Source organism: Balaenoptera acutorostrata, chromosome 18 (assembly GCF_949987535.1).
Source record: "Balaenoptera acutorostrata chromosome 18, mBalAcu1.1, whole genome shotgun sequence".
In the NCBI taxonomy this organism is placed as follows: domain Eukaryota; kingdom Metazoa; phylum Chordata; class Mammalia; order Artiodactyla; family Balaenopteridae; genus Balaenoptera; species Balaenoptera acutorostrata.
This window is the reverse complement of record NC_080081.1, coordinates 78,524,529-78,668,707: the sequence shown is the minus strand read 5'-3', so window position 1 is coordinate 78,668,707 and position 144,179 is coordinate 78,524,529. Positions and strand designations below refer to the sequence as shown.

General features: G+C 43.2%; 1 protein-coding gene across 4 annotated transcripts; it reads left to right on the top strand.

Annotated features, from left to right (window-relative positions):
* The first annotated feature begins 47,718 nt into the window (after positions 1-47,718).
* On the top strand, positions 47,719-139,999 carry TNFRSF19 (TNF receptor superfamily member 19). Of its 4 annotated transcripts, none has more exons than XM_057533200.1 (10): positions 47,719-48,188; positions 66,410-66,512; positions 68,918-69,028; positions 82,142-82,320; positions 92,882-92,967; positions 126,879-127,010; positions 127,524-127,649; positions 130,900-131,020; positions 131,625-132,030; positions 136,536-139,999. In XM_057533200.1, the coding sequence occupies exons 2-10, from the start codon at positions 66,435-66,437 to the stop codon at positions 136,566-136,568; spliced, it is 1,272 nt and encodes a 423-aa protein (XP_057389183.1). In that variant the 5' UTR covers positions 47,719-48,188; positions 66,410-66,434; the 3' UTR covers positions 136,569-139,999. The 4 variants fall into 4 exon arrangements, with proteins under 4 accessions (XP_057389183.1, XP_007164272.2, XP_057389180.1 ...); XM_007164210.2 differs by having other exon boundaries at positions 126,879-127,043; positions 130,918-131,020; XM_057533197.1 differs by having other exon boundaries at positions 126,879-127,043.
* The last annotated feature ends 4,180 nt before the right edge of the window (positions 140,000-144,179 follow it).

Genomic DNA, 144,179 nt, shown 5'->3' with positions numbered 1-144,179 from the left:
TTTGAGCCAAACTGGTTGACTTAGACAACACCTGGAGTTGATTTTTCAGAAGCTTGAAAAGTATGTATATTAACGTGTGTGCGTGTGTATGTAAAATAGAGATCACACACACACATGGACTAATCATCATTGTACCTCCAAAGTGATCTCAGTTCGCATAGAGTCATGAAGACACAAAACACTTTATGTTATACAAATATGGATGTCATAGCAACCCCCTGCCCCACAAGACTCCCGTTCAGCCTGGAGTAAGAGGCCTGAGTGTTGTATTTTCAACAGCTCAGTGAGTGATTCATTGCACATAAAGTTCTGAGAACCAGCCACTTCAGTAGTCAATATCAGTCATGCACCTCTAAGGAAAAATGCATTTAAGCAGATTATTTTCCTTCTGATGACGGGGTTGGACCCTCTCTAACCAGAAGGAGAAGGAGCAGGAAAGGTGGAAAGGTGTGAAGGGAAGGACAGAAGGCAGAGAGAGGAGCAAAGACAGCTTCTGAAGGAAACAGGAAAAAAGCAGGCAGGAGAGGGGTAAGAAATAATAAGAAAGAGGAATCAGAAATGTGCACGTGTGGCTGACATCATAGTAGAAGTTTTATGTAGGGTCCATTTAAAACCTTTAAAAATTCTAAGCACTAAGAACATTATGACTACCTGCTGAGAAGTTCTAAAGACCATGACACCCTGGTAGCTATGAGCGCACCCACGGCCCAGAGCTCGGTTTGTGAATACCAACCTGCAATGAAAGAAACCAGGGATCCTTGGAGAAATAGCTGATTCTAAGGCTGGGGCAGGAAATATGCAAGATGTACCTGGAGCATCTTGTAGGGTCAGGAAGTGAGAAAGTACTCAAAAAACAAGCAGGAGCATCTGAAAGGGACACAGGATCCAACCTGAAAGAGCTCCCAACAGCCAAAGCAACAGAATAAAGTATATTGGACTACAGCCCAAAGTGCAGATAAATGTACACGAGTCCACAATTCTGTAAATAAATACTAAATAATTAAATGAGGGGAAGAGATGCGGTTTTCATACACAGGAATTCCAAGCAATACACACAGATACTCCCCTCGCTGGGAGTGGAGTTTAATTTCCTCCTTGGAGGGTAGGCTGGGCTTAGTGACTTGCTCCCAAAGAATAAAGAAATGGGAAGAGAAAAACAGTGACTTTACAGTGGAGAAACCTGACTGACACCACCTGAACCAGGTGGAAGTGAACATCACCAGCAATGTCACGTGGAGATCTGTGCCCTCAGTACCACATGTGGAAGGGACACATCTCCTTGGGGATAATCTTGCCAGAAACCCATCATTCTGCTCCAATTAGGAGGACATCAGATGAACCCAAATTCAGGGACATTCTAAAAAATGCCTGCCCAGTACTCCTCAAAACTGTCAAGGTTATGAAAATAAGGAATTGTCACAGAGCTGAGGATCCCAGGGAACATAACAATGAAAGCAACGTGGGGTTCAGGATGGGACCATGGAACAGGGAGAAGAGATTATGGGAAAACGTGTTTGAATTCATGTTTTAATAAAGTCTGGATTTTAGCTAGTAGTAGTGGGGCAATGTTAAATTTGAGGAATTTTAATTTTTTTTAAATTTTATTTTTTTATACAGCTGGTTCTTATTAGTTATCCATTTTATACATATTAGTGTATATATGTCAATCCCAATCTCCCAATTCATCACACCATCACCACCACCCACCCCACTTTCCCCCCCTTGGTGTCCATACGTTTGTTCTCTACATCTGTGTCTCTATTTCTGCCCTGCAAACCGGTTCATCTGTACCATTTTTCTAGATTTCACATATATGCGTTAATATACGATATTTGTTTTTCTCTTTCTGACTTACTTCACTCTGTATGACAGTCTCTATGTCCATCCACATCTCTACAAATGACCCAGTTTCGTTCCTTTTTATGGCTGAGTAATATTCCATTGTATATATGTACCACATCTTCTTTATCCATTCCGCTGTCGATGGGCATTTAGGTTGCTTCCATGACCTGGCTATTGTAAATAGTGCTGCAGTGAACACTGGGGTGCATGTGTCTTTTTGAATTATGGTTTTCTCTGGGTATATGCCCAGTGAGGAATTTTAAAATTATTCAAATAATTTTAATTTTAAATAAAAAATCAAATATCTATTGGAACTATTGATACTTCCTATAATATCTAAAGCAGTTTTTAAGACATTGGCTTGAGTAGTATCTTAATTGAATTACAGTCCACTTTTGAAAAACCAATACTGCAAAAAACAACATAAACCCTCCTGCTTCACTTTATGCACAGTCATCATCTGGATGTTTCCATTCACTTTACTGAATTAAAAGTGGCTCCTCCTCCAGGAAGCAAAAAGTAGCTGCCATAGGAGTTCACTGGCCAGAAGTTGCACGAATAAAACCTCATGTAAAATTTCTGAAATTTTCCTTGAACGAAAAATAAGCAAAATGAGTTGTTGATGACTAGATTGCTGATAAGGTCACCCCGGGAGACATTCCAGAAGCTCTGCAGATAATCATCTGCTCCCACAGTAAATTTCATACAGTTGGCCCATAAGAAATTTCACTCTCTGAAGTGATAAGATGTTCTGATTAATGCAAAAAATTCTCTTTTAAGGTTCAAATAGGAAGCAACTATTTGGATAACTAGAGGCACTATGAAAAAATTAGGTATTGAAATGGGATAATAAGTCCCTGTGCTGGTAATTGGTAACTAGAGGCTGAAACATGGTTATGGTGCCTTTTTTCTGGATGAACCTCAAAGCCCTTGACTCACGGTGGTGACAGCGAGTGGTACGTTTCTTTAGACACCTCCCTCTGGGGACAATGAACTGGTTCAGAGCAGCTCTGGCTAGAGATGGTTTACCCAGGGATAAATATTCGATTATAAGGCTTTTTATTCCTAGAGTACTGAATCCCAAGGATTCTCTGCAGGGCCAACGTAAAGGACATTTACTGAGCAAGATGTTTCCTGAATGTTTCTCATGGATTGGAAAATGGTTTGTAGGGAGAGAGGACACCTGTACTTCCCTGGGCACCAGATTCCAAGAGTGACCAATAAGTTCCAATCGCAGCAGCAGTTTCTCCATCTAAGGCCTTCAGAGATGTTGAAGGACAGAGGCAGACAGACAGACAAAGACAGACGGAGAGAACCAGACTTAATGTTCCCAAAGTACTAATTCACCATGGAGAAGACAAAATGTTTCCATAACTGTGATAGAGCATCCAGTGGCAGCTAAGTTTTATTTCATTCTTATGAAAATACAGATTTTTAAATTTATCCTAACCAAAATATTGACTTTGTTCTCTTTTAAATATCATTCTCCAATATGAACTGCTGAATCCTGGGACCACAAGTAAGATACTCTGAAGGGTTATCTCCTTATCTCACACCAAGAGCACAACTTACATGGAAACATTCACAGCCAATTCATCCCTGTAGACATCCCTCCATCCCTGCAGACATCCCTCCATCCCTGGATGGAGAACAGAACCAGATATCCCCATGGGGATGGCTAAGTGGTTTTTTAACTACAGAAATGACTGGTGATGTGGACCAGGAAAAGTTTCTAGATGCGGACAATCTTTGTCATGCACCACGGCAGGAATTCCACAGTCTCAAACAAATCCTTGCCGAGATATTTGGATGGATTCAAATCTTAACTTTGAGGGGAATCCTACCTCTGCTGCCGCTGCCCCTAACAGCCCACCATGGACTGGGATTGTGTGGACTTCGGTTCCAGCCAGAGCCCTGGCCTGATGTACCAACATTTATAACCAGAGGTCACTCATTTGGTAACCAGAACGTATCTTATTCTCTTAATGACTTGATTGAAACTTCCTAAGAAGCAGAGCTATGTCTTTTTAACCCCAAATCCAGCTCAGGCCTAACCTGATGAACCATAAATATTTGTCCAATGAATGAATAAACTACACTGTTTTATCACCCAAAGTCTCTTGCGTAAAATCTAACGTGATCCTCTCAGAATCTGCCACCAGGAAGATGTTGTCTCTTTTAAGGAATTTATAAGCATCTTACATTAGAATCAGAATTATTTAACTCACTAAGCTTAGCTTTTTGCCCTGGCAGCCAAATCAGAACCAAGTAGTGTATTCAGTAGCAGTAACGAGACAAGGCCTTACAGTCGGAGTGTTTTCTTTTCTGATTTTAGTTTATTAAACTTACTGTTTATTTATATTTTATTCTAAGCTGCCTCAAATTGAGAAAGACAGTGATCGTTAAATAAATAAGTAAAAAAGTGGCAACGTGGGTTATGTTAACTGATCCATGATTTCAAGGTGTCCTGTTCCTCCCCCAGGGGCAGGAGACTATGTTTCTTCCCCTCCCTAGGAAGCCAAGGGGTGTCGTCTGTGTCCTGGGGGCAGGAGAGTTTTCCGTTCCTCCCCCGAGGCAGCTGGTTCTGCCTTTACACCTCCAGGGGCAGAGGGTACGTGGGTGGGCTTTGGGCTGGTCCCCAGGGGCAGCTGCCCCCCTCTGTCCCGGCACCGAGGGCCTCCAGCCTCCTGCGTCGGGGTGGGAGCTCCTTTTCCATCTGGGCTCCCGGCTGAGGGACATGCTCGCCCACACGAGCCTTGGGAACCTGCCTTCTCACTTGTCTGTGTGGAGCTGCCTCCTCCTCGAGCTGCGGGTGCTCTGGCCTCTCCTGGAAGGGCTGCTCCCTCTTTGAAATTCCGTTTACGTGGTGACCTTGTAACCTCGGCTCTCTGATGGGCTCCAGAAAACTCATGATTTGATAGATTATCCAGCTTGTTGTCATTGCTAAGGTGGGAGTGATGTTCTTTTGCAGTTTTCCACATCCTAAGTGGAAGCAGAATCACCAAGGTGATAGTCTGAACCACCACTGGGTGTTTTTCGAACACCCTTCAGCTGTGGAGCCATGGTTCCCGTCCCCTCCTGCCTTCCTTACGTCCAACTGGGGCCCGGGCTCTGATCCTTTGCCAGGGTTCACATTCCGATCAAACCCATGACCTGAGTTTATTAGTCCCATGCCCAGGCACCTGGGTAACCAGCCGTCCTGATGGGAAACCAGATTACACCACGGGGTGGAGAACCACAGCCTCCTATGTAGTTATCACTTCTCACATCAGGGCTGTATTTTGGCAAGATCTCATTAAGTTTTCACAACAGGAACTTTGAAAAGCAACACATAAGGTTTACATAGTACAAAGTGAAATAGAGATGAATCATTTTCATAATTAATGCGTAGTAATTATATCAACACAGTCAATCCAAGTAATTTAATCTTAGCCCCATGATATGGGCTCTGAAGTTACCACGAGCTTGTTTGGTCTGGATCAGTACTTGCCAGATGCGTACTTTTTCTTGAGCTTTTTGATTCATGAAAATATATGATAAAGTCTATATGGAAAATGAAAGCCTTGGTACCTTCCTGAAAGTTATTTTTACAAATTATGGAGGCCTTTATAACAATATTTTTGCTAATCATCGTCTTTCCAATTGTCTTTATTTTCTATCTTAACTTGTCCTTGGAGGGTTACTGTTTCTGGTTGGTATTATATATGCCTGGAGAAAGCAAGCAAAATGTCCATGTGAGGTATCCTACTCCAGCAGTGAGATTAACCAGCTTTCCTGAAGTTGCTAGAAGATTGTACAGAACAAAAATTATACTATTTAAAGTTTTAAAGCAAGTAGTCTCCAGTTTAAATAATGGCAGATGACTGTTTTTTCCCTAATAAAAAAGCTATAAATACAGTAACTCTATTATAAGGGCCACATGCTACACATTTTTCTGAAACAATTTTTTATAGTTTAAATTACAAATACCAGAAGTCAAATGTTTATAATTAAAAACTTAAAGTCTGGTATCACAAATCCCAGACTGTCAAACACAGAGCACATACCTTTTTTTTTTTAATTTAATTGTATTTATTTTTTTATACAGCAGGTTCTTATTAGTTATCCATTTTATACATATTAGTGTATATGTGTCAATCCAATTTACCAATTCATCACACCACCACCCGCCACTTTCCCCGCTTGGTGTCCATATGTTTTTTCTCTACACCTGTGTCTCTGTTTCTGCCCTGCAAACCGGTTCATCTGTACCATTTTTCTAGGTTCCACATATATGTGTTAATATACGATACTTGTTTTTCTGACTTACTTCACTCTGTATGACAGACTCTAGGTCCATCCACGTCTCTACAAATGACCTAATTTTGTTCCTTTTTATGGCTGAGTAATATTCCATCGTATATATTGTACCACATCTTCTTTATCCATTCGTCTGTTGATGGGCATTTAGGTTGCTTCCATGACCTGGCTATTGTAAACAGTGCTGCAATGAACATTGGGGTGCATGTGTCTTTTTGAATTATGGTTTTCTCTGGGTATATGCCCAGTAGTGGGATTATCATATGGTAATTCTATTTTTAGTTTTTTAAGGAACCTCCATACTGTTCTCCATAGTGGCTGTATCAATTTACATTCCCACCAACAGTGCAAGAGGGTTCCCTTTTCTCCACACCCTCTGCAGCATTTGTTGTTTGTAGATTTTCTGGTGATACCCATTCTAACTGGTGTGAGGTGATACCTCATTGTAGTTTTGATTTACATTTCTCTAATAATTAGTGATGTTGAACAGCTTTTCATGTGCTTCTTGGCCATCTGTATATCTTCTTTGGAGAAGTGTCTGTTTAGGTCTTCTGCCCATTATTGGATTGGGTTGTTTGTTTTTTTTAATATTGAGCTGAATGAGCTGTTTATATATTTTGGAGATTAATCCTTTGTCCGTTGATTCATTTGCAAATATTTTCTCCCATTCTGAGGGTTGTCCTTTCGTCTTGTTTGTAGTTTCCTTTGTTGTGCAAAAGCTTTTAAGTTTCATTAGGTCCCATCTGTTTATTTTTGTTTTTATTTCCATTACTCTAGGAGGTAGATCAAAAAAGATCTTGCTGCGATTTATGTCAAACAGTGTTCTTCCTATGTTTTCCTCTAAGAGTTTTACAGTGTCCGGTCTTACATTTAGGTCTCTAATCCATTTTGAGTTTATTTTTGTGTATGGTGTTAGGGAGTGTTCTAATTTCATTCTTTTACATGCAGCTGTCCAGTTTTCCCAGCACCACTTATTGAAGAGACTATCTTTTCTCCATTGTATATGCTTGCTTCCTTTGTCATAGATTAGTCGACCACAGGTGTGTGGGTTTATCTGTGGGCTTTCTATCCCGTTCCATTGATCTATATTTCTGTTTTTGTGCCAGTACCATATTGTCTTCATTACTGTAGCTTTGTAGTACAGTCTGAAGTCAGGGAGTCTGATTCCTCCAGCTCCGTTTTTTTCCCTCAAAACCACTTTGGCTATTCGGGGTTTTTGTGTCTCCATACACATTTTAAGATTTTTTGTTCTAGTTCCGTAAAACATGCCATTGGTAATTTGATAGGGATTGCATTGAATCTGTAGATTGCTTTGGGTAGTATAGTCATTTTCACAATATTGATTCTTCCAATCCAAGAACATGGTATATCTCTCCATCTGTTTGTATCATCTTTAATTTCTTTCATCAGTGTCTTATAGTTTTCTGCATATAGGTCTTTTGTCTCTTTAGGTAGGTTTATTCCTAGGTATTTTATTCTTTTTGTTGCAATGGTAAATGGGAGTGTTTCCTTAATTTCTCTTTCAGGTTTTTCATCATTAGTATATAGGAATGCAAGAGATTTCTGTGCATTAATTTTGTATCTTGCAACTTTACCAAATTCATTGAGTAGCTCTAGTAGTTTTCTGGTGGCATCTTTAGGATTCTCTATGTAAAGTATCATGTCATCCGCAAACAGTGACAGTTTTACGTCTTCTTTTCCAGTTTGTATTCCTTTTATTTCTTTTTCTTCTCTGATTGCCATGGCTAGGACTTCCAGAACTATGTTGAATAATAGTGGTGAGAGTGGACATCCTTGTATTGTTCCTGATCTTAGAGGAAATGCTTTCAGTTTTTCACCATTGAGAATGATGTTTGCTGTGGGTTTGTCATATATGGCCTTTATTATGTTGAGGTAGGTTCCCTCTATGCCCACTTTCTGGAGAGTTTTTATCATAAATGGATGTTGAATTTTGTCAGAAGCTTTTTCTGCATCTATTGAGATGATCATATGGTTTTTCTTCTTTAGTTTGTTAATATGGTGTATCACATTGATTGACTTGCGTATATTGAAGAATCCTTGCATCCCTGGGATAAACCCCACTTGATCATGGTGTATGATCCTTTTAATGTGTTGTTGGATTCTGTTTGCTAGTATTTTGTTGAGGATTTTTGCATCTATATTCATGAGTGATACTGGTCTGTAATTTGCTTTTTTTGTAGTATCTTTGTCGGGTTTTGGTATCTGGTTTTGGGAGTGTTCCTTCCTCTGCAATTTTTTGGAAGAGTTTGAGAAGGCTGGGTGTTAGCTCTTCTCTAAATGTTTGATAGAATTCACCTGTGAAGCCGTCTGGTCCTGGACTTTTGTTTGCTGGAAGTTTTTTAATCACAGTTTCCATTTCATTAGTTGTGATTGGTCTGTTCATATTTTCTGTTTCTTCCTGGTTCAGTCTTGGAAGGTTATACCTTTCTAAGAATTTGTCCATTTGTTCCAGGTTGTCCATTTTATTGGCATAGAGTTGCTTGTAGTAGTCTCTTAGGATGCTTTGAATTTCTGCGGTGTCTGTTGTAACTTCTCCTTTTCATTTCTAATTTTATTGATTTGAGTCCTCTCCCTGTTTTTCTTGATGAGTCTGGCTAATGGTTTATCAATTTTGTTTATCTTCTCAGAGAACCAACTTTTAGTTTTATTGATCTTTGCTATTGTTTTCTTTGTTTCTATTTCATTTATTTCTGTTCTGATCTTTATGGTTTCTTTCCTTCTACTAACTCTGGGTTTTGTTTGTTCTTCTTTCTCTAGTTCCTTTAGGTGTAAGGTTAGATTGTTTATTTGAGATGTCTGTTGTTTCTTGAGGTAGGATTGTATTGCTATAAACTTCCCTCTTAGAACTGCTTTTGCTGCATCCCATAGGTTTTGGATTGTCGTGTTTTCATTGTCATTTGTCTCTAGGTATTTTTTGATTTCCCCTTTGATTTCTTCAGTGATCTCTTGGTTATTTAGTAACATATTGTTTAGCCTCCATGTGTTTGTGTTTTTTACATTTTATTCCCTGTAATTGATTTCTAATCTTATAGTGTTGTGGTCAGAAAAGATGCTTGATATGATTTCAATTTTCTTAAATTTACTGAGGCTTGATTTGTGACCCAAGAGGTGATCTTTCCTGGAGAATGTTCTGTGTGCACTTGAGAAGAAAGTGTAATCTGCTACTTTTGGATGGAATGTCCTATAAATATCAGTTAAATCTATCTGGTCTATTGTGTCATTTAAAGTTTGTGTTTCCTTATTAATTTTCTGTTTGGATGGTCTGTCCATTGGTGTAAGTGAGGTGTTAAAGTCCCCCACTATTACTGTGTTACTGTCGATTTCGTCTTTTATAGCTGTTAGCAGTTGCTTATGTATTGAGGTGCTCCTATGTTGGATGCATATATATTTATAATTGTTATATCTTCTTCTTGGATTGATCCCTAGATCATTATGTAGTGTCCTTCCTTGTCTCTTGTAACATTCTTTATTTTAAAGTCTATTTTATCTGATATAAGTACTCCTACTCCAGCTTTCTTTTGATTTCCATTTGCATGGAATATCTTTTTCCATCCCCTCACTTTCCGTCTGTATGTGTCCCTAGGTCTGAAGTGGGTCTCTTGTAGACAGCATATAGATGGGTCTTGTTTTTGTATCCATTCAGTGAGCCTGTGTCTTTCGGTTGGAGCATTTAATCCATTCACGTTTAAGGTAATTATCAATATGTATGTTCCTATTACCATTTTCTTAATTGTTTTGGGTTTGTTTTTGTAGGTCCTTTTCTTCTCTTGTGTTTCCCACTTAGAGACGTTCCTTTAGCATTTGTTGTAGAGCTGGTTTGGTGGTGCTGAATTCTCTTAGCTTTTGCTTGTCTGTAAAGCTTTTGATTTCTCCGTCGAATCTGAATGAGATCCTTGCCAGGTAGAGTAATCTTGGTTGTAGGTTCTTCCCTTTCATCACTTTAAATATGTCATGCCACTCCCTTCTGGCTTGTAGGATTTCTTGTAGAAATCAGCTGTTAACCTTATGGGAGTTCCCTTGTATGTTATTTTTCATTTTTCCCTTGCTGCCTTCAATAATTTTTCTTTGTTTCTAATTTTTGTCAATTTGATTACTATGTGTCTTGGTGTGTTTCTCCTTGGGTTTATCCTGTATGGTACTCTCTGTGCTTCCTGCACTTGGGTGGCTATTTCCTTTCCCACGTTAGGAAAGTTTTTAACTATAATCTCTTCAAATATTTTCTCGAGTCCTTTCTCTCTCTCTTCTCCTTCTGGGATCCCTATAATGCGAAGGTTGTTGCGTTTAATGTTGTCCCAGAGGTCTCTTAGGCTGTCTTCATTTCTTTTCATTCTTTTTTCTTTATTCTGTTCCGCAGCAGTGAATTCCAGCATTCTGTCTTCCAGGTCGCTTATCTGTTCTTCTGCCTCAGTTACTCATCTATTGATTCCTTCTAGTGTATTTTTCATTTCAGTTATTGTATTGTTCATCTCTGTTTGTTCTTTAATTCTTCTAGGTTTTTGTTAAACATTTCTTACATCTTCTCGATCTTTGCCTCCATTCTTTTTCTGAGGTCCTGGATCATCTTCACTATCATTCTGAAATCTTTTTCTGGAAGGTTGCCTATCTCCACTTCATTTAGTTGTTTTTCTGGGGTTTTATCTTGTTCCTTCATCTGGTACATAGCCCTCTGCCTTTTCATCTTGTCTATCTTTCTGTGAATGTGGTTTTAGTTCCACAGGCTGCAGGATTGTAGTTCTTCTTGCTTCTGTCTGCCCTCTGGTGGATGAGGCTATCTAAGAGGCTTGTGCCAGTTTCCTGATGGGAGGGACTGGTGGTGGGTAGAGCTGGGTGTTGCTCTGGTGGGCAGAGCTCAGTAAAACTTTAATCCGCTTGTCTGCTAGTGGGTGGGGCTGGGTTCCCTCCCTGTTGGTTGTTTGGCCTGAGGCAACCCAACACTGGATCCTACCCGGGCTCTTTGGTGGGGCTAATGGTGGACTCTGGGAGGACTCACACCAAGGAGTACTTCCCAGAACTTCTGCTGCCAGTGTCCTTGTCCTCACGGTGAGACACAGCCAACCCCCGCCTCTGCAGGAGACCCTCCAAACCCTAGCAGGTAGGTCTGGTCCAGTTTCCCATGGGGTCACTGCTTCTTCCCCTGGGTTCCGATGTGCACACTACTTTGTGTGTGCCTTCCAAGAGTGGAGTCTGTGTTTCCCCCAGTCCTGTTGAAGTCCTGCAGTCAAATCCTGCTAACCTTCAAAGTCTGATTCTCTAGGAATTCCTCCTCCTGTTGCCAGATCCCCAGGTTGGGAAGCCTGACGTGAGGCTCAGAACCTTCACTCCTTTGGGTGGACTTCTGTGGTATAAGCGTTCTCCAGTTTGTGAGTCACCCACCCAGCAGTTGTGGGATTTGATTTTATTGTGATTGCGCCCCTCCTACCATCTCATTGTGGCTTCTCCTTTGTCTTTGGATGTGGGGTATCTTTTTTGGTGAGTTCCAGTGTCTTCCTGTCGATGATTGTTCAGCAGTTAGTTGTGATTCCGGTGCTCTCGCAAGAGGGAGTAAGCGCACATCCTTCTACTCTGCCATCTCGAGTGAATCTCAGCACATACCTTTTTAATTGAGGATCTGGCCAGGGGCCCCGGCAGAACTGAAGGCTGAGACTGGCAGTGAGAGTGGTCAGGGGTAGGCGTGGCCCTGCCTGCCGGGGCCCCCAGGGCATCCTCCAAGGGGGTAGGACTGTGCCCAGCTTGGAGGTGATGGATCACCTTGAAAGAGCAGCATGGGCAGGACCCATCTTTTATAAAAGCACTCACTCAGAATTGATGCCTTTCTGTTAGTGGAATAGAGCAAAGTCTGTCTGATTTTCTTATGTGGCCAGCTCTGCAAGGTTTCTTCTGCAACTGAGAATGACAGAGCAAGAATGCGTTTCTGGAAGCCAACTAGTCAAAACTCTTCTCCAGAGAAGAGGTGAATGACAATTCTACATCTAAAATGAAAAGATCAGCCAATCCTTTGTCAGATAAGAAACACATTTGGAAGAAAAAAAAGGCCAGTTGGATAGATATTTCACAAAACTAAACCAAACTATACCCCAAAATATAACTAGACAACAATATTAGCTTTCTTTAAGTGTTTAGAGCAGATCGCCCAATTTCATAGTCTCATTTCTTAGGCTAACTTACCTTTATCAATTAGCTGACTATATTCTCTAACGATGAGTTATTTGGAATGTAAACATTTTGAAAAAATTAAAATCTTCTTATATTTCTTAACTCAAACAATTTTTTCATTCATTTAAAGTCATTTAAGATTTTATTTGATCTGAGAATTTCTAATTGATTAGGAATATAACATATATCTTGAGAGAAAATATGTTCCTCGCAATTATTTAACTTCTGTGTCAGAAAACTATTGGGATTCTCCACCACCTTGCATTGTTCAGATTTGTATAAGCTATTGCAAAATACCACCACCTTTTATATTAGTTCCTTTGTTTTAAAAGGCACTAAGTATGACTTCGTTTACTTCTGACGGAATTGCAGTTGATCCAAACAAGATCTAAAACTACAAACCAAGGCATCATTTCCGAAGGAAGCCCCTTGTGCTTTTATTGTAACGTGTCTGGCTCACTTTACACTGGCGATCTCTTCAATATCCCTTAGTCACATCTGTTTCATGGATTTACTTGGAAAACGAAAGGGCTGTGAGAGCCTGGAAGACACTGATGCTGCCACCATGCCTGGATTCAATTCCTCCGCCTTTGAAATCGCCTCCCAGACACATTCTGTGCATTTGGTGCCATGTGGAACAACTTAAGCCAGAGAAGCCGGCGTCAATATTAGATCAAAAGTATTTTTCCAGATGCCACTTCAAAATAACAAACAGAGCTGTAGAGCTTACTTCCCAGTGGAGACAGCATTTGGAACAATGCTTATCATTCACAGCTCCTGCTTCTGCGGATTAAAAAACATTGATCCATTCTTTTCAAAAGGCCACTGAGATATTTTGTACCCAGCCAAAGAGAGTTTAACAGAGTCTGTTAAATGCCCACCCTCCTGGGCCTGGGCCTCAGGAGAAGGAAACCAGTGACATGAACCGATAAGAATTAGAGTCTGGAAAAGATACTTTCATTAGGAAAAAAAAAAGAGATAAAAGGAAGCCAGTTAAAAGGAAAAATACGAGGATTCGAGGTACAGATTTCCTTTTAAGTATTTTTGTGTGTTTTTATTTTCTAAGTCCTTCTCTAATTCACTCAGCCAAAGTACTCTGCCTCTCTCAGCATTCCAGGGACATGTCATTTAACTGTTCCTCCGCAGGGAATGGTATCGTGTACTAGAGAGATTCTGGCAGTCATTGCGAGGTTCTTTGGGGACATGAGCCTCATCTTCACTTCACTTTGTATATCCCTGGGTGTCTTCCAAACACAGTCCCTCTCTGTGGTAACAATTCAGTAAATGTTGAGTTGAAGAGGAACAGAATGGGATGGAGTGGATGGAACGGGTAAAGGAGAGACCGAGGACAAGATGGGAGGAGGTTCTTGAGACACTTACTCAAAATCAAAACAAGTCCACAAAAATGTATGCAGAGAACAAAGAAGTTTGTTCCAGTTGTTCCGTGCAGCTAACAGGGAATGGAATGGCTATCCTGCTACAGAAAAGTATATGAGCTCTACCACATCTACTCATCAACCACTTCTCCCTCGTATAAAATAAGGGTTTGTATGTGGAGTCAGGAGGGAGAGATCCTTCTGTTCTGAACTCCAGGTGCACCTGAAGCTCCGTCTACGCTCCAGCCGCCTACCTCAGCCCAGGCTTCCAGCTGGAGATGCTCTTCTATCAAAGAGCAGGGGTGGCGATGAGTTGAATCTGAAACAGTTATGGGTGAAGGCTTCAGCCTGTTTGACCCCCTATTAATTTAGCTCGGATGTCTCATCCTTAAGGGGAAAAAAATGAAAAGAAAGAAAGAAAAGCGAAATTCCTTCCAAAGTGGCAAAAAGAACACAATGAAGATGTCTCAATATGTTCTCCAAAATCTCACCCAGGAAAGCCACTTCGAAGCTCTAGGGGGAACATGATACTCTTGGATTGTTCAGAAGTGTTGCTCAATCACAAAAATCTAAACGGTTCCTTGGCAATAAACAAATACGTAAATTATGTTGCTTCAGCATTTTTAAGTGGTGGGTAGCCTGAAAATGCTTTCTACAAAAAGATTAGTCTGTGTGTTAGACAGATGTACTAGGTAGACCGTCCTTCTTAATCACTGAAAATAATGCTTCCTTTCCCACTAACTTAATCCAGAATAACCTTATATTATTATGACACTTTCAGAAAGAAAACACCTGTGTGTATCACCTGGCACAATTTAAAACTTGTTAACAAGGTGGTGACAAGGAATTGGATGCCGTTTACCAGTGGTCACTACATGTTTCCAATAAACAAAGTCGATTTTGATCTCCCCAGTTCCTTGCTCACTGGTAGTTTAAATAAATGCGTACCTTCCTTCAGTGAGGTGGGATCACTGTTCTTTGCCAGCAGGTGGTGCAAAAACCATATCGTAGAGATGGTTCCAGAAAAACAAAAGGACGTCTCGAGTTGGGAGCTTAGGTACACATGGACCCTGCTGATGGAGCGCCTTCTGTAATCTTGGCAGGTGCTACTTCCGTAATATATCACCCCTTCCCACCCTACCACCTTGCTAATTCCACACCTTGGGTTGGACACAGAGTTGATCCATTTTGGCCATCATGACAAATTTCATACTCGTCAGCTCTCATCGCATTTCCTCTGCTTTCTCCAGCTCCTTGAGGTTGATAACCAGAGCAGCCCAAGACCATTAGCCATTCCCAAGAGAGGCAGGTTATTTGTGACATGACTCCTTCTTCTCACCTCACCTGGAGGGCCCTGGATGAGATTGGGGTCCCTAGATCCAATGAACTCTGCCTACTAAGCTTCTGTTTCCGTTTCTCCACCTCATTCTCTGCTTCCAATCAGAGATGAGATTCTGCACCATCAAAGCTGGTCCAAAGCAAATGACTATGATTATTTAGTGACAGAAATAGTGAACCATGGGATGTGTTGTGGAAAACAAACAAAACCAGTTAAAAATGTAAAGAATTTGATCGTAGAAATTTTGAATAGTTTAAAATCTGCTTGATTATTTCCATATGATCTCCTTCAAATTCCTTACCTCTTCCATGCCTCAATTTATTTCTTTATTTACTTATTTTGGCCACGTGACAAGAGAGGGCACAGGGGAGGTCTAATGAATTGTAAGCACTCAAGAAAAAAGAATAAACTAGACCCAAATTTAATTCTTATTCACTGTACCAGGCACTGTGCTGTGGACTTCCACAAACTTCAGAAAAACAGCTACTAAGGGATAGTTCCAGGACTTAAATCCAAAATCCGGTTGGTTCTCCCAATGTGTTTCTCTTCATATACTGATCCATAAATGCTAATTCGATCTTAGGTTACAGGCTCTAGTTTTCAGGTCCGAGCAAGGCCACAGGTTGAATGTGACACTCAGTGCTGTGATCCTCCTTAGCTGCTGAGGATACGCTGTCACAGGGATGCTGATTGGAGAAGGTCCCCCTCCCAGAAACACACATGCACACACAGTTCACTTTAAAATGCACCCCAGTTTTACTAGAAAGACTGGACATTCTGCCCTATGTCACAGAGACGGTTGGCTGCCTGAGAATAATCTGTTTCTTTTCAGCAGAGGACTAAGCAGCCAGATTCAAGTAGGAGAGAAGACAAATTTCCGCTCATTCCCCACTCTTCTGTGATAGGCAAAGATACCCTTGGGTAACCTAGACAGGCCTTACATGATCTCACCGCCACCTGGACCATGCCCAAGACCCGCCCCTTCAGCTTCAAAGCTGAGGCTCAGTTCCCAGGCAGCTCTCTTCCCTTATCTGCACCTGCATTCCAGCGCTCCCAGTGGGCTGGCTCCAGGCAACTCGCTCAACCCGCTTCCTCCCTTCCTTTGCTCTGCCACCTTCCTCTGTCCCTACAGGAGCTGCTCAGGGGACCCGAACAGTCTCCCGCCCCCAGCCTCCAGGACTCCCAAGTTCCCAGATGAACCGCACTTTATTTAGCTATGGCTGTGTTTATGTGCACTTACTTTTCACAAGGATGTAGAGCAGCTCAGATTCATCCCCCTAATTCTAACCAAACACAGAACTTTATATGCTCCATTAATGCAGTTTTTATTTATAGGTTTTCTATATAATCCTATGAACTTGTGTTAGATGGCATGTTTTATATGGATTCACATTATCCCATTGACTCTCATTATACTGGCAGTTGTCTGACCTTAAGACACGTTTTGATCCTAATATGTCCTGATGTCACACTTAAGAATGTAGATGTTTGATCTATGTTTTATCCTTTTTATTGGTGATTCTACTTGTGCCTAATTTTTGTACTCAACTTTTGCACTAAGTTTATCAAGTGAGTGATCCAGGTGATAGCGGAGACCACCTATCACTTATCATATTAGCCATATTATTCAGTACATATTTATTAAGTATAAACCAAATACAAGTCACTGAATTTAGCTCCAGGAAAGAAAAAAATGAAAAAGTAATGCTCTCAGTCCTCAAAGAGTTTATTATCTTGAAAAGGGAAAAGATTAAGAAGGTACACACACTTCTGCTAAGAAGCAGAACGGGGCAAGCCTATCTCAGAGGCATAAACAAAGTGGTCTAGAAACACAGACAAGGGAGAGGTCTTTCTGGCAGAGGGCAGGCTGGAGATCAGATGGGGGCTGGGGGGGGGGTGGTCTGTGCGTCTGAGGATAACGGCATTCATATCTGCCAGAGGCACAGAATGGCCAAAACCAAGAAGAGGGGACCGGCAGTTGACTTTTACTGCAACTGCAGTTGGCGAGGGAACAGAGCAGAGACCATCAGTAGCACTGAATTGAAAAGGATAGGGGGTGTGGATTCAAGAGGATTTAGAGATGAATCCTTAGAATTCGACAAGTGCCCCGTGTGCCCGCAGGACTCAGCAGTGCCCTTCCTAAGCACTAAGCATTGTTGCAAGCGTGTCACGTGTGTTAATGCTGAGTCCTCAGGACAAGCTCCCGGAGAAAACCGAGAAGAGAAGGAAATGAAAGAGCAGGCTGAGAGCCAGGTTGTCAAGAGCCTCCAAGGCCCTACAAAGCCGAGACGGGATTCAGAGGCAAAGGGGATTCATGGTGGCTTTTCAGCAAGGATGTGCTCAGGCAACACGGGGTGGTGAGTGGTGGCTAGGCCCTGGAAACTGGCTTGAACCCTAGTCTCTTACCTACTGGACCTGTCCGCTTGGGCCAGTTACAGGTGGGTAGTCGTTGGCCCCACCTAGTCCAGTTGTAGTGAGGATTAACTAAGTTAACACGTGTGAAACATTGCGAAGGGGGGCCCGGCATGTGCTGAACTCAGAGTTACACCTTCAGATCTGGGCTCCAGGCAGGTTAGACGGCAGGTGCACAAGTGGGAGGCCAGGCAGGGCTGCCGAGGTCGTCGTAGGCTGGGAGGACACAGAGGTGACCCAAAACTGGAGGGGGTGGATTTAAGAGATACTTAAAGGGAGGATCTCAGAATTCGACACGGTTGGGTATCTGAGTGAAGCCTCAAGGATGACGTCTCTAAGGTTAGATTGTCAGGAGAATGGGGTGCTGGAGACTAGTACAAGAAAGAACCCCTGTTTGGAGGAAGAGGATGTGTGTGGTGGGTGATTAAGACGGGATCAGATTTGGATGTGTTTAATTTGGTCACTAGTGGAATACCCAAATAGAGGTACAGAGTAAGCAGTTTCAAATGCTTCCCAAAACACAGGAGAAACAAAACCTGTAAGATTTACCCTCTACTATTATTCCCATGGTGAATCTCCACTCAGTCCTCAAAATGTAGCTCAAAGGCTGCCCCCTCTGTGGACACTATTGTATTTATCAAATTGCACTGTATTTGTTTATACGTGTAACTTACTGAACTCCTTAAGGAAAGTAACATGTCTTGTTTTCATCTTTTTTTTTTTTTTACCGTATTTGGCTGAATTGACAAAGGGATATAAACATCGTCTTTAGAGTGCTGCTAATTTAAATCGCAGAGATGTATGAGGTTCCCAGGGAGGGTGAAAAGAGAGAGGAAACGGAAGACCAAGGGTAAATCTCCCCTTTAGGGGACGCCTACATTTAAAGGTAAGAGAAAGTGGGGAAAGCAGTGAAAATCGGGCACAGAAGGAGGAGAGGTAGCTGGAGAGTAGAGTGCTACCTCGGATGAGACAAGAGAAGAGATTTAGACAAAAGAGAGGTCAGTGGTATCATGCTGAGAGAGGCACGGGAGAGGGAAGGAAAACACACACACTGTGGGTGCCAGGACCCTTGAAGTTGGCTGGGAGATACACCAGTCAGGGGTGGGGGGAAGGACCACGGCATCAACGTGGAGGGCCAGCATCCAGGGAACGTTGGCTCAGTAGATCCAAATCTTCTGAGTTCTGAAGGAAAGCCAGAATGCAGATGCGCATGCGAATATTAAACCTCAGCAACTAACTCCAGTTCAGAAAATAAAAATGTGATGGCCAACACTCTGTGGGGCAGACAGATCCCACCTGCCCTGGAGGCAGCCAGTTTGCAGCATCCAGGCAAGAGTGATGGGGAGGTGGGGGGGGAGGACAGACGCTGAAATGGTGTTAAGTGGTTAGTGGTTGTCAGGACAGGGCAGAGGTCACGTTACAAGGCTAAGCAGTGAGTTGAGCGTTGAGGACACAGAGGCAGGACACGCAGCAAGTCACACTTCCTTGTGGCCTCTTGCCTTCCTGACCAGGAAGGACAGCCACCCATGGGCGAGCTTGCCTCAGAGGCTCCACGCACTCGCTTTTGCTCAGACAGCACAGGGAGTTCCATTTACTCGTTTCTGAAAAGAAAGCTCAGCGCAGGGAAAATGGAAGTTATTGTCTCTCTAAAAGCCTTCCTCTAATACCTGCAGGGGCCAGATAGCCCAGACCGGATTTAATCAGTTAAGGTCAGGGCCATTAGCATCCATTAAGGCGCTGCTATCTGGGGTGTCTTTTGAAGTTCTATGTGGACCAGGCAGATCCTTTCAAGTCCTGAAGTGATTTTGTTTTGTCTGCGGCCAGCCAGCGGGGAAGCCAAGACAGGGCCCCAGGGGACCGAGGATACACTGCAAGCTGGGGCCCCACCATCACCCAGCACAGAAAGGGCTCTGAGCGGGGTCTGCTCCAGGAGATCAGTCTAGCCTCTCAGAGGGTCTCTGCTTGGTTAGCACAAACTGAGTGTTTAGGTCAAGTTGTTTGTCTCTTCTAGGACTTAGTTATCCCATCTACAAAATGGAAATGATGGTAATAAGGCTAAAACCTAGTCCAGAAGGTTTTCTGCATTTATCATAGTGTAACATGAAATTGAGTACTTAATAGAAGTGTGTGTGAGTGTGTGTGTGTGTGTGTGTGGATTAGAGAGCTTCCATCTAGTTAAAAAATATAAAAACTGAGATTTTTTTTCTCTTTAGTCCATTAACTCCAAATCACAGAACAGACGGACGTTACAGACGCGCATCCAACGGGCTGTTTATAACCACATTCTTCATTTCGTTGGAGGCACTTGTAATTATTTCATTTCAAAGACAGTGCTATTTAAAGGTTATGACAAATCTTATTGGAAAGCTCCAGTAAACATACCTTATTTCACTGAGCATTTCTGGAAATTACCTCAGAATTGTTCAAGATGGTACAGGGCAGGTTTGCTTCCCTCAGAAAGAAGCAAAGGGTAATTTAGTAGCTGTGGATTGAAACTAAATAATGTTGCCAAAACAGTAGGAAGCGTCTCACTCAGGACCTTACCTTAACCAGTGGTGATAATTCTCATTTTCATGAAAGCTAAGTACAATTTAGGGCTTCTGAAGCTCTCTGCTAATGCACAGTTGGTTCATTTAATGTTTCATCTTTCCACTGCTTTGATGTATGGATTTGTTTATTTTGTAATCATTTTGTTTAAAGACACTCTATGATTGTTTGATGGCTATGCCCATTCGTGCCATCCTTGAGATTTTAAAAACTACCTGTCATGGGCAATCACTAGGACCATGCTGCTGAAAGAGAATAATGGGATTAAAATACCACACACATGCAAGGAATATCTGGAACATAGTGGAGTCGATTTAAATATATACTGAATCAAGGATAAATGCATTGGGTAGAACACAGGTGCAAGTTCATTCCACTTCAAGGTCTGTGGGTACAAAGCACATCTTTCCTCCAGGTAGTGCTGCTGGTGGCGAAGGGCTGGCTTTGGGAGGCCCTGAGACGTCTGTCTCCTTTTGGGTAACTCTGCCCCTGGCAAGGAGCTGGGTGAGGGCCACAGGCATGGCAAACTGTTCCACTGTGAACAGGGATTCTCACAGGCTTAAGAGAAAACGTTTTCTCAGAGCACAGCCCTCTGCCCTCAGATTCCACTTCTCGCCTTCACCTGGACCTGTTCATCCCTTCAGAGCAAGGGCCACCCTCCCAGTGACGGGCTCCAGGGAGGGGTGTGGGTGAGAAGGCTACGGAGAAGTTGCTGAAGTTCCCTCCTGGACCACGTCCTGGGAATTTTACACACCTCTCACCGCTTTCATCTTAAAAGGTCTGCTGCAGACTAAATGTGTCCCCCAGATGCCTATGTTGAAGTCCTGACCCCCAAGTGGGGGTATTAGGGCCTTTGGGGTTGATGAGGCTGTGAAGGTGGGGCCCTCATGAATGGGATTCGTGCCCTTTGAAAAGAGACCACAGGGAGCTCCCTCGCCCCTTCCACCATGTGATGTTACAGCTAAAAGATGACTGTCCTTGAACCAGGACTCCACGTCTGCCTGCTGGCACCTTGATCTTGGACTTCCCAGCCTCCAGCACTGTGAGAAATAAGTGTTTGCTGTTTATAAGCCGCCCAGTCGATGGTGTTCTGTGACAGCAGCCAAACTGATTAAGATGACACTAGAAGTAGAGAGAACCCCATTCAGGTTTCTCATAATCATGGTTTTTCATAATTAAAATTATGATGTGACTTAACAGTGCTTGGTGTCCAGGTGCTTTTAAAATAAAAATGTGATCTCTATAATATCATTATGCTGTAAATAGTACGAAATAGAGTTAGTATGGTTCTTAATAGTCTGCAAAAGCACTTCCCTACAATTTAACTTGTTCAGGCCTAGAACGGAGGTAACAAACACCAGTGTTCTTACTGTGATGCTCATCCCAGGTGCAGATACTGAGGTTTAGAGACGTCTAAACTTAGTATATGTCGAGTTGTCATCCGTCTGACCTACTGAAGGCCATTCTTTCCCACCTCACACCATTATCCTTCATCAAAATTTTGTAAAATTCTTTTGTTATGCAGTCCTGGGGCAGGTGAAGTTTCTCGCCCATTTACACAGTCACTGTAAAGCTAAATCAATAGTGCTGGAAACCTGGATATAATAGAATCCTTTAAAACGTGGCAAGCATTCAGTATACCCAAAGTAACAAAAAGAACTTGCTATAGTATTACTGTGCCACATATAGGCCTGAAAATGCCAGTTTGGGGACAGAGTTAATGAAACCACTGCCGTTTTCTCTGGCTACAGTGACTGAGTCCTCTGCAAACCACGGAACCCCAGCCCCCAGCATCGTTCCTGCCGGGAGCAAGCGTGCGGTCCATGTTTCCTGACTGCTTGTTGAAACATGCGATTTATCTCTTGCTAAACACTGATTAACGTTGGATTCATTTAAAGTGTTGGTGCTCGCTTCGGCAGCACATATACTAAAGTGTTGAATAATAGACACATCATCAAGCACACAAATATGTCTCTCCTGTGACTAAACAAGATGTCCACCGATTTAGTATATTTTCCCTTTTTTCCTGACTTGCATTCCTATCACAAACAGAAATCCTCTCTAGTGAGCTCTGTGCACCTCGGAAATCTCTCATCACTGTCTTTTTTTTCTCTAATGTCTTTGCCTCAGTTCAATGACTCCACAATGTTGCTGATTTGATCCTTTCTAAGCTGCTCCTTGAAAGGCAGACTGTCCGTGTCTACTCACAGGGAAACAACTAGCAAATGGAGTTCCTGAGTTTGTGGAAACCAGCCAAATGCTTCTGGGGCTCCTGCTGGGGCCCGTGCACCTCTGCCGTCACCTAATCAGAGTGTTGCTTTTCTCGGGGGACCAGAAACAGCCATCTTTCTTCTGTCATTCATTTTTTCCCTTTTCAAACAGTTTTGAACCATGTTTTCTATCCATCCTCTTACAGAACTGGATCAAATATATTCTTTCACGAGGCTAATCTGAAATGTGAGTCTAGAGTACAGGATCTCGAACAATCCTTCCAATGCGGAAGACACGGGCCCACAGGTAGGGGAAGGTACCTCTTTTGATTTAAAGTTGTTTCATCCAGAGGAAAAAAAAAAATCAAAGGGATTACTTAATAATTATTTCCAAGGTCCGTAAAGCCGGCCTCACCCTTAGTAGCAATGATTTAAGACAGAAGAGGATGAATGGTCAAAATCAGCGGTTCTCAAGTCGAGGGGGCTTTTGCCTCCCAGGGGACATTTGCAACGTCTGGAGATATTTTTCATTATCTTGACTGGGGCTTGGGAGCAGCTGCTACTCTCTTGTAGCAGGTAGAGGTCAGGGATGTGGCTGAACATCCTACAGTGCAGGGGACAGCCCCCCCCAAAAGAATGTTGTTGGGTGAGATTGACACCTTCCTGACCACCACACACCTGTCTCTGAACCACACGACTAGGGGAGTTTTCCCAGTCTTGTGACGTAGCGAAAATGGATAAGGGTGTGGTGATGCTTATTCCCGTTCTCTTCTTACCTGTTGCTGATGCTGAGAAAGAACCATGATGGCATGTCCATCCATCCCTTCACCAGTGCTCTTCCCTTTGACAAGATTGTGGGGAATGCAGGCTTGCAGAGGGTTTTCTGAAGACCCACGTGATTTTAGACATTCTGGTCTGGATATATTTTTTCTCTTCATTTTCTGAACTGACTTGACTATGGATTAATATTGTCTTTACTCTGGTTTTAAGGTCTTAAAAACAACTATAGCTGTTTAGAGGGTATCAGATGTCATTGAGGTGAGTAACCACGATCATCATTAGATCTGACTTGTGTTCCATCTGCCCACTCTGCCTTAAATTGTAGGCTCCATAATGACTAAATTTAACTTGGAAATGTTTTCTGTCATGTTTATATAACATGTTTTGACCAGCTCTGCCTAGCAGCAAGCCAGAAGAGAAAACCGTAAATAGATTTTAAAAGTTTTTCGATTCAGTGCAAACAGTAATCCACATTCAGGGTTAAACCTTGAAATTCCAGAAAGATTTGAAGGTTTTATAAGGTTTACCCACCTATTATGTTAACTTCTACCTTCTTTAGTATCTAACTTAATTGCTTTGAAAGACAATTCTTACAATGACTGGGTTTGTTTTCTTTTGTGTTTAACCTAGATTTTGCCAATATATGTAGCTGATTTCACTAACTCTCAAATATTTGCTTCCTTTGGGGGATAATATCTTTAAAACTATAATAGATGGCAGTAAGTCTGCCAGGATGTTGTCTTCGGTGGATAAGATTTCTGTGGTGGAGCTAATTATATAGGACATTGGGTGGTGTAGCATTTAAAATCCAGAACCAGAGTCCGACAGCCTGGGTTCCTAGTCAGCCTTACCGCTGGAAGGTGGGAGTGTAGCCACGGTATTCAGTTTACCTGTTTCCTTCTGTGTAACATGGGAATAATAATTGCATCTTCCTCACAGGTATTTGTCAGAAGTAAATTAGTTAAATCAGTGGTTCTCAAAGTGTGGTCCACAATCTGGTAGCAGCATCACCTGGGAACTATTTGAAATGCAAATTTGCTGGCCCTGCCCAGACCCACTAAATCATAAGCCGTCCAGGTGGTTCTGATGCACACAAAACTTTGAGAACCACCAAGTTAAGCCACGTCATAATAAGCATTCAGTAAATGCTAGCTATTATTATCATGCAGTCTCTGTAAGGCTTCTCTTTTCTAAAGTATTTTATACTCCTGTCTACTTATTTCTTTGAAAACATCTATTTCTGACACGCCCTGGCTTTCATACCCTCCTGGCTTTTAGTCAAACACAGAGTGACTCACTCAGACTCTCGCTCCTCCCTCACCCCTCCTCCTTCCTGGCTCTGGGGACTCCCCACCACCCTCCCCCTGCCCCCCAGTCCTCATCTTTCCTCCGTGAGTCCTGCACAGACCTCGGGGCAGTGGAGGTGCTCTCTTTGCTCTCCCAGAACATATGACAGTGTGGGAAAGGGCGCGTGCCCTGATGCCAGAAACCACAGGGACGTTGTAATGGTTTCCTTTAGGACACAGATCTCCACCTTTGTGGTTCATCACACCGCACAATTGCAGGGGGCACCATTCATACCATATTCCATGTAACCCTGCCCAGGTGTCTTCCTAAAGGGAATTTTTAGGACAAATAGGGAGGAGAGAAGATGACCTCGTAGCACTGAGAACAGTGGTTTTGGTGAAGTGGGGCCCCTGGCACGTCTCAAAGTGCTGACCTTGCTTGCACAGCAGAAAGGAAAGGCTCGTCTGGGACTTGGACACCAAGTAGAAAGCGAAGACGCAGTGTCAACTTGGAAGGACTTTGGAGGAAGAAAGCCTGGTGTGACACCAACAGCATCCCTGTCCTCACTCAGTTTCACAGATTAACTTAACTGACAGAAAAAAGAAGAGCGAGCGTCCTTCTGAGGAGTGCAGCACGGAGAGGGGAGGGGAGAGAGTGACAAACACGACCTTGGCCAGGAGACCTTGGGCAACATCAACAGTCATAAACCACGTTGACAGCACATGCCCTTGATTTTATATGATACGGTGAAAAGGGAACTTCACCTCCGGGGACTTCCTCCCCAAAGCCCACAGCCCTGGTCTAATCGTGAGGAAAACATTAGATGATCCCATCAGAGGGACAGACCACAAAATACCTGATTAGTGCTCCCCAGCGTGTCCAGGTCAGCAAAAATAAGGACCATCTGAGAAACTGTCAAAGACCAGGATCGACTAAGGCGCCATGAGGACTACATGTGACGTGTCCTCGATGGGATCCTGCAACAGAAAAAGACATTAGGAAAAACTAGGGAGATCTGTATAAAGTATGGGCTTCAATAACAGTGCATCAATATTGATTTGTTCATTGTGACAAATGTACCATACTAATGTAAGATGTTAATGATAGGGGAAACTGGGTAAGAGGTATATGGGAAATCTTTTCAATATCTTCATAATTTTTCTTTAAATCTCAAATATTTCTAAGAGTTAACGTTTGTTGAAAAGAAATAAAACAGTAAGACTTGAGGGGATTCAGCCACCATGGAGAGCAGTATGAGTTTCCTTAACAAACTAAAAACAGAGCCAACATAAAATCCTGCAATCCCACTCCTGGGCATATATATATCCAGAGAAAACCATAATTCGAAAAGGTACATGCACTCCAGTGTTCACAGCAGCACTATTTACAATAGCCAAGACATGGAAGCCACCTAAATGTCCATCCACAGATGAACAGATAAAGAGGATGTGGTATGTATATACAATGGGATATTACTCAGCCATGGAAAAGAATGAAATAATGCCATTTGCAGAAACCTGGATGGACCTAGAGATTATTATACTAAGTGAAGTAAATCAGACAGAAAAAGACAAATACCATATGATATCGCTTATATGTGGAATCTAAAAAAAACGATACAGATGAACTTATTTACAAAACAGAAATAGACTCATAGACATGGAAAACAAATTATGGTTACCAGAGGGGAAGGGGGGGATAAATTAGGAGTCTGGGATTAGCATATACACACTACTATATATAAAACAGATAAACAACAAGGACCTACTGCATAGCACAGGGAACTCTACTCAATATTTTGTAATAACCTATAAGAACCTGAGAAATGTATATATATATATATATATATATATATATATATATATATATATATATATATGTATAACTGAATCACTTTGCTGTACACCTGAAACTAACACAACATTGTGAATTGGTTACACTTCAATTAAAGAAAAAAAGTCTTGAGGGGAGAGTGTGACAGTGGGCATACATGACATTCGTGTTGCAGGTCCAGCCAACATTTCTAGCCTTATTTCCTCTATTTAAACCTTACACATCAGCCAGTATGACTATGATTTCCTTAAGGTCAGGATTTTACTGTTTATTCTCCACAGAGTCTTGCATACAGGATGTGCTTAATTGTTTGAGAAATTGACAGAAGGGAAGAGAGAAGAAGAAAGGGAGAGATGTAACCTTTCAGAGAAACAAATGAATTTTCCTAATTTCTTGGAAGATACAAGAGATAAAGCTGAGGTCATAAAGTACAAGTTAAGGAAAATTTCTACCTGAAGAAACTTCTAAAACAGAAAATGGTGGTGAGGAAAAGTAGTAGTGTTTAATTTATTATAAAAGATTTAGCAAATCAATGGGGGAGCACATTGGTTTTTAAAGGCTCTGCTTCAAGATATGCATACATTTTAAGGTCCTCCCCTAAGTACAAAGCCTGCTAGAGCTCATCAATTCAAATAAAGCTTTGGTTATGGTTATCTGCAGGATGCTTTCCTATCATATCCTGTCTCACATGAGACTCTTTAAACAAATGCTTTAATAGTCTATAGATTTTCCTTGCAGGAATTACTGCTACTGGCCCACCCAATAACCATTCCCTCACCTTCCTTGCAAAGAACGCTGTCTGTTCAGGAGTCTCCCAACATGCTCAGGAAAGGGGGGCTCTCTTAGGCCCAGGTGGTTACCTTTGATTGCCCTGTGACACCACGGTGATCCCAATCACCTTTGCCGCTGATGGTTTAAGGGTAGGGATGTTACTCATTCTGGTCAATGATATGAGAGAAGTTTATTGGGAGGGGTTGTTTGCTTACATTGTTTAATGAGTACAGAGTTTCAGTTTTGCAAGATGAAAATGTTCTGGAGATCGGTTGCATGACAATGTGAATATATTTAGCACTACTGTACATTTAAAGATTGTTAAGATGGTAAATTTTATGTTAAGTGTATTTTACCACAATTAATACTTTAAAAATATATATTGAGTATTCCAATCTATAAACACAGTGTATCTGTTTGTTCAGATATTCTTTCATTTCTCACAGCAATGTTTTGTAGTTTCCAATGACCAGATTTTACAATATTTTGTTAAATTTATTGCTAGGCACTTCATGTTTTTGATGTCATTGTAAATGGTGTTGTTTACAGACAGTTTTACTACTTCCTCTTAATTTGTATTTCTTCCTTACATCCTGCCTTCCTTCCTTCTCGCCTTTCTGTTTTGGCCATGTTGAGCTCAAGTGGGGAGACAGGCATCCTTGCCGTGCTCCCAGTATTAGAGAATGTTCAGTCTTTCTCCATTAAGTGTGTTGTTAACGCTAGGTTTTTCACAGATTACCAGATGGAGGAAGTTCCCTTTTATTCCTAGTTTGTTTAGAGTATTTATTATTAGTGGGTGTTGGATTTTGTCAAATACTTTTCCTTGCATGCACTGAGATTATCTGGCAGTTATGTGTATTCTGTTAATATGTTGAAGTATCTTGATGATTTTTAGCCATCCTTAGATTCCCAGCAGGAAACCCACTTAACCATGATGCACTGTCCTCTTTATGTATTAATGTGCTTGATTGGCTAACATTTGTTAAGGACTTTTTGCCTCTGTGTTCACAATATATCTTTATAAATGGCTGTCTTTTTTCTTGTAATGTCATTTTCTGGATTTGGTATCTGGACAATACTTACATCATAAAATTAAGAAGTATTCACTTCTGTATTTTCTCAAAGGTTGATAGAAAGACTTTGGGTAGAATTCAGCAGTCCAAAACTATCTGAGTCTGGAATTTTCTTTATCGAGAGATTTAACCACAGATTAAAATATTTAATAAGCATAAGCCTATTCATATTTTCTATTTCCTCTTGAATCATATTGGTAGTTTGTGTCTTTTGAGTAATTTGTCCATTTAAAGTTTTTTAATTTATTGACATAAAGTTGTTCACAATATCTCATTATCCTTTTAATATCTGTATGATCTGTATGATAACCCACTCTCATTCCTAACATTAGTAATTTGTGTCTTTTTTTCTTAACCACCCTAGCTAGAGATTTGTAGATTATACTGATAATTACAGAAAATAGCTTTTGCTTACACTGATTTTCTCTACTGTTTGGTTGATTCCTAATGTATGAATATGTGCTCTAGTCCTTATTTTTTTTCCTTCCTTCTACTTTGGGTTTCATTTGTTCTTCTTTTTCTAGCCTATATAATACCTCTAAATACTACTTAAACTGCCCCTTACAAATTTTTATATATTGTGTTTTCATTATCAACAGTACCATGGGTATTGTTTGATTTCCAAATACTTACAGACCTTGCATTTTTATTCAGTTTGGCAATCTCTAACTTTTAATTCAATTGTTTAGATAATTTTTATTTACAAGTCTACCCATTTGGGTTTAAATCTGGCATCTTGCCGTCTATTTTTTCATTAACTCCTGTTCTTTGCTTGTTCATTCTTTTATTCCTCCCTCCTTTTGGATTAATTTAGTATTTTTTACATATTCTCTTTTATCTCCATTATTGACTTATTGGCTATTCATCTTTTATTAATATTTATTAACTGCTCTATATTTTACAATAAATATCTTTAATTTATATCTTCAAATAATATTGTAACTTTTCATGTGTAATGTAGGAGCCTATAACAGGATACTTCCCTTTCACTCCGTGTCATTCTTTGTGCTGCTGTCAGACATTTTACTTCTACATTTATTACAAACTACACAATACATTCTTCTTTAAACTGTCTTTTACATTTACCTGTACATTTCCCATTTCTGATGTTTTTCTTTCCTTTTTAAGATTCAAGTTACTGGTATGATTTTACTTCTTCCTGAGGAATATCTTTTAACATTTCTTACAGTACAAGCTGGGGAAAAGTCTTTCCAGATTTTGTTTGTCTGAAAATGACCATTTTGTCTTTATTTTTGAGGAATATTTTCACTGGATATATACTTCTGTGTTCCCCCTTTTTTTCAGCAATTTAAAGATGTCCTTCCATTGTTTTCTGGCTTTTACTGGTTATGATGAGAAGGATGGGACATTCTTAATTTTGTTCTTGTGTACATAATGCTCCCTCCCACCCCGGGGCTGCATTTAAAATTTTCCCTTCATCGGTTTCCAGTAACTTGAGTGTGATGTGCCTTAGTATGGTTTTTTTCTTCATGTTTCTTCTGCTTGGAATTTATGGAGCTTATTGGTTTATAGTTTTAATCAATTTTGAAAATTTTGACTCTTATTTCAAAAAAATTTTTTCTGCCCTCTTCTCACTCAAATGATATACGTTAAATTACTTACTTTCCCAGTCACTAAAGCACTGTTCATTTTTGTCCAGTCTTTTTTTTCCCTCTCTCCATGATTCAATTTGGAGTTTCCATTGCTACGTCTATAATTTCACTTACTTCCTTCTGCAGTGTTTAATCTGCTGTTAATCTCAGTGAGTGAGTTTTCTCTTTCCAGGTATTGTAATTTTCAACTCTAGAAGTAATACGATATATGTACATCTGATTAAGTTCTTCCATGTCTAAAGCCCAGAAGACAGTAGGACTCACACTGTTGGTTTCCCCTCCATCCAGAATCACACCCCCTGTGCTCTCTGTGGTCCAACATCTTCAAGCAGGTGTTTCAAAAATTTTGTCTCCTTTTCTCGTTCTCCATGGCAGAAGGGCAAGTCCATGACAACAATGACAGCATGACTGAAAGTGGAAGTTGTTGATAAGCTTTTAACACACTAGTTATATAACCTTCTTCCCCTTACCCACCTTTTTTTGTTTTCAGTTTCTCCTACTAGAATGTAAGTTCTGTAAAATCAGGGAATTCAGTCTGTTTCCTTCCTGTTACATCTCCATTACCTAAAATACACCGTAAATATTTGTTACATTATTGAATCAATTATTTATCTTTTTCTGCAATTTGAAGTACTTTAGCCAAGAAAGAATGACACTGTATTTGTTCCAGTAAATTCAGGTTTTGACATGGCACAGTCAGTATTCGTGACCATGAGTCCACGTTCAGGGGTGTCTAGCTAGTATTACCTCAGTCAGCATGTGAGACATCACTTAATTAGCAAAATGTATGTGAAAAATGGGCTCTCACTGGTGAAATTAAAGGTATTCAGAATATGGGGATAGGCTAGCATATTTCAGAGACATTCCTCACCGTTATAGGCCATAAGAATTCAGTGAGCCTGTCGTCTGAACCCTTAGTGATGGTATGAGGCTTAATCTTTTTTTTAAAATTAATTAATTAATTAATTATTTTTGGCTGCATTGTGTCTTTGTTGCTGCGCACGGGCCTTCTTTAGTTGCGTTGAGCGGGGGTTACTCTTCGTTGCGGTGCACAGGTTTCTCATTGCGATGGCTTCTCTTGTTGTGGAGCATGGGCTCTAGGCACCCGGGCTTCAGTAGTTGTGGCTTGTGGGCTCTAGACTGCAGGCTCAGTAATTGTGGCACATGGGCTTAGTTGCTCCACGGCATGTGGGATCTTCCCGGACCAGGGCTCGAACCCGTGTCCCCGGCATTGGCAGGTGGATTCTTAACCACTGCACCACCAGGGAAGCCCGAGGCTTAATCTTTAAACAATCCTGTCTCCAGCCATTTCTAGGCAAATATGTTTGCCTGACAGCAACTATGGAATGTTGTCATGCATTTTATGCAGAGCACTCAAATGTACAGAGAGCTGGAATTTCATCTAGATTAGAGAACCAGTTTCATATCTACTTTTTAATCAGTATCTGTTTAGTAAATGTTAGTATGTGTGCAGAAGTTGGTCTAAGATATGCTTTCATTATAGCTGGTAGGGAGGTTTTGGGGCAATAGCTAACCTTCTCCTACTACAAACTTTTCAGGGGTTCCTGCTTTCTACTAAAATAGTAGCTAAGAGTTATGTGTAATCAAATTCACTTAGATCAGTTTGTGATTGACCAACTCGATTTATTCCCAAGAAAGTTAACTTAAGAAAAATCTAGTAAGGTAATTCATCTCATCAGTAGATTAAAGGAGGAAAAATCTCATGATCATGTTAGAAGATGTATCACAGCTTTGACATATAATTTCTAACAAATTCATGATTTTGTAAAAGTTTAGCAAACAAGAAATGGAAGAGACCTTCTTTAACTTGAAAAGTATTATACCCAAATCTAAGATTAAATAAACTTATAAAATAAAATGAAAACCAAGGAACAGTTTTTTAAAAAATATTTAATGTGTATGTGATACTATAGATGTAGCTTTACGAATCAGTGAGAAAAGTATGAAGTATTCAACCAATTTTGCTCCTTTTACTACCTGGAAGGAATTTGACTTTTTGGTTTTTTCTATGGTAATCTTAAGCTCCTAGCAATCTTTGATTAAAAAGTCTGAACTACTTTAACAGAACACTAAAAAGCTGAATACCTCATCTCTTACTAATAATATCTCAGATACAATTTTATTGTGTGCAAATAGTTACATTGCATATACTGGGATAATTGGCAGTGCCCTGGGGGAAAATACATCTATTTCATTCCATGCATAAATGCATTTAAAAATCTAAGTGTAAAAAGTAAAAGACTGAAAACTAGAAGAAAGCACTAGAGAATATCTTTATAACTGTGGAATAGGTTAAATATCCCTTAAACAAGACAGAAAAAGCAAACACCTTATCCATTCATCAAAAAGATTTATAAATTTTATTACATTAACATTCTTTAACTTCAGTATAAAGAAATAACTTAGGCAAAGATAAATGGTAATTGATACACATACAACCGGCCACAAATTAGTATCAAAATTTACATGTAACATTCAGCAAATCAATAAGTAAAAGACAAACTATGGCAGAAATTGGCAAAGTATATGAATGAGTAGTTCAAAGAAGAAGAAATATAAATCGCTAGTAAGCATTTGAAGAGATATTCAACCTCGTAATCAGGGAAATGAAGCTAAAAATAATGAAATATTATTTCATACTTATCATCTGGCCAAAGCTTAAAGCCAAGCATTGGTTGAGGAGTACTGGGAAGCAGAACAGCCTCTTGGAAAGCAAGTTGGCAACAGCTAGCAAATCCCTAAATTCTGCATTTAGATCCCCTTGTGAAGCTCTCGTATATGCGTACTTAGAGCTGTAGATAAAGATGTTTAGTGGATGTCCGTTGCAGCATTTTGTAACAGTGAAAAGCTGGAAGCAACCTAAATGCTCAGCACTAGGGCAATGAATAAACATTAGACGTTAAGATCCACATGGCCGAGATGATTCTCAGCGCCTAGAACCATGCCCAGCTCTTAGTAGATGCTCAATTAATACTTGTTATATATACGATTAACTGAATTCTAGTACGTTCATACCGTCTAGTGTCATACAGCACATAAAAACAATCTACATGCATCAACATCAATGAATCTCAGAGAAAAGACCTGCAAAAGAATTTGTGGAGCATAAATCCATACGTGTAAACTTTCAAAGCACACGTCTTCTCACCTAACACTGCATATATTTTACTTCGTATTTACTCACTGTCTGTCCCTGCACTCTTTCAAATGTCAGCTCCAGGAAAGCGGGAATGTTTGTCTGTTTTATTTACTGTTGAATCCCCAGGAACTGGAATATTGCCTGGTGCCGAGTAGGCTCAGAATGAAATATAAAGGCACAGCGGTCAGGAGGCTGACCTCTTTCAGGACAGTGATTGCCTCTGGGGACCGAGAAATGTGGGTGGGATGTGGGGATGGCTCCAAATGTATTTTGTAGTGTTTTATGTTTTAATCAATAAAAGAATAGAAGCAAATATGGCAAATGCTGGCATTAAACAAATCTAAGTGACACATCTTGTTGTCATATAATTTTTCATATTCTTTAAATTGATGAATAGTATCTGTATAACAAAACACAGTCATCTCAAATGTACAGCTTGATGAGTTTTTATATATGTATATGCCCACGTGACCACCAGCTAAATCAACATTCACATGTTCGGCACCCTATGAAGTTTGCTTGTGCTCCTTCAGGTTTATACCACTCCTGCCCCAGACAACCACTATTCTGACTTCAATAACTAGTAAATCTGCCTGTTCTTGATATTCATATAAATGGGTTCATACAACATACGCTCTGTTAGTCAACTTAATTTCATTGAGATGTATCCATGTGCTTGCGTGTAGCAGTAGATCACTTTTTTAAAAAAATGTATAGTATTCCCTTGCGTGAATAGATAACAATTATTTATCTAACCTCCTGTGGTGGGAGTTTGATTTTTTTCCCCTAGTTTTGGGCCTTTATGCATAAAGCATCTATACATTTCAGGAACATATTTGTTTGTGTACATATGCTTTCATTTCTCTTGCATAGATCCTGGAACTAGAATTTCTGAGTCTTAGGTTAGGGATATGCTTGGATCTGGTAAAAACTGCCAAGTGGTTTTCTGAAGTGGTCGCACCATCAACACCAGCACCAGCGGTGTCTGAGTTTCAGCTGCTCCAGTCCTCACGAGCACCTGCTACTGCCCGTCTTCTTAGGTTTTAGCCATTCTGGTGGCTGTGGCAGCTTCTTGTTTAAGGTTCTAATGTGCGTTTTCCTTCTTTTTTTATTTTTATTTTTTTACATTTTTATTTTATACTGGAGTACAGTTGATTAACAATGTTGTGTTGGTTTCAGGTGTACAGCACAGTGATTCAGTTATACATGTACATGTATCTATTCTTTTTCAAATTCTTTTCCCATTTAGGTTATTACAGAGTATTGAGCAGAGTTCCCTGTGCTGTACAGTAGGTCCTTGTTGGTTATCTATTTTATTTATTTATTTATATTGGAATAGAATTGCTTTACAATGTTGTGTTATTTTCTGCCATACAATGAAGTGAATCAGCTGTATGTATACCTATATCCCCTCCCTCTTGGACCTCCCTTCCCCACATCCCACCCATCTAGGTCCTCACAGAGCGCTGAGCTGAGCTTCCTGGGCTTTACAGCGTGTTCCCACTAGCTATCTGTTTTACCGTAACTGAAAAGGACACATGCACCCTAATGTTCATTGCAGCACTATTTACAATAGCCAGGTCATGGAAACAACCTAAATGTCCAACAACAGATGAATGGATAAAGAAGATGTGGTACATATATACAATGGAATATTACTGAGCCATAAAAAGGAATGAAATTGGGTCATTTGTAGAGATGTGGGTGGCCCTAGAGTCTGTCATACAGAGTGAAGTAAGCCAGAAAGAGAAAAACAAATATCATATATTAATGCATATATGTGGTTATCTATTTTAAATATAGCAGTGTGTACATGTCATTCCCAAATTCCCAGTCTATCCCTCCCCTCCTTCCCCTCTGGCAACCATAAGTTCGTCCTCCAAGTCTGTGCATCGGTTTCTGTTTTGTAAATAAGTTCATTTGTATCATTTTTTAGATTCAGCTTATAAGCGATATCATATGATGTTTGTCTTTCTCTGTCTGACTTCACTTAGTATGATAATCTCCAGGTCCATCCATGTTGCTGCAAATGGCATTATTTCATTCTTTTTAAAGGCTGAGTAATATTCCATTGTATATAAGTACCACATCTTCTTTATCCAATCATCTGTCGATGGACGTTTAGGTTGCTTCCATGTCCTGGCTATTGTAAATAGTGCTGCAATGAACATTGGGGTGCATGTATCCTTTCAAACCATGTTTTTCTCTGGATATATGCCCAGGAGTGGGATTGCGGGGTCATATGGTAGCTCTATTTTTAGTTTCTTAAGGAACCTCCATACTGTTCTCCATAGTGGTTTTACAAATTTACATTCCCACCAACAGAGAAGGAGGGTTCCCTTTTCTCCACACCCTTTCCAGCATTTATTGTTTGTAGACTTTTTGATGATGGCCATTCTGCCTGGTGTGAGGTGGTACCTCACTGTAGTTTTGATTTGTATTTCTCTAATAATTAGTGATGTTGAGCATCTTTTCATGTGCCTCTTGGCCATCTGTATGTCTTCTTTGGAGAAATGTCCATTTAGGTCTTCTGCCCATTTTTTGATTGAGTTGTTTGTTTTTTTGATATTGAACCACATGAGCTGTTTATAAATTTTGGAGACTAATCCCTCGCCAGTTACACTGTTGGCAAATATTTTCTCCCATTCTGTAGGTTGTCTTTTTGTTTCGTTTATGGTTTCCTTTGCTGTGCAAATTCTAAGTAATAACATTGAGCACCTTCATTTACTTGTTGGCCTTGGGAGCCCACTTTTGTGAAGTGCCCCATCTAACAATTAGGTTTTTTGCCTTTCTTATCATTTGTAAGAATTCTTCATCTGTTCTGAGACAGGCTCTTCAGGTCCTCATATCATGAATATCCTTCTCTAGTCTGGCTTGCTTTCCACGTTCTTAATGATGTTTTTTGGTAACTAGAAATTTAGAATCTTGGTAAGATCCACTTGCATGTTTTTGGGTATTTGAAATATTTTGTAATTTAAAACTTTTAATTGAAAATAAAAAAGAGAGAAGGGCCTTTTACTTTTCCTCCCAGTTAGAACATATGGTTGGAAGGATCCTTCCTCCCTCCCTCCCTTCCTTTCCTTCCTCTTACTTCCTTCCTTTTTCCCCTTCCTTCCTCCTGTATTCCTTCCTTTCTTCTCTTCCTTCCTTCCTTTGCTGTATATTGTATGACTTGTCTCTAACTCCAGGATCAGCACGGAGGGTAAGCCTTTCCTGCTCTCTGCGGCCCTCCCCTCCTTCCCCTCTGCCCTCGCCCCTGCGAGCCTTCCTTGGGGGCAGAGGCAGGTCTTCCTCCCTGGGGACCGGGGACCCGCAGGCCTGGAGGGGAGTGGGGGTGAAGGCCCAGCGCGCAGCCCCGCAGCCCTGTGCACCCCGAAGGAAGGGCAGGCGGGTGGCAGGCGCTGTTGCACAGGTCAGGCTGCTCCCGCTGCACCGAGTTGCTGAGAAGTGTCCCCGGGGCATAAATGCTGGGATAAACTGTGTGGAGAGGCGGGGCGGCCCGGACACACTCACGTTTGGAGAATACTACCAAAGAATTTATAGAGGAAAAATAGAGATGACACAGTACAACATAAGGCGTAGCTTAGAAAAGAGAGTACATGCTAATCTACCCATCAAAAGAGTAACAGAATCAAGGGGATCAAATTTGAGAAACAGGTCACTCCTAACAGAAATTAGTCATTTATTTATTCAGCCACTCTTTACTGGCCATCCACTGTGCCATGCCCCACGTGAGATGCTGAGAATCACTACTGACGCCTGAAAGGCATTGACCCGGTCGCTGAAGGAGCGCGAAGGGCAAGGCTGGCCGGGGGCCACGTGATGAAATACACAGTACAACATGTATCACTGCTTTTCTTAATCTTCTTTTTGTAAGCTTCTCCCAGCTGCTTTCCCCTCTCTGTGGTTCATCTTTGAACTTTGGACACCAGAATTAAAAATTTATTATAGGAAATATATATATAGTTAGTGTAGTTGTGTCTTAGTGAGAATTTAGGTCTCCCAGTAGTATTCCTGTTTTAAAGTTTATCTATTTTAATTGAATACATAAATAGTTACGTGTTAGTGGGAATTTAGGTCAACTATCCTCTCCCAATAGTATTCCTGTTTTAAAGCTTATCTACTTCAGTTAAAATGGTTGACTGGCTCCAGTAAAGGAAATCAGAAGGTAGAAACAATCCATCAGCAGACGATGACAATAAAAAGTCCTTTCTGTTACTCCCTCCTCCCAGGTAAACTATCCCACATTTTATTATTGTTAGGAACTTGAAAGGCCAGCTTTTTTAACTGTGTGCTTGAAATAACTTCAGTTAGAGTGAAAAGGAAAGTCTTGAGCTGGGTCAAACGCTCCACGGATTTACATCACGGAACAGCAAAGGAATATTTTCTCTGCAGTCTGCTTCTCCGAAGACTACAGCTGGGCTGCGCATAGCAGCATTTGTTAACAGGAGTAAGTTGATACAGTTGAGAGGGTCCAGAGCAAGGCAGCAAAATGATCAAAGGAGTGGCTGTGCATTAAGGTCGAAAGGCCTGGCAGAGTGTAGACTGACCGAGCAGTGGTGGAGAGGGAGGGCATGCTGCCTGGGTTCTCGATAAGAGTCCTACAAACATTTGAAAGGTGTTAACACCCGAGAAGGCAAGTCCTTATTTTGCTTCCTTGGAGGTGACATAATGTGAAACAGTAAAGGTAAAAGTAAAGGAAGAACAAAGTACCCAGAATATCAGGAAATATTTCCTACAAATAGCAACTGAAGTTTTTGAAAAATGTCAAGCATTAGATCCACTATGCCCATAGTAGAAACTAACCGTGAATAACTTCCCTTGTCTGAGAATCATTGTCTTTCTTACCTTATTATCCAACATTTAATGCTTACTAACCCACCTTCTTCTACCTGTTGCTCAAATTCTTTCATATCCTTAGAGATCCCATCAGTGATGTTGTACCTGCTTTTTGGCAGAATATGATTTACGTAGCCAAGTCATGTACACATATACAAATAGGAAGCTTCTAAAGTGGCCATCACTGAATGTGTTCCATATGTAGCATCTCTGTTAATCAAGCAATGCAAAGGTTAGAATCACAGGGTTTTAAGAACCAGAAGCAAGCTTGAGGGAACCGCTCTCATCAGAGAGGCTGGTTGACTTCTCCAAAATGCACCAGCCTGATGACTGAGGAGAGAAAAAAAACAGGTCTCACCACCGTGGGGCCTGATTCCCAGTCTACGGCAAAAACTTTTTCTTTCCAAAAATGCAGTGCTCTCTGACTATATGACGGTCTCAATTTCATTTTTCTTAAAGCTACAATTAGCAAATTTTAGGAAATGTTTCTTTGCCAGATTTCCAAATTCTCCCACTTTTATTATTGCTAAGAAGAGATGTTTAAATTCACACATCAGGTTCATTCACAGTACAGCTCTTATCCTAATGGGAAGATGACCTTGGGCAAGACTTGCCTGAGTGTCGGCCCCTCACTGTGGTCCGCACGGAGAGCGGCCGGAGCCGGGAGGGATGGTTTCTCCCCCAGCACAGGAGCAGCCCTGCGCCGTGCAGCTTCTCTGTGTGGAAGAGCTTCCCGTTGGGCACACCTAAGTCTGACGTAGGAAGACTGAGTTGCCAGGAGCCCTGTAACACTCTCCCCATAGGCTGGGACAGGCTTACCAAAGGAAGTGTTGAAGGTTGGGACTATGGTGATTTCTTTCTACCTAGTGGCAAGATGATTGTGGTGGGCGAACTGCATCGCACAGTGATGAATGGTACATTTCACCCCCTGATCTCACCCTCCACTGACTGTCTGGTTCTCGGCACTGAGCTGGTCTCGAGGTCGGCCAAGATGAGTGACTCGTGGTTCCTTCCAGGAGCTCAGGGTCTGTTGTGCAAAGTGGAAACAGAGACCAATTTATAGCACTGTGTGGTGGGGAGCTATGATAGGGCCAGCAAGTGCTGTAGAGATAGAGAGTCCCACAGAGATAAGTACTGCTGATGGAATATTTGTTTCTTATTGTAAATCACATCACACATACAAATGCTGAAAACCCTTTAGTATGTAAACTAAGTACTCTGGAGGTCACTTGCTAGGTTGACATTGCTGGTAAAAACAAGGAGACTAGCTCGGAGAAGTCAGGCTTCCTAATCATAACACAAAATCCAGAAATCAGGGGCAAAATAAAATGTAAAATTGTTTCATTGTGCATTAATATGCAAGGGTAGATACTGGAGGAAGGGAATAGGAAATGAAGTTAGGAATGAGGATAGAAGGGAAAACATGTAAAATAAAACAAAGTAAAATACAATACAGCAAAACAAAATAGAATAAAGTAAAATACGTCACAAGAGTCTGTAAGCAGATAATAGTGTGCCTTGAGCTAAGAATAACGATTGATTGTGTTAAATGCGTATACAAATATGGAAAAGTTTAAAATGCAGTAGCAGATTTGGAGAGAATATTTGCAACATATATAACAGATAAATTATTATTTATAGTACCAAAATTATTGTTTCAAATCAATCAGAACACATTAAATAAGAGAAAAAGACAGGAAATCACAATAGTGGAAATACAAATGACCAATAAATATGTGAAAAGTTGCCTAAGTTCACTTGTAATTAATACGGAATGCAAATTAAAATGAGATATCACCTATCTAATTGGCAAAAAAAAAGTGGAAAATACCGATAAATCTCAATGTGAAGCAAAGGTGAAGGTTGGGGTAAAAGAGTTCATATTTATATGCTGCTGGCAGTAATACTAAATGATAAAAACATTTTTGGAGAGTAATGCAGAGATACCATAAAATGTTGTATCATTTCACCTAGCAATGTTCTAGGAGTCTTTCCTAAAGAAATATTAGCATTTGCTGGCAAAGATATTAACTATGGTACTGTTTACACTAACAGAATAATTGGGAATAACTTAATATCCACTAATAAGGAAATATCATGCTAGCATTCTGATATATTTAGTGTACAAAAGGTAAGTTTTAAAACAATAGAGCAGAATATAGCATAACCACATTTTTGTTTAAAAATAAGTAAATGTGTGTGCGTGTGTGCACAGTGTGGTGTGTGTGTATGGTGTGGCGGGTGTGTGTGCAGTGTGTGTGGTGCAGGCATGGTATGTGTGCACGGTGTGTGTGTATGGTGTGGCGGGTGTGTGTGCAGTGTGTGTGGTGCAGGCATGGTGTGGTGTGTGCACGGTGTGTGTGTATGGTGTGGGTGTGTGTGCAGTGTGTGTGGTGCAGGCATGGTGTGGTGCGTGCACGGTGTGTGTGCATGGTGTGGCGGGTGTGTGTGCAGTGTGTGTGGTGCAGGCATGGTGTGTGTGCACGGTGTGTGTGCATGGTGTGGCGGGTGTGTGTGCAGTGTGTGTGGTGCAGGCATGGTGTGTGTGCACGGTGTGTGTGCATGGTGTGGCGGGTGTGTGTGCAGTGTGTGTGGTACAGGCATGGTGTGTGTGCATGGTGTGGCGGGTGTGTGTGCAGTGTGTGTGGTGCAGGCATGGTGTGGTGCGTGCACGCTGTGTGTGCGTGGTATGGTTGGTGTGGTGTGTGTGCAGTGTGTGCACCTGCAAAGACGCACGTTTGGAAGGGCTCCCATCACAGGGCTGGCAGAGTTGGCCTGTGTAATGGGATTAGAATGGAAGGAAGGAAGGAAGGGAGTTCCTTTTCACTGTACACATTTCAGTGTACTTCGAATTTTTATTACAGGTTCCTGTACCGATGTTCTGATCTGAGTCACATTTCTCTTTTCATGCTAGACCTTTAGAGAGGAAATCGTGCAATTTCTATTCGAATTCCAACACAAGAGACCTTTTTCTTAGCAACCTCATTTGAGGACAGTGTCTTATTTTGCAGTCTCTCCCCCAGTGTCAGAGAGGTTGCCAATAAAGGGAGTGATTTTCAGAGATACTTGTTTCCTAGAGCTTTGCACGTAGATGTGATTATGAGATAAAGCAGCAGCAACGCATTTCCTGTATTAAATATCACACGGAAGTAGCACTTAAGATACCGACCAGAAGGTTAAACAAACATAAGTGGAAGAACACCCTTGTCAAAAACCAGCTTGCTAGCTGCCTTCTCCATTCAGGATTTGCCAGTAATGAAAAGCTTCTTGCTTTTTAAATTTTTAAAAAATTTTATTTATTTATTTTGGCTGTGTTGGGTCTTTGCTGCGTGCGGGCTTTCTCTAGTTGCGGCGAGCGGGGGCTACTCTTTGTTGCGGTGCGCGGGCTTCGCATTGCGGTGGCTTCTCTTGTTGCGGAGCACGGGCTCTAGGCGTGTGGGCCTCAGTAGTTGCAGCACGCGGGCTCAGTAGTTGTGGCTCGCGGGCTCTAGAGCACAGGCTCAGTAGTTGTGGCGCACAGGTTTAGTTGCTCTGCAGCATGTGGGAACCTCCCAGACCAGGGATTGAACCCGTGTCCCCTGCATTGGCAGGCGGATTCTTTACCACTGCGCCACCAGGGAAGTCCCAAGCTCCTTGCTTTAATCGTTTGAATCCATATAATTTTTTATGAAGAATTTTTAAGAAGAATGAATTAGGATTATGGGTGATATGGATAATGTTTTTTACTTTGTTTTTCTGTACTTATCCAATTTTCTATAATAAATATATACTGTTTTGTAATCAGAAAAAAAAAAACCCAGTCCTTGAAATTTAACATTTTTAATAGGAGGACCCATACGCCTGCTACGGGGGTTTTCTGTAGTGCAAGAAGCCGAGGGTAATTTACAGAGGCTATTAACACTTAAGTTGGCAGGGCTCCCTACTTGTGAAAACTAAAACAGTGTTTTAGAAAGATATTTAATTAATAGAAAAAATAGTGCAATAGTGTAAAACAACACAGGTTTGGAGTCATACACTCCTGAGATTGATTTTAGCCGTGTGACCTTGGAAGGTTGATATATCTTTTCAGACCCTTGGTCTCCTAGCCTATGAACTGGGGGAGTTGATTATGAACCTAGCAGAGGACCAGGTTGAAGGGAAATGGTTAACCAGGAACTATTGTTAAAGCTCTGCAGAATGCACATGAAAACTGAGTGTTCCATTATGTTCCAAACCTCTTGGAGACCCCAAATGAGCTGTCAGATCATCAAGGCATTTGAGGAGAGCTGGACACTTCCCTGCCTCTGATCATAGACTGTCTCCTGGCAGCGTCCCAGGTGCACTGGGCCCCAGGGTCCTTCACTTCTGACTTTTTACCGGTCGGACTTGCTACATCTTTCAGGGGCTGAGGTCTTTGCTATTCATCATGTCATGTGCAGCCCCTCCAGACCTTACCCTTAGTCTTAGCACAAGAAGTTCTGGGCCTTCCTAGCATCTCAAGGCCTGTGCCCTGTCTCTAGGCAGCCTGCACCACACCAGGATGGCAGGCTCACAAAATGCTGCCCCCAGCCCCAGCACACACAGGCCACTCCTGTTGTCTTCCCATCATTCCTCCCTGTCTCCATGGTGACTCCTGCCCTCCACCATACCCTTAGCTGGTGAAGGACCAGACATCCTTCTCTGGGGGCACTCTGCCCCTCCAGTAGTGGAGGACTCACTCACTGTCTAGCTGTGCCTGTATATGAAAGTCCTTTTAAATCATTGAAGTTTATGCATACAGTATACACTTCATTTCTTATTTTGAGAGAATCTTATTTATAATCTTATACATTTATCTAAGGAGTGGTGAATCCTTAACCTCGAACGTGAATGAAGTATCCCCTCTGAAAATTGTCATAATACTCTTTGGACTTTTTGATAGTAAATATAATACTAAATATAATATAAAATATCACAGTAGCAGTTTAAAAAAAAATCAAAGTTGTCCACTTTCAAATGCTGTAAAACATGTTGCTTGACAAAATGCAAAATATCTTTTGACTTCACCATGAGAAATGCTTAGAAAAAGCAGAATACAGGGTGCTTTTCTCTTCCAAAGAGAATTTTTTCTCACCTGATACAGTCAGAAATGACTTTATTTTTTTTTAATTTATTTATTATTTATTTATTATTTATTTTTGGCTGTGTTGGATCTTCGTTTCTGTGCGAGGGCTTTCTCTAGTTGTGGCAAGCGGGGGCCACTCTTCATCGCGATACGCTGGCCTCTCATTATCGCGGCCTCTCTTGTTGCGGAGCACAGGCTTCAGACGCGCAGGCTCAGTAGTTGTGGCTCACGGGCCTAGTTGCTCCGCGGCATGTGGGATCTTCCCAGACCAGGGCTTGAACCCGTGTCCCCTGCATTGGCAGGCAGATTGTCAACCACTGCACCACCAAGGAAGCCCCAGAAATGACTTTCTTTTAGCAATACTTTAAATAGCTGGGCGTTAAGATGTGTTCCATACTTACTATATGCCAGTACTATTCTAAGGCTGACAAAAACCTTAGGGAGTAGGTACACTTATTGTCCCAAATTTTTTTTTTTTTTTTTTTAATTTCTTTTTTTTCATCTTGATCTTTTGTTAGCACTTTTATGAGTTCATCAGTTTTTCATTAGAGTTCTGAAAATGCTTATTCATTCAGTTCAGCAGTACAGTCAGTTACCAGAAACCTGTACTTGTCAGAGTCTTTTCCATGAATTTCTTGAAGATGAAACCCTTTTATAGGAACATATTTGCAAAATCATCAGAGTACACCCAGAACTGTCTGTAAATGACAAAAGACTTAAAAATGACCATGGTTAAAGAATTGATGAAAGTTCATAATAACGCAGTTGACAAGAAAATTAGTTATTTCTGAGATATACATTTTAAAGTAATAACTAGGATTATTACTTATAACATTATACCAGAACATATAAGATTTTTAGACGTTTCCTGTAATGTCTGGAACATTTATATTAACATATTTCCATACATATTTCCATACAAATACAAATATAAGATTTTTAGAAATTTCATGTAATGTCTGAAACATTTATATTAACATATTTCCATACATATTTCCATACAAATACAAATATAAGATTTTTAGAAATTTCATGTAATGTCTGAAACATTTATATTAACATATTTCCATACATATTTCCATACAACTACAAATATAAGATTTTTAGAAATTTCATGTAATGTCTGAAACATTTATATTAACATATTTCCATACATATTTCCATTATTGTCCCAAATTTTAGAGATAAGGAATCTGAAGTTTAAAGTGACTTATTCACACTCGGAATTTCATGTGGAAATACTGGAATTCAAGCCAACACAGCCTGGCACAAGCAACCATTCACCTTCTTTATCCATTTATCTGTGGGTGGGCACTTAGGTTGCTTCTGGGTCTTGGCTGTTGTGAACAATGCTGCAGTGAACATGGGGGTGAAGGTGTCTCTTCAAGACAGTGATTTCATTTCGTCGGACAAATACCCAGGAGCAGGATACTCTCACATAAGGTCATTGTCTCAACGGCACTAACGGGGTAGATGTTGTCCCCTTCCCCTTTCCTAAACTATAGTTTAGGAAAATGAAGCTCGATGCAATTGAGCCAGTTTACCCCAATTCTCCAAGCTGTTACCCAGTAAGAGATGATGAGAGAGATTGAAACTCAGGCCTTTCTGACTCCAGTGCCCATGCTCCTTCCTTGACATTGAGCTACTTCACACACAGACACACACAAAGTGTGTAAATGAAACAAGTTCTAAAATGATTCCTCCCCACTGATGTATATAAAGCAGTGCTTAACAGATATCATCCAGGATATAGCCTCTGAACAGAAAGTTTGGAAAAGATGGCATTAGAGAAGACTTCTAGGGAACTCCAAGAACTCTGAAAAGTGATGGGAAAAAAATAATATGTATTCCCTGAGCCTAGATCTCACAATTGTGGAATTTATGTGATTTGCCTGTCAAGGTAACGAAACAAAGGAGGCATGTCTCAGGTGTGGGAAAGAAAAAAGCACTCAGTGGCAATTGGGGGACATAAGACCCCTTCCTCAAGAACCTCAGGAAGCCCCCTCCATTCTTTGACATGAACAAGTGCAGTCTCCTCAGTGTTAAGTGCACCGAAAGGCAGCCTGGGCCCCTCGCTGTGGATCAGACAGCCGCCCAGCCCCACGGCACAGCCAGGTGGCAGAGACAGGACTTGGGGAAGAGAGCGAAATATGCCATTTACACACGACGTGGCACTAGGAATCAGCAATAAAATACTGACACTTGGTGTTGTTAAAACCGATCATTATGTAGCCTGTGGTGACAGCATCAGATTTAATTGCTCTGATCTGAGCTTCTTGGAGGGGAAAGAGGAAAGCTGTGTAGCGGCTCCCCTTGCTGGAGTCCTGCCAAAGCAACAGCGGTGCAGGCACGCCTCCACGATGCGGGGGGCTCTGCGGCCCGGGGCTCAGCCCTAATGAGCCAGGTCGGGAGGCCTCATTCCAGGCGGCCTTCAGCCACGCTCTGCTCCTGGTGACACGGGGCCCGAACCTCGCTCCCCTTCATCCTACACGTGGGGGGTCTTGGCCACAAGACAAACAACTCAAAATAATTTTCAGCCACTTGGTGAATACACTCCCCCACTGGAGATGATATCGCATTGCTAGACATATTTTGAACTACAGATCTTCCCTGATGAGATTTGTGTAAAGCGAGGATCATTTGAGTGGTTTTCATTGAAGTCCCTGCTTTCAAATGCCCCCTGCCAGGTTCCAGTGGAACTGTAAGAATCCTCATTCAGCCCCTCACCTATTTCTGTTGATGTTGAGCTCTATCAAGACATTAGGGTTTACTTGCTTATCCATAGAGCCTTACAGAACATGTAGGTGTTATGAGTTCATATGTCGGTGTATCAGGAAACCTAATTTCTGAGGGCAGTTTGATGGAATATGGACTTAACACTGGATGCAAGGTTGGATTAACTCAGAGAAGAAATGGGCATATTTCCTATTTCCATTGGGAAATATTTTGTCCTTTGAGATATTTTATTTGCATTCAGTGGAGCCCAGGAAACGTTACGTGGAGTCCAGGTATCACAGGAGTTTTCCTGGTGTACTTTGGAGAAGTAATGGGAAATCACACCTGTATCACATACTGTCCAAGCTCTGAGCATCTTTGAGAAATGATGTGTGAGGGAGGAAAATTATACAAGAAATGTTGGATAAAATGACTATTTTTTTTTTAATTTTTTAAAAATTATTTTTGGCTGCGTTGGGTTTTCGTTGCTGCACGCGGGCTTTCTCTAGTTGCGGCGAGCGGGGGCTTCTCATTGCAGTGGCTTCTCTTGTGTGGAGCACGGGCTCTAGGTGCGCAGGCTTCAGTAGTTGTGGCACGCAGGCTCGATAGTTGTGGCTCACGGGCTCTAGAGCGCAGGCTCAGTAGTTGTGGTGCATGAGCTTAGTTGCTCCGCGGCATGTGGGATCTTCCCGGACCAGGGCTCGAACCCGTGTCCCCTGCATTGGCAGGCGGATTCTTAACCACTGCGCCAACAGGGAAGCCCCTAAAGTGACTATTTAAATGTTATACTGAACTCATTAACTGTTGAAACCAAAAACTTTGCTATCAAAATTTGTTCGAGAATCATAGAAGTCTGGAAATAAACACACCATAAACTACATTTTCTAATATCACATCAGGAAAAAATAAGATGAAACTAATTAGGAAGGGAAGTTATATAAGTTATATAAATTAAATTCTGTTGTCTTCTAAGTTTTGCAAAGATATTTTTAACTGGCCTTCTAAAAGTTGGCAAGTTGCCATTAGAAAATAGAAAATTTTCCTTCAGGCTGTGAAAGAGTGGTCTGCAATTCAGAAATGCACTGTAACCTAGATGGTAAAGAAGATGGAATTTTCTGTTTTCTATTTGGATAAATACTAAAAATAAAATAAGCTTATTTTATTGAATCTGCTACTGTTAAGGAAGAGTAGCAAGACAATTCTAAATAATGTGCAATAAATTTCTTTATTTTTTTGAAGCATATTTTCTTTTTTTAAAATAATTAATTAATTCATGTTTGGCTGCATTGGTTGGTGCGTGCGGGCGTGGTGCTACGGCTTCTCATTGCGGTGGCTTCTCTTGTTGTGGAGCACGGGCTTCTAGGCACGCGGGCTTCAGTAGTTGTGGCACACAGGTTCAGTAGTTGTGGCTCACTGGCCCTAGAGCGCAGCTTCAGTACTTGAGGCGCACGGGCTTAGTTGCTCCGCGACATGTGGGATCTTCCCGGACCAGGGCTCGAACCTGTTTTCCTTGCATTGGCAGGTGGATTCTTAACCACTGTACCACCAGGGAAGTACGAAGTTTAATCTTAAATTATGGATAAATAGACTAATGTGATGATTTTTAGTGAGTAAAGAGTTCAAACTATGGATTTAGCAGAAACGGCCCTAAAAGGCAAGGAGCACAGCTTTGGGGTAAGCACGGGGCAAGACTATGCTCTACATCATTCTTTTCTTTTGTGAATTTTAAATGCTTCACAAGTGCTAATAAATTACACCTATCTAAGAAGTACACGTGGTTTTAAAATCTAATTTTCTGAATCCCAAACTAAGACCAAGACTAAGATTAAGTGTCCGCCCAGGGCCTTAATTGAGAGGGTGACAGAGATCAGACACTAGGTAACTCTTGGTTATCTCGTTAATTAATTAAAGTACTGCTGTTTAATTGGCAAAGTCTAACAATTTAAATTTCAAAGAAAAGACAGTTTACTTAAAATCCTTAAGGACTTGTCACACTGCAAACAAAAACACACTTTGAAGAAGTCACCCTCTCCCTCTGGCAGTGTCCTGGTGCTTCTCCGAACCATTCTGGATACTGGACCCCCGGTCTTTGGGAAGTACTGTGATTTCTCTAAGGAAGAGGCAATTATTACATGCTGTCCTCTGGAGCCAGGGTGGATCAGGGGCCCTTTCCCGCTGGAATCACCCCGCAGTACCGCCAGGCCTTCCAGCTGGGCAGCAGATGACAGAGCTGCGCTGCGTGAGTCGCAGGCGTGCAGCGCGATTAGAGGCCGGGCCGCCCTGCTTCCCGGGGCGGGGCGCGCTCCCCGCGGGCGGTGCAGCCTTCCTGCCAGGCCCGGCGCGGTGATGTCATGGGATCCGCGGCTCGGCGAGATGAAAGGGATCCAGCGCGGCCCGCTGGCACCAGGCACAGCTTCCAGCGCGCAATCAGGGCGCAGCGTGGGGACCCGAGCGCTGCGGTCCCGCCACTCAGCCCGGGCTGGGGGCACCGCCGGGCCAACTGGGTGCAAGGAAAAAGGAGGAAAGCAACGTGATCCGGGTCAAACAAAAGAATCCGAGGACGGGGAGGCGGGAGGGCGACTACCTGCTGAAAGGAGCGTTCCAGGAACCCTGCGCGCACACACGCAAACTTGGCCTGCCTTTGATGTGCTGCAACTGATCACCGATCAGATTACGGGCATTTCATCTCGCTGCTCGTCTGCCTTTGATCTGCAGGGCTCTTTTTCTTCTCCTGGATTGGAAGATTCGTCTGGGCTTGCGCTGACATACATTTTGGGGAAGGTAGAGCTTTTGGCACAGAAGCGCTGCCAAGGAGAAACTCAGCTGCCGAAAAGGGTGAGTACTGCAAAGAGCTCAGCACGCTGAAGGCGCAGCGTTCATGTTTCGTTGTGGCTTTCAGTTCGCTTTTCCTGCGAGTTCTCAGAAAAGGTGGTTCTGGTCCAGAGAGCGCGAGCATTTCTCTGCTTGAATACTATGTGTATGGATGAGAGGAAACACGATACTCGGTGCCGTTTCAGTAGTTTGTACAAAGGGTTTGCAATCTGTCGCGCACATTTTACTTGGAAATGAGTTGTTCCAACAGGACAGAAAGGGAGAGAGCTAACTTTAGCAATCACCCGCCGCTGCAGAGCCCGAGGTCTGTAGGCTGTAATTGCTCTAAGTATTTACAGGTTGCTTTACTTAGTAAACGGGCGGAGGAACTCTACTGGATGCCAGTGTTTTCCTTGTTTTCTCATAGAAAAGAGTACAGTGCATCTCTGGCAATACTGTTTCTTTCTTTATTCTCTCACCTCCAAGACTCCAACCTATCAAATACATTTCCTTATGCAGTGTGTATCCTCAAAGGAATCACTGGAGAGGCATTCAAGTATGATTAAAGCCTTTCCTGGGTAAAACTGAAGAATTTTCAAACAGGGAGGTTTAAGTTGTGCTAAGTTTGGTTTAAAAAAAAAAATCCTCTAGTGGTTTTCTGGAACCTTTGGCAATAGCACAGGCCTCATGTACAGAAACATTCACAAAGTTAATATTCCTAAATTAAAATGTACTCTAAATGTAGTGACAGCTGTTGTGAGTTAAAATTTGCCAACTCTATGAAAACTGAGTAATCAACAGTTATGATGTTACATACAGTTTTTAGCCACATTTTCACTTTAGTTTACGCTCAACATGGCAAAACCAAAATATATTGCTGTGCTGAATTTGAAAGTTAGCTTGTTTTGTCAGTTCAGTGATCACATGCATGTGCGCGTGCACACACACACAGAGTAAAGTCTTTACATCGAGATGCAAGAAAATCCAGTGGAAATGTAAGAGCGCCATGTTCACATTAGTTCATTTTAATATTCTGGTCTTAATTTGGGGGGGGGGTAAATAGTTATCATCACAATAGTCTATTTTAGTGCTAGCCGAACCACAGAGAAAGTAAGTGATGAGAGAGATGGGTTATTCTTTAGTCTGAAATTCTGATGAGACAGGAAGGGCCTAATGAGTCTCATTTCACGTGTAATTAATTTTTCAGAGCCAATTAATTAAATTACTTTCTAAACTTTCCTCCTGATAGTCTAAGGAGGATAATTAGCATTGTTTGCTTAATTTTAAAACTGATAGCTGTTAAGTGGAGATTATTTAAAACCATACCAAACTGACTATAAAGATGTGTCAGTAAGAATTTGAAAGATTTAACTGTTGTATTTAGTCATGCCAAGAGAGGCATTTAAATTTTTGTTTTACTGACAATGTGACAAAGCATGTTCACAAAATCCTGAATTATCAGCTTAGGTTGATTTTTTTCATTTGTTTGCTGAAAAAGTCCTCTTTAAACCACAAAAGCAGTAGTAATGTTCACATTAGGATAAAGAAAATTAAACTTTTAAAATAATGACTGGAGAAGATGCCCAGAGAAATAGTGTGCTTAAGAACTCGGTCATTTAGTTCATGTTTGGGACTTAAAAAAATTTTTTAATGACTATTTATTCTGCTACTAGGTTCATTCTAACAAACAGACTTCCTTCAACACAAAACAAAAGGGAGAATTAGCAATTATCTGATTAATTTAGGTTTTGTAGAAAACTAGCTTGGGCAAGTCAAGTCATTGAAAATTCAGTTCAGTGTCTGAATTAATTCAGTTAATTGTTTACTTCTTGTGTCTTGGTTGAGAAATGAAACAGATTGTATTTGATTTTAAAAGAAGGATGCCTATTGCTGAATGTACAGGTACAGTCTCAAAAGCTGTCTCTGAATTAATTGCCGCCTGATGATCTTGACTGTGATTTAAGAGGGGATACTCCATAAGATCTCCACTGAACGAAACCCTTATATTACATTTTTTAAGCACTTTCCTATCTGTTGCTTCAATGGCAGCTTTGTTACTGCAGAAAGTCCAAGACTTCAAAAGACTTATTTCTAGTCCTGATTCTGTCACTGATTAGCTATGTGACCTTAAGGGATTTGCTTCACTCCCCAGTGTTCTCATATGGGAAATGAGGGAGTGGATCAGATCATCCTCCTGAAATAAGTGGGGTGGAATTTTTATAGCCATCTTACAGATGAGGAAACTGAGATTGTAGAAAAGTCACTTGACTTTTTTAACTAAGTTACATGGCCTGTTTTCCAAGTCCTGGTCCTGTGTCCTTCCCAGTCCACCATGGATATTTTCCAACACCTGCTAAAACAAATGCACTGCTGACTGGAGAACAGGGTTAGTTTGAAAGATCAAGATAACCACTTCCTTCTGCTATGCAGTTTTTGTTTCTATGATAGATGTGTCCGTCAACTGGATTAGTCCGCTGACTTCCCAACAGTTGCTTTTGCTTCCGTATTTCTAAGCAGTCTGAACACAATTACTGCTACACATAGTTTACCATGACATTTAAAATAATTTTCACAAAAATTTAATATATCAATGCAATGTGAAATTATATATATTTGTGTGTCTGTGTGTGTATGTATATATATATACACGTGTGTGCACATATATATATTATGCACATCTTTTGACATTATATGCACATCTTTTTGTGTTTCCAAGGATTTGATACTTTCTTAGAAGATGTCAGTGGTGTGCATGAAAAGTTTAATAGTTAATTAAAGGTTGTTTTTCCTCCAGGGAGATTCCCAGTGGGATTTTGTGAGATTTCAGTTTACATATTCCATATGGGCTGGTACATGATATATATTCCCTATTACATTTGATTATGTTAAGAATCCTTGAACATGTTTTCACTAGCTCCTTCTGGGTTTTTTCTTGAAAAAAAAGGAATATATTTCTTGTGAATAAATTTATTTATTGACTATAAATTTTACACATATACACTGCTCTCAAGGCCAAATATCTCTCATGTCTTATCACCCTCATAAAGGTTTCATATAAAGCTTTACAGATTATTACTTAGTAACATTCACTAATATTTATTAATGTACTAGTTATTAATTCAGTAATATTTATTGAGTACTTGTGTGCTAGGCACTCTGACAATATTTTTCAGGACACCATCTCATTTAAATTTCCAGCAATTAAGTTTGTCATTCCAATTATACAGATGAGAAAAGTGAGGCTCAGAGGGATTAAATAACAAGTGCAAGGTCACAGGGCTGATTAAGTGGCACCATTAGAGTCTATCTGACTTCAATTCGGGTTCTTTTGTTCTAGGGCTGGGCAGTTAATTCCTTCTATCATAAGAATTACATACAGCTGAACTTAACTGTTAGCAAACATTACAGCCAAAATTTGGGGGCAAAAATGTGCTCTGTTTTTCTTCTTTTGGTATATTTTATGAGCGCTATTAGAATTTTTTGATAGGGTTTTCCATCAGTTGGCCTAGAATCTTCAACTAGAAAGGACCTCAGGACGTAATTCATTCTTCCTCTGCTTCAGGACTGGACCACACTCAAGCGTCCACCATTGGTCTGGTTGGTCAGACTCCCTGTGATGGCAGGGCTGGTCCAAGGCACCCTGGAAACATTCAGAAACTGATGTGCCTTTAAAGAGTGATTCTTTAAAATGTCAGCACCATTTAGAGGAACGGGCTATGAAAGGGGGGGGCAGGAGGAGGCTCCCTGGTGGCCGTGCTTAATTTCTCCTCAACTGTCACAAGCCATTCAGCTTTGCTCCAAACTGCCGCGCAGATCCACCCACTTGCTGAAATCACCACTCTGAAGTGACCAAGTCTCACATCCTTCGATTGAGAAGTACTTCAGCATCATCCATTGTGACTTAACTCAGATCTTTGGTGAGAAGGTGGAGGGAGGTGAGATGGGGGTGTTGAGTGACTTTATGAAACCATTTCTTCCAACACAACCCACTCCCTTTGTGAGAAGAGTTCCGGGAAGTACAGCTTTCCCCATCCTGTTAATGGTCCCCAGTACTTAGACAGCCCTATGGCCTAGCCTCACTGGCTGCTGCCCTGCGAGCCTGTTCCTTAATTCTGCACGTGCGGAGGAGTCCCCTGTATTTATCGGGAAGCAGAGGAGGAGAGTCAGTGGCTCGTTTCTCCTCTCAATAAACACATGAGAAGAGTCTGGCCAACACAGTGTCATAAACTCACCAGGGTCAGTGCAAGTGCTGCAACTTATAGCACCTTTGCTCTATAAATGTCATGAGTTTGACATTATATCAACTAAATAAATACCCTCCTTGGACTTTGCATGTGTATTAATTTAAGCATTCGTGGTACGGTGATGATTATATTAGGGTTCAGGAGGCCTGGATTTTGGATCCTGCTTTGTTAGTAACTTGGTGTGTGACCTTGGGCAAGTTGCTCCCCATCAGGCCCCAGCCCTACGCTGATAGTCTGATTGGCAGCAGTGGGTGCTGGGAATTACTTAAATAGCTGGGTCTTGGTTATTTTCCCCCTTATTTTCTTAACTATATTTGGCAAACTTCACAACTCTTTGAGATTGTGGCCCCCATTTATTCATTCATTCAACAAATTTTTAATGAGTACCTACCACGTGCCAGGCACTGTGAACAAAGGGACAGAATTCAGGATTCTCATGTAGCTTGCATTCTATTCCTTCTTCCCATGAAATAGTGCTCTACATGGAAATTACTAGAAAGTCAAACAATTTTCCATTAACTTTGCTTCCAGTGAGCTAGCTTATCACTGAAATTATTTTCTCAAGAAGTTTGTTACTTCATTGGTTCAACTTTTTTAGGAATATATTCTAAACAAATACACTGCGTATCAGCTTAGATATTGCTAAAACTAGCTTCAGAAAACCAACCTGTAACATAGTCTTAAAAACAGCACCTCTGCCGAGATCTTCATAAGAATTTGGCTTTTTCAGGGAATTTGCTGGCGGTCCAGTGGTTAAGACTTCGGGCTGTCACTGCCATGGGCCTGGGCTCAATCCCTGGTCGGGGAACTGAGATCCCTCAAGCCACAGCGGCCAAAAAAAAAAAGAATTTAGCCTTTTCACTAAAATTTCAATTCATTAATGATAGTCAGTGCTCTAAAGGGAGAGAATGCTTGCAGCCCTAATTCTAAGCATTGGTTTCATTGTGAAAGAGCCTAGGAGTCGTATGATTCTTTTTGTGCCACCACTGGGTCCTCCTTCCTTCAGACACTGTCCCCAGGTCACTTACACTCAAAGTGAGGTAAGTGGGGAGTATTTGTTAACCTAAGCGGCCTCTTCTTTAAAGAGTAAGAGGCACTTAACGGCTACAGTGCAGAGGTTCAATGGCTCTCCACTGTCAAATACCATTTCAGTTATCGATTTTTGATGCTTGGCATTGTGTGCCTAACAAAAGGTACAGCCCTGCCAACAATGGCTGCCATTTAATGAGCACTTACTATGTGCCAGGCATTGGGCCAAGCTCTTTAAATACCGTATCTTATTTAACAACGACCAGTGAAACAACTTATTTCAACAGTGGGAGATATAGAAAATTGGGAAGGTCAAGTAACTTTTCCAAGGACATGCAACTAGCCAACGGCCAATTGGCCTCCAAGGCCAGAATATGCGATGCCAAAGGCTGTGTACGTTAATAGGATCTGTCTGCAGAGAGCTAGCAGGGGGCTCACGGGGAAGAGCAGTCACATACAGATGACATGATGCAAGAATGAGTGAACTAAATGTGCCACTGTCTCTAACAAGGAAGGGAGGCCAGAGAAAAAACAAAGTAGTTCCTGGGCTGGCAGATTAAATTCCTCTCAGAAAACACTTACTGAACATTCGTGTGAATGTTTGATACTATCACAGATGCAAGTTTGAGCAAAATATGCTGCTTCTCGAAAGCAGGACTCCTTTTAAGTCCTTGAGGAAGAAAGCTAAGTCACAGGAAGTCAGGACAGGCGGGTGCTGCCATTGCGGCACAAAGGCCTCAGACCTCGCCGTGACTCCTGGGAGCTGTGGCTTCTGAGCTGGTTCCTTACCACCTCGGGGGAGGGAGCATCAAGAGGAAGCTTGGGGAGCCAAGGAAGGGCGCGTTCAGGGCACACCGGAGGCAAGGCCCGCAGACCAGTTCGGCCAGAACTTAGTGTCCCGTCTAGAGGCAGGAAAGACAGAGCTGAAGATGTGGGTGGAGCCCAAACATGGAAATCCCTGACCAGAAGCCATTCTTCACAGTGAGGAATCTTTGTAAATCTGTTCGTTGGACAGGGACCGTGATGAAAGGCAGGGGAAGCAGGACGGGTGGAGCAGAGCAGCCGGGAGGGAGGTTTGAGGGCGGGGCATTCAGGGGAGCGGCGCGGAGGGCCTGTGTGGCACAGGCCGCGGACCGGGTGCTGGGATGAAGAGGAAACGAGGAGGAGGGGGTGAGTGTGTGCGACCTCACAGAGAAGCAGCAGTAAGTCAGCTTAACCACGGCGGCCGCAGGATGCCCTGTGTGCAGGGCTCCGGGCTACGAAGAAAATAAGCTGTGCCCTCGGGAAGGTGAGGTCTAGTTAGACAGGTAACTTCCGGCTAAGGGCGAGCTTGTTAGGGAACCTCGGGGTGTGATGAGGTCCCAGATCACAGCTGACAGGTAGGCTGGGGACAGGCCCACTCGCCTTGACGTTCAGGTAAGACAGTGCGTATCATTTGTAAATGGTTAAAAATAAGTCGTGATTGCGGTTTCTATTCCGGCCGTGACAGCCTTGAGGCTGACACTTGGAAGGATATTTTTAATGTATTTTTGTACAAGTACCTAGTAGCGCATTCGGCGTTGTCAGTGCGGGGTCATGAGACGGGCGGATTGGTGACCAACTGTGACAACTTATTCATTCTCTCAACAGACATTTATTGACCGCTACTAAGGGCCTTGCGGCATAGAAAGGCAACATGGGATTTGGTTCCATTCAAAGAGACGTGCAGGTGTGCCGGGGAAATCAAAACCAACACAGGAAGTGGTGGGCGCCCCTGCACCGACGCGGTGCGTGCGCAGCCTCTTGGGTTGGGGGGAAGTTTGTCCACGTTCTCACTGGACGGATGAACGACAATTGCTTACGTTTCTACAGCATTGTAGTGCCGAAAACCTATTTGTTCTGTACATGGTGCTTTTACTCCTTCCACTGAATCTGTAGAGCGGGCACCGTTAGCCTCGCTTCGTAAGCGCGCAAAGTGGAGAAGTTTCGACACCGTCCTCGAGCCGCGTGTGGAGGCACAAAGCCCGGACCTGCGCCGCCCACGATCCCCGGGGGCCTGGGCCGGACTGGGCTGTGCCCGCGCCGAGGCGGTGGAAGCATCCCGACCTCTGGAGGCCAATGTCTGGCGAGCGAAATGGGGAGGACCCGCCGGGAAAAGCATCTGCGAATGACGAGGCGGCTGGTGGGCCGGGTCCTGGTGATCCGGACCCACCGCGCACACGTGTCACACCGTTTCCTGGGCCTTTCCTGGCGCAGAGGCGGGCGCGGGGTAGAAGGTCACCGGCAGCGCAGAGGCACAAAGGCCTGGAAACAGGTCCAGGTGGCCGCGAAGGCGCCCCCTAGCCGCAGGCAGGTCCCCACACAGCCCCGCTCTCCGTGGTCCTGGTGGGCCCCCTCCTGCCTGCCCAGGTCCGCCTGCGGGATGCAATCAGCAGCTCCCGCAGCCCGGGGGCCATCAGCGGCTGGACCGCGGCCTGGGGCACCCGGGGGTCTGCGGGGACGCAGCCCGGAGCCCAGAGGGTGGGTGGTGGGCGGTGGTTCCGATGTGGGCGGGGCTCCCGCGTGGGCGGGGCTCCCGGTGGGCGGGGCCGGGAGGCGGCGGCCGTTGCTGGGCTACGGGGCAGCGCGGACCCGCGGCGCCTGGACGTGCCGGGTGTGCGCGCGTGGAGGGGACCCCGGCCCAGCTCCGCACCGAGTGCCGCGCGCTCAGCCCGGCTCAGCACGTACCGGAGCGTCAGATCGCCGCCGGGACCTGCGGAGCAGCCTCTAGGCACCCGGGAAGGTAGGTTCCCCGCCGCCCCCGGGGCCGTGGCGCCGCGCCGCGCGGCGGATCCGCGCGGCCCGCGCGCGGAGAGGAGGCAGCTGCGGGTGGAGGGAGGGGGCGCCGGCCTGGGCTGCTCGCGTGCAGAGTAGGGGGCGGGAGGACAGGGCCGGCGGAGGCGACTCTCGGGAGGGCTGACAGCAAGGCCACCGAGATGCTGCAGCTGGAGGAAGCGGAGGGTGTGAGCACCCCCTGGCCCCCGTGGGCGACGGGAGTGGCCGCGCTGAGCCCCGCTGTGCAGGGATCTTGTAAATAGAAAGACTGCATGTAGGCGAAGGTGCCTGAGTGTGTGAGTGTGTGCGCGAGGCTCTCCCGGGGCCTGGACGGGGGCGCTCCAGCCCGTCCTGGCGGGAAGCGGTCTGCAGGCCGGCCGGCCCGGCGGGAGCTGGGGAGAGGGGAGGGCGCTCGGAGGATGTGCCAGCAGCCCGTAGACACAGTGATGGGAAGGGCCGCTCGCACAGCCCTGGTCAAGGGTCTCATGCCATTTCATGGAGCAGAAATTTAGCTCACACAGTCCTGAGGATGACGTTTGGAAGCATCCAAATACAGCGATCTGTTTTTTTTTTTTTTTTTTTTTTAATTATTTATTTATTTATTTATTTATTTTTGGCTGTGCTGGGTCTTCGGTTCGCGCGAGGGCTTTCTCTAGTTGCGGCAAGTGGGGGCCACTCTTCATCGCGGTGCGGGGACCGCTCTTCATCGCGGTGCGCGGGCCTCTCACTATCGGGGCCCCTCCCGCTGCGGGGCACAGGCTCCAGACGCGCAGGCTCAGCAGCCGTGGCTCACGGGCCCAGCTGCTCCGTGGCATGTGGGATCTTCCCAGACCAGGGCTCGAACCCGTGTCTCCTGCATTAGCAGGCAGATTCTCAACCACTGCGCCACCAGGGAAGCCCCCAGCGATCTGTTTTGATGGTAGCGAACTATGCGTCAAACCTGCAGTTACCATTGTGAGAAATCCAGGTCACTTTTTTTTTTTTTTTGCATTTTAATGAAAGAACTCAATTTGCAAACAAAAAAAACCATAAGCATTGTTCGATATTTCTTTAATTGAAACAGTTTAACAAACTACTTATGAATGGGTGGTTTTTACTCCAATGACAGTTTTCCTTTACTAGGAGACGATTTCTTTATATAAAGAAGAAACAGTTATTGTTAAACATGACTTCTGCAAACAGAAGGATTTATTTTAATATGTTGTTATTTCATGACCGGATACTTGTATGCAAAAGGGAAGATTATATTGCATTCGTTCAGGATTTACTCCGTATGTTTTCTGTTGTACAGCTTCACCTTAGGTGTAGTTTTAAAACATGTTTATTTAAAGCACTGCTTATTATCTAATTTAAACATATGTAACTAGAGGGGGTGAGAATAGAGTCCTTCCCTGGAAGACAGTTTTTGACAGTTATTCACAGAGATGTCGGTACTTAAAAAGAGTTTTTCTTCGCATAATATTTACCAAGTTCTGAGAATAATACAAAACATAGAAATGCAATTTCATTTTGAAAATACTGCCTTGACATGAATACATAGTGCATTATCATGAGCTCTATGTTTGTTCCTTTTTAACCCATGGAAGTGTCTCATGACATCTACTTTGTTACTGAGGCCACATGGCTTTATTAACTTTGGAATGTTTTTCCATACTAAGTGCTAGCTCTAGGATGTTGTGTTAGCATTTTCTGGGACATTCATGGAAGTTATTTGTTTCTTTGATGGGGGTATTTTTAGGCTCTGAGTCCAGGCTGGATTTTGAATTTGAAAGGTAAGGACATAGGAAGACTTTTTGTGCACTTGAAATTGCAATGTAAAGTGCCTTTCCTATCCAGAAGACTTGAATAAGGAACACTGCTAAATTTAAGCAACGTTTAAGAGGCTTTTTAAAAGAACAGAAAGAAAATGTTTTTTTACTTTAGATGGTTATCAAATTTAATTTATATATAATGTGTTTGTACATACATGTAATAATCACATGCTGTGCTTAATATGTTAATTTAATTCACTAGTTGTAGCTCTAATATATGAATCCAGGGTATGTTGGGGACATTTGAAACCTAAGTGAGGAATTCTACTAACATGAGGAGAATATTCTTCTCCTTTTTCACCTATTTAAATCTCTGAACCCAAGCTTAACCCAATCCTCTGCAACCAGTTCAACAATTCAAAATATAACACAGCACAAAAAACTGAAGGCATCTTTAATGAAGAAAGCCAAGTCCTCTTAAATCTGATGAATCAATATTTAAAGTCAAGCATTTAAAAATCTGGAAAAGGCCAGCATGCTCTATCTTTGACAACAGGTTGAATAAGAATACCCACCTCGAATAAATGTACACCCCAAATAAAGAGACAGCTGCTTATGTGATAAGAGAGCCGGGAACAGTTAAACAGTTCAAGGCGTTTGTCTCATGGCAGCTGATTCTTAAATGTTCATAGCCTTTCTAAAATGACCTTCTGGCTGAAGAAAAAGAACAGTCAAGCAGTAGGAACGCAATTTCCTTTCATGATTTACTGGCTGAGCAGTGAGTTCATTCATCGTATTTTATCTGTCTCAAATGTTTACATTTAAAAGTAAGATGTTTAAACAGTATTGGGTTATCGTCTAGTCCACACATCACAGAATAGGTACCTTTTAAATTGACGTTTTAAGACCTGGGTTTTTAAAAAGAGAACAACCAACCTCAGCAATTATATAAGACAAAGGAGCTTGTCTACCTCAAGATTAGATGTTATTCAGCCAACTCTTCCCCTCCGTCTGCTCGGATGGCTCTAATCTGAGGAAATTCTAAAAGAATGGAGGCCTCTCATAATGGAGAACACTACACATGTTACAAAAAAGGACTTTGGAATCTATCCAGGCTTCTAAAATAAAAATTTAAACAGCTGTGTTGTAGACATTATTATGCACAATTCTCTAGAATAGATTGTGTCAATGTTTGGGGTCCCCTCAGACCTTGATGCTACAATTGTCCTATTTGTATTTTAGGACTGAGAAACATTTGTGAATTGGGGGAAGAGTACATTAGTTACAATACGCTTGTTGATTGAACATTCTGAGAACACTATGACGGATTTTCTTAAAGCAAAAATGATAGCATCTACAGCTCAGAGAAATGAAAAGATTTAGTCTCAAAAAACCGTATCCTAGGTTAAGTTCTGTTGAAAAAAATTATAGGAGCCTGACGGTGACTGGCCCCTAATGTTTTTGAACTTTGGAGGAATTGAAGATATTGTATTTGGCAACAGAACATTTTAAAGCTTGTAGAGTTTTTAGTAGAAAATATTTCTTGACTTGAAAAGGGAAATCATTCTCATTTCCCAGCCAACAACAATATGTATATTTTTATTACCACATACCTTCATGAGCTTCCTAGGTTACAAAAAGGGCTGCCAACCCTACCATGTAGGAAGAACAATTTTCAGGATATAGTGAAATTGAAGACGAAGATAAAGAACAGCTAGAGGCTAGGGGTTATTGCCCCGTCTGGAAATAGCAGTACCCTAAATTTCTAATTAATTTTTTATTCTCTTCACATATGGGACTGACATTATTCTCAGCCATTTATGATTCTGTTCCACCATTAAATGTAAAAGGCGGTATGTGTGGCATTGGCGTCATTTCAGTGCTGATTTCATAAATTGTAAGCCTGCCAGTGTACTTTAATGTTGATTTCTTTAAAAATATTTCAGCTTATTGCATATTGGAAAAATGTATGGGTTGGTTGTAGCTTCATGACCTAATGTTAATACAGTTTTGCTAGATGAAAATGTTTACATGTTGCATGCCCTGTGTGCTGGATAATAAATCAAATGGCTTTGAAAGGATGGGGGGGAAAAAAAAAGAAAATTAAGCAACTTATTCTGAAACGAATTGTCCAGATTATTTGAATTATTTCAGATTCATATATTTTGGTCATTTATAAGATCACAAATAAAGACTATTCTCAAAAAGGTTACTGAATTGTTAAAATTAGAAAGATACATACCAGATCTTCCTCCTTGGTGATCTTGGTCGATATTATAACCCTATATTCAGAAATGGGGTCCTCACTTGAATTGTGTGCTACCACCGTCACTTATAGTTCAAGCTCAAGCTGTGGTTGCACAGATTTTTCCCCTACATTATTTTATCCCTTACAGCAGCCCTAAGAGTAAAAATATTATCCCTAGCTAATGAATTTCTTCATTTATTCAGCATCTGTTGGGCACATATTTTGGGTGAGTTAACAGCTCTAGAGGGAAATCGCAGTTCTTGTCATGAAGTCCTCAGACCCTAACTGATGGTAAACTCAGATGGCTTGGTTGATGATGAATGAAGGAAGGTTGCCCCCTGTGACAATAGGGAGGAGTAGGGACTGGAGCACCAGACGCCTATGTTCTTCTATGGACGGGACAACAGATGCTCAGCTGTAGCTCATGTTGCCTTAATGTGGGACTCGTGGATGCCAGGCTTTCTAATTTTTCAGGAAAATGCTCCATTTTTAATATTGAAAACTTATTTTTAAAATTAAGTGCTGTACTGACAGAAGGAAACAGTGCATCCTGGCAAGATGCAATACAAGAGCTACAAAGAGAGGGAAGGAACCAGATAATCATCCTGTGAGACAGAGAGATATCCAGGGTGCTATGGAAGCACCAAGGAGGGTGCCCGTGCCAGATTTAGGGAGATCCCGGTTTGACAGATTCAGGGAAGGCACGGTAGATGAGGCACAGCGTATAGGAGAGCCCCAAGGCAAAAGAGGGGGCGGCAGTGGAGGGACCTGCAGGTTGAAGCAGCCACTGCGGTTCAGATACAGGGGGCTGCCCGTCCCCAGCTGCTCCCGGAAACCCTGAGCTTTGCCTAGTGAGGCACCAGCCCAGGTCTTCAGGATCTGGACGAGGAATGGAAGGGGGCTGCACTTCGTTTCAGCATGTGTTGGATTTACCCCGTCTAGAGGCTGGCCAATAGGACGCCTCCCTGTTAGTTACCATTCATTCAAATGAGCAAGTTAACTTGATAAGCAGCCACTTTCTCTGCCGCTTAACAGAGTGTTTGCCTGCTCTGTGCTTTGGGCTCCTACCTCTTCTTTTTTGCTTGCCTGGTTCTCCTGACACCTGCTTGCATTTGCTGTAGAGCAGATGGTGAGGCAGGAATGCCACACACCTAGATTCCTGTAAACTAGCATCCTTGGTCTTCTCCTGATATTTAGGCAAACTGTGAAAACCCTCGTGGGCCCATTGTACATAATCTCATAATGTGTATATCTTGTGCTTGACAAGTCCTCCCCCAGATAAACAGAACACGGAATTCTGCCTATAAAAGCATTTCTTTACCTTGGCCAGACCCAGAAGTTAAAAGCAATTTCAGTAAATACCTTTTTATGGCCTTATTTTTATTTTAAACATTATTACTTAAATGCTTGTTATTTCATTAACTTTTCCTTCTTTTTATGAATGCCAAAGCATTTCATAAGGTATTTCATTTGTTTCCAGGAAATTCAAGGTCACGCTTATAACACTGCACCGGCTAAATTGTTTATTTCTAAGTAGTGTGTGGCCAGGTGGTATGAAAAGTCTCCGCAGCCCTGCTTAGCTGGGAGTCCCTGCAGAGCACACCTTTGCGGCCTCCTACCCCAGATGACACCACCTCCTTTCAGGCGCCTAATAACTGCTTCATCAGAGTTGCTGTTCGTTCAGCGTGTTATGTGGTTACATAGCCTTGTTCGTGTGGACCAGGTGGATGTAGTCCTACTGTGCTAAGTGGAAGGGACTTGGACGCTCAGCACGGTGGGTACAGCCCTTAGCCAAGCTGACAGAGCGCCAGGGCCCTGCCTCGGGGTCACCAAGCGTGAATTTGCTTTGGTTTCCACTGTTTCTAGTACGTGTGTCCTTCGGCCCTCAGCGTTCTCCCCATTGTGTGGGGATAAAGATGTACTTTAGAGGGTAGGTAGTAAGGAAAGAAGCTGCACTTCTTCTAAAGCACCGACACAGTACTTGATACCGTGAACGCTAAGTTCACACTGACCCTGTTCTCAGTCTTCGAACGCTTTCTGCAGCCTCAGTTCAGAGGTCTGAAACGCTACCTGCCCCTCGATTGCGACTGTCTGCATCATGTCCCACATTTGTCCAGAAGGTTGCAGCCTTCAGGGGCTGTCATACACACGGGACCATTTGCTCCTCAAGGATGATATCACTAACAGTGGCGGCCACCATCGCTAACGAGTATGGAGCACTTCTTCTGGGCCAGGAACGGTGACATCTTCCAGCTGTTAAGCTCACTATTCCTCACGGCCGTCCAGGAGGCGGTACTGTCGCGACGCCCAGTTCAGAGAGAAGGAGACAGACGTGGGTGAGGTCCGCAGCTGGGAAGTGGTGCTCCCAAGAGCAGCAGGGGCCACGGCAACATTAGCAGCCGTGAGCTTTTACTGTGTCCCGGGCCCCGGGCTGCACATCTTACCTGCATTATCGCAGCGGACCCTCCGCACACCCCACGAAAAGGGGTCTGTTTCTGTCTCTATAGATGTGTGGTCTCAGAGGAACTTTGCTAAGTAAGAAATGGGACTGAAAACCCAGGTGTTCCAGTTGCCCTTTTCCCGTGACCATTCTCAATAACGCCCAGGCTGTTTTCAGTTATGGTGGCTTTACCTGCAGAAGACTATTTGAACTTGGCCTTTATAGCGCCCTGATGGCTCTCAGGATCACCCACCCAAGTCTAAATTACATCTCAGCCTCTTGGTATAAAAAGCCAGGTTAAACAAGAAGCCACAGAAAACAGAAGTGGCGTATTTCAGTGGCACAGTTCAATCCCCAGCTCCCAGTGTAAGAAATCTTCTGTGAAGAACTGCTTGCGCTTTTTAAGCCAATTAGGATTTTTTAAAATACGTCACTGTATCATTTAATCCTGTGTCCTAATCTAAGGCACTGAATGCCTTGAGAAGGCAATAAGATTTTATATAAATCTGAAACAGAATGTTTATCCTGTTCACCCCAGAAGAATTAGATCTGTTACGTGCAAACAAATCTCAGGTGTTTTCCACAGTGTATTTTTCATTGTTTTGTGTTTCTTCATTCACTTAGTTAATTCAGGAAACGTTCGCTGAGCACCTTTGCGCTCGACGCTGGGAACACAGAATTCTAGGTGTGATCCTAGGATTGAATGCTTTAAAGGAACATTCAGTCTGGGAGTGAAACTGACCTGCGGCATGATGGGTCTTGTCCATGGACGTGGAAAGGGCTGTGGAACCCCAGGGAGGACCTCACTTCACTCAAGCTGCTTGGCTGTGGACCGCATTCAGTAGAGTGATAGTTGAGCTGGTTCTCAGAGGGACCCAAAAAGGGAAAGGCTGTCCAGACCAAGAGGGCAGGATCACGGGTGTCCAGAAGAACTGTGGGTATTGGGGTATGGCTGAGCTGGGCGGGCAGTGAGAGCAGTGACCTGTGATGAGACCGGCAGGCCGGCGGGTGAGATTATACAGGGCATAGGTGCCAGGCCGAGGAGTTCAGAAGATAATTTGCAGGGACAAACCCACCTGTACCCCTGGATATTTAGGTGTAGCAATGCTCCTTTTGTATTTCCCATTCAAACTACTCAATTTAGCATGTGTGTTGGGAAGATAAGACAAATCAGCACATTGGATCTAGTTCCATTAATTTTTTTCTACCCTATCATCTAAAAAATACCAAAATCTTTGTGATGCAAAAATCATAGTACACTTTGTTCAAATTTTCTCCTTTTTTTGGGTAGCGTATATGTGGTTTTTATCTCATCCTTTTTTTTAGGTTATAAACTTTCAAAAAGGATCATGTTACGTACCTTTTTTGCCCCAAGAGCACTATACATATATTTTTTTCATTATGAATGAAATATTTACACTACAAAGATTTTTTTAGGGTAAAGAGGGTAAAAAATTCACCTGGATCGCCGCAGTATAAACCTAAACCATTGATAATATGTTGGCATATTTATTTTTGTACACAAAATGGGTGTATCTTACAAAGTCAGAATCATAGCGCCATGACTTCTAGCTTGGTGTGCCTTTACAAGAAGATGCTGCAGTGTTTGTGTGCCTTACACAGTAATCAGCACCGTATCCCAGGAGGGTTTTCTGTGTGAGCTAGATGCTCGATTACCGACCGACTACGGACAGACTCTATCGATCTCTTTATTTCTCATGTTTTATGTAAATGCTTTGGTATTTATACCCTCTTTTCCATATTAGTTTACTTCCATGTAGATTTTATGTTTTTTACTTTTCAAAAATTAACACATTAAAAAAAATTGAAGACCCCGCTGGGAAAGAGATAGCCTAAAGCATACCTTTCAGGGAATGTGATTTTATCTTCGGACCCCAATCCTGTGTCTACACAGCAGCAGGTTGCATGGTTGGGTAATTGCTGGATGATTTTGAGATATGCAAGGGGAAAAAAAAGCTATGACCAAGAAGCTGGAAAAGCAAAAAAAAAAAAAAAAAAAAGAAAAGCCGTGTGAATTCACTCAAAATGGGTCTTTCATCCAACCAAGCTTAAAAATGATTTTTCATTGCCCTGGTGGTTGGACCTGCTGGGGCAGCTGGGATGACCACCTGGGTTGGTCTCCAGGCGGGGGTGGGGCGCGCCCCTGGCTGTCTGCTTGGTCCATGGTTAGGACAGCAGCCTGCTCGGCCCGCTTCCTTTGTTGTTATTGTTGCTGTTTTTCTTGAGCTCTTTGCTTCTGGTTGTTCTCTGCTCTGGTTTCTTTCCAGTTAGTCAGGTTCTCTGCTCTGGGTTTCTGCTAAAGAGAAACTGAACCATTTTTTCTCTGCCTGATCGATGGAGCGACCAGGTGAGCCTTCACTTTTTAAAAATTGTCAAATAAGTCTCTTCTCTTGACATTGAGTGAATCTGTAAAACAAAACAAGACAGATTCGTTTCTACATTTTCGATCATTCCTGGTAAAGATATAGAGGCTTATTTTACCTTTTCTTGAAATGTCAGGGTAGTGCCTCCAATTCATCACTTGTAAATGATTTTTAGATGGTTTTAAATAAATGCTCATTTTTCTGCTAGTAGATGATTTGCACTGCACTGGTTTGGGGAAGAGCTCACAAATGCCAGATGTTAGCTATTTCTGCTTCTTAGTGGAGCTGAAGGCCCGATACCCAAGCACACAGTTTTTGTTAAACGGAGCAGGTTGTTTTCAGGTGTATGTGACACGGGGACATTGGAACCACGCACCTGGGTTTGCATCCAGCTCTGCCTCTCACTGGCGATGTGACCTTGAGCAAGTGACTCAGGCCTCTCTGAGCCTCAGTCTCCCCATCTCTAAAACGGGGATAATGACAGTATCCAACTTCTAGAGTAGTTGTGAAGATGAAATGAGTTCTGCTAAAAATAGTACCTGGCATGGCGTGCTTAGCGTGTGTTAATTGTTATTTTATCTTTGTTATCATCCTGTATGACTAAACCCGTATAAATGGAAGGTTTCTATAAGTCACAGTTTGAATGTAATTCTCTGCTGGGTGAAGTCGACTGGACACTGTAGAGACTTGGATAGAAAGAAAATAAAGGCATGTGTAGCCTGGGAACTCAGAGCCAGCAGGAATTTTGTATATACTTTGGAGGTAGACAAAGCTTCAATTCTCATAACCTAAATTTGTAAAGAATTACATAGTGGGCTTCCCTGGTGGCGCAGTGGTTGAGAATCTGCCTGCCAATGCAGGGGACACGGGTTCGAGCCCCGGTCTGGGAAGATCCCACATGCCGCGGAGCAACTACGCCCGTGAGCCACAATTACTGAGCCTGCGCGTCTGGAGCCTGTGCTCCGCAACAAGAGAGGCCGCTACAGTGAGAGGCCCGCGCACCGTGATGAAGAGTGGCCCCCACTTGCCACAACTAGAGAAAGCCCTCGCACAGAAACGAAGACCCAACACAGCCATAAATGAATGAATAAATAAATGAATAAATAAAAATTTGAAAAAAAAATGGTTAAGATGGTAAATTAAAAAAAAAAAAAAAAAAAAGAATTACATAGTATTTGTCTATGGTATCCTTTTAAAAGGTGATTCCTTTTAAAACATAAATAGTATTATGTTTTACTAACATACTAAATAATATTATGTTTTACTAGTGTATATAATAAATGGTAACATTGTATAATAAATACAGAATGCAGTCACTCATGGTATTAATGTTAACTGTATCTTCTTATCTTTTAGAGCTCTTCAACCAGAAATACATTTAATGAGAGCGATGGCTTTCAAAGTGCTACTAGAACAACAGAAAGCATTTTTCACGGCTGTAGTTTTACTAGCCTGTTTGGTAAGTCAACTCTTTACTTTCATAAGAATGTGGGGAAAGAATTCATAGAACTAGTACTCAATCTATTTTCTATTTCTAACCCCATATCTTAAAATTTTCTTTCAAATTCATTTTATCATTGTTGCATTTAATTAATAAGTCAAAGGTTGCTGTTGGGTCTTGACTTTTGTAACAGTGGTCGCAATTATTTATTTAAATCTAGGTGAAGTCATAAAATCACAGCATCACTCATTGCCGCATGATAATGATGCTCCATTGAGTTTATAGGCAGATGCCTGTCACAGCACAGCCTAACAAGACCTTAGATTCTAGTTTGGAGCCCATGACTTCACAGTTTGTGAAAAATTAGGAATCATTTCTTAAGTGCTATTGTTTTATATAGTTATTTATATCCTTCTTGGTTTCAAAAAGCATCAAAGATAGATAGAGAATTGTAATGTTTGAAAGCTTTAACACAAAACATCTATGAAGCTGTTCAAAAGAATTACTGAAACATTTAATCTGGAGATGCAGTCATGATCTACAAATGTAAAAAGAATTATTTACACTGAAGACAGTTCCTGAAGTCTTCTTGGAAGACAAAGTAAGAGGAAATGGGGTCCGATTGGAGTCTGACATGCAGATAGACATAAGGAAAACATCCCTTCCTTGAGTTGAGGTTGTTAAATGTTGGAAGAAATGGTCCACAAGAGAAGCTGTGGCATTTCTTTCTCAAAGCGATGCAGTGTCTTTGTGGTGGAGGGGAATCTCCTCTCTCCCTTAAATAAAACCAAACTCCTCTAAGATTGGTTGTTAATGAGGGTTAAGAAAGGTGGGAGGTGATTACTAGACCTTTAGCCCCAAATCATGGTTTAGTCTTGAACCCCACCTTGAATTCTCCCTTCTGCCTGCTCTAGAGGTTAAGGCTGTGATTTTATTTAAGGAGGTTGACTGACTTCATTATAGATATTTGCTTCAAGGTGGAGGCAGTTTGTACTGAATAACCTCCCGTCGTTATAACCATCAAAAACCATTTCTGTGCACGTGTGCGATGGATGTTACACACACCAGTCTCTGTTCCCCCAGTGCTTCCTAAGGTTCTCAGTTTTCCTTTAGGGAAACAAAATTGTATCAATAGTCAGGAATGTTACTGAGGGAGTCCCTGCTTGATGTAAGAGTTTGAACTGAATGTTGTCACCAGTCTGAGATTCTGTTAATATCAACATTTTTAATGAAATACCATCTGTTAAGAAGCAGATATACACACTTTGGTAGGATGGTGTGTATAAGACGAACTTACCATTTTTAGGTAAAATAAGAAATAAAGGCTATATCTTGAAAATGACTTACAACCTTTGTTTTTGCAAAGCAGATAATCTTTCCATTTAAGTCCTATGCTGTGAACCAAAGTTATTGTTAGGACATAGAGAACAGACTTGTGGTTGCCAAGGGGGAGGGAATGGGGGAGGGATGGATTGGGAGTTTGGGGTTAGCAGATGCAAACTATTACATATAGGATGGATAAACAACAAGGTCCTACTATATAGCACAGGGAACTATATTCAATATCTGGAGATAAACCGTAATGGAAAAGAATATGAAAAAGAATGTATATATATGTATAACTGAATCAATCTGCTGTACAGCAGAAATTAGCACAACATTGTAAATCAACTATACTTTAATTTTTTAGAAAAGTGTATTGTTAGGTCCCATTTAAGTGGCAAAATGGCAATCAGTAGGAAAGTAAGTTCATGTTTACATGACAGTTTTACTCTGAAGCATTCAGAGAATTGGGCCATTGTTATTTTCATCATTATCAGGAATTTTACTGATCTCACGATTGTCAGAATTTTTTGAATGATGAACTCTAAGTAAATGGAATTCAGCTGAAAAACTTCTACATCAAAGCTGGGTATCAGATATGTCTAAAGGATAATAGCAAAGTTCTTGGGACTAGTATATGTATTCCATTTATTTATTTATTCAACTCATTATGGGTGAATATGTTTTCTTAAAGAGCAAAAATATAATTCTTGAATTCAGATTTTTTCAGGTTGCAAAAGGACCTTGGTCTCTGCGTAACTGTTCTTTTATACATCTTCTTACTTAGTAAAGAGAGCAGTTTCTACCTATTTTTACCTTGGGTACTCAGAAAAGTGTCAGAAGAAGATAGCAGTTAAATCCAGAAAAAGAGAACTCTCATTCAAGGAATACAGAGAGGAATCAGGCTTGTTGACTTAATTGTTCCACTGACTTTTCCAGAAAGTGGTTATTCTTCCTGAAGTGAAAACTGAATTGGCCTCACTCTGAATTAATGTTTACATTCAGTGATTATGTGAATAACACTGAAGATACTCTTCCTTTTTTGTGAAAAATAGAATTAACTTCCCTTAAGATAACGTTTTGTGGAACATTTTTTTCAGGCATGTAGAGTGATCTGTGAAACAGGAGACTGTGGACAACAGGAATTCAGGGATCGGTTGGGAAACTGTGTTCTCTGCAAGCAGTGTGGGCCAGGCATGGAGTTGTCCAAGGTAACTGTCGGGCGTGTGGGAAAGTTGTAGATCTGTGTCTTTAAAATGCGTTCTTTTCAGCTCAATCCTTTCAGTTAATGACCAGTGAAGATTTCTTGGTTTGTCATGTCCCTTTAGCGAAATATTGCACAATTCCCTTTTCAGTACATTCGATTCATGTGTCTTACTGAGATAAAAGAAATAGATTCTAATAACCGTAATTCAATAAATGTCATTGTTTTGTATAATTTAGTGTTTATTGTATTTTACTGAAAGAATAGAATCATTAAACAACAGGGTCCTACTGTATAGCACAGGGAATTATTCAGTGTCCCGTGATAAACTGTAATGAAAAAGTATATGAATAATGGGATCACTTTGCTGTACAGCAGAAATTAACACAACATTGTAAATCAACTATACTTCAATAAAATAAATTTTAAAAAATAGAATCATTAAGGTTTATTTGCTTTAATTAAAAAGCATTCTACTAAAGATTTAAAAATAAAGCATTGATAACAGAAAATGGTAATAATACTATTTACTGGGCCTTCTTTTTCTTAAAATTAAGGTTACAATTACTAGTCAAGAAAAACAGAGCCCAGCAGTGTCTTAAGTAACCAGGCTCCAAGGGAGCAGTTCTTTTCCAAGCCAGAGTTTTGAACATTGCTTTGACAGTGCCAGTACGATTATTAATTTTCCCACTTTGAGTATATGCTACTCCCAGGAGCATCTTAAATGTATTCATCTTCACCACTGCTTGTGAAGCAGCTGTGTTCCAACGGGGTGGATTCAGAGTTCTGGGTGTTCCCGGGCCCTTCTTTGTTGTGAGCATGCTCAGAGGCACACATGTATTTGCTTTATTTTCTGACCTTTTGAAGACGTTACCAGTTGTGGACAATTGATGTATCGTTTTGTTCTAAAGAATGCACCAAGGTCTTCCTGTTATGTTAGAAAAGGAACAAAAGATGTGTCTTTATTTTAAGTGACTTTTCAAAGAGAAGTCCTTTCCCCTACAGTCTGCTGTTCTCTGAATTTGAGTCTTGTCATTCATAGATTTTTGATCGATGATCTGCAAACAGCAGGAAACAAAGAATTATGCATTCCACAAGTGATTCCTGGCGGATGGCCTCTCTGGGTGTTGTGTTTAATATGTTGGCTTTCAGCTTCTTGTGCCGTCCGCTTGGAAGGAACTGGCTGAATTTTGAACTCTGCGGTGTCTAGTTGCTGAAGCACCCCGGCCGATGTTTTTTAAATCCCTGTGGATTGTAGTAACATGGCATTTTCAGACATAGGTTTTGCTCTGTTGGATGTAAAAAGGTCCTTTATAACAGCAGACCGGCATATCTAGGATATGTCAACAAAGTAGTTAAGAATGCGATTGTGCCCGGGAGGAAAACAGTGATGTTTCTACCCCTCAGAGTTCTTTTGTCAAATCTCTGTGAAAATATGAATATATCACAGATTGGAAGAGATGAGTGAATCATTTCTAAGAAATTGCTCCCTAACCTTCATTCTTTATCTAGAGAATGAAGATGAAGGTTCCGTCAGCTCGCAGTATTTTTTTTTAAATCCATCCTCTGAGATTATCTGATAACAGTTTCTGTATTTCATAATTTCCCACAGATATCCATAAGAAATATTTTTCATTAGGTAGTAATTTTCCCTGAGTATTGCAATAGCTGTCCAACTTTATTTCATCAGGAGCCACCAAAAGGAAGCAATCTGTATAACCCTGCCTGTGTGTACTTATTTTAGTTATTAATATTTATGATCATTTTCCTCATTAAAAAAAAAAGACCAGGACAAAAAATTGAGTGAGAAAGAGTAAAAGTAAAGGTAACGACATCACTGAAATATTAGATTCTCAGGACCCACTCAGAAGCACAAATTTACAAATGTAGAGTGTGTTCCTGCCTGTCCTGAGGTGTCCACCCTGCGGGCAGGCAACCCCTCAGCTTTCACCCTCACTGTCTTAAACAGACCGCCCAGCTCCTTTTAACAGACACTTAGTGAATCTTTGCTCAAGGAGTGGACCAATCTGTCAGTCTTGGATAGGTTTTGGAAAAAAAAGATGACAGTTAAATCTAGTAATATAAAAGTTAATGAATGTGTGATTGTGTGTTGCAAATAATGTTTTGCCAAGTCTTTTAGCTTGGTTTTAGCTCTTAGTAAATAAAATTAGCAAGTGAGCCTCGCTCAGGGTCTAAAATGTAAAGCGTAAGAAAGGCAAAGGAGTCAAACATACCTATGGAAGTAAAAATATATTTTTATTTTCCAGTTAATTAATCAAGGCAAAGGATGTGAGTTTTTTATAAGCAATTACTTTGGAACTGGAAGTTTCTAAACTGTCCACTCATGAATTTGCAGTTTCTTCCTTCCAGGCTGCCTTTATTAAATTTTTAGCAAGAACATATATCTTTCAAAGGAAAGAAGAGTAAGTTCTGAGTATATTAAAATCAGATAAATCACTTAAATTGACAAGTATGTTCAACTGGTTAATTGTCACTTCCAAGCTTTGCAAATCAAGGCAAAATTTATTCTTGTCACTGAGACTAAGTTTTTGTTAAATTGTTAGATAACTACATTTATAAATAGTCTATTTGCTTGTTGCTTGGAATACTAAATATATCATGGCAGGGGTGGTTACCTGTTAATTTGTAATGAAGCAGATGAGTACAAGAGTCTTTACTTTTTTAACTGAGGTGTACCATTTTGGTTACCAGTGGTGTTTGAAATTTTGAAAGCACAATAAATAGCAAATATTTTATAATTAGTTATGAAAAAGTAGGAAAGCTGGATCAAATTATTGATATCCACAACTAAAGTTTTCTTTATATTAAGAATTTTAAAAAGAACATTTTCACCAAACACAGAGCTTTTAATAATCTTTATTCTAACATTATTATGTAACTTATTCTGCTGTACTAAGCATAATTTAAAACTTCTGTCCATTTTTCTACTATCATGTCTATCCAAAATAAATTCCGGGTCATGAGGTTCTTCGAATTACAAACATATATCTATACCTTAAAACTCAAGCTTGGAAATACTTTGGGTAAGCAGGTACAGTTAAAATTTCCATCTGTGGTTTTATTACTCCTATTTATTATTTTCTTTGGAAGGCATTCAGTCCTGCCTTTTCACAAGGTATGGCTTGCTCTCCCATGGTTAGGTCTCTACATTAGGACATGCAGTTGGGCTTGTTGGAAGGTGCCGGAAGAGCTTTCCTGGGGCAGCTTGTGCTCTGCTCGCCTGTGGCGTGTGGTCGCTGTTTCCCGACCGCTTTTCACTTCCTTTCAATTGTGAGAGCGTAAGGAATCTACGCAGCAGCTCCAGGTTCAATAAGACCCTTGATGCCTGTTGCGAGCAGTGCCCTTCTCAGCTTTGGCCACTTTTTAAACGAGTACTTATTTTAACCTCTCACCCTGGATGCTTTGCATGTGTTCATCTGCAGGGTGTGTCTTAACCTAAAAAATATGGACTGTCTCTCAAAATGTCTTTAATTGTGAGTCTGTGATATATACCATGCAACGAAAATAGCTGACATTGGCCAACATGTATTATAGTGAGCCAGGTTCTATGTGATCTTTGTATGACATAAGGAATTCTTACAGCATAGGTCTTAAGTGGGGAATATAACTACCCCTGTTTACAGATGGGGCACAGAGGTTAGTCGCTGTGTCCACCATCACTGTAAGTAAGTGACAGTGGGGGGGGGCTCTTGGGGTCACCGTCTGCCTCCCGTCTTGATAATGCCCGAGGACAGCGCACCTGGCAGGACTTTCTGTGCTGATGCGCGTGGTCTCTACCTGTGCCGTTCAACACGGGTGCTACGAGCCGCTGGGTTATCGAACACGTGAACTGTGGCTGGTGTCACCGAGAAACTGGATTGCTTATTTTATTTCATTTTAAGTAATGAAATTTAAGTTTCCCCATGTGAGGTTATGGTTGTCGTATTGGACAGTGTCGTTCTAGAATGATCGACTTCCCGCCAGAAGTTGTGGCTTAGGACCAACTTCGAAAGCAGAGACAAATGTCCCAGCGTGTGCGATGCAGGAGCTGCTCCCGGCAGCCTTCCACTCCTCCTCCTGCATGTGTCGGCATTGTCCTGGTCCCCACCTGTCCCTCCCGCTCCACTGGCCCCGCCCACCACTGCTGCCCTGGGGCCACCTGAGCCCTAGCATCTCAGCAACCCTTTTGGTTCCCAGGTCCCTCCCACAGAGCCCCAAGCGCCATCTCTGTCATTTCGGCTCCTTTTAGTAACTCAGCTTAGGAAGTCGTTTTCCTGAATCTTTGGGAAAATATGTGACGGGTCACCGAGCCATTTAGAGTCTGTTTTGAGGATTTTATCCCCTTGAGCCATATTTACTCTCTCCCCCACTGCAGGGTTTAATTTTTAGTCTTTGAAAGTTTATGATAAAGATAATGAATAATGTCTTTTTCCTATTTCCGAGGCAAAAAATACCGAGTATGATTTCCATGGCTCTGTAATCAGCTACGCTGGGCGTTTTGACCGCGACCGTGTGCGTGAGTGTTCGGTGGCGTCCCGGGGTCTCGTGAGAGTGAGCGGGAGATGATTTTTGTTTTCCCGAAGTGACCACATTAGACTTGAATTCTCACCGTCTAGAGTTTGCCCGGCCACGGCCCCTCCTCCGCACCAAGCATTAATGCCAACAGTGTGCTTTTAACACGATCGCCTCCCGGCAGTAAATCAAGAAACTAGTTTTTGCATGAGCCTCTGGAAACAGACTTCAAGTCTCTGGAACGGTTTTCAAAGTAAGCTTTTGCTAAGCAATTATTGGGATGACTTTAGTTAATGTGAAAAAAGTTAATTCTTGCAAACAACAACATCTTCCCCTCCACACGGGTGCATGCGGGGCTTCCTATTTTTAAAGACATCTACTCTTTGGAAAACTGTTTACAACCTTATGAAGAAAATCACACAAAAAATTAATGTAATTTTCAAGCATGAAAGAGATTCATTTCTGCCATTTAATTACAGTGTCGCTCACTTTATTTGTGTTTAATTATACCTAATCAAGCCCAGTGGTGTTTGGCAGATATTAACAAGCTCTAGCTTGTAATTTTTTCGTTAGAAAACTCAACTATGGGTTTTCACAAACCAGAAGTTGGGGGGATATGTCTTTGGTGTTGTTTTCTTAAAGGAAATTAAAAAGCTGATTGCTGCACACCAGATACACCTGAATCTAATTTGTCATTTCCATTTGTGTGCCCTAGATTTTCTTTGTAAATAACTTCTTCTCCATCCAATTTGAGCTTTCAAAGTTCAAAGAACCCAAGTTAATACTTATTGGCTGTACAAATAAATAGTGCTTTTGACTGGAGGCCCCTGGTTGTGTTTCCCGGATAATTCATGGCCTGTGAGGATCTCCCCTGTCGGGGGGCGGGCCTGCTCCCCCAGCGTGTAGGTGGGATCCACTGGTGCTTTTTTTCAGTTCTGGATTTGCAGAGGGAGAGAAGAGAGAAGGGGATATGAGCACTGTTTACTTGGAGTCATTTTGCTACTGGAAAGCCACCAAATGTGGCTTAAAAATATTGGGCAGAGTGACAGAGCCACGGCTGCCCCCAGCTTGGGTGGAAGAAGCCCAGCTGGGTCCAGCCCTCTCTTGCTTTGGAACCAAGATAAGGAAACTGCTCACATCTCCACCCACCCAGGGGGAAGACTTGGCCTTACCAGCTAGGAGATATTGCTGTGGCCCTTACAGGCTTTTGCTCCCTGGGATAAAATAATAGTAGTAGTACTAATACTAATACTACTAATAATAATAAACTTTAGCAAATACTGCTTCACACAATATTTGTTCATCCGTCTGTTTACCCAGCAAGCAGCTCTTTATTACGCACTGGCTTAACTACGGTGAAAGAGAACATATTCAGTGGCACTTGCTGAAGTTGGCAGGGCAGGCATTGTTCAGAACCTTTGCAGTAGGCATGGGGATTTTACAGGGGGGAGGGAAGGGGCTGATCTCCGAATACAGCCTGGATGAGTGGGAATTCATAGCCGAGGAGCAGGGGTCGAGTCAGTGATGGGAATTACTACCAGGGGACATGAGAGGAAGAGAGTTTCTGACCAAAGCCGACCCGACGGGATTCTTGCTGAACACAGGGTGGGACGGTCGGATGTCACCTGGGGGGTGGGAGGCTGAGGACCCTGAGGGTGGGGTCCTGGTTAAGCCGACCCCGCAGGGTTCTTGCTAGAACTACATTTCACGAGGACATGCGCAGATGGGCTGGGAGGAGGTCCAGGATCCCGACTCGAGCGTGCTCGCGCAGAGAACCTTTGACAGCTCCAGGGACGCGGGCTTTGGGGAAGCGGGGTAGGGGGCGATGTCAGATGCCAAGGGTTAGTCACTTTTATGATTTGGGGAAGTAAGTAGGAACCCTATGGCAATGCTTTTTTTTTTTTAATTGCATTCTTTTTTATCCATGTGTATATTTTCTCACCTCAAAGTTTATTAATAAAAAGGTGGTCTCGGCGATTCAGGGAAGTCCTAGGTATCTCCTTTAAGCTTTAAGGTACCAGGTCATAATTTCAAAAATAAAGGACTGCCGTATTGTTTTAAAGCCTCAGTGCATTTCTAGCGTTGATATTAATGGCAGACCGTCCTCCATAAAAATAAAACATGTAGCTAATTCTGGAGCCCAGGCCAGTGACTGACTCACTCTTCCCTCCCCCTTCTCCTCCCTCTCCCTTAGCCTCCCACACCAAACATACACACACACACACACACACACACACACACACACAGTCCTTCTAATAACTGGTGAGAGGGAGAACTCAGTACAACCTGGAAAGTGTCAAAGAAAACCAGAACAGGACAGAGGTTAAAGCAGTAAAAACAAATTCTATTCAGGAGCTTTTGCAACAGGAGAAGAGAGACCTCGCTCTAGAGCTGCATTCAGCTCCAAATCCAACGTGGACACATGGGGGGTTATAGCCCAGGAGCAGAGCGGGCGTCAGGGTGGGCAATCACCAAGAGGAAACAGTGGAGGAAGGGGATCCTGGCTAAATAGACACCAGGATTCCTGCTGCAGGCGGACAGGGGACCAGGCATCACCTGGGGCAGGGGGTAGGGTGGGTGGCTTGGGAGGTCAGGTATGGAGAATAAGCAGGTACTGAGGATGGGGGATTCTGGCTAAACCAACCGGTCAGGATCCTTGGACAACCGGGTTCTTCAAGACCAGACCTAAGAACGGGGTGCAGTCGAAAAAGTGGCTCAAAGACGCCTGCAGACTTTGGTCAAGCAGAGAGTCTGTCAAAGGAAAGACTAAGCAGAGCCAGCGTGGGCAGCCTGCCCCTTCCTCCTGTCACCATGGACCTGTCCACACCTCTGCTTCTGTCCCCAAAGGAAGTACTGTGCCTGGGAGCTCGCCCCCTTGTACCCCAAGGTAACGCGGGAAAAACCAAAAGATCTGATACTGTTGATATTTTCATGAGATGCCCAGTTAGATCACGCGATCCTTGCCAGCTCAGCTGGCAGCGCTCGAAGGGTACCCTCTGTGCCGCAGCACCTGGCATGCCGTGATGAGTAAGAGCAGCTCCCATGGGGTAACAACCTGCATCCCTGTGGAGGAACCCGCGCTCAGGGGCTGATGCCAGCGCTCCCCACAATGCGCTGAGCAGGGTGAACAAAAAGGAGACGCAGAACAGTTGTCCACACACGAGGAGGGTGTGTCTGGGAGGTTTCCCCAAACCTGGCATAGCGGGGGAGTAGGAAGTTAGGGACGAAGGATGGAAAGACGGGTTACCATGGGACAGGGGCTGGTGACCCGCCCGCCTCGGTCTCTCTGTCTCTCTGTCTCTGTCACTCTCTCTGTCTTTGTCTCTCTCTCTCTGTTGTTTCGCCTCCTTCCGTTTCTCTTGGTAGTTGTTTACTGAACTTAATATGGAAGATTTCAAGGCATTTTTAACTACCTCGTTTTACTGAATGAAATAAAAACATCAAGGTAGACATTTATATGGGGGGTAATTTAATATTTATATGCTTTTTATAGCCTGGATTTCAAATAATTATGGCGTCTCTACATTTATGGTGCTTTAGAAATATGACAAATCAGCTCTAAATGTGGTTGCTGCCATGGACGCTATACAGTAATTCTTTGAAAATAATTGCTCTGAAATTCTAGTTAATTCAAGATGTCTAGTTAATTTAACATGTGGAATGATCACTTCATACACTTCTTAGACTCTCATGAACTGAAAGCAATGATATTATTCGTAGAAGTTTAAAAATAACATTAGGCTGTGTTTCTAATAATCTTTTTTTAAATGGCAAATACTTTAGAGAAAGTATATATTTTTAAAATTTTATTGAAGTGTAGTTGATTTACAATGTTGTGTTAATTTCTGCTGTGCAGCAAAGTGACTCAGCTATACATACATACGTTCTTTTTCATCTTCTTTTCCGTATAGTTTATCATAAGATATTGAACGTAGTTCCCTGTACAGTAGGACCTTGTTGTTTATCCATCCTACACATACTAGTTTGCGTCTGCTAATCCGGAACTCCCACTCCATCCCTCCCCCACCCCCCTCCCCCTTGGCAACCACACGTCTGTTCTCTGTGTCTGTGAGTCTGTTTCTGAGAGAAAATATATTTTGAATAAAATTCCCCCAAATAATCAATCTCTGTACAAGTATGGCTCATGGTACCTGCTCTGTACGTTTTGGTACTCTTTAGTGATAGTGATGATACAAAGCCTTATCTCAACCCCTCACCTAAATCTACCCCAAAGAAAATTGCTACAGCTGCCACCAGAGCATATAAACTGCAGGCAGAAATAGTAAGCCAATATCCAGTTAATAAAGGCAAACTATGATGCATTTGGAGCCTGGCTTTGTTTTCTTTCTATACATGGTTTGGTCCAGTGTAGAATGAACCAAAAAAAAAAAAAAGTTTCATGAAATCCTCATTCTATAAAATCTAATGACATGTAAATCACACACAACAATACATGGCAAAAACTCATTGGTCAAAGCGGTCCTTATGTACAATATAAACTCTAGACACGGCCAGGAATCAAAAAAGAAGCACAAAGATTTCCCAACACTAAAGTATATGTTCTTTCTCAAAAGAGATGAAACTGTCAACACACCTGTGTATATTCTTTCAAGTTCATTTCTAGTCAGATCATTTCTCTAGTTTCTCAGGACTGGAGAGAGGAAGTGAGTGGCTGTAGACAGCGACGCTCAGCAGGAGGAAGGGAGGCCAGCTGACCACCTGGCAGAGGCGTTAGAACAGCAGAACGGCCCCACAGACCCAGGACTGCCTAGTTCTTTGTATGACGGCACAACGCAGTAGTGGATTCAACCAGGAAAGGTTGAATTCTATCTTATGTACCCGTTTTCAAAAGGAGGTACTTGGGATTCATTTTAGAAAAATTTTTATTCAATAAAAATGTGTTAGATGGAAAGTGATGTTTGAAGTAGCCTAGAAAAAACTGGGGTCTGACGATCCCTTTGTTCCCCAGTGAAGCTTTATTATACCGGAATCAAGAAAATCGGTCTGTTGGGCTGTAGAGAATCCAAAATAGTAATGGCCATCGGTATCATTTATTTACGGACGCCTGTGCTTGATTTAGAGTTTAGAGGCTTTATATGTTTTACCTTTTATTCCTCAGAATAACCCTGTAGGGCCTGGATTGTTATCCAGTCTCACAGAGGAAGAGTCTGAGGGTCAGAGAGTTCCCAAAATAACTTAGCTGGCAAGTGGCCGATGTGTCTTTGGCTCCAATGCAGGAAAATATACACTTTCCCCCTGTATCAGCCTGGCTTGAAAAGCAACATTTCTGATGTTTGCTACCAGTTCATAGATGCCTACCCCTTTCCCTTTGTTTTCCTATCTTCCTCCCCCTCCCTTTTTCTTTCCTTCTCTGTTGTGTGTTAACCTGTATATGAGACCCTTACAGTCCCAGCTGCCTGGATCAAAGCGTGATGTTGAAATTGCTGCCGCAGGAACTTTGAGGGATAGGGATATGTGCAGCCTGTGAGTGAGGAGGTCCCGCCCCGGATGTCATGTGCACACGCTTTGATCCTGGGACTCGGGGTGGGAGGCTCCCTTCTGTGCCTAAAGAAAGCCTTTGGATGCCTGGGGCTCTCTCAGCAGCTAACACTGTCCTGGTGCAGATCCCGCTGCTGTGCACAGCCCCCCAAAATAGCGGTGGCCTCCCTCCCGCCAAGAGCAAGTACACATCCCAAGAAATTCTTTCTCCGTGTGTGTCTGTATTGTTTTCCTGATTACTAGAGATGCCTTGTGCAAGAAAATCAAATCATTACAGAAGTATAAAAACTGAAAACACCTCATAATTCCACTACCCCCCCAAAAAAGATAATCCCTGTTAACAATTTTAAAGAAATTCTAATTTGTGAATTAGTATTTAAAATTGTTCCCCCCTGCTCCTGTCTGCGCCTTTGGTTCAGAACATTGTCTAGCTGGAGCCCTCAGGGTTAGGAAGGTGCTGACCTTCTGCTTTGTTTTTCTCCCCTGCTCTTTGCTGTGCTTGTTCAAGACACACATTGAAAGATGGGCAGAGGAATTGAAGGGGGAAAGGAAGGGATAGTCCTTCCCAGATGTGAGTGAGTTCATTAGTGAGGTCTGGATTGAAGTATCATTGCTAATATCCTTTATTGAGTGGCTTATTGAGTACAGGGAATACTATTCTTTGTGTTGGTTTTTGTTTTTTAATTGAAGTATAGTTGATTTACAATGTCGTGTTAGTTTCAGGTGTACAGCAAAGTGATTCAGTTATACATATATACATACATATATATATGTATGTATACATATACTCTTTCAGATTCTTTTCCCTTACAGGTATTATAAGATATTGACTAGAGTTCCCTGTGCTATACAGTAGGTCTTTATTGATTATCTATTTTATATATAGTAGTGTGTATATGTTAACCCTAACCTCCTAATTTATCCCCCCCTCCACCCACCCTTCCCCTTTGGTAGCCATACATTTGTTTTCTATGTCTGTGAGTCTATTTCTGTTTTGTAAATAAGTTCATTTGTATCTTTGTGTGTGTGTGTGTGTATGTTGGTTTTGATTTAATTTTCAGCCAATAAGTACTGCTTAGTTGACTTTGTATAAAAATATGGATGAAGAAGTTAGATATATAAATTTTATGGAGAAGCGAGAATTCTGACCTCGCTGGATCTGTGTTCTGGCTTCCATGGTTCCCAATGAGGAAGCTGAGGCTGTGAGTGGGAGTGCTGCCCGCCCCCCGCCCCCTGCTGCCCATCTGTCTGTGTGTGGGCTCCCAGCATGCCCTCCACGTGGGGCTCTGTTCGCAGCTCGAGAGCTGCTGTCTGATTTTTTTTTTAATGGCCAGTGTTCTATAGAAATCATCACATAGTGCAGATAACCGTGCTAACATTTGATATGTAATCTTTCAGACATCTTCCTGTGTATATGTCACATAAAGTGCCTGAAAGTCCCAGAGTGTAGTGGTATGAAGTCTGGCTCTGGAATTAAACCATGTAGGTTTGTACCATATGACTCGGCAATTCCGCTCCTAGGTATACATCTGAAAAAAACAAAAAACACTGATTTGAAAAGATACGTGCACCTCAGTGTTCACAGCAGCACTATTTACAATAGCCAAGGTTTGGAAGCAACCTAAGTGCCCATCCACAGATGAATGGGTAAAGAAGATGTGGTACGTATATGCAATGGAATATTACTCAGCCATAAACAAGAAAGAAATTTTGCCATTTGTGGCAACATGGAAGGACTTGGAGGGCACTGTGCTAAGTGAAGTAAGTCAGACAGAGAAAGACAAATACTGTATGATATCACTTATATGTGGAGTCTAAAAAATACAACAAACTAGTGAGTAAAACAAAAAAGAAACAGACTCACAGATAAAAGAGAATAAACTAGTGGTTACCAGTGGGGAGAGGGAGGGAGAGGGGCAATATAGGGATAGAGGATTTTTTAAAAAGGATTATTATGGTATTGTATGAAATCACATGTGTGAAACTTTTGAAAATTGTAAAGCACTATAGAATAAATAAATTAATTAATTAATTAATTTAAAAAACATGTAGGTTCAAATCCTGGTTCTGACATTAGCAGTGTCTCTTTGGTTAAGGTGCATGCCTTCTGGGAAACCCCATACTCCCATCCGGGAAATAAGAGCATGGGAAGCGCTTCCCTCATTGGGGGGGAGGATGAATTAATGAGATCCTGGCATAGAGGAAGCCCCCGATAAATGTTAGTACTTACTATTAATGTTTTTGTAAGAAATGGGATCATATTTCTCATTCTGTTTTACAACTTATTTTTTAAACAATCATGAACACTTGTCTATAGCATTCTTTCTGTGATTGCATTATAACGACATCATATGACATGCTGTGATTGATTTAGTGCTTGAACTTGTGGAAATGATTGTATGCAGGTCAAAGAGCCGTCTGTGAAGCCCATCCTTGGAAAGCAGTTCTGGGTTCTGATGGCCAAATCTAGAGATGCTTGAGACCTTTAGTATCACAGGGTTTGATCCAAACAAGGATTTAGTGTTCTTATAAGCGTTGTGTAAGCATCTTCCCTCTCTCAGGCAGTAATAAACAGCTAACCATTCCAAGTTTCTCTACGGATATTGTAAGCTTCTGACATGTCGTATGCAGCTGTCCTCGTGTTCTATTACTTATCAAAGCACTTATTTTCTGCCTTGATAAGTGAGTAGGTGTCTACATATTTCCCAGACTCTAGCTTCTGAGCACTCAGATGACCAGCTGAGTTGGAGAAGAAAGTGCCGTAGTTCTGCCCTAAGCTGGCGATAATGCCGCAGCAGCGGGGGGCGGCGGGGGGGGGGGGTGGGGAAAGGCGGGGGGAGGGGGAGAGCCTTTCTTATTCAAATGCTCGTGCTCCTGGAATAAAGTGGATGACTAAGTATACTTAGGTCGTAAGAGAGATTATTAGCAGGGGGAGACGCATTGGAACTCGCTGAGAGAGCGGCCTTTGTGCCCCGAGAGGCGGGCGCTGGGCAGTCACCAGCCCGGGCGCTGGGCAGTCACCAGCCCAGTTCTCCGCGGTATCTCCTCGTCCTCCTTTTTCACGCTCGCGGGGGCTGAATAGCTGTCTCTTGCCTGTTCCTCCCCGCAGGAATGTGGCTTTGGCTACGGGGAGGATGCCCAGTGCGTGAGGTGCCGGCCGCACAGGTTCAAGGAGGACTGGGGCTTTCAGAAGTGCAAGCCGTGCCTGGACTGCGCCCTGCTGAGCCGCTTCCAGAAGGCCAACTGCTCTGCCACCCGCGACGCCGCCTGTGGGGACTGCCTGCCCGGGTACGTGGCCAGTCCTTCCCGCGTAGTCAGGCAGTTAGTCCGAACAGGCTTTTCTCTGGTTCCCTGCCAAGTGCAGATGCCCGCTGACGTTAACCCGAACACACTTGCCGGGGTTCGTGGCTCTTCTATTCTCTGGGCCTCCTGTGTGCCCTGCACGGCGACAGGCGTGGTTAGAATGAAATGGTTAAGCGTGGTGACCGGGGCTCAGTGTCCCAAAAATCCTCAGAGTTCCTGCAGATCGATAGGAAAGAAAACATGGACAAAGGGACGAAAGAAAAAACATTCAGTTCACAGAAGAGGAAGCGTGTGTGGCCTGTGACCATACAAAGCTGTCCGTCCTCAATATGATCGGAGAAATGCAAATACCGCCATCCAGTCATTTCTGCACTATTTTGTAAGGCATCACTTTGGGGGAGGGAGACAGATCCCCACCCACAGACAGCTTACATCCTAATAAGATTTGACAAATACCTACACAGTAAATGATACGGTATGCAAAAAGGTGGAAGATATGATTGCTATGGAAAAAAAGTCTCAAGCAGCTCAGGGCGTTGGGCGTGCCCCCTGGGGGATGCAGGGGATGCAGGTTGCAGGATCAAAGTGGGTCATCAGGATGGGTGATGCTGAAAAGGTGAGCTCTCTCTGGACACAGACCCTGAGGTGGACATGGCCTGGTGTATTTCAGAAACTGCCAAGGGGCCAAGGCGGCTACAGGAGAAGGGAGAGCGGAGAAGAGGGAGGGGCAGTGAGAGCAGCAGGGGGTGGGCAGGTGTACCGGTGGAGACCTTAAATGGGCACATTGAAGAGGAACCCAGGCCGTGGACAGAAAGGGGACCACACCTGGGCCAGGTGGGGAGACAAAGCCCAGGAGGAGGAACTTCAACATTTTAAGTGCTTCTAGGTAATGGTTGGCCGGACATGCCAGATAAAACAGGCCGTTGGAAGCCAGAGTCCTGATGAAGCCCGGGACTCAGTGGGGCCAGTGTGGTGGTCTGTTAGGGGCGAGGCATTGCTGCAGGAAGTAAGGAGGGGAGGGGACAAAGTGAGCATCAGGAGAACCTGATTAGTATCTAGTAGAGCCAGAGGAGAGACCAGGATTCCTGGAGCTTTCCTGGAACCCAGGTTTTATTGCAGAAGTAAAGCAACCAGGGCCAGCAGCATGACAGGAGCAGCAAACTGTATTATATAGTGGCTAAGCAGTTTACATGAATTATTGTCTGTGATGTTCACAGTGTTTTAAAAACGAAGAAAGTGAGCCTTATCATTAAGCTTATTCAGGCGAGACGGCACAGGCAGTGCACAGTGTAGCTTGGACTCTGCCACCAAAAGCCACGTTCCAAGTCAGTGCAGACAGAGGACCCTGACTGCACTCTGCCGGCTCGTGCCCACAGGAGCAGGGATTTGACAAGTGCTGGGTGCCAGCTCTGGGGCTTTTAATGAAGCCAGAGGGCAGACAGAGCTCTGGGCCTGAAGGGCAGAAACAGGGCAGGAAATAGCCTCATGGGTCAAGCAAGTCCTTATGCGAAGACCCAGAACCCAAATGGATGCAAAAAGTAGTGGTCTTACATCAGCAGCGCAAGTGACCAAAGAAAAAATAGCTATATTGGACTTTGTCAAAATTAAAGCCTTTTGTGCTTCACAGGATACCATCAAGAAATTGAAACAACAACCCCCAGAATTAAAGGAACTATTCGTAAATCATATATGTGATAAGGGACTATCTTATCTAGCATATATAAAGAACTCTTACAATTCAATAACAAAAAGACAAATAACCCAATTAAAATATGGGCAAAGGATTTGAATAGACATTTCTCCAAAGAAGAGACACAAATGACCAGTGAGCTCATGAAAAGATATACGTCAATTAGTCATCAGCAAACGCAAAAAAAAGAAAAAAGAAAAAAACCCCACATACTTCACACCCACCAGGGTGGTTATAACCAAAAGACAGGCAATAACAGGTGTTGGTGAGGATGTGGAGAAACTGGGAATGTAAAATTGTGCAGCCACTTCGGAAAACAGTACGGCGTTTCCTCAGAAAGTTACACATAGAGTTACCATGCGACCCAGCACTTCTACTCTTGAGCATGTAACCCAGGGAACTGAAAACATGTCCACACAAAAACCTGTACACAGATGTCCATAGCAGCCTTATACATGAGAGTCAAAAAGTAGAAATGACCCAAATGTTCATCAGCTGATGAATGGATAAACAAAATGGAGTGTATTTAGCAATGGAATATTATTCAGCAGTAAAAAGGAATGAATTACTGATACATATGACAACATGGAGAAACCTAGAAAACATTATGCTAAGTGAAAGAGGCCAATCACAAAAGAACACATATTGTAGGATTCCATTGGCGTGAAACGTCCAGAATGGGCAGATCTAAAGAACAGAAAGTAAATTAGTGGTTGTCTAGGGCTGGTGGTTGGGAAGGGTTGAGAAGAAGGGGGAGTGATTGCCAAAGGGTACAGAGTTTCTTTTCTTGCCTGATGAAAATGTTCTAAAATTGACTGTGCTGATGTTTACACAGCTCCGTGAGTATACTAAAGACCATTTACTTGAATACTTTATTTTTTATTTATTTATTTATTTTAATGATATTCTTGTCTGCTTACATTCTTTTTATGTATGTATGTATGTATGTATGTATGTATGTATGTATGTATGTATGGCTGTGTTGGGTCTTCGTTTCCGTGCGAGGGCTTTCTCCACTTGTGGCAAGCGGGGGCCACTCCTCATCGCGGTGCGGGGGCCTCTCACTATCGCGGCCTCTCGTTGCCGAGCACAGGCTCCAGACACGCAGGCTCAGTAATTGTGGCTCACGGGCCGAGCTGCTCCGCGGCATGTGGGATCTTCCCAGACCAGGGCTCAAACCCGCGTCCCCTGCATTGGCAGGCAGATTCTCAACCACTGCGCCACCAGGGAAGCCCTACTTGAATACTTTAAAGGGGTAGATTGCGTGGTATGTGAAGTGTATCTCAGTAATCTGTTATTTTTTTAAAAAGTAATGGCCTGTAATCTCAGAAGACACTGATAGCTGCGAATATTATTACCCAGAGTCTTGAGCTCGTGCAAAGCTGATGGAAGGGCAGAAACGGGGCACCTGATACCTCTCTGCTCCTGTTCTGACGAAACCGTGTCTTTGCTCTTCTGCCCTCTTCACCGGGGAAGAGGATGGGGGTCAGGGAGAGGAGGAGTCCACGGGGGATGCCAGGCTGAGCTGGGCAGTGCCCAGAGACCCAGGACTCGGTTTTTACAAGGGGGAACCCAGGCGTGGGCTGCTGGAGCGTGAGAGGGAGCCCCCGCCAAACATGCTTCACCAAATTTGTTGTCACCTGAGCCCACTGCTTTAGTGTCACAGTGTTTGCTCATTCTGTAAATAGATGCTTAGATGTGGGAAAGTTAGAAATGAGTAGACATTTGAATGGTGTTTCGTAGTTTATATATATGATTAGTTTAAAATTACATCCTTTCTAAGCAAGCATGACGGTATGAGGCAGGCAACAATTATAGAGTGACTTCTACTCTTCCAGGTCTTCCAGGGTGTTTTCAAAGTGTTCACCCAGCTTGACTGTATTTTTGTGAAAGAGGAAAATAGTTGGCACCCGTTTGACAGACAGGAAAATTGAGGCAGAAAGAAAATAAGCAAATTGTGTATTGCCTCCAGAAAAATGCCAAGGTCAGGCATAAGGTGGGCAAGTTTATTCCTGGTGTGATGCCTGCCCTCTGCAGCCGCAGCCTCACTCAGATCAGGATCTTCTGCTGACCAAAGGCCCAGCCTCCCACCGGACACCAGTGTGGAAAGTCTGTCCTCTGTGCTACAATTTGACCAATTAGGGAGATTCAGTGCCCTCGTTCCCAAATATGGTCAACAGCTTTCGGCCAGTTACTTAATTTCTCTGACATTGATTCTTCTCACCTATAAAATATCATCTAATAATAATACCAGCCTACAGAATTGTCAGAAGGATTAAGAACATAGCTCATGTAGAGCGCCTAGCAGAGTGCCTAGTACACAGTAAGCACTAGATAAATCATTGACATTGTTGCCAATTAATGTTATTGGGGGCCAGTGAAAGCTTTGCAGAAAGTGGCCAAAGGGCCTCCAGCCCCTGTTCTGGGCCACGCCCCCTTCCCTTCTCTGCCGAGGGGACCTGGGGCCCCGCCCTGGAAGAGTAACCCAGCCCCTGCCAGTTCTTTGCTGCTTTTAGTAACCGGGATGGTTAACACTAGGGATTAACATCACCCCCTCCTTACAAAGGAGGAAGTCCATCCTTGGAGCGGATAAATGACTTGCTCGAGTCCTGTTTCGCTGCCCCTGAGGATGGCCTCTGCTGGTTCTGTACCCACTCCCCCCCGCCCCCCCGTCAGCCCTGCTCCCCAGCCGCCTGGTCCGTCCTCCGTCCTTCTCACAGTGGCACTTGGCAACCCTTGCCCATCCCGAGCGCCCCAGTCAACACCAGGCTCTTCCCCTGACGGTCATCTTTTCAGTAGCATCTTCTCAGTGTCACTGGGGCCATCGCTTTGGCTGCCGAGAACTGTGAACAGGGGGCTGACCCTCCAGCACAAACAGGGAGCCCATGGGTGTGTAGGAGAGGGCAGAATTGTCACCCGCCTCTGACGGACGCGCTGCAGGAAATGGGACCTGATGTCACACACAGGACGTGGCAGGTGCATTCAAACCTGTATTAAGGGAGATCATTCTGAAACCAGGGCTGGACTGGGGTCTGTCATCCCCCTGCAGAAATGCGTTCATTGGTGGAAGAGTTACTGTCTACAACCAGGCTTTCTTAGAATAGCAGTTATCAAGCTGGTGTTCATTAGACTAAGTAGTGTTATTTGGGTTCAGCTCAATTAAAAATGCCTCTTCACATTCAGTGTTGGGGAATATTTTGGGTGGATAGATGTATTTATATGGTGCATCTCATCAGACAGTAAATTAGATAAAATTCAATGTGGTTTCCTTTTGTCTCTTTGCATTAGCTGAAAGCACGCAGTAAAATTTAAAGTTCAACGAAAAAAACCACTTGTTAACCAGACACCGTGTCTATGTCTCTGTTCTCTTTTGTCTTATTTAATTTTTAAAAATTTGTGTCCTGTCTCATTTGGTCAGGAGCAGAGTGGCAAATATATCTATGTCCCCCAAACCTTGGCAATCTAAACAAAATACAGAGTAGAATAATTTTTAAAGATTTATAGATTTCTTTACCCACTTAATCTTTTGTCACATCTTAAAACTCTAATTTCTGTATCTTCATCTTCAAATTGAATGATAATTTTAAGGAGACTTTTTAAAAATAAAAAAACAGTGTCTTTGATCGTTAATACATAATTGGTGATTCAGTAATTATTCTGTGCTTTAGGATTCAGACCTTAATCTCATTTTGTACTAAGTGGAAAAAGTGAGAGTCGGTTGATGGCTTTGAAAATTTCGTGGCAGTTAAAAAAATCTTACATTCTGCCGTCCAGCCATTGTAATCAAAAAGCTGGCAGAGCAGGTTCTGAATGCTTTTAGATAATCTCTGTACCGCTGCTGATAGCTGCTATGAGCATCATGCCCAAGTATCACCTCTCCTGTGAGTAGTGGCAACAAGGCAGGCCCATCCAACCTCCTATCTAGTTAGGGTTTCTAGTTAGATTTAATGGTCATTGAAAACATGGTATTTTCTCACCTGCTAGCCTCATTTGTGTTACAGCCCTCAAACTCATCATATATTTTAATAATTATATTTTTGGCAAATATATTTTGTTCAATTTCAGGGAGAGCTCAGACCTCCAAACTGTCTTGTCACAAGTAGAATTCATTATTTTAAAAATGTTCAATAATGTCCACATTTGATTCCCAGCACTTGTTTAGCTTATTTACATAGAAAGAGTTTTTCTGTTTAAAAACTATATTAGATTATCTTAATATTTAATTTAATCAACTTATAATTTGGCATGTTTTCTGTCTGAGATAAAGAGAATTAGTCCACATATATTACAATGTTTAGCAAGAAGTACATCTAAGAAAGCTCCCTTATATTGTCCTATGGTTTTTACCTATTTTTGGATTTTTATTTTTTTATTTTTATTTTTATTTTTTTTTAGATTTTTAAATGCATTTTTTAGTTGTGGTAAAAAAAATGTAACATAAAATTTACCATCTTAACCATTTTTTAAGTGTACAGTTCAGTAGTGTTAAGTATATTCACATTGTTGTCATTATACGCAGATGACATGACTCTCTATATAGAAAACCCTAAAGACTCCACACAACACTATTAGAACTGATAAACAAATTCCACAAGGTAGCAGGATACGAGATTAACATACAGAAATCTGTTGCATTTCTTTAGACTAACAATGAAATATCAGAAAGACAAAGTTTAAAAATATTCCTTTTAAAATTGTGTACGAAAAAAAAACAAACCTAGAAATAAACCTGACCAAGGAGGTGAAAGACTTATACACTGAGAACTAGAAAACATTGATAAAGGAAATTGAAGATTATTTAAAGAAATGGAAAGATATCCCATGCTCTTAGATTGGAAGAATTAATTTTGTTAAAATGACCATACTACCCAAAGCAATCTACAGATTTATTGTGATCCCTATCAAATTCCCCATGACATTTTTCACAAGAACTAGAACAAAAAATCCTAAAATTTATATGGAGTCAGAAAAGACCCAGAATTGCCAAAGCAATCCTGAGGAAAAAGAACAAAGCAGGAGACATAACCCTCCCAGACTTCAGACTATACTACAAAGCTGCAGTAATCAAAACAGCATGGTATTGGCACAAAAACAGACATATGGATCAATGGAACAGAACAGAGAGCCCAGAAATAAACCTGTGCACCTATGGTCAATTAGTCTATGACAAAGGAGGCAAGAATGTACAATGGAGGAAAGACAGTCTCTTCAGCAAGATCCTGGTTTCAATTCTTTTGGCTAGGACTTCCCTGGTGGCGCAGTGGTTAAGAATCCGCCTGCCAATGCAGGGGACACAGATTCGAGCCCTGGTCCGGGAAGATCCCACATGCCACGGAGCAACTAAGCCCATGTGCCACAACTACTGAGCCTGCGCTGTAGAGCCCGTGAGCCACAGCTACTGAAGCCTGCATGCCACAACTACTGAAGCCTGCACGCCTAGAGCCTGTGCTCCGCAACAAGAGAAGCCACTGCAATGAGAAGCCTGTGCACCACAGCAAAGAGTAGCCCCCGCTCGCCACAACTAGAGAAAGCCCGCACACAGCAACAAAGACCCAACACCGCCAAAAAATAAATAAGTGAATAAAAAAAAAAGAAAAAAAAAAAAGTGCTTTTGGGTATATACCCAGAAGTGGAATTTCTGAATCTTATGGTAGTTTTATTTTTAATTTTCTAAGAAAACTCCATACCATTTGCCATAGCAGTTGCTCCATTTAACATTCCTGCCAGTAGTGCACAGAGGTTCCAGTTTCTCCACATTCTCGCCAACACTTTTTTTTAAATAGCAGTTCATTTCAGATCATTTAGTGCAATTTAGTGCTATTTTTTCATAGCACTAATGAGTGTGAGGTGATGCCTCACTATGGTTTTGATTTGCATTTCCCTGATGATTAGTGATGTTAACCGTCTTTTCACATGCTTGCTTACCATTTATATATAATCTTTGGAGAAATATTCAAGTCCTCTGCCCATTTTATTTTTTTATTTTTAATTTTTTTAATTTTTATTTATTTATGGCTGTGTTGGGTCTTTGTTTCTGTGTGAGGGCTTTCTCTAGTTGTGGCAAGTGGGGGCCACTCTTCATCGCGGTGCGCGGGCCTCTCATTATCGCGGCCTCTCTTTTTGTGGAGCACAGGCTCCAGACGTGCAGGCTCAGTAATTGTGGCTCACGGGCCTAGTTGCTCCGCGGCATGTGTGATCTTCCCAGACCAGGGCTCGAACCCGTGTGCCCTGCAATGGCAGGCAGATTCTCAACCACTGCGCCACCAGGGAAGCCCCATCTCTGCCCATTTTAAAATCAGGTTATTTGATTTTTGTTGTTGAGTTGTAGGAGTTCCTTATATATTCTGAATATTGACCCCTTATCATATATATGATTTGCAAATATTTTTTCCCACAGGGGTAGGTTGCCTTTTCACTGTTTTCATTGTATCTTTTTTTTTTTTAACCACCAAAGAAACTATTGTTACTATAATTTAAAACTTTCTCTTTTTTTTTTTGGTTGTGACATTTTTTTAACCACTTTGTTGAGGTATGATTGACAAAGCTGTACATATTTATTGTATACAACTCCTTGAGTTTGGGAATAAGTATACATTGATAGTATTCTTTGATGCACAGAAGTTTTAAGTTTAATATATTCCCCCTTGTCTATTTTTGCTTTTGTTGCCTATTTATTATATGCCTTCTGGTTGCCTTTTGATGTCATATCCGAGAAATCATTGCCAGAGTCCATGTCATGAAACTTCTCCTATATTTTCTTCTAGGAGTTTTGTAGTTTGGGGTCTTACGTTTAATTAATTTTGAATTAATTTTGGTATATGGTGAAAGATCAGGATCCAACTTCATTCTTTTGCATGTGGATATCCAGTTTTCCCAGCACCTTTTGTTGAAGAGACTGTCCTATATCCACTAAGTGGTCTTGGCACCCTTGTCAAAAAGCATTTGACCATACGTGTGAGGGTTCATTTCTGGACTCTCTATTCTGTTCCATTGGTCTGTATGTCTGCATTTATGCCAGTATTGATAATTGGAGTTCGTAATAGGTTTTGATATCAGAAAGTGTGAATCCTCCAACTTTGTTCTTTAACTTTTACTTTATAAATTCCAAAATAAATATTTTTTATAAATTCTGGTGGAAAGTCACCATATTACAATCATTTAAACAGATTTTCACAGTCAAATGAAAATGGAAGGTTGAGCAAGTGCTGGATATGTCTGGACATTTGGTCTAATTATCTAGTTTCAAATGCAAATTTTGCTTCAACCACAAATCATACAGATTTGCTACTACATTATCAATTCCACAAAATAATTGCATCTATCTGTCTTTATAAACTTGATCTGTAATTTATTCTCCCTGTCACTATTTTTGTCATGAAAAAGTTGGAAGATATACATATATGTAAAATCACTTGAATCCCCACCATCTAGAAATAATCAGTTGTTAATATATGGTATATAATATCCTTCCAAACTGTTTACAATGCAAATATATACACAAAAATTGTTCTTAGCTGCATTGGTAAATAAATGATCTGAAAGAATCTATACCAAAGCGTGTGTCTGTGCAAAATGGCATTATATTATTCACACTTCTTTCTTTTCCACTTAATGATAATTCATGAATTTAAAAAAATAGATATGTAGATATGCATCATCATTTCTAAAGGTCCCTTTGTATTCCACAGCCTTGGGTCTACCATGGCTGGTCGTGTCTGCTTTGGGTATGGGACTGTGCCTCGTTGACTTTTTTTCTTTTATGAGCAATGCTATGGTTACACTCTTTACATCCAGCTTCACCCACTTGATTATTTTTTGAAGATAAATTTCAAAAAATGAAATTACTGGGTAGAATGTAAACTATTCTATTGAGTTCTGATGGCCTACAGCTAACTGCCCTCCTAAGTGTCAATTTATGTGCCCACTGGCAATAAACACAAGTGCCTCTTTGCCTAGGCTCACGCCAACACTTTCGCAATTTTCTAAGTGAAAATGGTATATTTTCACTGCAATTTGCACTTACTTGTTAGTAATGAGGTTAAACATTTTACTGTTAATTTTTTAAATTTAATTGCATCATATTTTTAGTTTTAATTATGAAGTTTTAAAATTATGAAATGTTCTTCTTTTGGGAATTAGTGTTTTTTGCCTGTTTTTCAGTTGCCTTGTTCACTTTCACCAGAATGATTTTTAAGTTTTATGTTATAGTCTTAAGTTATAGACAATACCATGACTAGAACTATTTTCCAATTTTCTTTTGCCCACTATGTTGATGATACTTTGTTTTTGCTCTTCAGATGCCTCTAGTATTTGTGCATCTGTGTGTGTGTGTGTGTGTGTGTTCGCGCACACGTGTGTTCAAAGCTGTTAATCTCTTCCGTTCTGGCTCCTGGGTTTCTTGTCATGCCTAGAAAGATGCCCCCTTTTATCACGATTGTATCAGTATCTGCCTGCATTTTTCCAATACTTTTATGGTTTGCTTAGTATTTTTGGTCTCCGAATTTCAAAGGTTAAAAACTAGCACTTCACAAGGCATTTTGTCATTTAAATGACAATAGAAATGTCCAGATTTCATACGCCCTCACGGGCACCCCACCTCAGTGTACGAAAAGTGGGGCTGAGTAGAACCTACAAAGTTACGTTTAGTGAATTGTTATTTCTTAAGCGTTCACTGCACGCTCAGAGGCCTTTCTAAGGATGTGTCTGTCTGCTGTTATAATTAAGCCTTTGAGAACCTTTTTTTAAACACTAGAACTGGTAATGGAGACTGCCAGTAATTTATCACCTAAGTCTGTTTGCTGCAACTGTGAGCTTAGATGAAAATGCTAACAAGGATTATTTCCCTTTCTCTTCTAGATTTTACAGGAAGACCAAACTTGTTGGTTTTCAAGACATGGAGTGCGTGCCTTGCGGAGACCCCCCGCCCCCCTACGAGCCGCACTGTGAGTAACGCCACACAAAGAGCAGAGGGGCTGTGGGCCTTTTTAAAAACCTTTCTTCACTGGGCAAATGGAACAAAATCTCTCTCTACTGCGGGGCTTAGAGTGTGTGGCCTTTTATCAGGCGTCCAGCAGGACAGAAAGCCCTTTTGTTGCGTGTCTCAGTCAGCAAACCGCAGCCATTGATTGGAATGTCGGGTGAAGCACAGAGGCATTGCTGCTGCCATGTTCCATTCAGACTCTTATCTTTCATGCTAGATCATAACTCAGGCACCTCCGGCTAACGAGGGGGGCCCACATCCTACCGCGTCGTGTCTTTGTGCCGGGCTCTTCCTAGTCCCCAGACGCTGTCGTGGGGTGGCTTCCGGGCGGTTCTGGAGGCGTCCCCCTCGGGGAATGGCAGTCACCTGCCGAATGAGTGCGCGTCCTAGTTCCTTGCATTCCCTCCTTCACTTTTCTCGTTTAACAAGTAAGTAAAAAGAGAAAACCCGTTACATGTTGGTAAAGAGAAAATGGTGCCTTTTCTTCTTTGTATTAACGTTAGTTGAACTTTTTGACCATATTTTTTCCTTAGATGAAAAAGGCGTTTGTTTCAGGTTATCAACCTGCATTGATTTTGAATAGGAAGGAGTGATTCCTCACTTTTCTTAATCCTAAATACAAATCTGGCCAATGAAAACCCACAGGTGAGGGGCCAGCAGAGAAGTCAGAGGGCGGGCGCCCCTCAACCCCCCGGCCCCCAGGTGTGCTCAGGGCAGGCTTGTCTCCGCTGAGCAGGGCCTTCCTGAGCTGTGGGAGCAGCGAGGTCCAGGAGGAAGGCTGGAGGAGGGCGCCATCCCTGCATGGGTTGCTCTTGACTTGCGGGGAGCGTGAGTAATACAGATGTTTATTTAGGGATTAGTTTGATATAACTTTCCATACGTGGGATCTGACCTCTTGCTTCTTTTTGTGACAGAAGCCCCCTTTAATCCATTGAAAGTCATTGCATTATTTGATAAGGTCACATGGTACTTTTGTTTCCAAGAATGTCATGGAATTTTGCAGTCCCTACTATTAGGTCCTTTACCAAAACGCATTACTTTCTACATTTGAAGTGATGGAAAGGCAAAGAACTTGACCCTTTCCAACTTTTATAGAAACGTACCTTGACCCCCATCTTTATAATAGGTAAACGTTCGCCAAATAATTCATTGCAATTAACAGATGCAGTATTGAATACCTGCTATGTATTGGTCACAATTTGTTTTACTTAATTTTCTCAATGTCTCATCATCAGCTCACATTTGTCATTGAGGACACTGGGTCCAGGGGGGTTAATAACTTTCCATTGTTGGCTGGTAACTGGCAGAGACAACATTCAGTCCCAGGTCCAGCTCCAAATACTATGTTCTTCCCCCCCACGCCCTACTATCTCGCTAGAAAAACCCAGCTGTCCAGTCTTCCCTCTGTTGACTGGTGTAATCCACTCCATGTTGACTTTTTCCTGTATTATTTGCTTTAAGGTTCGTCATTTAACAAAAACTCTAAAAATCTAACATAGGGGAGATACTGAAAGGGTCTCTTTTTGCTACACAGCCCCTAAAAGGACACGTCCCCTTGCCAGTTAAAATGGGGCAGCAACCTAGCCTTGCCAGTGGCTCAGCTCAGCCATCATTTTGTCCAGAAGGCCAAGATTATGCCCTTCATGCTAAACTACCATAAAAAGATTTAGTGAAGAAATCAGTATTGCCCAATTTAGAGTTGGAAGGCCCTGGGGGTTTTTTTTCCCCCTTAATTTATTGAGATTAAATTTAATGTAATCTAGTCATAAGTCTGAGGCACTGGAATTTTTTGCCTTCGGGGATCTGGCTAAGCTTGGACATCATAAATTAGGCTTCAACTGTAGATTTCACATTTAACCTTTAATGTGTTGTAAAGCCATAAGTTATAATTTGAAAAGAAAATTGGCTAGTTTAATTTATGTGTATAGATAGATATGTTTCACCCTATATGAGACTTTTTAGAAAACAAAGAAATATATTTTCAGAGTCAGAAATGCAGTACACACAGCTAATAGCTTTTTGAATTATGAAACAACTGTCTGGTGGTCTTTAGTGAGGCTTAATCCTTATCACTTGGAAGGAAAGTTTGCTGCCTTTGGCACAGTTCTTGGGAGTAATTCCAGAATGCAGCTAATCTCTTCAAAAGAGATCTTGAGGTCTTTGGGGGACATTATGTAAGGCGCCTTATGTTTTCATTTCTTCTACTTCGGGCTTTTCCACTCATCCACGAAAAACTGCTCCTTCAGTGATTTTCCCCGGAGGAGTTGCTGTGTTATTTAGACTCTGAGCTCGAAGGTGGTGGCACTTCTCAAGCTTCCTGGAGTGGTGGGGCTTGTTTCAGGGGTACACGTGGCAGTGGGAGGCTGGACTCCCCAGGCCCAGCGGCAGCCCTGGAGCCTGGGGGCTGTGGCCTCTGCAGCAGGACGCTCCCCGCAGCTACTTTTTCAGGCTCTGCTTCAGTCCCCCGTCCCCCCAACACTCTCAGCGGGCTGCTGGGGTGTGTACTTCCCTGGTCAGGCTCCTGAAGGAGAGAATCCGATCGGTGCAGGTGAACACCCTCGTCCTGGGAGGTCCAGCCTTTCCCACTTAGCTGCTGCACAAATACTTGGGTTCCTGCTGGGAGCGTGCACACCATGGTGCACACGTAGACCCAGTCCTTCCCTTCGTGGAGCTTACGGTGCAGGCGGCTAGCCGTCGAGTCACTCAGGCGCTGCACACCTGGACGCACCTGGCGACGGATCAGTCCCGCCTGGGAGGATCCGCGGCTTTAAGAAAAAGTGATGGGTGATGACTCGGGAGCCGAGAGGCGCTGCCCCGACAGACCGACCGTGACTTTCCAGCTGTGATCTAAGGATGGGCCAGGGGAAGATGAGCCCGAGAAGGAGGAAGCTGGGGCAGGGGCGGGGCGGGTCAGCCGAGGCGGGAGGTGCCCTTGGACTTGGCCCCGGAGGTCTTCGGCGGCCATTTTAGGGAGTGATGGACACAGAAGCCAGACGACGGTGACGTAGGAGGCTGTGCAAGGGGAGGAGCGGAGCCGACGGGAGGCCACTCGGTCCAGAGCTCTGGCTTGAAGGTGACGCACGGGAGGGCGCAGGCAGGGCCAGGGTTTTGTTTTCTGTTGTTTGCAGGCAGGAGACACGTCTGCCTGTTTGCAGGTTGAGGGGAAGGTCCAGCTGAGAAAGGCTGACTGTTCTGTATGAGAGAACAAAAGAATGATGTCACGTGAGGCTTGTTGAAGGATCCAGGGAAGGGGTGGCCTCCGGTGGCGGCGAGGGCTCCGTGCTGTAACCAGGCCCGGGCGGGGGGCGGGGGGGCAGGAAGCCGGGCTCGTGCGCCCAGAGTCCGGCGAGGTGCTCTCGTTCTGGGCTGTGCGCGCGGCAAGCACGAGGTGCCCCTCTGCCGGCTGAGGCCGGACCAGCACAGGGGGCTGAGGACCTCATCCCAGAGAGTGGACGGACTAGATTAGATGAAGCGGTGGGTTTCCCAGGAACACCAAGGGTCCGCAGGAGTTAGTGGCCATGGTGAGGCCTTGTTTGCATCTGCTGTGATACCCATAGGGGCTTCTGCTGCCACAAGACATGCCTAAATTGTACCCCAAGTGCGCAGTTATAGCAAGCAACAAAGAAGTCCTTAAAGAGGATGACTCTCTGTGTTAATAACACCAGAATAATTTTAAATGACTGTAAATACATTTTTTTATCTGATACCTGAAGCAAACTGAAGATTTGCTTCGCGAGATTACGAGAAAACTTAACAGAAAGCACAAGATTGAAGACTTCCCATATTTCCGTCAACTCTCCAAAGGGCCACCCAGGCCCATCCTTGTCTTGGCTGGTGTAACTGTGGCGGGTGACTGAACTCTCCGGTGCCTGGGTTTCATGTCTGTAAAATGGGGTGCCCCCCCCCCCCCCGCTAAGGCTGATGTGAGTAGGAGATGGTCGGTATCTGTGATCCTCTGTGTGCCGTCCGGGCGGGCAGGAGCTCCAAGCTCTCAGCTCCTTCCTTGCCCCTTCTCCCATGCAGTGCTTCCTGGGTGCCTAGGCCTCACCGCCTAGCATTTGGGAGGAGTTGCTGTCTGGAGAAAGGGCCGCGGGACTGCCCCGGGGTCTGGTGTTTAGCAGAGGCGGTGGTTCAAAGACCAGCAGTGAGTGTGGGAAGCCGCCCCACTCAACCGGACAGGGGGTAACAGGAGGTGGAGGAGACATTAGCCATCAGATAACAGATCTATTCTCTGCAGCTTGATTTGTGATCAAGAATGTCTCAATAGGCGTTTCTCTCCCTGTAGGGCGTACCTGTATTCCTTGTAAACTGATTTCAAAAACTGGAAGGAGGGACTTCCCTGGTGGTCCAGTGGTAAAGAGTCCGCCTTCCAATGCAGGGGACGCGGGTTCCATCCCTGGTCGGGGAACTAAGATCCCGCATGCCGTGGGGCAGTTAAGCCCATGCAACACAACTAGAGAAACCCGCGCGCTTCAACTAAGACCCGAGGCAGCCAAAAATAAAAATAAATAAATAAAATAAATATGAAAAAAAAGACTAGAAGGAAATTTCTATCCCCCCGACTCTTTATATTGGCCCAGTCTTAAGGACTGCTCGGAACCTTGGCGTCTACCAGCAGCAGAGTGTAGGACACAGCCTGGGACCAGCAAGGAGTCTGGATTCACGTCCAGGCTCTGCCTGGACCGATGGCGTCACGTTGGGCAAGTCAGCTCACCACTTTGAACCTCCACTTACTCCTTGGAAAACGGGGCTAAGCATGCCATGTTGGCCGAGTTTAGATAGAACTGAATGGAATCGCATCCAGAAGCACGCCAGCCTTCTTCCCAACGGTGCCTGCACCTGCCCCGCATCCCTGCGGCCCCGCCCACCCCAGGTGTACCCTTTGCGGGGTACGGAGGCTGGGAACTGCCCCACTCCGGGAGGGTCTCAGATGCAGCTGGCTTTGATGTTGCCTTGCTGGTCCTCCCCCTGCACTGGGGGCTGAGCAATGAAGGTTACCTAGAAAGGGGCTGCGGTGGACTTTTGCGTTTGTTTACTCGGATGGCCAGAATATCAGGCTGAAGAGTCCCTACTCCAGCTGGCTGCTTTCCTCTCTGTCCTGTTGCCCAAGGCCTCATGCCCGCTGCCCAGCCATGAGCTTTAAGCTCTCCTCCCCCCAAAGTAATGATGGATGTGTGAACATCAGTTAGTCTGCCTGTAGCATTAATTTGTGAGGATGTCTGGTTGACGTCACTGTAGATGCAGATAAATAAATGGCAGCCTTTACGGTAGAAACCCCTGCTTCAGGCTTTGCCCCTCATCATAGCTTCACCTCCTGATAAGGTGCAGCTGCTTAGAGCATTAGGCGAAATACAGAAAAACACCAGGAAATTTTAGAACTATGTCCTGCCCCGGGCCTGATAAGAAATGCAGATTTGGTGTGATTTCTTTTAGATGTGTTTACTTAATTTGGAACTGTAGTTGGAACAAATGGTTTTGAAAAAATTCAAAGCGGTTTTTATTTAAGGGTGTTTAACCTAGATGTTTGCTTTGTTCTTGGGGGCTCTGTAAAACGAGTCACGTGATTCTGAAGAGATAAGCGATCAGATAAATCGCCCGGTGGGGGAGAAGGAAAGTCAGGAGCTGTGCTAACCTGCAACTATTTAGGAATTTACATGACTTAATACTCTCAGAAAACCCTCAGGTCTCTGCACCAGTAAGTAATACATCACATTATGAAAGATTGATTGTTTTCCAAAGGAAACTCAAACTATCTTCTAAATAATGAATAAAACTGATTTCAAAGTAAACTTTTAGAAGAATTATTTGCTCATTAAAGATAATTTTTAAAGTTTAGTAGAAAATAAGAAGGGGAGAACATCGTAAACAAAACATTTCCAGCATTAGCACATACAAAACAAAATACAGCCTTCTGATGGTTTTCTTTTCAGTATTTTTTCTATCTCTACTACTGATCTTTTTTTAAAATAGGTGTAATTATGCTGTACATACAATTTTGTATCCTTTTTCCACTTGAGATGTATATTTTTTTCACGTACTATTCTAAACCTTAATGATATTTTCGAGTGAGTACGGCGTGAGCTTTGGACCTCAGGTGGATTTCAGGGCTGTCTCTGCCACACACATTGCTCTGTCCACGTGTGCGTGAGCCCTTCCACAGGTGGGCAGGTGGATGGTGCCCACAGGTGTTTGTGTGTACAAAGGCACTGATATTTTTCTCTCTTGATCTGCAATGCTAAATTGTTTTGAAGTAAGGGTACCTGGTAAACACCACTTTTAAAGAAAACCAATTTAAAAGGAAATAATGGGGAGTGTTCTGAAATCGATGCCAGTACGGGTTTTCCAGCTACTTGTGGTGAAATACAGGTGGCCTCAGCTGCTACCTATGTTTCAGCTGAACCCCTGAGGTTCAGAAGCCAGTTCCTGCCGTCCTGCCAGCACCCAGGACTCTTCATACTACCAGGGACTAAAACACTCACTGAATCTGATCAGAGTGAGTGACATAGAATGAGATGCAGAGAGATGCATATAATCCAGAAGATTTATAGCAAATCCATTTGCTTTGGAAACACCATGTGATGTTATTGCATCTGTGTGTGTTTTCTGTTTCTGCAGCAGAGAGTTCTTCTCCTGGGCTTGCTAATACTTAGTGGCCTGACTTCCTGGAGTCCTTCCTGGATCCTCTGCAGGACAGGCCCACAAAGCCACCCTGTGCTAATTAAGGGTTCAGTGTACAGAGGACGCTCACGGAGTCTGTGGTCCTCAGGGTGCGACTCTAAGTGTCAGGCGGGGGGTCTGGTGCCCTGGGTGTGCTGGTGGAGCCCGGCTTCCAGACTGTTTCAGGACAGATGGGGGCTCCTGGGCCTCCTAACCGGTGGAGAAGGGCAGCTTCTTCAAGATTTGGGTCTTTCCTGTTAAGCAGAACAGGGCGGGGAGTAGAGGACAGTGAGATCAAAGGAAACAGCCTGGGCCTGTGGAAGTGCCGATTCCAGGGCAGCCCCCCCAGGCTTCTGAAGCAGGTGCCCCGTGCTGTTCACTCTTTATTCTTTGCTTTAGGGAACCATTCTCCTCTCTTCCGTCCACTTTCCGTAGTTCTCTGCTTTTCCTCCCTTTCTTTTTCTCAGTATTATGTGATTCCCTTACTTTATTGACAACCCGTCTAAAACAGTGGTCACGGAAGGTTGCTTATGGGGGAACCAAAGAGACGGAAATCCACCAGGGCTCCCTGCAGGGTCCCGGCACGAATGTCCTGCCCCGAGGACACCTCGTGAGCCCCCATGGGGTCCACCTAGGCTTTACTGTGGATGATCTGTCGGCCCAGCCAGCCTGGCGGAGGGCAGGAAGCGGGGGAGCAGCTGAGACAGGCGGAGAGGTGGACGCAGGGAGAAGCGCAAGGGCAGCCTGTGCGTCCAGCGGGGAGGACGCAGGACCCCTCGGGGCAACCACAGAGCGCCAAGCACGCCGTGGCTTTGTGCCACTTAGTGTAGAGCAGAGGGACCAGTTCCACCTCAACGACTGACCCCTGGGCTTTTCTAATGCCCCTCACGACAGGCATTGCAGTTTTCATTATTGCTCTGGACCCAGAAAGGGTGGGGGAGGGGAGACCCCATCACATTTGTTGACATCTTTTTCGGAAAACAGAAAACTGCTGTAATTTCTTTGAAATGATTTCCATTGCAAATGGTTAACCCATTTTTCAAGCAGATTTGCTTCTGGAGGTAAACAACTGTTTTCTAAACATAGATTGACAATTCGTTATAGCAAACTCTTCGTTTTCCAAGGAGCAGGACAGTTTTAACATCTTGGCCTCTTTAGAGAGAAAAAAGTGCGCGGTAAATGCAGCTGCTTTGAACGATTATTTAGCTGTTTTGGGTATTTATCTTTCCTTAGCCCTAGCTTCATTAAAGTTATAAAAATCAAAAAATTTTAAGAGAAAAAGGTTTCTCGTGCGCTCTGTGTGCATTCTTTTCTCCCGATATAAAATTGCCAAATATTTGTAAGCCATTCACTTGGTCCCGCGTAAGAAAAAGAACAGGAAAGGGCAGTTTAGCTGCCTTCACTGGGTCCGTGGACCGTGTCCCTTGAGTCTGGAGATGCTTTGAGAGCTCTGGTCAGCCGGCTGCCGTCTGGGAGGTGGGAGAGTCCTGGTCTGGAGACGCTGAAGGCTTTGATCCCGCCCTTCGAGCGGGGCAGTTGATTATTACCCAATCGGCTATAAATCTAGCTTCTCGGCCTTATCTTCAGTCTCTTTCAGACATCTAAAGTCAATGAACTCGTTTAAATATTTGCTCACGAAGAAACAGGTTGTGGTTTGTTAAAGGCCATTCCTAAATTAAATGAATGTTAGATTAAGTGCAGTTTATTTAAAAAACATAAAATCCAGCAGGCCTGTTTCATTAAGTTGTGGGCTTTTACCAAGGGTACAGTGATTTGTGTGTGTACCCATTAAACTCTTGAAATAAATAGGTGTGGAGAAAAGCCGTCTCACAGTTGATGCCAGACCCGTAGTGGAAACACTCAAGGTTGTAGCTTAGCGATGACTCCCTCTCTTAGAGCAGAGTATTTATTCTCAGGAGGTGGTGTGCCGGGGCTCCTGCTGCCTGGAAACCAGCGCTTGGTCCTTTTGGGGCCACATTCCAAGGGCGCCTGGAATACGTAGCTGCCCCCGTGGAGGGGGGTCTTTTTGTCTTTAAACGTGGATGAGCGCCCGGGCGCTTCCCACGCCAACTGCTTGACGAGGGATGTCATTGGAGGAACATTGCTTTGAGGAGGGAAAAGAGAAGCATCAGGAGAGTTTAAAATAGCAAGCAAGGGGGCTTCCCTGGTGGCGCAGTGGTTAAGAATCTGCCTGCCACTGCTGGGAACACGGGTTCGAGCCCCGGTCCGGGAAGATCCCACATGCCGCGGAGCAACGAAGCCGTGCGCCACAACTACTGAGCCTGTGCTCTAGAGCCCGCGAGCCATAACTACTGAGCCCACGTGCCACAACTACTGAAGCCTGGGCGCCTAGAGCCCGTGCTCCACAATGAGAAGCCACCGCAATGGGAAGCCCGCGCACCACAGCAAAGAGTAGCCCCCGCTCGCCGCAACTAGAGAAAGCCCACGCGCAGCAACGAAGACTCAACGCAGCCAAACGTAAATAAATAAATTAATTAGTTAAAATCAATAAATAAAATAAAATAGCAAGCAGGGCTTGAGTTCCGGAGGGTACGACGCTCCCTCCGCATCCCGCAGCCTGCGCTGCCCACACGTAGCCAGGAGGTGGTCCCAGAGGAGAGAGGCAGGACTGCCACCCAAGTCGGGCCTAGCTCTCCAGGCCAGCTCGGAACAACCAGGGGCAAGAGTTTAATTTCAAACTTAAGGAAAAAACATCGAAACTATACTCGAAATGTAGTTGAGTCATCCTACTTGAAAAAGTAATGTAAAATAAGTCAAAGGGAAAATAAAAAGTTAAAAAAAATTTTTGTTTAATAACTCAAAGGGTGGAAAAGGTAGTAGAAAGTAAAAATTGGAAGCTTAAACTCAAATATCAAATAGGAATTTAAAAAAAAAATCTCATTTTAGGTGTTTAAACAAGTATTTTAACTGCTTTGTTTATTATTTTGACCGTATCAGAGAAATTAAGTGTTTGTGAGGGTTTGGTCTATATATTAATCATGTATCCATTTTCTTAAATATTCAGGACGCTTCTTTTCTTAATACTGTACAATTATAAGGAAAGGGAAGAAGTGCTTCTTTTGTCTTTAACTGTTCCAAAGTAATTTTTTAACTTTATTGAAACGTACTTGACATACAAGAAGAGGCGTCCATTTTACGTGCACAGTTCAGTGGGTTTTGACAGGTGTGCACAGCTGTGTCGTCATCTGCCCCAGGGAAGATGTAAAAGTCTTCCCAAAGGGGAGTCATCTCAAGCAGAGCCTGGAGTCACCTCAGAGGGGTTCTCTTTATCGTACTTACCATTGTCTTGAAGACAGGGTTTAGACATCTTTTTGTTCTCTTGCATTTTAAAAAAATGTATGTATGCATATATTACTGTTTTCTGTCCACATTTCCTTTTCTATGTGGAGACCAAAGGGTTATGGTGTGAAATGTCGAATCTTGTGTTTAAATGATTTTCTGAAAAATCTTCAGTATCAAACTTAAAAAAGTGCACTGAGGGCTTCCCTGGTGGCACAGTGGTTGAGAATCTGCCTGCCAATGCAGGGGACACGGGTTCAAGCCCTGGTCTGGGAAGATCCCACATGCCGCTAGAGCAACTGGGCCCGTGAGCTACAATTACTGAGCCTGCGCGTCTGGAGCCTGTGCTCCGCAACAAGAGAGGCCCGCGCACCGCGATGAAGAGTGACCCCCGCTTGCCGCAACTAAAGAAAGCCCTCGAACAGAAACGAAGACCCAACACAGCCAAAAATTAATTAATTAATTAATAATTTAAAAAAAAACAATGCAGCCAAAAATAAATAAATAAATTTATTTAAAAAAAAAAAAAGTGCACTGAAAATCAGTCATCCCTGGAAAGCTTTCCAGTGGTCATAAGAGACATGCTTTCCTTTAAAATGAGGAAAATTACTTTTTCCAATTTTTGGTGTTAGGCTGCTTAGCTCAGGAAGTCTTCCAGGGAGTCCTTTTCGGGGGCCTAATGCTCGTCTGGAAAGCAGAGGGCATAAAGACAGCTCTCTGATGTGATAACTGTCGACCAGTGTGTCCTCTTGGTCACGGACGAATGTACTGGGTCCTACTCTGGGCACTGACGTGGTACCAGGGACCCTGCAGTGAAGAACACAGACTAAACTCCCGGTGCGCAAGGAGTCGACGCCCTAGTACCCTGGGGGCGAGGGGTATTACATAAGATAAGGTGGTCAGAAGAAGGCCTGTCCCAGGGTCCCTGATGCAGGGAGGAGGGCAGAGCGTGGGCAGAGGCGGGAGCTCAGCCAGTGGGTGCAGGGCCTCGGGAAACCGTGCAGACCAAGGAGGACCCTGCCCTCTGAGGGGGAATGTTAACTACAGGAGTGACAGGATCTGCCTTCACATTGCACAGAGATCCTTCTGTGCTGCTGAGGATGGACTTCAGGAGAGCAAGGGAAGAAGCAGGGGACCAGCTCAGTGCAGCGGTTTTAGCTGATTCGATAAAAGGATGCACTTAGAAGAACGGGCTTTCCACCCATTTCTCAAGAGTTAATTTTTTTTTTTGGCTGCATATATTAATAATGTAATAATATTTGTTAAATTTTACCTGCTCTGCAATGTCAAAGAAAATTACAGAAGAATAGCGTTCAGTTGATTTTTTTCTAAACTTGGGCAAAACACAAATTTTGAAGAGGTCAACTTACGATTTTATATCACATCGTAAGATTTTACTGCATGATAAATGTTTTCTATTATTTTAGGCCCTGGGGACACAAGAAGGATCTAAAAAATAAGATCCTGGAAGTTTCTCTCTTACTTCTAATGCTGATTAGCACTGAAAGGACACTCCCATAACTACCTCATTTGATCATCCCAAGACTAATGCCAACCAATATCTACTTGATGTTTTTGTGGATTAGCTCATTTAATCTTCATTATGAAGAGGCTTGCTTTTGAGTCCTGGTCCTAACAGCTAACTTTCAGATGAGTTATTTAACTTGTCTGTGTCCCAGTTTTTTCATGTGCCAAAGGAAGATTCTTTTAGGTTTAAAAGAGGAAATAAAGCCCCCTCAATTGAAGTCCTGAATCTGCTTCACATTCCAAACCTCAAGACATATGTGCTCTTTCCAACCTAACCCAGACTTGGGTTCTTTACCATAAGGTCTGTCAACTGTCAGGTTATAAATTAATTAAGAGCAGGGTCAATTCTGCTGTAACAGAGACAGCAAGAAACACAGTCCAAATCCAGATTTTCTCTTCAGTCTAGACCCAGCCACGTGAAACTGGGCAGAGACATACACACATTTTTTTTTCTTAGTTGGAAGTTAATGGGTGGAAATAATTGAGTTTCATCATTTTAGAATAATTTCACAGAAGATTACTTCTTTCAGGGACTTCCCTGGTGGCGCAGTGGTTGAGAATCCGCCTGCCAATGCAGGGGACACGGGTTCGAGCCCTGGTCCGGGAAGATCCCACATGCCACGGAGGAACTAAGCCCGTGCGCCACAGCTACTGAGCCTGCGAGCCATAACTACTGAGCCTGTGCTCTAGAGCCCGCAAGCCACAACTACTGAAGCCCGCGTGCCTAGAGCCCGTGCTCCACAACAAGAGAAGCCACCACAATGAGAAGCCCGCGCACCATAAGGAAGAGCAGCCCCCGTTTGCCGCAACTAGAGAAACCCTGCGTGCAGCAACGAAGACCCAATGCAGCCAAAAACAAAAAATTACTTCTTTCAATACTGCAGTGAGGTAGATAAGAATTATCCACTTTACTAATAACAGGGAAGCTGAGAAGTTCAAGAGGCAGAGTCCTTAGGTGAAAGCATGCTGAGCTGGACACTGCCTTCCCCGAGGATGTGGTCAAACGAACAAGGTCATGCTTTCATGGGAACACGGAGTCCAGGGCCCCCAGTGGAGCCTGGCACTCAAGGGGTTAAGCAGAGTCCTGTGCAGGAACCAGGAGGGCAGGGGCCCAAGTTTCATGTCTTTGTTCCAATTCCCAGATGGCAACCCGGTCTGTTAGTCGCAGTTGAAGCAAAACTATTTTTGAGCCTGTGTATCCTACAGCACAGATGGTTGAGGCCATAATAATGTGTTTCTTTTATGGTGTCTTTTCTGTTTCTTGGTGTAGAAGTTTAAAAGCTTCATTGTTTCATCAGTCAAATAAACACAGCAAGACCTTATGGGACTGTGGGATAATAAAAGGAAGAAAAACATCCTTGAAAGCAGGAAAAAAATCTTTTTCTTTATTCTGTTTACGGAGAAATGCTATAGACAATCTGCGGCCATTGTGTGGCTTATAATTTTTTCAGTGTTAAATATGGTATTTATCATAATTACAGTACCGAACAGTTATAATCTGCCCAGTGCCAAAGACAAGTCTAAAGTACCGAGCTCTCTCTGGGCGTCACAGACTTTCTGCGAACAGCACCGGGCGGTGAAAGTCGCTGGCCAATTGCGCGGCTGAACTGCGGGCAGTGGTGGCCTGGGGTTCACATCCCAGTCTCACCGGCCACTCTGCTGTGACAGTTGCCTTGTCTGTACTTCCCTTCTTTTCCCCACAAAGATATGCGTGATAACATGTGGCACGGCTCTGGCGGCGGACAGGTCTCTAAGCCAAGTGATCTGGAAGCAAGATTACGAAGAACAGAAACCAGGGGACTTCCCTGGTGGTGCAGTGGTTAAGAATCCGCCTGCCAGTGCAGGGGACGCGGGTTCGAGCCCTGGTCCGGGAAGATCCCACACGCTGTGGAGCAACTAAGCCTGGGCGCCACAACTAGAGAGAAGCCCACAAGCCGCAACAAAGAGCCCTCATGCTGCAACTAAGACCCAACGCAGCCATAAATAAATAAATAGATAGATAGGTAGATAAATAAGCTGCTTGTTTCAGCTTCAAAAAAAAAAAAAAGAAGAAGAAGAGCAGAAACCAAGTTCAGTTAAATAATTGACCAAGTCTCAGCTACTGGGACCTTCAGCCTCGTGGCAACAGGTCCCTAGCCAGGATGTTCCCCCTCCCGGGGATGCTTCTGCGTGTTGGGTTGGACTTCAGGATCCCCTCCGACCGCCAGCCTTTCAGGTCACTCCCCACCCCCCAGGCCTCCGGGGTTGTCTTTCTACCTTTTGGGAGCCTGAACCCCTCATCCTAACCCCACCCCAGCCCCTCTCTTAACACCCCTCCCGACCCCTTTGCCTGTCCGACCTCTTATGACACTTGTTCCAGGCCTATCACTGGGCTGCTAGTGCCCTTGAACCCTGTTTTCCTTTGGTTTTTTTGTTGCGTTTCTGATGGGCACATCCAAGGACACGCACATCTTGAGGAGTAGAAAACTGTTTATCTTGTCCATCTATAATTTTCTTTTGTCCTGCTGAGAAGAAATACAGCAGTTCACTTCAATGCCTTGCTTTTTTTTTTAATTTTTTAAAAAAATTTATTTGTTTTATTTATTTATTTTTGGCTGCATTGGATCTTCGTTGCGGTGCGCGGGCTTCTCATTGCGGTGGCTTCTCTTGTTGCAGAGCACGGGCTGTAGGCACAGGCTCAGTAGTTGTGGCTCACGGGCTCTAGAGCGCAGGCTCAGTAGTTGCGGCTCATGGGCTCTAGAGCGCAGCCTCAGTAGTTGTGGCGCACGGGCTTAGTTGCTCCGCCGCATGTGGGATCTTCCTGGACCAGGGCTCGAACCCGTGTCCCCTGCATTGGCAGACGGATTCTTAACCACTGCGCCACCAGGGAAGTCCTCAATGCCTTATAAATGTAGTTAATTTTCATTTTCTGGATAGAAACATTGACCTTTGGTACTAATAAATAAGATCCAAAGCCAAATTTAAAGAAATGAAAAAAGGGAAACCTTTACCACTCCCTGTTGGTAACAGTCCATCAGCAGTGACGGGTCAGCTTCAGTGACCAGCGCTTTTGGGGAACAACAGGCCTGGAGAGGACGAGGCTCACTTCCCAGCTGCTTCTCACGCCTCCCGCCAGGGCCACGCCGGGGCCAGTGCATCCGCCCCTGGGTGGGCTGTCCTCCCCTGGCCCCTCGGCGCTCCCGGCCGGTGTTGGTGGAAGCTGGCGGCTCAGAGTGCAGACCAGCCACTGCTGACAGATTCGGGCAGCAGGGCAGGGTCTGCAGGGCGCAGAGGAGATGGTGGGTGAGAACCAGGTGGAGGCTGGTGGGAGGGAGAAGAGGACAGAGACCCAGGTATTTGGAAAGACAATTTTCAAAGCAGTACATACCCTGCTGGATGAGAAAGGACATCCTTAAATCATTATTCTTCTGGCCATTGAAAGACAAAGTACTCATTATTGTAGTCAGAGTGAGTGATGATACCGTGGCTTTTCAGCTTAGGACAAAACAGAGCCCTGCTGGCAGGATACAGTGCTTGGCCTTCAGGGGTTAAGGGCTGTCAGCTCACTCTGTGTCTCAGAGGCCATTTGCACCGGTGAGCACGCGGCTGGTGATGGGTGGAGCAGCGGAGACGCTCTGGGTGGTGCCTTCGCTCAGGAAGAAGGCGCTGGGCTCCCCGAGACTCCGTTCAGACGTGCTGTGGGAGCGCGTTTACGTAGTCGGTGAGGTTCGCCGTGGAAAATACGGCCTCAGTTGGACAGGGAGCCAAGCCCACGTCTACACACACCAAGCGGAGACTTGGTGACTTCCGCCCGATTTTTAAAAATCATTTTTTGTAACCACGCAGGTTAGTAATTGAAGTCAGAAGACGTAGTTGGGTAGCTGTGTTGGTGAGAATCTGAACCCACCACATTCCTCCTTCAATTCACACCATCAGCTTATTGCAAATACATGCATCACCGACTTCCTGACCCTAAGGTGTCCCCAGGTGGGAGCAAGAGTGACTCTCAGGTAAAAGGTCACAGGTAAAGTCGAGGAGAGACAAGAGGGTGAAACATGCCCGACGTTGGGTAGAATTTCCCGTCGGTCAGCATATCTTTTTGGTCGTGACGCTGTGCTGGCCAGGTGGTGGTCCAGGCTCCTTCCTCGTCACTGTCTCCCCTTTACCCCTCTTCCTCTCAGGTAAGAGGGTCTCTCTTCCCACGCTGGCGCTCTACCACGTTGCAGATGCTCACCGAGCATCACATCCACCCTCAGGAAAGAATTAAGACAAATTCCTTGGTCCACAAAGACAGTTATCTCACATCCACGGAACTGGCCTTTTCTTCTGCTGTAATTTCACAGTGAGGCCAGACCATCTAAATATTGGCAATAGAACCAGGCAAATACATACATGACAAAATACAGATTTCAGACAGTCATTTGTATTAATCCCTCTTCCTTCAATGCCCCTTTTGTTTGCATTGAATTTAAATATGTGTCATTGTTTATGCTTAAAATCTGTTTCTGTTTATCTGTCAATATGTCGGTAATAAGTCCAAACTGTGGTCTTAGTGCTCAAGGAGCTAGAATAGAAAGAAGCACATTGTTTTAGTTTATTCTCTCCAAATCCTGTACCAACAGTGCTTAATACAAGGATTTGGGAGAGGCTTGGAGATCTTGGACAAACATTATACTCAGTTGGGACTCTCACCTTGTGTCTCATCCACACAGAATGCTCCGCCAGTGTATTTAAGAAGCAGTGAGGGCAGGTCCTATAGCTTGTGTGCCACACCCCTCTAGAGAGGGACCAGAGGGTTGCTTCAGAGTCTTGGCAGGTGTACCCCTGCTCTGTATTCTCTGAGCTATCTCTGTGCCTAACCATTAATATTTTCCTGATTTGCCTAAAGTTTTTTTTCCTAAAGGCTTTTCTTAGTAATAGCTTTACCGTTTCATTCACAGTATTCCACGAGGTTGAGTTATTTTGCTCGTGGTCGCTTATTCTTATATAACATTGCTTCTGTTACCACTGGGAGATCATATGGTGGGACCCTTTGAGATACTTAGATAAAAGTAGTGATAGCTGTGTCTTTTGTAAGAAATGCGTCTAAACTTCTGGGGAGAGTCATGTTGGTTTGTCTTCACTGTGAATTTTCCTTCTGAATTTTCCTGCCGTCTAGGGCCGTGTAACAAGGACCCAGGCTGTCCCATCAGTGTATTCAGCGGCCTGCCCACTACGTTGGTGGTTCAATTGGTCTAAAAGACACTCCAGATTCTGACATAATAACAGTTAGAATGTAATGTCTGGTTCCGAATAATAACAGGAGGAAGCCTGGCTAACACAGAAAGTTCTCTGTGGGAGGTACCATGCTAACCCTCTGTGTGCGTCACATCGTTCGGGTCTCACAAAAATCCTACGAGGTAGATACTGTTATTTCCCGATTTTACCGATAAGGAAAGTGGGGTTGTCATTTGCTCGTGGTAACACAGCTAGTAAATGGCAGAGCCAGCTCTTAACCAAGAGTATGCACAGCCATATATACAATGGAATAGTTCTCAGCCATAAAAAGAAATCAAATTGAGTTATTTGCAGTGAGGTGGATGGACCTAGAGACTGTCGTACAGAGTGAAGTAAGCCAGAAAGAGAAAAACAAATATCGTATGCTAACACATATATGTGGAATCTAAAAAAAAAAAAATGGTTCTGAAGAACCTAGGGGCAGGGCAGGAATAAAGATGCAGACGTAGAGAATGGACTTGACATGGGGAGGGGGAAGGGTAAGCTGTGACAAAGTGAGAGAGTGGCATGGACATATATACACTACCAAATGTAAAATAGATAGCTAGTGGGAAGCAGCTGCATAGCACAGGGAGATCAGCTTGGTGCTTTGTGTCCACCTAGAGGGGTGGGATAGGGAGGGTGGGAGGGAGACGCAAGAGGGAGGGGATATGGGGATATATGTATACGTATAGCTGATTCACTTTGTTATAAAGCAGAAACTAACACACCATTGTAAAGCATTATACTCCAATAGAGATGTTAAAAAAAAAAAAAAAAAAGAGTATGTGCAGCATTTTACAGTAAGTGTTAAAGCCAGGAAAAGAGAGAAGGAAAAAAGGATAAAGGCCCGCAGATGTCCATGTACCACACTTGGACCAGTGGAGGGAGGCTTCTGTCCAATTCTTTTTAAAAGTTGAGCTCTGGACCTTCAGCAGCAAAGTGAATTCATGAACCAGCAGTGCTTCTGGTTCGAGCAGCGTCCACCTACACGGCAGCTCCGGGAGAAAGAGCTGTGTGTTTGCTATTTTAATTCTCACTCAGTAGAATCAGGTTCACATAAACACAACTTGCATGAGCTCCACTTATGTGAGCTGATGGCCAGTAGAATACGCTAGTTGTTTGTTATTATGTGTATTAACTTATCAGGATGGTCACTACTACTATTTTCTGCTTCGACATCAGCAGGCCTAATTACACGCAATTGCTCTACATAATCAAAATCCTGATACTGCATTCTTATCTTTAACCCTTTGATTGGTAGTAGTGTTCTGTCAGTTCCAAACTATTAACAATCAGTCACCTCATTTCTCCACTGACTTTAGTTAAGATTTTCTACAAGGGACGACTCTATAGCACAGGGAACTTACCCAATATTCTGTGATAACCTATATGAGAAAAGAATCTAAAAACGAATGAATATATGTATATGTATAACTGAATCACTTTGCTGTATACCTGAAAGTAACACAACATTGTAAATCAACAATGCTCCATTAAAATTAAAATATTTTAAAAAGTAAGAACAAAAAAAAAAAAAGGATTTTCCAAGAGCAGAGATAAAGTTGCAGATAAGAACTGATAGGCCTGTTATTTAAAGAAGTTTCTTTAAGTAATACACCTCTTCTTTTAATCACACACCTCTTCTAGGGTAAGAAATTCAGAAAAATGTTTTGATGAAAGCTTTCCAGAATGCAAAAAGGATTCATATCACTAGTGTTTTCATTGCAAGATTTGGACTTTCCTTCTTTAATTCAAAAGATAATAATGGAATAATTGGAACCATTTTGGAATATTGACTATAATCATATCTTTTTAAATGTCTTGTAATAGAGAGTAATGTTTATTAATAATCTAAAGGAAAGACTTTGTATATAAAGATTATGAGAATAGACATAAATGCGAAGGACACTTCTAAATGCTTTAAATTTAAGAATGCATAGAATTATATCCACCACCCTCCCCCTCCCTCCAGTTTCCAGAAGGACACTTCACATTTTCTTCATAGTTTCCTCCCAACAGACATAGTAACAAGCTGAGAATAGCAATAAAGCAGCGATGGGCAGGCAGCCCAGAGGGAAACAGAAATTGATCACGGCAGAATGGCAGATGGAGAGAGGGCTCAAAGGTCCTCCATGGGGGTCTCAGGGTCTCCTGCTCTCAGGAACCTGGGGACCCGCCATCCCATAATCCCACAATCAGGGCGCCCATCCGTGCCGTCACAGGGTACCCTGGGTTTCTTTGGTTCTGTAGCCTTTCAGCTTTTACATTTCACTTTATTTATCCTCAGTGGTTAGCCCAACGTGGCCAAGTGGGAAATAAAGATACAAAAGTTTACTTCTCAGAGGTGGGTTCTGCTTATGATATAACCATATTTGTGAATCATCTGTATTAGTAATAGAAGAAAGCAAGCTTGAGGCCACCTTGGGGTTCTGCCTTGATTCACTTGCATTTAAATCATGAAAGGACTCGTAATTAGGGCAGTGCCTGCAAGGGAACTTGAAAGAAGGAAACGAGCTCAGAAGTTCTGTATTTATAAACAAATGTTAAAACGTTGCTCAACAAAGGAAAAATGCTTGCCTAGCTGCACTGTTTTTGATGTGCTCTCAGTTCAAAAAGGAAAATCAATAAAAACAGTTTAGGACACTAACTTGGGAACTCAGCACTCAGAGCATGTTTGAAAACTGGTGTGACACGGTGAACTTTTGGTTTCACTTGCACACAACTGACTGCCCCAAATACAGATGTTAGAAGATGGTCTGGCCAATGTTTACTAGGCTCAGATTCTGGTAAACAGAAATGACAAGTTGAATGATTTGGGTGAAGCTTCAAAAGTAAGGTCAGAATGATTCCTTTTAAAAAAAGATGCAAATCCTAGTATAATCCTTCTGTCATTCCTTTGAAAAATGATACTTTCTTAATGTAAATAATCTTGCTTAATGAGTAATGAAATCTTGCTTGAGTTGTGATTACTATTTGTTATAAACTCCCACTGAGCTTCACTCCTCTTATTTTACTTTGTGATATCGTATTTTGAAATCACATTTTAGTTTCATTTTAATTCAGAGATTCATTCAACAATAAATTTGTAGGCAGCTGCAATGGGCAAGGTCAGTAATTTTTTAAAAATATGTTAGTTCTATTTGTAATTTTTTAGGAACCTGCATATTGTTTTCCATAGTGTCTGCATCAATTTACATTCCCACAAACAGTGCAAGAGGGTCCCCTTTTCTCCACATTCTCACCAACACTTGTTATTTCTTGTCTTTTTGATGATAGCCATTCTGACAGGTGGGAAGTGATATCTCACTGTGGTTTTGGTTTGCATTTCCCTGCTGATTAGTGATGTTGAATATTTCATGTGTCTGTTGGCCATCTGTTGTCTTCTTTGGAAAAATGCCTGTTCAGGTCCTCTGCCCATTTTTTAATCAGGTTGTTTGGGTTTTTTTGATATTCAGTTGTATGAGTCCTTTATATATATTGGATATTAACCCCTTATCAGTCATATCATTTGCAAATATCTTCTCCCATTCAGTAGGTTGGGTTTTTTTGTTTCGTTGATGGTTTCCTTTGATGTGCAAAAGCTTTTTAGTTTGATTAGGTTCCAATTGTTTCATTTTGCTTTTGTTTCCCTTGTCAGAGGAGACAGATCTCAAAAACTATTGCTAAGACCAGTGTCAGAGAGAGTACTGCTTGTATTTTCTTCCAGGAGTTTTATGGTCTTTTCATTTAGGTCTTTAATCCATTTTGAGTTTATTTTTGTATACAGTGTGAGAAAATGTTCTAATTTCATTCTTTTGCATGTGGTTTTCCAAGCACCACTTATTGGAGAGACTGTCTTTCTCCACTGTATACTGTTGCCTCCTTTGTTGTAGATTAATTGACCATAGGTGCATGGGGTTATCTCTGGGCTGTGCTGTTCCACTGATCCATGTACCTGTTTTTGTGCCAATACCATACTGTTTTGATGACTGTAGCTTTTGTAGTGTAGTCTGGAGTCAGGGGGCTAAAAATCACAAATCTGTTTTAACTTTCCTCTGGAATTGTTGAAATTTGCTTTCTGTAACCAATCCCCCAAATAAATCCTGATGTTGCTTAGTTATTTAAGAATTGGAAGAATTCATCCCATTAACCTTTGTTTACCACTTCTTTCTTGAAATGAATTCTTTTTCAGGCTTGTTTTCTTCTTATCTCAGAGACTAGCTCCTCCTCTTCTATCAGGTTTCCTAATTTCACAGTGTACCTGAGTTCTGTCCTAGGTCCTCTCCTTTATCTACAGTACACATGTAGGTGATTTTACAGTCCTCTGGCTTTCGACATTATCTATACACTCAAGAGTTTCAAATCTGTGTCTCCAGTTACAATCTCTTTTATGCTTTGTTGGGATATCCAGCTGCCAACTCAGCAGCTCCGGGTAGACAGGTAACAGGTATCTGAAACTTCACATTTCCAAAACAGAATTCCCTTCCTTCCCGACCCCCACCAAATGCAGTGTCCCTCAAGCTTCCGCCTTCCCGGTTAGTAAATGGCACCGTAGTTTTTCTGGGTTCACTCCAAAACCTCATATCATTGTTGGTTCCATCTTTCCTTGCACATGACTCACAACTAGTACATCCAGTTGCTCTTACAACAAATATTTCTCAAACGTAGCAAGTTGGCAACATCTCCATGGTTACAGTCTTAACCCAAGCCATCATCATCATCATCTAGACCACTGCACACCCCCTCACCTGATGTCTTTCTCTCTTCACCTCAGCAGACAGCAGGTGGTTATCTTTCTAAAGTGTGAGAGCGTGTCACCCTCCACGTTTAAAACCCTCCAATCCCTTCCCATTATTATTATTATTTTATTATGCTATGCTTTGGTATTTAAGGAACCAAATACCAAATCCAAGGTCATGAAGATTTTACCCTATGTTTTTTTTTTTTTTTAATTAATTTATTTATTTATTTTTCTGTGTTGGGTCTTCGTTTCTGTGCGAGGGCTTTCTCTAGTTGTGGCAAGCAGGGGCCACTCTTCATCGCGGTGCGCAGGCCTCTCACTATCGCGGCCTCTCTTGTTGCGGAGCACAGGCTCCAGATGCGCAGGCTCAGTAGTTGTGGCTCACGGGCCCAGTTGCTCTGCGGCATGTGGGATCCTCCCAGACCAGGGCCCGAACCCGTGTCCCCCGCATTGGCAGGCGGATTCCCAACCACTGCACCACCAGGGAAGCCCCAACCCTATGTTTTATTCTAAGAATTTTATAGCTTTAGTTCTCAAACTTAGATCTTTGATCCATTTTTTGAGTTAATTTTTTTAATATGGTATGAGATAGTATCCAACTTCATTCTTTTGCACGTGGATATCCAGTTTTCCCAGCACCATTTGTTGAAGAGCATGGTCTTGGCACCCTTGTTAAAAATCAGTCGACCATACATGTGTGAGTTAGAGTTAGGGTTAGGTCAGTGCAACCTGTTTGGAATCAGTTTAGTCAAATGAATCTGGTGCTCTTGTGTACCAGGAATAGGTGAGAAGTATATGAGCAAAATTTACTCATTATGCTTGTATTTGGGGTAGATTCCAAACCATCATTGCCCTGGCACATAAATCATCAAATGCAATGTCAAATCCAAAGCCTCAGAGGAAAGAGTTCAGTCCCAAGAGAGCAGTGAGAGCTTAACAGTGTAAAACTTTGTCCAGAGTGTATCAGCATTAAATTAGCACTGTTGAAACAGTACCTTGAAGATTTGCAGTAACACCTGGAAGTTCCTTCCAATGTGCATATAAGTAGAATCCTGGAAGCTTTTTGTATTACTTGTCTTATGGCCTTACAGATTTAATGAACCAAATGAAAAACTGAATCTCTGTTCCACATCCCTCCCTTTATCTCTAGGTAAGACAGAATCTATTCTTATTTCAAGGTAGAGTTTTAAGTGTCCATATTTCTTAAGCCACATTTAAAGGAATCATATCTTAAGTAATTTTAAATGTTGTCTGTCTTCATCTTGTACATAAAACTCCAGCAAATTTAATCTTGGCATTCATCATGCTCTTCAAAGCAATCAAATTTGGGATCCTCAACATTTCTGTGTCAATAAAATAAGGTGTGGAACTAGCAGATTCGATGAAGACCTGCTTCATCCTTGCCATACTGGACATCTGGATGCCATTTGGGTTGGGTTTAGAAGATGGGGGAGTGGAGATGTTTCCAGGCCTGAGTCTCTTAACAGCAGAGATATGGAAGGGAGGCGGAGATCCCCAAGAGAGCGGCTGTTGACTGCAGAGCACTGCCACTTGCCTCGTGGTGGCACTCACTGGATTTGGGGCAGCTGTGGTGTTCTGAGAGGAGGACCTGAAAGTCTTACAAGAGTTGTTGGATTTGAACAAATCTGCTTGGATCGGAGCAGCCCAGTCTGAGCCTGGCCACCACCGCTTTGCCCACATCTGCTCTGTGGGCACACGGCATGTCTCACTGGGTGCTGGGTGTATGGAGAACCGCCGGCTCAGGGCAGGTGCAGGCAAGGACTCTTGCTGATATATTGAGTGTTTTTATCGTGAAAGGGTTAGGGTTTTGTCAAGTACTTTTTTAACATAAATGAGATGATCGTGTGTTTTTTTTCCCCTTTTTTTAAATTGTGTATTACGTTGATTGATTTTTTTTATGATTAATCATCATTGCCTTCATGGGATAGATCCCACTTGGTCATGGTGTATAATCCTTTAATATGCACTGACTTTGATTTGCTACTATTTTTGTTGAGGGTTTTTCATCTATATTTGTAAGGGATCTTGATCTGTAGTTTTCTTTCCTTATAGTGCCTTTATCTGGCTTTGGTATCAGGGTAATGTTGGCCTCATAGAATGAGTTAGGAACTCTTCTTTCCTCTTCATTTTTTGGAAGAGTTTGAGAAGGAATGGTGTTGAGTTTTCTTTAAATATTTGGTAGAATTCACCAGTGAAGGCATCTGGTTCTAGGCTTTTCTTTGTCAGGAGGTTTTTGATTACTGATTCCATCTCTTTGTTATGGTCTATTTTGATTTTCTGTCTCTTCTGTGTCAGTTTTGTTGGCTTGTGTATTTCTAAGAGTTTGTCTGTTTTACCTAGTTTATCCAATTTGTTGGTGTATTGTTGTTCATAATGTTCTCTTATAACCCTTTTTATTTCTGTAAAGTCCATAGCAATGTCTGCTCTTTCATTTCTGATTTTAGTTATTTGAGTCTTCTCCCTTTTTTCCTGTCAGTCTAAGTTTCATCAATTTTGCTGATCTTTTCAAAGAACTAACTTTTGGTTTTATTGCTTCTATTGTTTTTCTCTATTTATTTGTCTCTGCTCTAATCTTTATTACTTCATTCCATCTGCTAGCTTTTGGTTTAGTTTGCTCCTATTTTTCTAATGTCACCAAGTTAAACATTAGGTTATTGATTTTAGATCTTTTTAAATGTAGACATTTGCTGCTATAAATTTCCCTCTAAGCACTGCTTTTGCTGTATCCCATAAGTTTTGATACGTTGTTTTTTATTCTCATTCCTCTCAAAGTATTTTCTAATTTCCTTTGTGATTTCTTCTTTAACCCATTGGTTATTTAAGAGTATATTATTTAATTTCTGCATATTTGTGAACTTGCCGGTTTTCCTTGCGTTATTGATTTCTAGTTTAATTCCACTGTTGTTGGAAAAGTTACTTTGTATGATCTTAGTCTTTTTAAAGCTATTGAGACATGTTTTGTGACCTAACATGTGGTATAGCCTGAAGAATATTCCACATGTACTTGAGAAGAATATATGTTCTGCGATAGTTGAGTACTTCCTATTATTCTTAGAATAGAATTCAAGCTCCTCAATACGGTTTACAAATCCCTACATGCAGTGATCCTGACCAGTTCTCTGGCTCTGTCTCCTTCCACTCTTCTCTTGGTTTGCCCAGGAATTGTTTTTATTTCCTGACTTACTAATTAACTTAATGCTTTAGTGTAATAACATTAAATAGATGAGTGACTGATTAACTTAATTCCTTAGTGAAATAACAGTAATGTACCTTTTGATAGCGTGTGGAACCGTTGCTGTGTATCTTCGTGAAAAGTTTAAACATATATGGAAAAAGATTGAACGTAAATGTTCATAGCAACATTATTCATAATAGCCAAAAGGTGGAGACAACTCAGATATCCACCATCCAATGAATGAATAAACGAAATGTGGTCCATCCATACAGTGGAATGTTATTCAGTCATAAAAAGGAATGAAGTTCTGATGCATGCTGTAACATAGGTGAAACTCGAAGACATTCTACTAAGTGAAAGAAGCCATACACAAAAGGTCACATGATATTTTATAATTCCATTTATATGAAATATCCAGAATAGGCAAATTCATAGAGACAGAAAGCAGATTAGTGCTTACCAGGACATGGGGCGAAAAGGGGGAGGAAAACCATCACTTTAGTGGTGATGGTTACACAATGTTGTGAATGTACTCAGTGTCACTAAAGGTACATTTTATGTTATGTATATTTCACCACAGTAAAAAAAATCAATTCAGTTTAAAAAATATATTTTTTTCTGTGCAAACAGAAAAAAATCTCGTTTTCAAATAATGTGTTTTTTATCGGTTATTGAAAAACAAACCACATAGTTCAAAGACCAAAGTTTAAAATGAAAAATAAGTAAAATGATAAAGACTCACTCTTTTACATTACATTACATCCAGTGTCAGAGTGCTTGATATAAAATGGATTTTAAAAATCCAACTATTTTATTTATTGTTTATTTCAGAGGAATATGCCGGTGGCTTGAACTCCAAAGGGTTTATCTCAACAGATAAATGAAATCTGGTGGTAGACAGTGCAAAGAGGATGTAGAGCAGGGATCAGTAAACTACTGCTCTTTCTATGGGAATACAGTCCTAGCCATTCATGTACATATTGTCTACGGCTCCTTTTCACTGCGATAGCAGAGTTGAGTGGTTGCAAACCTTTACAGGAAAAGTTTGCCCACCCTCAGTTTAGATACTGCATTTAGTATTTGACATCACTGAGGATTCAAGCCTCCTCTACAATGTACTCCAACATCCTCAGTAACAAACTTTTATCCCCATGGCTGGCCAAAAAAAACAACCCGGGCACATTTAGGTAAGGATATCTCCATGAATAAGAATTACACAGTTTTTTCCTCCTAGCTGGATTATAACTTGCCTGAGGATAAGAACCATACTTTATATTTACTTATATTCTTTATACTTTGCATTTAGAAAAGTAAGAAATAGTTTTATTAGGTCTACAAAAAAAATCAGAAGAAAAAACTCAGGGACACTTTTGATACTCTCTGTCTTCGTTTCTCAGAAATAAATTACTGATATTATTTTTTTACATGTTCCTTTGTTATCCATAATCAACAAATTCCACTTGGAAAGAAAAAGGAACAGTGCTATTCTAGCATGTCAAATAAAATGTAATCATGTCTTCTTGTCCTTCCTTCATCATCATTATCATCATCATTATTATTATTTTAAATAAAACCAAGGATACTTCAAATGCCAAAAAAAAAAAGAATAGAAGCTTTCTTTTAATGTGTGTGTCGCTTGTAACCAGGGGCAGGCGGGGCAAGAGAAAGGGGAGGAGGTGAAAAAAAACAAACGTAAATCATAATTGCATATCAAGACCCTCATCTTAATTAGAAGAAGATCTATTTATAAAATAAATAAGATACACGGATATAATATGCCACACAGAGAATATAGCCTATATTTTATTATAACTATAAATGGAATATAATCTTAAAAAACTGTGAGTCACTATGTTGTTACACCTGAAATTTATATAATTCTGTACATCAACTATACCTCAATAAACAAATAAATAAATTAGAAGAGGGAAAAAAATCCAACTATTTTGTTTATTGGCAGACTTCTTTAATACATCTGGAATTCATACATTGAGTGTTACCATAGATATTTTTGTTTAACCAGTTTAGATTAACAAGATAAACCTTACTAAACTCCAGGACTATATCCTTGCCTCAGTTAAGATTGCAAAATGCTCTTTGTTAATGTATTTTTTTAATGAAAGAACATAGCTAGAAATAGATTCATCAGGTTTTAAATTTGTTGAACAGTTATTCAACATGGGGTTTTTTGGTTGGTAGTGGTTGTGGTGATGAAAGAGCACAGAAAGCAATGGATTGATTTGTACTTTACTTGAAAGAAATATAAAAGTCAAAGATAAAATATATTACTGAAAATTATTAGCAAACGTCTAAATCGTAAGTTTATCTTCCTGAACTAATTGTTAATTGAGTTGCATGTGCCAAAGCATGGTCATCCACAAGTGAAAAGGCTCACATTTCCAATTCTGTTGGAGTTTCCGAAGTGATCTGTCACATAGTGTGACACCTGCTGTATTATTTTCTTCCGTGAACTCTCTGATGAAAACACAAGGCATTAGTGAGATCTTAAACATGGAAGCCCAGACAGAAAGCATAATTAGTTCATTTACAACTGGTTCTTCTCTACTCTATTTATCTGACACTCATCTAGTTCTACCATATAGACCTTAAAAAGAACATTTAAAAAATAAATTTAAAGAGCCATATGTTCTTTTTCACTGCGATAACATGCAAGATTATCGACCAGATTCAGTTGTTTACATGAAAAACTGTTTATAGATTTGTACAGCTGTCTTCATTTTTTAAAAATAATTTATCTGTTATTCAAATTGTTGAATACTTTATATTACAGTAAATTTGATTGAAAAAAAATGAGGAAAGAAATCAATTTTTAAAAATATACTCATGTTGAAATCAAACAAGCCAGCCAAACGGAGTACAAATCAAGGAACCCTGTAGTTTGGTTTGCTTTCCAGAATATGAATACCCAGTGGTGGTTTAAATGAAAAACTGTTTATAGATTTGAATAGACGTCTTCATCTGTAAAACCCTTGCTGTGAAGGATTATTATGACATTTCAAAAGTGGGTAATAAGAGGCCGGCCCTCTGTAGGTGTTTGGTGTGTGGTGTCTGTGATAATGTTGATGATAATTTGGATGACTTTCTACAAAAAAAAAAAAATTCATGGGCTTCTGTTGTTAGCAGATCTCTAAATGTTCATGTAATTTTCTCCATCCCTCTGAGTGGTTTTAGGGGGAGGGGGTGGGTAAAAATGTAAGATAAAGATGCCTAATTTGGTAAAATGATAGGAATGTGATTTAATCGTTCCCTGTATCCAATTTGCCTAAGGGTCAGTTTCTGAAATTGACACCAAAGCAGCTTTTGTTGGAAGATGTGATTGACCTCCTGAAGGTCCTCTCCTTTTCTGGCTTCTTTGGTAATTCACTATAAATCAATTGTTGCTAAGTGTGGATTTTTAACTAAGATTACATTTGGTGGAGAATAACTAAAATAAGATCCCTTTCTGATGAGTCCATGGGGTGCTAATTCAGATTGAATAGAGAGAGCTAAATTTTTGTTTCATTCTCATTCTGAAGTTATAGCCAATAACCTTCAAGGTTTGTGTATTGATAAATCTGAGCAACCCTTGCTTTTTCTCCCAGAGTCAAATTAACATAACGTAAAGTAAGTGCCTGCAGATGAAACTGTTATTTTCCCCCAGCTGTTTGCACCTGTACTGTCACCAGCCAGAGGTGGAGGGATAAAGGACAAACGCATTGTGGGTATAATCTCATCTCAGTGATTGGACAATTTGCCACTTAACAAACTTTGGGGAATACTTAGGGTTTTCCAGTTTCTTTCACACACACATGCATTCGTTTCATCGTTTATATTTATTGGGCACCAGCTGTGTGCCCAGAACTCTTGTAAGTACCATCAATACAGTGGTGAACAGAACCGATGACATCTCTGCCCTTGTGGAGCCTGTATTTCAGGGAGGGATTTAATTGGTTGTGGTCAAGGCTAAGCAGCTGTAACAAGGAAGCCCCCCAACACTGCAGCCTCTATAAGACAGCAGGTCCTCTCCGTTCTGTAACCGTCCAGGTGGTTCAGCTGGTGGAACAGCTGTGCTGCAGGTGTCCTGCAGAGGCCCGGTGTCTGGCCCCCGCTGCTCTGCCAGCCTTGGGTAGCTTCCTCTTCTGTCCTCCTCACCCATAGGATCCAGACTGGGCTGCTGCTACTTGCAGCTCCAGCCCCAGTGAAGGGGACTCCGGAGTCATTTGTCCCTAAAGTGGAGATGACACAGATGCCACACCATCCCTTCTGCTCATCCTGCCGGGCCCCCTTGACTCTGGTTTGGACGTATCACACTTGGCTACAAAGGAGGCTGGGAAATGTAGCCTCTTGCTGGACCAGCTTAAACACAAGGCAGGGGGGTGGGTTTGGGGAAGCAGAGTGGGCTGTACTGCTCCCACCACAGGGGAGAAAGACAAGGAAGCGCCCAAGTTAAATATATAAAATGTCAGGTGGTGGCAAGTGCTGGGGAGGAAAGGAAAGCGGGGGGCACTGGAGAGAGATGGCAGCTTTAAGGAGTGGGGCAGGGGAGCCTCACTGAGTAGGTGACACTTGAGGAAAGAGCTACAGCAGTGAAGGGGTCATGCTCGCAGCCCGGGGAGGGCGCTGCAGACCGAGGCCATGGCAGGGAGGAGAGATTCGTGGGGCGCAGGGCGGGTGCTGGGAAGAGGGTGGGCCGGGGTGGTGGAGAGCTCGTTTGGGGATATGCTGGGCTTAAGGTGCTTCCCCATCCACGTGGCGACGTCCCGCTGGCCGTTGGGTTTGTGACTCTGGAGCTGGGAAAGCAGCTTGGACTGGGAATGTAAAGTTCAGAGAAACGAGATGCAGCGTCTGACTTAATCCTGTTCTTTACTGTAAGGACCACGCTCACCTCTGTGGGGAGAAGCCGGCCAGGCCACAGAGAGGTCACGGGCTCCTGACCGCAGACCTGTCCGGGGGTGCAGGTGTCCAGGTGTGCATGGAAGCTCGTCCCGCCGTGAGGGAAATGCTCGTGGCCCCCCGCAGTGGATCTCGGTGCCACATCTGAGCCACTGTGTGATCGTCCCTGGGGAGGCTGAGGTTCAGGGAGGGGCCAGCTGGCGGCAACCAGCTCCCTCCTCCCTGTTCAGCACCCTCTGTGGGGAGTGGGCTCTGGGAAGAGGGAGCTTCTGTTCAGCAGGTTTTTAAACACAGCCTACTCAGGCGTGAGAGAGGTTGAACAAGCAGGGGGCTCGAGAGGAAGCAGAGCTGCAGTTACTAGTGGAGGGCGTCTGGGCACTGCCCCTCCTGCCATCTCGCCCTCGAATCCTTTCCAGACTCAAGCCCCTCCGTAGAGTTTCCCCTCTGCCCAGCTCATCATGCGACACTGAGATCCACGCTGGGCCAGAGGCCCGCAAGTGGAACGAGCTTCCATGCACACCTGGACACCTGCACACCTGGACACGGGGCAGGTCTGTGGTCAGGAGGCCCGTGGTCTCGGGGGCCCGGCCAGCTTCTCCCCACAGACATGAACCACCGTCTGCTCATCACTACCTGACAGATGTTTACCTGCATCCCTGGGCAGGGTGGTCCACCAGAAAGGAACCAAAGGCCACGTTCCGGTTCTCAAGCTGCCTGCACGTCGCTGTGTGACCTTCAGCAAGTCCCTCAGAGTCTGGGTTTTCTCCTCTATAAATGGAGGGTGGTCAACGGACTTCACCCCATCGTCAGGAGTGTGGGGTCACCGGAGGTGCGTGTCAGCGTCAGGTGGAGGAAAGCACGCCAAGGTCCACTCCGGCCTGAGCTCCTCCTCGGACCTTCCCGAAAGCAGTCGGAGCCCGGCCACAAATCCCCCCAACACACACGTCTCCCCAGCCACGTTCCGAAGCTCTTTAGAGGCTGAGGTGCAAGGAGGGCGTCTCAGCTACTTGGATTCGCTCACCTTGTCCCACTCCAAAGCGGGGAGCAGGCCTTATAGAAACACTTGCCAGGCCTTGCAGGTGACCCCCGTGTTCTCATCTGTTCAGATCCTCACGCAACGAACGTCGTGCCTTGTAGGACTGAGACGTCTCAGTCACTACAGACACTCAGTACATCACTGTCCAGTTGAGCTGAGCCCACTGAAATGTTCAGTGTGAAACTGAACCCATGTACAGTGTGTCCTGTAACGTAAAATGTAAGCGAAGAAACAGCTCTCACTGTGAAGTAACTTGCCGAAGCGTAGTGCTGAGATCAGGGAGGAATCTGATAACTTAATTGGTTAGAGTAAGACGTGCCTCTGTATTCCAGAAGAGTTAAAACTTCCCAGAGAATATGGATAGTCCCATTCCCGATGGTTGGACGTACCCTCAGGATCCGAGCAAGGTGAGGGTGAGATGCCTTGTAGGCATCGAGGTGCTTGGTCAGGGAATTGAGTTAAAGCTGTGGGTGGAAAGAATCTTGAATCTCAGTATCATGGCAGCAGCTACAGGTCAGAGAAGCAATCTTTTTTGGTTTGTAGTCGATAAATCCTTTTCTGAGCCAGAACTTAGTAGGGTAGAAGCCACTTCATACAGCTGGTACCGCTCCCTCCCCTCTGTTTTTACTGCTCAAGTCAAAAGAATGATAAGAAAAAAAAAAAAAAGAATGATAAGAAAATAGGCTTTTATTGGGAACTGATGTGAATGAGTTTCTGAGGGTGGTTCTAAAATCTAATGATATTCGGCCCAGTCTCTCATAGCTTCTGTAGTTATGTCTGCATTGCTGATGTGACAAAATTGAGAATGATGAACCCATTTCCCATTAAAAAAAAAAAAGGTGGTGTTTGCTGTAAGGGTTGTCATAAACTTGTCCATATAGGGGGCTTCCCTGGTGGCACAGTGGTTGAGAATCTGCCTGCCAATGCAGGTGACACGGGTTCGAGCCCTGGTCTGGGAAGATCCCACATGCCACGGAGCAACTATGCCCGTGAGCCACAACTACTGAGCCTGCGCGTCTGGAGCCTGTGCTCCGCAACAAGAGAGGCCGCGATAGTGAGAGGCCCACGCACCGTGATGAAGAGCGGCCCCCACTTGCCGCAACTAGAGAAAGCCCTCGCACAGAAACGAAGACCCAACGCAGCCATAAAAGCCCTCGCACAGAAACGAAGATCCAACACAGCCATAAATAAATAAATAAATAATATAAATAAATAAATAAATAGACTTGTCCATATAAACAAGAATAAAGAATGTGGCTTTCGGAGCGTGCTTCCCATGGGGACTCTTGGGAGGGGTGTTTGTGTTAAACAAGATGCCTTTTCGTATATAGGTGTCAAAAACTGAGACATGAAACGTCCGTATTTTTCTTGTTCATCTTCAGATGCTCCTGCCTGGGAAATGCATAGAGAAATAGCTTATTTGGTGTAATTACGTTTAAAATGGACATTATTATGACAACTCAGTAGCATTGAAATCACAGTATTAGTGCCCTTCCTTGGAAAGATGTGTGTTACCAAGACTTTTCTGATTGGCTTGGGGAAAATAAACCCTGAGTCACAAACCACCAAATTAAAAATATAATACCCATTTGAGGGCATTTCAGCTTATTTATAAGTTAGAAACAGTTCCTTTTCTATGAAGGCAAGGAAGTTGACTAATCCATTTTAGAAAGGTTTTAAACAATAAGAACCCAGAAGACTCTAATCTTGATCTACTTTAACCTGAATTCCTGGTTCTTCAGTAGGGTTTTTCTGAATATCTAATACTCCATTGATCAGTGAGTTTAACTTAATCCTTACATCGTAGTTAGGAACTTTATCTTCGACTCAAATAATGTATTCAGTCTCATTTTGATAACAGTTCTGCTAAGGCCTGGTATTGACTAGAGCTTGGTTATTTGGTGGGAAGTTTCAGCTAAGGGGCCTGATCTCACTCTGAACTAAACCACTTTCTCACAAACATAAATCAGCTTCACCATTTTGTCGCAATAGGTAATACTTAATGTTTCCCAAGCGTAGCCCACGATTTTACTTGCATTCGATATAAATTCCTATTCGTGTATTTACTTATCAGTGTTTGCACAGCTGTGCTTGTGTTCATACGTCCTCTTGTGAATTTGTCCACTGACAGAGGCTGTTTCAGGTTTAGATTTCATCTCTATCAGGTCAGAGGTGTAATCTATTTAACTTGCTGTATGATGAACATCTAACGTGTGCGATTTGATTATGACAGTATGTCTACCTAGCTAGAAGCGCTATTTTTTTATGAATATTAAAACATGTTTACAAACAAATATCCTTCAAAATGTATGATTGGATTAAGATTCTTATTCATCCAGGTCCAAGGCATATGGTTTATGTGCCTTTCCCAGTGGCAATAAGAAACGTGTATGAGGGTAGCCCAGAATCACTGAGTGTAGATACACCAAGATTCAACATTCCAGAACGATCGCTCCTGCTGTCGTATTTTTATGATTCAACAATATCAGCCCTGAAGTTTCTCTCTGGCTCTAGCCTCAGGGGTCGTACAGTGGAAACCAGGCTTCAGGGGTTGGGATGGGGGTGGGGCCTATGCAGTCAGGGGTGGGGAGAAAGTACCAGGTGGCCTTTTGTGCCGTGTGCAGCGCTGATGCAGACACCAGCCTGTCATCTCTAGGGCTGCCAAGTCCATTACCATCACCGTGAGCCACAGGGGCAAACGGCCCTCAAGATGTGCTTCGTCCAAGTTGAGATGTGCTGTCAATCTGAGGTCACAACAGTGTTCGGTTTTTTCTCCAAAACTTAGGTGTTGTTCAGTAATTTAACAGCTAAGGCGTTAAAAAATGTTCACTGTCTCAGAAAGTGGCCTACTGTGAGGTTATGAATGATCCAAGTCCTTGTTTTCCCCTAAAGTTGACCCCCAAAGCATACTTTAGCTCAGCCTGCTTAAAACTGTAGAAGGTCTAATGCCAATTACAGAACGCATATCGAGTGCTTGCTCTGTGGCCCACACTGCCAAGTGATGGGGAGGAAGAACAAGATGACAGATTCCCAACTCGCAGACAGTTCTGGCCCAGCGGGCCTGACAGCACACGTGTCAGGGCTGCGCGTGGTTGGTGTCATGGGAACAGAGGAGAGTCGCAGGTAGAGGTGCGGTATTCCAGCGATCTCCCGGGCGGAGGGCGTGTCTGAGCCCTCTAGAACACCTCCCCCTGGTCTCACTGATGTTGCCTGAAGGCCACTGCTGCAGGGGACCCCGAGTTCAGTGTGAGCACCTGAGTCCCTTGGGTGGTCGAGATGTGCTGATTCCATCCCCGTGGTTTTCAGGTACCAGCAAGGTCAACCTGGTGAGGATCCCGTCCACGGCCTCCAGCCCGCGGGACACGGCCCTGGCTGCCGTGATCTGCAGCGCCCTGGCCACCGTCCTGCTGGCCCTGCTCATCCTCTGCGTCATATATTGTAAGCGGCAGTTTATGGAGAAGAAACCCAGCTGTGAGTTCTGAGCTCTTTCTGTGTCTTAGCGTCTTGGTGAAGGGTGTTGGTCAACACTGCCATCCGGGTGTCCGACAAGAACCTAAGAGGAGAGTCAGGTTGCAGCCAAAGGGACAGAACACGTGGAAACAGGCGTCCCAGGGGCCTGCTCCCCAAGCGGCCTCCTGCCAAAAGGCGCAGAGGGCGCGGCCAGCGGGCAACATCACTTCCCGGGGACCTGAGGAGGCAGGGATACCCCCGCCCCTCGGCAGAAGCACAGCTCGTCTGAGTTCTGGCAACACAAGTACCTTACATCTCGAGCTGCCTTGACCGATTGTTTCATATCTTTGCTTCCGTGTAAGAAGGAGTATTTTTAGCTGTGAACAGCAGCTGTCCTTTCCTTTATAACTGCAAAAGCTGGGGTGGTTCTGGCTGCGCTGTGATGTCTGTGGGCCCCTCCTGGGGAAGCTGTCTCGCTGACCGAGTTCTCGGCCTCCGCAGGGTCCCTGAGGGCACAGGACCTGCAGTACAACGGTTCTGAACTGTCCTGTTTCGACAGACCTCGGCTCAGCACCCCTGCGCCCCACGCCTGTTGTCAGTGCCACCGGGACTCGGCCCAGACCTGCGGTAAGTTCAGCGCTTGGGGGCCACTAGGAATGCGGGCCCTGAAGCCGCAAAGAACTGCTCCCACTCAGGTTTCTAGTTAAAGCTAATCTAGTTCAGTCCTTCTCCCCCGTCCCCTGATGTTTTGGGTGTTTTGTGTCTCTTAAGTATTGAACAGAAAAGAAGCATGTCATTAAAATTCTAGAATTTCTCAGTAACTTCTTAAGCAAGTTTGCCTCTATTTTGGGGTGAATTGATTTAGAATAATACGAGCCTTTTGTAGGGCAGGGGGTCCGTCTCCCTTCTTGTCTGGTCGATTCCAACTGAACCTGCATGTAAGTGTCTTAGTGTCTTTTGGGATATCTTAAAGAAGAAGGAGGAGGGAGACCTATTGCAGGGTTTTCCACAAACCATAATTGCCTTTGGGGTTATTGACAGAAGTGAAAGTTTAAGGAAGTCCAGGCAGACCCCGGAGATACTGTGCGTTCGGTTCCAGACCACTGCAATAAAGTGAATATTGCAATAAAGCGAGTCACGTGATATTTTGGGGTTTCCCAGTGCATATAACAGTTATGTTTGCACTGTACTGTAGTCTATTAAGTGTGCAACAGCATTATGTCTAAAAAAATAATGTATACACCTTAATTTAAAAATACTTTATTGCTGAAAAATGCTAACCGTCATCTGAGCCTTCAGCAAGTATAGTAGTAACACTGAGATCCCTGATCACAGATCAGCATGACAAATATCATAATAATGAAAAAATAATGAAAAATTCGAAATATTGTGAGAATTACCAAAGTGGGACACAGACACAAAGTGAGGAGATGCTGTAGGAAAAATGCTCTCGATAGACCTGCTCAACGCAAGGTGGCCACAGACCTTCACTCTGGGAAAAAGCAGTAACTGTGAGGCACGACACAGCCAGGTCTGCCTGTGATTCAGATGGACTTGGTTTCTAACATGGGCAAAAACGGGCAAAGGTGACACCAGCTGGCACACTTCCTGCCACTGTCCCCACCAACTCACCTCTGCAAAGTAAAAATCGACGCGGCCGCAGCCCTTCCGGAAGCCTGCCCTCTGCCTGCTCCGGCACCTGTGGTTGCAATAGCGCAGCAGCATTTTGTCTCCTGTAATAACCTTCCTTGAAGTTAAACATTTCCCAGTTCAATTGCTTATTGTCTCAGAACTGTCCGATCTTTCTTTTCAAGAAATTGAAGGGTTCAGCTTTTCAGTCTAATATTTAATATGTGGGATAAGGCATCTTCAACGTCATTATTTCTCTACTGGTCACTACTGTCTTCTGCTTTAGGGTTGAGAATAAAACATGGGATTTCCGTAGCGTGCGTGGATCTGGTTTTGCCTTTGCCTGCAGAGATCGTAGACTCAGCTCCTGGCAGTAGCGATGCCTTGGTGATTCTCAAGGCGGCCCAAGCACTGCATTTTCTAGATGCTATGCCAGGCACTGCCTCTAGATCAGAGTTAGCAAAGAGGATCGCTTGAGAGAGAAACTTGGGTTTGAAATGTGATCAAGTACAGCTTTGTGCAAACTCCGCCTCATCGTCACTTCTATCTGAAAAGAAAGATTAAATACGTGGATGGCTTTGTTGCACGTTTTTGTAATAGAACGCAGAGACTGGACAGAATCCGCCCCCGCTGTCACCCGCCCAGGTTCAGTGTCGCTCATCATATAAATTGCTTCTTCCTTAGTGGCAGTGCCTATTTTCTTTTCACTTTTATTTTGACATAATTTCAGACTTTCAAAAATGTTGAAAGAATAGGACAAAGAATTCCCACATACCCTGTACCTAGATTCCCCCAGTATTAACATTTTATCTCATTTCCACATTTGCTTTATCATTTTTATCTCTTTCTAAGTATGGTGGGTGTACACAGTCGACCCTTGAACAACTTGGGGGTTAGGGGCACCCACTCTCCGCCCAGTCAAAAATCAACGTGTAACTTACAGTTGGCCCTCTGTATCTGCGGCTTCTCTGTGTTCACAGTTTTTCGGTATCCGTGGTCCTGCATCCTCGGAGCCAAATACCCGCTGATCATGTGGCACTGTAGTATTTACTGTTGAGGGAAATCCTCCAAGACGTGCACCCACACACTGCAAATCCACGTTGTTCAAGGGCCAACTGTGTGCTTTACAGAGACATGTACACAGTTTTTAAATTTCCATTTAAAAATCAGTTGCAGGGAGTTCACTGGTGGCCTAGGGTTAGGATTCTGGGCTTTCACTGCCGTGGCCTGGGTTCAGTCCCTGGTTGGCGAGCAGAGATCCCACAAGCTGTGCGGTGCAGCCAAAAAAAGAGAAAAATCTGTTGCAGATGAGGTGTCCCTTTACTTCAGTGCTTGTTTCCTAAGAACAAGAATGTTCTCTTACACACAGCATGATTAGTGCTAATTTCCTAATTTTGTCTGTATGCTTTACTATATTTATAGTTTTATAAAATCAGAATTACATATGTCTGTATATGTAGAGAGAGAAGTCTAGAAGGCTGTTCAGAAATGTGGACAGTATTTTGCAGCTTACGGAATTCAGGAAGATTTATTTTTCAATTTCTGATCTAATCTCTCTATTTTTAAAGTTTTTTTCTTCAGTGAATGTGTATTATCTTTGTAACCAAAAATACATACCGCTTCAGTGAACATAATAGTTTGCAAAGCTGTGTGCACATAGATAGTTATTCTTTAAGATACATTCCTAGCAGTAAAAAGACAAAAAGGTGTGTGTGTACTGAGTTGAAGGGTTTAGACGTTTATGTTCTGCGCTGCATGGCTAGGCCACTCTGCAGAAACTCTGTGCTCTTTCCACCTTTGTCAGCCATACGTCATTTCACGTACCCTCTCATCATTCCTCTTCATCCTTATTTTCATTGCAGTAAAATAGACATCACCTTAAATTTACCATTTTAGCCGTTTCTCAGTGCACAGTTGGGGGGCATTAGGCACATTCACATTGTTGTGCAACCGTCACCACCATCCCCAGAACTTCTCCACGACCCCAAACTGAAACCCTGTCCCTTTTAAACACTAACCCCCTATTCTTCCTGCCCTCCAGCCCCTGGGACCCACCATCCTACTTTCTGTCTCCAGGAATTTGACTCTTCCTGGTCGTTCATGGAAGTGGTCCATCATTTTTAAGATAAGAAAAAAGAGAAAAAATTAAACCTCATAACCCCTTTTCCCCCAAAAGTCACCCAAAGGGGAATAGCTAAATTTTCAAGAGCAGTGTTGAACTGGTATAAATAAGCGCTGCACCTCACAGCCCTGCCGGCTTTCCTAGGGCCCGTGCATCTCGTCCCATCCGCATGCTGTGACGGGACCTGCAGCGTCGGCCAGGAGACTCCTGCTTGTAGGGTGCACTCCAAGGCCATTCTTCAGGACAGGTAAATGGGTGTTTTTAATCTATATAATTTCGTGTTCCCGTGTGCAAATATACAGGCTACTGATTTACCAATTTTCATGTGAAACTATGGGACATCACTTTTTTAGTATTATTAATAACGTTCTAGACATTGTAGGGGGTGGGAACTTTGGCAAGAATTAGTTAAGTGTCTCAGGGTTACTGATAGCCAATGTAACATTCTTTATTCTTTATATTCCACTAATTTTGTTTTTGTCTTATATTCATGATTTGTGACACTTCCATCATCTGTAAGTAATTTTCAGCATGTCACATACTCAGAGAATTTTAGAAAATTTAGCAATCAAAGGAACTCAGTTAAGACCCAGGAAACTGCCTATTTTAGACATCGGATTAAGTTTAACTATATTGGTTAGAAGTAGGTATAAAAATTCGGTTTTAAAGTAAATGTAGTAATTTAACTTACTGTATTGAAGCAAGTTTATAACAAAGGAAACACGAGAATTCTGACTTAATAACTTGTTGTTTATTTCATCTAGAAAACTGAAAAGCATAGCTGGAATGTTGCTTTGTAGTAGGTTTTTCTCCCAGTAGAGTACTTACAGCTCCTTCGAACATGTGTCCAGAAACACAGGTCCAGCGGGGGAAGCAATGCCGACTTTCTTTGGGTCTCTTTCGAGGTCCATCTGTGGCGAGTTTTCGGACGCCTGGCCTCTGATGCAAAATCCCAGCTGTGGTGACGACATCTCTTCCTGCGATTCTTATCCTGAGCTCCCTGGAGAAGATGTTCGCTCTCTCAATCCAGAGAGTGCAAGCTCGGCATCCTTGGACTCAAACAGTAGTCGGGGTGTGGTTGGTGGGGCGGTTCCAATTCAAGCTCATCCTGAAAACTTTACAGAAACTACTGATTTATCGAGACTCAACAACTCAGTGCCAGAACCAGCGCTGACTCAGGACGCGCTTACTGCTAGAAATCAGCTGGATCAGGAGAGAGGAGATGTCCATCACCTGACCACTCAGCCGTCACCCCAGGTAAGGCAGCGATGGATTCGCTGTGGGCACAGCAGTGACTTAAGGAAGCCCAGAGGGAACAGGACTCTGTCCCCCATTAAATGTGGGGGAACCTGGGGAGAAGGTCTTTCCGTCCTTCATAACTTCTTGTATGTTATAGGAGAATATATTTAAATTAAATTTCAGGAGTCTTTTTTTTTAACTAATAGCTCATCTCTAAGGCCATCCAGGGCAGCCGCATTGTTTTCTCCTGTTGTCACTCCAGCTACCCAGCACCGCACCCCAGCACCATCCTGATTGAGAGATGAGTTAGTTATGGGAGCATCTTGGAAGCAGTTCCTCACCTTCGTCTTCCCCTGTGATGTTCTTATGCCCAATACTTACATGCTGTCCATTCACGGTCACGTTAATGAGAATTTAGGTCCCCTCCGGCTACCCTTTTCCCTCCTCTCTCTTTCACTGTGGTTTTTCTAGATTGCTTTGCTTTGACTGATTGATCAGTTTGGTTGGAAATTGATTGTTGGTTGTGATCTGGCACCAAAGACAGCAGAAGAACCTTCCAGATGGAAGGGTCTGAAATCAGGTTTTGGGGTGGGGCAGGTGGTGACTGCAGGGAGATGGGGCTCTGGCACCGGGGGTACCTGGGCACTGTCCCTGCTTTCTCCTCCAGGTGTGGAGGTGGCCTTTTCTGAATTTGACTTAACGTGTATAAGCGTTTCCTGAATGTGAGCACATACATCGTTGGTGTACGTTCTTCTGGAAGAACGATGCCGGCCTTGAGTATGAAAGGGCAGAATCACAGCAAAAGGGGCTCCCAGGCCCCGCAAGCCCTGTTCTGCCCAGACAGGGCTGCTGTCATCCTTGGTCCTTCCTGCCCCGGATCAGGGACGCGGCCGATGAGGCACAGGCACGCTGCGTGGGCTCCTGGATAGCACCTCTGTTTCCTTGAGACGTCCTGTCTTTGTCTCATAAAATCAGAAGGAGTCTAAAGTCAGTGTGGATGGAGATAGTTCCTTCTAAGAACAAATATGTAGGTTTATATGCATCTAAATCTGCAGTACTTTTTTTTTTTTTTTAACTATGAAGAAAATCTATAAAGCATGTACAGGGAATTCTGTACTGAAAACGTGTTGGCTTTGGAGAAAAAACAATGCTGGTTTTCTCATAATAATGGAAATGAAGAAGAAATCAATGAAAGGAGGAAAATCAAACAAATTAGGCAGTTTAAAAAGCACAGACTACGTACCTCTATAGCTGGGAAAGGTCACTTACTGACCTTGTTCTTTGGAGCCGGCCTCTAATTTTCACACTGTTCATGAGGATAGTAAGAAAAGACTTAAGAGTTGGCCTAGGTGCATATAGGTCTCAGAATGGACGTGGCCCACAGACCTTTGGACAGAGAACCCCCAGCAGCCCAGAGCAGCTAACAAGCCCCGAGAACGGGTGAGAGCAGGACGCAGAAGACAGGATACGGGGCCCTTTGGCAGCTAATCCCAACATCCCAATCGGATGCCTTGCCACGTACTCTAAAATGAACATCTTAGGACACTTAATATTTAATGAGTCACGTTTTCATTACAAAATGCTGAAGTTTCTTTTCCATCAAGTCACTTGGTTCTGATGATAAACTTGCTTGTGTTGCCTTCACGAATTATGTGTTTCACCTTCTCGTGTATCTACTGTCAGAAGAAAGTCTGAGTGGCTGCAGTGACGGTGCTACCATCGGACTAGCTACAGTTCTTCCGAGTATTGTCAGTAAATAGAATTACTGCTCGTCTTAATTTTGTAGCTTGTCCCCAATTTTGTGGTGTAAATTCTAAAACTAAGGAATAAAGCATCTCGAAGTCAAGTCGTGTCCGAAGCAACTCAGCCTGCCCTTTTTCCTGTCTATGTTATTGAGGAGGTGGAGGTTAGGGTGGATAAGCCCTTTTGTCACAGCTACATGGATGCAAAATTGTAGAAACATAGTTTAGTATGTAAGATTGGTGCATCATGACATGCATTCTTTTCAAAGAGAGTTGTCAAGGTAATTATGATGACATAAAGATACTTTCAACTCAAAGTCTGATGGAAAGTTATAATTACATATAAGATGAATGAGAAAATGTTACATTCAGGTTGCTCCATGTAATTTATTTATTTATTTTTGAGGTAGTTCTTGGTGGCTAAGGACATCACCAAATATTTTTTTATAAATTTATTTATTTTATTTATTTATTTTTGGCTCCGTTGGGTCTTCGTTGTTGTGCGCGGGCTTTCTCTAGTTGCGGTGAGCAGGGCTACTCTTCCTTGCAGTGCACGGGCTTCTCATTGCGGTGGCTTCTCTTGTTGCGGAGCACAGGCTCTAGGCACGCGGGCTTCAGTAGTTGTGGCACGCGGGCTCAGTAGTTGTGGCTCACGGGCTCTAGAGCGCAGGCTCAGGAGTTGTGGCGCACGGGCTTAGTTGCTCCGCGACATGTGGGATCTTCCCAGACCAGGGCTCGAACCCATGTCTCCTGCATTGGCAGGCAGATTCTCAACCACTGCGCCACCAGGGAAGCCCCACTCCATGTAATTTATTAATGAAGGGTTTTTATAGGCTTTCCAAGCTGTGTTGTCTTATAACTATTAGATAATTTTGGCAAATCTAAATAAGACATCCTAAATTCAGGAAAGGGATTGTTAAAGTGTAAATCATTTCCATTTTCTCCATATAATTGAAAATAGCAAATAATATTTTGAGCCCATTTTCAGCGAGAATCTTTTCTAAACTCTGAAAAACACTTCTCTTAGTTGTAGTTACTGAACTTACCTCTTGCAAAGAATTTGATTTCGGAAGCCTTCTATTAATGGACCAGAGGGCAGGACTCCTGGCTCTTCAAGTTCAAGTGCAGTGAGCTTGGCCCCTGATGTGGGCTCACTCCTAACTCAGGAGGGCACTGTTTCCTGTTTGGGGGGTGGATGAGGGCAGCTGTTGCCAAAACAGCCCCACCCCTTTTTAAACAATTTATTTCTATTTTATTTTCAATGAAACTTTAAATTCCTACCCAGGCACTCACTTGTATTTTAACCTCTATTTCACTTGAATACAAGTTTCATTCACTTGTATTTTAACCTCTATTCACTCTTTATTCCCCAGCTTTATGGAGATGCAATTGACATATAACATAGCATAAGTTAAAGGTGTACAGTGTGATGATTCGATTTATTGCCACGTGCACCAAGGGACTTTTGTCTGTACTTGGTGTGAGCCTCAGATTTCTAATGTGTGATGCATTTGTCTCCGAAAATTTATTTTTACACGGTAGTCTTCCTGTGGGTAGTTTAATGCCACCCAGAGTCTGATATGATAGTTATGGTTCAGGATAAAGCAAATAGGAGTGAGAGCTGTCTTTAGTCTGTATGATTCCATTTTAATCAAATGTTCCCTGAACACACCTCCCCAGAAGGGAACCAGGACTAACATATTGAGACATCACTTGCTAAGATATTTGGGAGAATGAAGCCAGCTTGTTTAATAACAGGAAAAGCTTTCTTTGGTGGTGTTTCTTAACCAATGTTTTAAATGTCAACATGAAATAATGGAAGGAATGGTAGAAAAGATATGAGATGACCTGGGTTCTAGTTTCTCAATCTATCAAAATCTCTATTTTTTCCTTATTGGCCAATTAAGTATAATTTTCCTCCCTGGTAGCATTAATATGGTTGTTATTATCATATCAGTTGATCAACATATTTGATGAAACTATCTTATTATTGAGAGAACCTCAGAAGTTTCTATTTCTGGATAATCTCCTTAGACCTTTGAAAAAAATTTTTTCTGTAAATGTGTCTGATATGTCACTAATGCCAAATTAGTGGTAAGTTAATGAAGGTTACTGTGTGAATGAAGGTTTCACTCACGTACAATAAAACACGCAGGTGACCCAAGCCTCAGCCCCTCCCGAAGTGAGGTCACTGTGCTTTTGTGATAAGGGACAGATCTAAAGGCTGCTCTCTCCTGAGGACGTTTGCCCTGTGACGTATGTGTGAGTATTCCAGGGAGGTCATTATAAGAGAAGTCTCATTCCCAGACTCTTTCTAAACTTTCTCCAATGGCTTCGCAGAAGTTTTAAATTCAAAGACTAAGAATAGCATTAATTATTAACCATCTTTGTTCTTTTAAAGAATAGACTAAAGAATCCTAAAATCTTTACCTACAATTGCTTTAAAAGAGTGCAACACAGAAACAAGCTTTAAATGTTTGACTGAGGTTGAAAATCAGCAAAAGAATTGTTCATTGATATAGTTTGTTTGGGGCACATTTTCATCTTTTAAGGACTGTTTGCACATATGGAGTGACTGTGGGTTGTGAGGAAATCTTTCTTTATTTTTATTCTCAGAGTACCTGATATTGGGACACCCTTACAGGAGTTTCTTGTCCATATATTATAAAATTCATGTGCACAATTAGTAAAAGCTAAGCACCATAAATTTTTACAGTCACAGTTGAGGGCTTTAATTTGTAAGGTGCTGTGTTCAAAGCTGTCCTTCTGTCACCGTTTCAGGAGGCCGAAAGGACTTGCTTCTTTCTGCAGTGAAGTGTCGTACGGAGGCCAAAGGGCGGCCACTCCTCTGCTTATGGACTCAGCACCGTCTGGACCTCGCGTGGCATCTGGGGGAAGAAAGTAAATCTGAACCACACTGACGGCATTTTAAGCCTTTCAACCAGTTGCTTCTGAGCCAGACCAGCTGTAAGCTGAGACCTCAAGGAATACACTCCAAGCACTTCTGGGACTTTGCATCTTTCCTGCACAAGAAGCTTCTACGCTACAGGCTGACTTCAGAGACTGACGGGCCAAGTTTGCAACCACCGAGCTTAGGGGTGTAACAAGAAACAGAAATGCATTCGTGCTTCTTTTCATGGCGGAGGTGGTTTGCCAAGACTGAAGACCCAGAGTATAAATTTTCATTTACGTTTTCTTTCCAGAAATAATTTCACGTATCCTACTAAAAGTCAACGTCAGATTAGTTACTTTAGTTTTTAGGTAGGATGGATGGGTTCAAAAGGGAGTGTTTTTATTTCCTGAAGGTCACTTTTTCATCCTCTACATAATTAGCATAGGAGGTTAGAATTGACTTCATGTGGCCTGCCTGAGTCTTGGGTTTATTAGATGATGTTAACGGTCCTCACTGGGAATCAGAAGAGACCAAATCCTGCAGAATTGGCGCTTCTCGCCTCAGCCACCGTCTTGTGAGCAGTGGCTGAATTAGTTAACAAGAGGGGCCCGAGTTAGGACATGTGTTTGGGAAAGGACTGCCCATCCCTCCGAGTTAAAAACCCCTTAGCGTGCACAACCTAGATTAGCAGATTTATGTGAAAATCCATGGATATGGAAGCTTTTTTTACTTCTGTCCCTGGGACTGAGCTTAAAAGATCCAGAATTTCTCTTTTATAGAGAATCGGTATTTATAATGATCTTTTATTTGCATCATGTTTTATACTAAAGGCTTTAGAAATGACAACGTATCAGGTTTCCCTACTACTGAAACGTGACACCAGGTGAGTAGTCTTAGGAGACTCTGCGTATTAGGACGAGAAGAAAAAGCACAACTTGCAGGCAGCGTTTAGGTGAATGGATTACGACTGCCGTCGTGTAGCTTGACCAGGATATCACAGGGCTCCCACCGATCTCCTAAGCTTCGTCAGCACGGTGATTCCCACCGTAGCCCAACGGCGCTGGATTTGAGAGTCTGGTGCTTTTATGGAGGCGATCCGTCCCCTACCACCTTGGTATTTACCTACTAGAACTAGCTCTAGAGCTGGGACAGAAATAACCCAGCTCAGGCATGAACCAGGGGCTGGCTCGTTTGCTCATCTCTGCGCCCTGGAGAGGAATTATTTGAGCAGGGTTTATTTTTTTCCTGCTTGAACGTACGTGATCATCTCTGGCTGTTGTCTTTTACGTGATTACTATTAGCTCTGTCCCACTTGGACTTAAAAAAGAAATAGACCTTTGAACATCCCTGTGTTAGAGAATGCTGAGATATTTTGTTTCCAAATCAGTGTCTTCTACTTGACATTTAAAGTCAGCATTAGAGGGTATTCCTGGGCAGTCCAGTGGTTAGGATTCAGCACTTTCACTGCGGAGGGCCTGGGTTCAATCCCTGGTCGGGGAATTAAGATCCCGCAAGCTGCACGATGCAGCAAAAAAAAAAAAAAGAGTTTAGGGCTTCCCTGGTGGCGCAGTGGTTAAGAATCTGCCTGCCAATGCAGGGGACACGGGTTCGAGCCCTGGTCTGGGAAGATCCCACATGCCGCGGAGCAACTAGGCCCGCGAGCCACAGCTACTGAGCCTGCGCGTCTGGAGCCTGTGCTCCCAACAAGAGAGGCCGCGATAGTGAGAGAGGCCCGCGCACCGCGATGAAGAGTGGCCCATGAAGAGTGCCCCCGCTTGACACAACTAGAGAAAGCCCTCGCACAGAAACGAAGACCCAACACAGCCAAAATAAATAAATAAATAAATTAAAAAAAAAAGAGTTTAAAGTGAGCATTAGAGATCTGCCTTTCCCAAGGACATTTTTATCTTCCCTCTTATTGCCCCGTGCTTTGCTCTCTTGCAGTAGTGAGCTCTCACGAGGCCTCTTCCTCGTGCTGGGACTGTCCCTCTATCCGCAGTTCAGGATCCCTGTGCGGACATGAGCTCAGGGTATGTCGTGCACGTGACCTCCATTCCTTTGACTGAAATGGGAAATTAGAGGGTCTCGTGGTAATGCACAGCCTTTCCTGTCTACCTGGTGTCCCGTCATAGTTGATTGACTTTCTTTTTTCTCTTCCTTTTTTAGCCTAAACCAGTGGTTCCTAAGCTCTGGTACTCACCAACTCTTCTGAGACTTGCCCTTAGGAAATGTATATAAAGTATTTAGGACCTGATCACAAGAGGTCCACGAAAATGCAAGTTTCACTGTAAGTCACATGTGTGCCGTAGTTTGTAATCTGATCACTTTTGTGATGACAGAGGGGTGATCAAAGTAGGCCAGGGTTGTGCTCCTTTTTGTAACCTGAGTATATTTTCCACATGTAGAGCCCTCTTTAACTTCAAAGGCAAAAACACTTGCAGGAGAAAGCTAAGATTGATGGGAATGAGACTTTGGCCGCAAATCCTGAAACATCACTTTTGATCAATAGAGAAATACTTAGGGTTAAAAACTTGATTTCATTTGATACTGCATTTGAAAAATCCTGGGTTATTTTGTTGTGGACCATTTTTAAAGTCTTTATTGAATTTGTTACAATATTGCTTCTGTTTTATGTTTTGGTTTTTTTTGACCCCAAGACATCTGGGATCTTAGCTCCCTGACCAGGGATCGAACCCGCACCTCCTGAATTGTAAGGTGAAGTCGTAACCACTGGACCGCCAGGGAAGTCCCGATCCTGGGTTATTTTTATCCAGAGGAAGACAGTTTACTACCATGTGCTGTGGAAACATACAATGATGTTATAGTCTACACTCTTTGTAAATGCTGTAGAGGACAGTCCAGTTGGCATTTCATATCAATATCCTGCAGAACTCAGATAAACTCAGCTGCTAGGGTGCTGATGCCAGGATCGCCATCAGCTAATAACAGGGCTGGGAGTGCGGGTGCTTGTGACTTCCGGCACTGCAGAAGCTCCCTGACAAGGATGAGATCAGGATTGGGGAACAACCACATAAAGGCATGGGGTTTTCTAATCTTGTGTATATGGAATGTATTTTTCAAATGTAGATTTCTCTACTTTAGATAAAGTGTTAATGTTGCTGTTACCTAGGTTAAGCACTATTGTCTGTGCTAGTAAAAAAAAAAAAAATAGAAAAGGAAAAAATATCCATCATTGCTTTAAGGCAGTCAGCTTGCATCAATTTAGACCTCATCCTGACTATTTTGCATACTGGAATTGATAAATTTGTAAATGTTGGTTTCCTTACGTAACTAGTTTTGTAAGACCTTTTTTTAATTTGTGAATAAAATTGTTACCTGGTATTCTTATCGACACGTCTGGTGAGAAAATGGTTGATGGTGTGAATGCAGATATGTGTTCCCCTCCTGCTCTCCATGGAGGGTCTCACTAAGATCTCCTCTTTCCCTATGTATCCCTCTCTGGATTTCAGACTCTAGGAGGGAGATTTGGAATCCTCTGGTTACATCTCTCGGGCTGGTCAAGCTACTGAAAAATGTACTGAGTTATTTGAGAAGCTTTAGTATCAAGGTTTTCTCATGAAAACCTTTTTTTTTTTTTCCTTCATTTTGTGACACCGAGAGGGAAGGTCTGAAGAAGGAGAAGTTTTCCGTTCATTCTCTTTGGAGGTCAGTGGGGCGTTCTCCTGGGAGAGGTGGGCTGTGGGAGTGAGGGACCGCGCACAGGGCAGCGCTGGTCACCGTGAGAGCCCTTGTTTCTTGCCAGCTCCTTCCCTTCTCCCTTCTCAGCCCCCCTCTTCCTTCCCTTCCTTCCCTCAGTAAAGCTTTGAAAGCTGTTCCTAGATTTTGAGAGGAATTTAGACTTCCTGGGGAAAAAAATGGCTTATTTATTTATTTATTCTATTTAATTTTTATTTTATATTAGAGTATAGTTGATTTACAATGTCATGCTGGTCTCAGGTGTACAGCAAAGTGATTCAGTTCTACATATACATGTATCTATACTCTTTCAGGTTCTTTTTCCAAAATAGGTTATTTGAAGGGTCACCATATTCTCTCAGCTTGGTGTTAAATGTCCCTGTGGACTCCATGAGGGAAGGACATTCATTAGCTTCTTTCCTCTTTCCCAGTGTCCATGCAGACTTGGGAGAGGGGGCCTTACGGGACCACCAGCTCTCTGAGGAAAGTAGCTCAGATCCTAGGAGCGTCTAACAGGAGGCTAAAGTGTTCTGTCATCACACAGATGACACATTTGCATGATTACAGCTATGATGGGTCTCTCTGTAGCTGTCCACTTGTCACTCTGAATATGTCCGTTTGTCCCATTTTAACTTGAGAAGTTGTCTGATTTTTTAAAAACGTATTTGGCACCCAAGAAGGTAGGAAAGTACAGTTTAAATGTATCATTCAGTTATATTGAAGCTAAACAGCAATCCGAGAATTTCCAAAATCTTCTATAATTTTGAAGACATTTCACGAAGACCCGGTGGATGATTCTAAAGACGTAATTATCCCACTCAGCCGTCAGCTCTCAGTAATATTGCTTATGTCACATTTCAGCCAGAGGAAGGTTGCAAGGTTTCTGCCGTAGAGATTCAGCAGGCCAGGGCCGGGTCCTTTCATAAACCACCAGTGGCATTTGAAGTAGTGTGATTTCCGGCGGCTTTCAAATTAGCCTTTCCAAGAGACTTGAACGTTAAAAACTTAACCAGCAAAATACTTTCTCTGCAACCATGGGTGGTCTTCTGAAGCAGGTTTCAATGATTCATCTGTAAAGACAGAGGATTTTCTTTTTTATCTTAATTTCTAACGGCATGAACTATGCCTACTTAAGACAGAAATAGCTGTCTTCTCTCAGTTTTGTTTGGGGTTGCACGTAGCCAGCAATGCCCTGCAGAGGGATTTTCCGCCCCTGGGTTGACTGTTTACAGTCAATAGAAGGTCTGCAGAATAGGCTGGCAATCCTTTAATTGCAGGTGAGAGAGGCAAGTGCCCACAGCCTGGTACACATCACCTCTCGGTGAATCAGGTAAGAACTGTGTCCCCTGAAATCTAAGCACAAATCTGACTCCTCTCAGAGGGCTTCTCTGGGAAGAAGCTGTTTCCTGTGTCAGCTCCTCCTTCCTTCCTTCAATATCTTGATATATTTATATAGTTGTATAGGGTATGTGCTCGGTCATAAATGCAGTGCCGAGGTTGAAGCAGACACTAACTGTGAGGGAGACAAGCCTTTTAAGTATTTACAAAATGGGTCGCGTTGTAAGGAGAGTGCAGATTCCTCTGAGGTGTGAGGGAGCAGCGAGGATCTGCGGACACTCAGGACGAGCGCGGAAGCTGGGGAACCTTGTTCACGGCGGAGGTCCCCACGAGCAGCACGTGGAGAGGCCCAGCTTGTTCTGGGAGCGGTGGGACCAGGTTTGGGGGGAGCGGAGGCTCCAGCCTGACAAGGGCCTGGTGTGGTGCCCGGGGTGTCAACTCTGCCCTGGAGGGAGTTCACTTGCCTTTCAACAGATGGGTGATGTGACTTGAAAACCCTGAAATCTCTAGTCTTCCAGAAGCTTGGTCGTTACAAAGCTAGGTGAGTTAGACCTCTGGCTGGGAGCAGGGGATGCGGCCAGCTGTGCATGGAGAGGCGGACGGTCAGTCCCCTGTTTGGAAATACCGGGGTTGAGACTCTTGTGTCATCGGGCTCACGTTTGTCCTGTTCCGATCTCAAGGGAGACGGTGCTGAGCACGAGGTGCATGCTTAGGACTCGGCTGAAGCACCTGCTCAGGTCGGATCCGCGCTCCCCGGTCCCTGAGAGGCCTCGGGTGGGGACGGGACTGACTTCCCAGCCCCGGCGTGGCCATATGTCCCACAGCAGCGTTGCTCAGACGCCTGGCCTGAGTCGGCCGCTGGGTGAAAGGCGTTTGTCCACTCGCTTCTAGACCTGAGCCAGCCGCCTTCATCTGAGAGCTAAAATCCTGCCTGCCAGTTTTTCCTCAGCCCCTCGCCCTTGTCTTAGAAACACTGCCACTGTTGCTGCTTGTTCCTCGGGTGGCCGAGCAGCCTGGCACAGAAAAGCTCGAAGGCTGGCCCCTGGTTCGGGGTGGGCGGCGAGGCCCGGGGGGCCTGTGTGCAGCCTTTTCTGCTCCCCCAGCTCTGTCACTCCTGCTCGCCCTGGTCCCCGCGGTGTGGCCTCTCGGCTCCCCTGTCGGCCCCCCTGTCGGCTCCCTGGCACTCAGCACCCCTGCAGGGAGATCTTCCCGGGTAACGTTAACCCCAGATAAGTGCCCGGAGAGAGAAGTAGTCAGGCGGCTGGAGATGGAGCCCAAGCAGGAAGGTGAGGAAGGAGCCGCACAGAGAACTCAGGGCCCTCCCTGAACCTGGAACTGAACCCCATGCGGGTTGGGGGACGGGGGGCGGAGCAAATGAGGAGCCGCTGCAGTCACGTGACCCGAGGGTCCCGTTTTCTGCAGGATGACTGTGTTAATCCTAATGTCCCTAAAGCCTAGGGAGAGAAACTGGGATTCAGTGTTTTTTCAGACGCGCCACTCAGAAGTGGGGAGGGAAGGCTCGCGTGTGCGCTTGTAGGGAGGAGGCCTTCTCCTTCCCTTGCTGCTGTGGCCCTCAGCACGTGGCCTAAGGTCTGGGCCCCCCGTTTCCCAGCCACGCAGGTTCCAGCTAACGCGGGGGCCGCCTCCTGGGCCGCCCATGGCCGAGGTTCCGTCCACGCAGAGCGCCCAGAACGCATCCAGGAGGGGAGCTCAGGTTGCATCCGAGTCCCATCCGACCGTGAACCTTGTATTCCCTTGAGGAATCGCACATCTAATAAACCTGCGCGGTAATTCTTGCGCTCGCCTGTCAAACCTAGGACAGGGCGCCTTTACGGACGTCCCTTCCTGGAAGCTGAGTTTGATGAGGACGTTATGGAAGGTCAGGTTCCAGATGAGGCCTCTTGAGAGAATGTCTTCTCTCAGCTCATAAACCAGTCAGCCACCCATAACGCTGTGGATTCCAGTCACTCTCTGACTGGATCCCAGTTGGATATTGCGTTGGGGAGGGTGATGGTTAATTTATGTGTCAACTTGGCTGGACCACGGTGGCCACGTAGTTGGTCAAACACTGGTCTGGATGTTGCTGTGAAGGCATTTTTTTAGATGAGATTTTTAGATGAGATTAACATTTGAAGCAGCAGACTTTGAGTCAAGCAGATGACCCTCCATTGTGTGGTGGGCCTCGTCCAATCAGTCGAGGACTGAAGAGAAACGGCTGAAGCTCCCTGAGGAAGAAGGAATTCTGCTTCCAGGCGCCTTCGGATTCAAGCTGTACCGTCATCTCTTCGCTGGTCTCCAGCCTGCTGGCCTGACCTGTAGACTTTAGACTCGTCAGCTCCACAATCTCTTAACTCCTTAAAATCAACCTCTCTCTTTATCTACCCCGCCTACCAACACACACACACCCTATTGGTTCTGTTTCTTTGGGAAAACCTGACTAATACAAGGACCAAAGATTAATCAATCAGTCAATCCCCAAGCTGCATAGACACCAGTGA

Bases quoted from the DNA above. Each gene is read 5' to 3' on its own strand.
- TNFRSF19 (XM_057533197.1), top strand. From the start codon at position 66,435: ATGAGAGCGATGGCTTTCAAAGTGCTACTAGAACAACAGAAAGCATTT. The intron at 127,650-130,899 runs GTAAGTTCAGCG...TGCACCTCACAG, and splicing joins GGACTCGGCCCAGACCTGCG to CCCTGCCGGCTTTCCTAGGG. The intron at 131,021-131,624 runs GTAAATGGGTGT...ACATGTGTCCAG, and splicing joins AAGGCCATTCTTCAGGACAG to AAACACAGGTCCAGCGGGGG.